General features: G+C 41.0%; 1 protein-coding gene across 1 annotated transcript; it reads right to left on the bottom strand.

Annotated features, from left to right (window-relative positions):
- Positions 1-56,646: 56,646 nt before the first annotated feature.
- On the bottom strand, positions 56,647-120,525 carry LOC122793695 (gamma-crystallin M2-like). Its single transcript, XM_044061914.1, has 3 exons — positions 120,235-120,525; positions 74,805-75,062; positions 56,647-56,922 (listed from the first exon to the last, which is right to left on the bottom strand). Exons 1-3 carry the CDS (start codon positions 120,523-120,525, stop codon positions 56,647-56,649), a joined length of 825 nt encoding a protein of 274 aa, XP_043917849.1.
- Positions 120,526-144,179: the final 23,654 nt, after the last annotated feature.

Below are 144,179 nucleotides of genomic sequence, written 5' to 3'. Positions count from 1 at the left end.
CTTTTAAGTATGCTATTGTGTAGCTACAGGAAGTTCCATGCTATGTGGCACACTTTCTAGAACTTTCTAGAAATAGTCTGAATAAATATCTCATGAAGGCTGGTAACTTTCTTACAGCAATGTCTTGCTCATGGAGCATTCTGACAAACCACCACATTGCAACTTTATAACCACTTTCTCCATCCTTTTGTTTAAGCATTGTTACTTTCCCCAGCTGAGTGTATTAAAAATAATTATCACCAGTATAAAATTACAGCAGCTTCAATTAAATTGTCTGCATTTTTCTGAATAACAGTCTACCCCACTAAGACTTGTATACAGCAACACCATGCTTTGCTTTCCAAATAAACATTAACAATAAACAAAATACCTGCAAATAGCAAATTGCTGGTAAAAATTAAGATAGTTTTAAAAATGTAAATAGCAAATTGTTGATAAATATAAATTATGTTGTTGTCATTTCTTAAGTACTAGGAAACTACTGATATTTGTATGCTGTCATACTTATCTTTTTAATTGCATTTTGAAAACATTCCAGACTAGGCCCATAGGTTTATAGCATTACTGAACAAACTCAATGTGTATTGGCCATTGAAGTGCTTGATTCCCTAGATTCCACATTAGAAATTATAGATATGCACATACTCATCAAATTCCTCCTTGAAAGTATGAATCTGTAGGCTGAGATTGCATTAGAGAGAAAGTTTAATCCGTAGATATCCCTATCAGCTCTTTTTCATCCTTGTACTTGCTGTAGCAAACTGTAGTCATACTGTAATCCTTAGCGTAAAATGGTCAGCAAGTTAAGGACGATGCTCACATGTTGATAGTTACCTGCATATTTCATGATCCAGATACTGTCAATAGGTAGATACTGTCAGTAGGTTAAGGACAATACTCACATGTTGGTAGTTATCTGCATATTTCATGATCCAGATACTGTCAGCAGATTAAGGACAATGCTCACATGTTGGTAGTTATCTGCTTATTTCATGATTCAGATACTGTCAGCAGGTTAAGGACAATGCTCACATGTTGGTAGTTATCTGCTTATTTCATGATTCAGATACTGTCAGCAGGTTACGGACAATGCTCACATGTTGGTAGTTATCTGCTTATTTCATGATTCAGATACTGTCAGCAGGTTAAGGACAATGCTCACATGTTGGTAGTTATCTGCTTATTTCATGATTCAGATACTGTCAGCAGGTTAAGGACAATGCTCACATGTTGGTAGTTATCTGCTTATTTCATGATTCAGATACTGTCAGCAGGTTAAGGACAATGCTCACATGTTGGTAGTTATCTGCTTATTTCATGATTCAGATACTGTCAGCAGGTTAAGGACAATGCTCACATGTTGGTAGTTATCTGCTTATTTCATGATGCAGATACTGTCAGCAGGTTAAGGACAATGCTCACATGTTGGTAGTTATCTGCTTATTTCATGATTCAGATACTGTCAGCAGGTTAAGGACAATGCTCACATGTTGGTAGTTATCTGCTTATTTCATGATTCAGATACTGTCAGCAGGTTAAGGACAATGCTCACATGTTGGTAGTTATCTGCTTATTTCATGATTCAGATACTGTCAGCAGGTTAAGGACAATGCTCACATGTTGGTAGTTATCTGCTTATTTCATGATTCAGATACTGTCAGCAGGTTAAGGACAATGCTCACATGTTGGTAGTTATCTGCTTATTTCATGATTCAGATACTGTCAGCAGGTTAAGGACAATGCTCACATGTTGGTAGTTATCTGCTTATTTCATGATTCAGATACTGTCAGTAGGTTAAGGCCAATTCTGACATGTTGGTAGTTATCTGAATATTTCATGATCCGGGTACTGTCAGTAGGTTAAGGACAATGCTCACATGTTAGTAGTTATCTGCCTATTTCATGATCGAAATACTGGAATCACTGGAAAAAGATGTCAAAAGGGAGTGGCTCCAGGGCAGAGCCTTGAGGGCTCTACTAGTGACAGTGAAACATGTTGATAGGAGTCGTCCTATTCTAACTTTTGTGTACGACCATATTGTCAGTCATGAACCCAAGTTGTTAAGGCTTCATTTACCCTCAGATCGATGAGTTTATGTAACATTGGGTCTTGGGGTATAGTGTCAAATGCTTTAACAAAATCAAGGTAAGCTGTGTGGACAGATAAGCCTTCATCTTGGGTGGCAGTCACACACAAAAAACTGAGGTTATGTACATGAGAGGATGTTTGTCTTGTATAGTAAAGGACATTTGTGTATACATCTGAAACAAATTCACTCTAAAAGTAACTGTTAGTTCCATGTTACTGCACTCTGCTCTGTGTCCATTAATGTCAGTTTTATACACTTTAAATATTCTCTGTAATACTCCGTTTGCATTGTGATTTAAAAGTTTCCAGTGCAACAAACTTTATCAAGCATGACTCCTTTATGTACAAAACATTGTGATTTACTCACATTGTGCTCTACTACATTATCTATGGAGCTTACATGTGCAACCTCTGTTATTTCCTGATACAAGCAAGTCTCTGCTGGTCTGTCTAGTTATCCACACCAAGGAATTACTTTCCTCCCTTACAGACATACTCCTCTGTTAAACTAGTTTAACTACTACATTCCCCTGTGAAGTTGTGCCGCAGCTTTCACATTGTCAAAATCATCACCAGCTCTTTGCGTAATGACCTATTCCACAGCCAGACAGTAAGAATTACATAACGTATAATATATGGCATGTATAGTACTAGCTTATCAAAAGGAGGCTGTCCATGCATCCGTCAGAATCTCAAATAGAAAATGTTAATAATTAAAGTTGGCACATATCAATGATCTGTGTTTGTAACAAATTATACTACCTACATACCTAAAGCTGCCATTGTAAAGACAGATAAATTAGCTGTTACTAAAATCTGACTTTACCACAAAGTATGTATTCAAGACACCTTGTACTATATTTCTGACATGTCTAGAATGTATGTGTTGCAATATAAAACTTATGTAAATGTCTAGAATGTATGTATTGCAAATATAAAACTCTGTAAGTTGTTCTTTATGTGGAGCTTTTCTCCTCAGGTCTCCACTGAAAATGGGCCTCCAGCCCAGTGGACTAACCTGGTTAACAAAAGACAAATAAATAAATAAATAAATAAATAAATCTGTGTTCCTTTTAACAAGGCACAGCAGCTTGTTTGGATGGTTCAGTGGTAGCATTGTTGCCTCACAGCAAGAGATTCTCCAGTTCAATTCTTGTCTGGAGTGCCTTTTGTGCGGAGTCTGCATGCCCTCCCTGCGATCATGTGGATTTTATCTGGGTGCTGTGGTTTCCTCCCACATTTCAAAGACATGTGTCTGGACTGTTTCTCCCCAGGCCTCCGCTGAAATTTGGCTATGTTCCAAGTTGGACTTTCCCAGTAAACAAATCTTAATTAAGTAAATCCAGCATGACAGAATGCATAAGGATATTGGGGGGGGGGGGGGGGCATTGCTATCTTTTATTCTAAGGCCTTAAACTGTTCTCTGCTTTCTAGAACCCCTTTCACAATCCAAAGATAGACTCTGCTTATACTTCTTAAGGTAAATTCTGTAGAAACTCTTGTGGTTGGCTGCATCTGTATTCTACCTGACACACTATCTAGGTAATATTATGTCTGACCACAGAGTTATGGGAGATTTCAGCATGAAGCCTCAGACAGTCCTTAAACCTACTCATTTGTGTAACTTTTGTGGCCTTAACTTATTTGCACCTAAGACAGCTTCTATAGAGAAAGAGCACTCAGATGGGCACTGCTGTCTGCTTAAGACAACTAATTCATTGGATGTGCAATTGAGTGACATGGTGATCACCTATTCATGTTTGCTTTCTTTTTACAAAGCAAGGACAATAGAGATCATAACTATAGTAATTCTGGATAATCTTGGTTAATGTAACAATACACAAAAATCCACCTATTGAAAAGCATCACACATCAAAAGGCAAAAAAGCACCTAATAGTTAATCAGTTTTTGTTTTTAACTTTTAACAGTGTTTTTGAAGGGTGGCAAGCCTACTGTACTTCCCATGTGATGTAGAGTTCTGTCTTCACACCTCTGCTTCATCTGTATAAATAATCATGGAAGGGATCATCAACAGAGTAAAACTGATTGGTCGTCAGCCTTTATAGTTATGTGACCTCACCCTTCCCCTCGCACAAAAATGCATCTACTAAAGAAACAACCCATATTGTCAAAGAAACATTATGATGAAAGTTCTACAGGATAGATATTCAGTGAGTAGAACACAAAGAAAATGGCTACAGTAGAAGAACTCCAGCTGTTCGTAGAAATATAAGAATGCTTATACTTCATCTCTGTTCTGCACTGAAGCAGATGACATGGACATACTACTTGACCTTGTTGCAGCTGTGGAGCATTTTAGTAAAATGTTCCTCTCGATTTTATAGTCAAGCAATTGCGTTTTGATGAATCATACAGAAAGCATTTGGGAAAGATTTATCAATATGCTTAGCACTGCTTCCAGATGTTGACTTTAATAGGGATGTATTAAATAATGGATGAATGATGCAGAATCTGTTTCATTACTTATCAAATACCTTTTACATTACTAGATATCCAGATCTTCAGAAAACAGTTTTGAATTTGCACTATTGTACTTCTGGTTTTAGATGTTTAGTATGTGAAGAATACAGGATTAGGTGAGGGTGTTAATGTTGTTCTTTTTTCGGCTTTTCCTGGTTAAGGGTCGCCACACCGGAACTCCGGTCAGCTAATGATTGGCAGTAGATGTTTACGGTGCCGAGGTGCCAGCTCGATGCCCAACCTTCAACGAAAGCACGCCCATTTACGCATGTCTTTCGAACGCCACTCGACCATGGGGAGGACATGCAGACTCCGCACAGAAGGCGCTCAGTCAAATGGGAGAACCTCTTGCTGTGAGGTGGCAACGCTACCGCTGCACCACCGTGGCTTCGCTGCATGAAATTCAGAGGGGACAAAATTACGCATCAAGGCTCACTCTTCTGGCCTATTATGCAGCATTGGCATGTACTCTTTGTCTAACCGGTGTGGTGTCTTTTTCTATGAAGTTTGCCAACAATATAGTTCTATTATGTGTAGATGAATCGCATGCAGCAGCCCAGAGAAGGCTTCAGGCTGATTTTTCCATTCCGTTGGCTATTTTTTTGTTGTTTTTTGACTTCTCTATTCCACTCTGCTGGCTTCAGAATTTACATATCTAATTTTCACATAAAGTCATTTCTATCTCTTTCTGTAACAACCACTGTCAGAGTACTCATTCATCCACCATCTCTGTCAACATAAAGAAATGAGGACAGGATCATGTGTACTAAACGTATTTGAGTATAATCCTCATTGATGCCATATTCCTTGAAAAGTTAATCACTGTCAAAAATGTAATCAGCTATTAGGTAATATGCTATATATGGTAAAGACAGTCCTTACCCTTCCACTAGGACTAAATTGAGAAGTTATGTACCTACCATAACGTTCCATGTTAGTTGTCTTCTTCACGCCTTCTTTCTTGCTGGATGGGTTTGGAGCCGATCCTCGGCTCCGACTCGGCCTATACTAAAGCTCGAGAGCTAATTTTACCGGCTCGAGGCAACCCTATATCCCATGATGCTAGGTGCTAACTACCCAGATCTCGTTTGGTAGCTGAGAACATAGCAATTTTATCCTCCCAACCAAAGGGAGAGAAGGAAAGGGGGAAAAACTCCCATGTGCCACTACCTGAAGCTAAAGTTACCCAAGGATAACCAGTTTATGCTTCAAATTATGAAGGGGGAAGACCCTGATAAAAAGGGGAAATTCCTTTCGGTCTATCCAGGCTAGGGGGATGGCGGGTGGAATGCAAGAAAGAAGGCGAGAAGAAGACAACTAACATGGAACGTTATGGTAGGTACATAACTTCTCAATGTTAAGTTGTCAATCTCGCCTTCATTCTTGCTGGATGGGACTGCGTCCCTAGCACCTTCATCCTGGGTGGCTCATTGGAACAGGCTGTTGAGAATGGTGGAACCAAAATTTGCCCTGTTTCTGGAGGCCATGTCTAATTTGTAGTGTGTAATAAAGGTATGAGGAGAGGCCCATGTGGCTGCTGCACAAATAGTATCTATTGGCAATCTAGCTTGAAAGGCTGTTGATGTAGCTAAAGCTCTGGTTGAATGGGCTCTTGGCTTAGAAGGTAATTCTTTACCTCTGAGTTGATAGATACAGGTAATCACAGAGGACAGCCATCTAGACAAGGTTACTTTGGATACCGGAAGACCCTTTTTACCTTCCGCATAGGATAGAAAAAGCTGTTCAGATTTCCTAGTTTGTTTAGTTCTGTCCAGATAGTAACGGAGCTGATGATGAATGTCCAGATAATGCAGTTTTTGCTCTGCCCTGTTAGAATAATTAGGGAAGAAAACTGGAAGATCGATAGATTGATTTAAATTTGCCTGAGAAGCCACCTTGGGCAAAAAAGATGGGTTAGTTCTGACAGAAACCCTGTCTTTGTGGAAAACTAAATAAGGAGGACGAATGCAAAGGGCATTGAGTTCTGATACTCTCCTAGCAGAAGTTATGGCAACTAGGAAGAGAGTTTTCCAAGAGAGCAACTTTAAGGAACAGGAAGCAGCAGGTTCAAAGGGAGGAAGAATCAAGGATGTTAAAATCAAGTTTAAATCCCACTGTGGTGGGGGTTCTTTGATTGGAGGTTTGAGTAAAAAGATACCCTTAAGGAAGGCTTTACACAGCTTGTGGGACATGATGCTCGAATCCAATAGGCCTATGTGAAAATTTGAAATGGCCGCTAACTGAACCTTTACAGTGGAGGATGAAGTGCCTGAATGAAAAATTTCCTCTAGGAAATCTAGGACTGACTGTATAGGAGCAGTGAAGGGATCTATATTCATAGCGCTTGCCCAGAAGGAAAAACGCTTCCATTTACTAGCATAAATCCTTCTAGTAGAGGACTTAAGGGAAGCTACAATAATATCACGGGCAGAATTGGAAATCAGGGGAAGCCTGGCTAAGGATGGAAGTGGAGCAACCAAGCTGTGAGGTTGAGAGATTGGAGGGATTGGTGCAGCCGCCCTGACTGGTGGACCAAAAGATCTGGCACTGGGTCCAGATGCCAAGGCTGTTCCAAAAGGTAATGATGCAGGAACGGGAACCATATCTGTCGAGGCCAATAAGGGGCAATGAGGATCATCCTGGCTCTCAAGGTGGTAGCTTTCTGAATCAACTGAGTGATTAATGGAAAGGGGGGAAAAGCGTATAGAAGTCCCCGAGGCCAATCGTGGACTGGAGCGTCTCTGGGGGGATGGCCTGGAAGGGGAAAGAGGGTGAAGAAGTCAAGGCACTTGCTGTTCTGAGGTGTTGCAAAAAGATCGCAGCAAGGAAGACCCCACTTCTGAAAAATCTCCTCCGTTACTGATTGCTTGAGAGACCACTCGTGTGGCATGAGAATAGCTCTGCTCAACCTGTCCGCTATGATATTGGACTTCCCGGGGATATGCATTGCTATCAGAAACCGCTGAGAAGAGATCACCCATTGCCAAAGTCTGAGTGCCTCTCGACACAGGGGATAGGACTTGGTTCCACCCTGCTTGTTGATATACCACACTACGGACATATTGTCCATCTGAATTGCAATAGTCCCTAATGGAAGAGAGTCTTGGAGGGCTTGCAACGCTAAAAGCACTGCTCTCATCTCCAGGACATTTATGTGCCGGTGGCATTCGAAAGGTTGCCATGTGCCCTGGACTGTCCTGCCCTGAAAATGCACCCCCCCCACCCGATCAGGGAGGCATCTGTTGTGACAGTGGCGACCGGAGGGGAAGGAACAAATGGTCTGCTCTGAAGGACTTGAGGGGAGACCATCCACCAAGACAGATGTTTCTTGCAAGAAAGTGTTATTATGATTTTGTGTGTCAAAGGAAGTTGTTGGAAGGACCACTGGGAGAAGAGCATCCACTGATGGAGTCGCATGTGAAAGCGAGCAAGGGGAAGTAGCGTGATGGCTGCCGCCATGAGACCTAACACTTTTAGAACAAACCTGACCTGGATTCTTTTGCTCAGAAGGAGGATATGAACATGATTTCGAATATCTAAAACTCTTTGCTCGGTTAATTTTGCTGAGAGCTGTATGGTGTCCAAGGTGGCGCCTATGAAGGTAATAGACTGACAAGGCGACAAGGCAGACTTTTCGAAATTTATGGAGATACCTAGCCCTTTGCAAGTTTGAATGGTGTAATCTCTGGCAAGAAGAAGCTGATGCCTGGTGGTGGCAGTAAGGAGCCAGTCATCTAAATACAGAAACACCTGGAATCCTTGACATCTCAGTTGAGCCGTAACCACTGCCATGCATTTGGTGAACACTCAGGGGGCTGTAGTGAGACCAAAGGGCAGGGCTCTGAACTGGTAGTGACTGGCCCCCAGCCAGAAGCGGAGAAACCTTCTGGAGCACCTGTGCATCTTGATGTGATAGTACGCATCCTGAAGGTCCACTGAGCACATCCAATTGTCCTGACCCAGAAAGGGTAGAATGGACTGTAGTGTGACCATCCGGAACTTCGTTCTTTTTACAGACTTGTTTAGTCTGCTGAGATCCAATATTGGCCTCCAGTCCCCTGTCTTTTTTGGTACCAAAAAGAACTTGGAGTAGATTCTGGATCCTAATTGGTCTGCTGGGACTGGCTGGATGGCTCCTTTTGTTAGCAGTTTTGAAACTTCTAGTACTGCTTGTTCCCTTAGACTGGGTGGAACGTCTGGGAGGGGCCCTTTTGGCCGAATTGGGGTGTGCATAAAGGGAATTTTGTAACCCTCGGATATAATCGACTGTACCCATTTGTCTTGTGTGACAGAAAGCCAGGCTTCTGGATACAGCGATAACCTTCCCCTGACTGCCTCCGAAGGTGGACAGTCGGGCAGCTTCTCAGGGATGCTGGAAGGGTTTGTCAGAGAGAGACTCTCTGTTACCCTGATTCTGCGGACCTCCTCTGCCTCTAGGGCGGCATCTGTTGTTGTCCCCCCCCCGCCTCTCGGGGGGAACTGACCTCTTGCGTCAGGCGTGACTCCCTGAGATTTGCGGAACCACATTTTTCCACCCTTTTGACCCTTAGGATAGGGTCTGGACAGGGTTGAAAAATGGACTCCTACGGCAGAGAGAATCTTGCCATCTTGTTCGCATCTGGTCAAAGTATCCTTCACTTGAGGTCCAAACAACGCAGAACCATCAAAGGGGGAGTTAGTGAAGGATGCCTTGAAGGGGTCTGCAAAGTTGCAAAGCCACATCCAGGCATGACGCCTTAAGGCCACGCCTGTGCCTGCGGCTCTACTCACTCCATCGGCTGCATAGGAAATAAGCCGTATGGAGGAGTTGACAATGGAATTTAGGGTTCCTAGTTGGGAGTTGATTTTGTCCTGAGACCCCGCAGCTGTTGGATCCTGTAGGGTATCACCCAGTTCTTTGAGAATGTCTCTTTGAAGGCGGGTGAAATGGCACAAGTAATTCAGTGACCGCATGGCGAAGGTCGCTGAAGAGAACATCTGCTTGCCGTACCTATCCATAGTCCTAGATTCCTTATTAGGAGGATGGATAGGCACTGAAGGATCGGCCAGTTCCTTCTTAGTGGCTGCAGCCACCACCATGGCATCAACTGGGACACCCTTAGTTAAAAACTGTTTATCTGACGGGGCTGTGATAAATTTGGAAGGCCTCCGTGGGGTGGGTTCCGTCGTATCAGGGGCCGTCCACACCTTCCGCGCCACCACTTCCATGAGGGGGTCAAAAGGCAGAGACACCCAGGAGGTGGAAGGGTGAGAACCAAATGCCTCTAGGGTAAACCGACTCGTCCTCGGAAGGATTGAGGGTAGACCAGTTCCCCCTCTGCTTGAGGATTTCAAGGATGTCAGAAAAGGAGGCATCCTCAGAGGGGGACCCTTCCGACTCATCCAAGTCAGTATCCGATGTAATGGACTCAGGGGAGTCGACATGCTTCCTCTTACATGTCCTCTTTCGAGGGGGTTCACCTGACAGATCAGGGGAAGCCTCGGAAGAGGAGGATATTCCCAATGGGGAAACCTGAGGCGTTGGATCTCTACGGTTGGGAATGAAAGAGTGGGTAGAGACCGCAGCAGGCACTACAGTGGGAGGAGCTGATGGAGCTGACCGTGGAGCAGGCACAGGGGCCAGTATGCTCCTCATGACCTCGAAGGCACCCCTATCAGGCAGGACAGAAGGTTCCCATTCCGAAGAAATAGGAACCCCAGCCGGCACCGAGAGGGATGGCTCCGAAGCTGATTTCGGGGCCAAACTCACCAGCGCAGAAGCTCCGAGAGGGAGAACGGGGTCGGACAAGGGTCCGATGCCACTTGCCCCCTCGGAGCCGACAAGGGAATCCAAGCGGCTGGATCCCTCCATGGATGGGACCATGGAAGAGATCGGAGCAGATGACGGAGCCGAAGGGGGAGGTATCGGCTCCGATGTCACGATGGTCACAGCTCCGAGGAGCTCTGGCTCCAAACTCAGGGGCAGAGTCGGAGGAGGAATCAAAGATGGTATGGGTAAAGCCACTGTCTGTTGAGACGGGCTGTGAAGCATTTGGGCCAGTGCCTGAGACTTTAGGAGTCTGCTAACCACCCTCTCAAGGTCATGGTCAGAAAGCCTGGAAGACCGAGAGGAATGGCTCCGATGGCTCTGCTCCAAGAGCAAAGGCGATCTCGGAGCAGAGTGAATGGACTCCAGGGATGGAGACCTAGATCTCTTGCGGGTGGAAGATGGCACCGAGACTAGTGGTGCCGATGGAGTCAAAGATACGTCGGCTCCAACCGGAGCCGACTTTGGAGACAGAGTCTTTGAGGCATCGGCTCCGGCCAGAGCCGATGCAGAAGACTGCGACATAGCCGTATCGGCTCCAGCCGGAGCTGATCATGATGCAGTAAGTGAGCCACCAGCCGAAGTCTTGGAGCACGGAGCCGACGGTTTGGATGGCTTTGAAGGTTTACCCAGCAAGGACTTAGCCGGGGAACCTTCGGGCTTTAATAAGCCCCTCAAAATTAACTTATTCCTGCACTCCTGCAGGACTCTTGGACTGAACTCATGACAAACAGAACAAGTGTCCTGCAGGTGCAGGGGTCCCAGGCAATAAACGCAAGGTGTGACCATCTGTCAGCGACATCTTCTGACAGCACGAGTCACACTTCTTGAAGCCTGAGACTTTAATGTCTTTAGACATTAAGCTGTCACAGAAAGAAGAATTTCTTCCTTAGAAGTTAAAACACACACACTAGGTTAAAATAAAGGTTAATAACTAACACACACCTAACTGTCCCAAAAAAAAAGGGAACGGGAAAAAAACGGGAAGGGCCTAAGGCCTAACCTTAACAGGGGAGGGATATAACTTTAGGGATTAGGACTTGACAAAAAAGGGACCCAACGGAGTGGTATAAGGTACTAGACTATATATTTATAAAATAAAGGGGAAAAATCCTAAGAAAGGAGAAGAAAAATTTTAAATTTTTCACTGACCTGTGGAGCCGGTAAAAAAAGCACCTCGCTAGAGAAAGCGGCAAACAAGATCTGGGTAGTTAGCGCCTAGCATCATGGGATATAGGGTTGCCTTGAGCCGGTAAAATTAGCTCTAGAGCTTTAGTATAGGCTGAGTTGAACCCATCCAGCAAGAATGAAGGCGAGATTGACAACTTAACATGTATCGCTTCTACTATGAGTGGAGAAAAGTGAATGCACAGAGGATTGGAATCCCCAAACTGCATTTGGTGAAAAAAAAACTGCCGAAAAACACTTTGTGTTTTATCCCCCACAGCCCCAACTTCAGGCAACTGAAACTCATGCATTCAATCTTTGCCCACCAGTAGGTTACCCAAATGTACCATGTCATTATTTTTCTGTAAGTGATCCTTTGGTCTGATAGCTCAGAGAACAACGAAAGCTGATAAAATATATAATAAATCTGTTAATTACATCAAGGGCTTATTTTTGTTATCTCTTAGTGTCCCTTATTTGTCCTCCTTTTAGTCATAAACGTGATTGTTACTCATTAAATTATGCTTGCATGGCACATACAAAACATGAGAGGGCTGGTAGTCACAGAATAAAATGATCCAGAAGTTACATTCTTTTTGGAAACAAGATGGTCTGGTAGTCTAAAAGGCTTTAAGAAGTCAGTCAGTTCCCAGGTCATCTGTAACTTTAGATTTACATGTAAGAAATGCACTACCTAATTTCTATAAACTCTTCCATCAAATCACATATATTTGCAATTTTTGCTTCTGCTCAGATTTTTATCTTGTAACCTGTGGGATTGCTTCTTGCGTATCTTTTACTCTAGACTTTATCCTTGCTACTGATGGAACTGTGTTCACAAATACTTATGCAATACATTTGTACTCAGAAAACTACACGTTGAACACTTTACTCTGTATATTATTATTTTATTGTTTCTTGTATAAGAATATATTATACTGAAATCTTGTGGAAGACACACAATATCTATGGACTTTTTTCCCTGGGCCTTCAATGAAAAGCCTCAGCTCAGATGGATAACCAAGAAAACAAATACAAGGTAAGAGAAAGAAAAAATGTATTGTCCCTGATCATGAGGAGGGATTCTTTATATAACCCTGTGTGGAATGTTGTTTCCAGACTGCAGTGTGATCCATGTGATTTCATCTCTTCCTTGTTTAGTCATTTGCTGTTGCTTTTATTCTTTCCCTTAAATGTAAGGCAGTGCCCATATTCTTTACATTTTGTCCTTCCTGTCCCTTCTGTATATTGTGTATCCTGATATGGCTACTTCCAGTCATGACTTTCCATACAATCTGATTGCTTGACTGCCATGATACCCAGGCATTTTATTTCTATTACATTCACAAGGCCAGGTAGCTTCTTGCTGTGAAACTAAGCTCTGGTGCTCATTACACTTCACATTTTTCATTTACTAGCATTTTGCCTCACTGATGTTAATATTTACTATGCCTTCCTTCCCATGCACTACTGATCACCTTATATTATCCACACGCCACTAACTCTCTAAGAATATGAGGGTGGAAACTTTTTGGGTCCTGGTTTACCTTCCAAACAGATGTATGGCATCATACCCCCACCCAAAAGTTGTCACACTTCCAAACTGAACCTCAGTCTGTAATGATGTCAAGCCCTGTGCTCAGCAACCATTGTAAAACTAAATGTTAGATCTCACTGTGTTATACATCCTAGCCTTACCTGTTTATAGCACCTCCTTGACTGTTAAGGTATATACTGTTTGACAAGCCACCATCCTCCCCAAAATGTTCAGACTCCTTTGTTTGTATGTCATTCCTCTCCAGGATGCTTGTCATATGGACAATGATATGCAGCCCCTTTTCTCTTCAGCTGCTTCCACAATCCTTTGGTTGCTTTCTTTGCCACTCTCAGCCATGACACCAGTAAGACAATCAAACTCCTTATTTTTTTCTGATATATTTCATCCTTTACAAATTAATCCCTATAAGAAGTTATTTCCTTCTCAGTGGTTCACTATTTCCCTTCATGAGTGTTTCTTCTGAGGAGGTTCCCATCCTTCTTTATTCCCAGTGTTGATGTCATCATAGAGGATTCCATCAGTATATGAACAGAATAAGAACTGTTTCTGAAAAATAGTTGGAGGATGCTGTTGAGATCTACCGGCCACAGCCTCTCACAGCCAAGAGATGCACCTGAGATTCACCACCTGCAGCCTCTCAGAGCCCATAGTGATGCAACTGTTTCTCCTCCTTGGCATCTGTGAGGGCAGTGGTTGTGTCTTTTCAAGTCTTAAAGTAGGAGAGAAGGACCCTTGAATTCTGGTCAGCTCTGCCTGGAGACATTGATTCTTTTTTTTCTATTTGTATCTGTTTGTGTTACCCCCACCCCCAAATTTCTTGATACTTCTGTTTTTTTTCTGATTGATGATTTGAAGATTCACTTAATTTTCTTAAAGACTCTGTTATCATGTTTATCTTCCTTTAACCCACTTAATCTTAATTAGAAGCATGTTTTCAACATAACCTCTTCTAACCATACCAAAATTAAACTTGTAACCCATACAACACTTCTAGGAATCATAACTGATGAAAATTTGAAATCTGACTTTCATCTAAAGCAAGCAGTTAAAAAACTATCAAACATTTGGTGCTGTCTATAGGACAAAGCCTTATCTTACAGATGACACTAGGAAAGCAATTGCTACAACTTATCTCCTCCCCACCCTTCTACATGGTGCTCCTGTTTTTATCAATTTGCAAGCCATCCAATCCCACCTATTTGAGTAATGCTACAATAAAATTGCAACATTTGCTGCTAATATCCTATACAGAACATACTACTGTTTAGCTCCAAAACAACTTCAGTGGACTGATCTGCAACATACCCTAACCGTCTCTCAATTAGTCACTACACAGAACCTAATCTACATATCAGATAAATGCCCAAGCATATGCAACATAATTTATCCATACTCTACAATTAGAACCCTTAACTCCTCAAATACCTATTACTAGTCACAAAATCTAATAACACTGCAGGTGACTCCCTCTACTCCTATGTATCCAAAATCTGGAACTCCAGCCCACTCACCTTAAAGTAAATGTTAAATCAAATACCATCATGAAAGTGTAGAACAGAGAAAAGTATAAAGCAATTAAGACAAGAGGCAGGATTCACGAAGCCTCCGTGTAAGAGTTACAAGGCTTACACGGAGGCTGCAGTTAAACGGTGTGACGTCAGCAAGCCATGCATATGCATGAGGGCATGCTGACTCACACCTAAGGCTAACACAGTCCGTGTAAGACAGTAGGGGGTGTGTCCGTAGGGCAAGCCCTGCAAACGGACATGCCCCCAGAAGAGTAACAGTCCCAAAAGTAAACCCTGATGACAGAGCCCGTGTAAATGTCAATAAACACAACACAACACATGCCCCCACAGACTAGTAACATAAAATGTAAAAATGAACATGTTATATATTTTTTTATAAGTTTTAAAGATTGAGGCTTGGAAGCGGTCTTTTATTTATTTTCCAGGTTATTTATTTATTTATTTATTTTCCAGGTGGTTTACTGCTTCTCCACCTTGTTTTTTCTTATAAGTTTTAAAGATGTTTGCCCGTGAGTGCGTTCGTTTGCGCGGGCGTGCTCGTCGCTTAGCCACAGTTAGCAGTCAGTAGAAAAGCATATAAGAACTAAATATGCAAATTAAACCAAGAAGCAATAGTGTAGCGGTAGAGACGTGGGCTGAAGAGGAGGCAGTCATGGTTCGAGCCCCCACAACATCAATTTTTATTTTTAGTGAAATAAGCACGAAACAATTCCCTGACATATATATACATGTATAAAATTAGTTTTATGTAAAATGTAATGAAATGGGCCATGTATTATGAAGAAATGTGTGAAAAAAAAAAACAAATGTCAGAAGTGCCCATAGCTGAGCTACACTCTAACAAGCTGAGTATATCTGCCCGTAGGCGAGCAGTGGTTTAACAGGTGTAAAATGAGCGCCTGGGGTTGAGCAGAGTCCTAACACGCTGAAACTGTGTGCCCGTAGCTGAGCTGAGCGCAATATGCGTGCTGACAGCCAAACGGCACGTAAGCCAGCGTGACCCATTTGCGTGGAGCTGCGCACCGCGCCAACAAGCTAACCGACGGGCAACGTTGAGCAAGCTGTTTCAAAACTGCCTTTACACAGACACACCTCCTAGCCTGTGTAGACAGTCATAAAATATAAAAAGCAATGGCCAGGCTCGAACTCAGGATACCATGCACCATAGTCAAAGTACTGAACCACTAAGCCATGACAGTTGCTCTTAGAAATGCAGTAATAGCATATATGTAGGAATGAATGGAAAGAGAAGCATGACAAAGCAGGTTTTGTGAAGCAGATACATCTCCAAAATGGCCAATCACAGATAAGTGCGGGAAAATCGGCATATATACGCCGCATAGGCAGGGATACACAGCATAACTGATTGTGGAACCAATTTGCAGTCAGGATGGCAGGTGTAGGAGAGGGTAGTTGCTTTCGAGCACAGAGGTGGGGCGTTGAGGAGTCCAAATATATGGTTTGGCTCCTTGTCCATGATCATGAGGCCCAACTCATGCAGGGCCAGGTCCTGTGGGGAGCATATAGGGCTGAGGCGTGGGACCGGTTGGCACATGATCTCACCAGTGCCACAGGAATACCAAGGACTGGTGAACAGGTCCGTCACCACCATGCGGACCTGAAAAGACGGAAGCAGGACCAACTGAACCATTGGATCCAGGAGGCCCGGCAGATGCCCAACGCCCCACTACTGAGTAAGTTACATGTAATTATTTATGTAGAAAGTTAACCTAGCTGATATTATGGAGATGTGTATTCCAATATTACTTCATTTATATTGCAGCTGCAGGTGTCCGTTCCGCGAATCGTCGAGCTTATGCCGATAGGCTTGTGCGGTTGCACCACCAGGCAGGTTAGTAATTCTCTCCCTGTAACTGTTAAAAAATAAAAGTATGACAGCTTGCAAAAGAGTGCAGTGTGGTCACCTATTAATATAAAGTGCAAGTAACAGTGTAAGAGAGATTCTGCTAGTACTGTTTGATTACATAAGTGTGATGCAGCCTGTAATCCAAAAATAAAAATGAAACAAGTCTGAAATAAAGATGTTCCACCTGTAATATAATAGTACATAACCTGCAGCAGGCTGAAAAGTACAGCTACACAAGCCGAGTAAAACACATGTGTGAAATATATCCCCGTTTAAATTCTGAAACATGACACAAGTGAGACTGTTGGAAAGGATTGTTATAACTAAATGTAAAACATGTCAATAAAGCCTAGAATGAAGTACCATTCTGAATTGTAAAAATAAAACAAGTGAGAGAGTGTGAGAAAGAGGTATGAATCCACCAATAAAGTAGTAATAACTCCTGAATAAAGTATACTGCAGTCAGTACAGAATGAAATGAATGTGACAGGCACAACCAAACAGCAAAATGTGTGGAAAAAAGTACTCAAACTGGAATGTGTGTCCCAAAATCTGGATATGTTGCTCTCAGTTTGCAATATGCAGATAGTATGGTTGTATGAAATACCAAACATCCACAGTTGTCTAGAGCCATATAAAGCAAATGTAGCACGATGATGTAGCTGAACAGAGCCAGATATGAATGTGTATGAATAAAAATGAAATGTATATTGATGTAGCAGTAACATTCCTATCACCAACATGCATAAGTGTACACATAGGAAACTGTAGTCAGACCTGTAGTGTGTATATATCTGCAGCTAGTAGAAATGTACAGCATATGTATAGGTATCTGAAGTTGTTAATGAAATATTTCTTCACCCTACCCTATAACCACAAATAATCCACTCCACGTGAAATGGGTGTGTGTATTCACAATTAACTCCCCTGGACAATTGTCCTGTTGGTTCATGCATATTTGCATGTACGTTGATGCATGTGCCCTGTTCATACATCCAAACCTGATGGCCTGTTGCCATCACCCAACCCTGCATGTTTTTGGATCATGTATTGTTGTTCAAATTATGCATGTGTTATGCTTGCTGTTCAACGACTTGAATTTATGGGTGTTTGGTTAATGGGAATACTAATGCATGCTGTTACAACTAATTGTGAATGGTATTGCATGTAACTAACCCAAACTGTCATTAAATAATGCAAAACATAGGACGACAGGGAAGGCGGGTTCCAGCAGACCGACCTCTCCCACCTCAGCTGGCGAGTGCACCTGGCAGTAGTGCCCAGGCCGGACCCTCCTCTGGTGGCCCTGTGCCACCTGCGGGTGGAAGTGCTGCAGGGGATGGGGCTCGTCCCCCCTCTGCAAGCGTGGCCGGAGGAGAACATCCATTCACCCTCCTTAGTGTCAGGACTGTGGTGCGTAGGGAGATCCGGCACGCTGTGCTTGGGCCCCTACGCCAGCTTGAGGCATGGGTGGTACAACTCACGGGTATGCCTGCTGCCCGTCCTACACAGCCCCCAGCACAGCCCCGTCCTGGGCAGTGAAGGCACAGTGGCAACTGCCCATGGGTGGGGATCTCAGTTCCACTGTTGCCATCTGTGGGCTCATGGGCTCGAGATATCCAAACATCCGTCCCCGTCAATTGTGTAACCCCCCGACATGTGTCATACACCACCCCTGTATGCGTCTTTTGTCTTGTCTGTTAACCTCCCCTACCTACCTCCCCAGCTATACCGACTTCCTGTATCTGACATACCACTCTCACCTGAAAAAAAAAGGCACTCTGTACCCACAAAAAAATTACGCCCCATACATAGCTGCCCATTTTGCACACGTCTGCTGGATATGTAAACTGGCAATTACAATTGGCTATACAACAAATATTATTGTTGTCCTCACACCTCTTTCAGGGGTGGAAGGTTTCAAATTTCACACCAAATTACTAACATATGCACAGTTGTTGCTGACGAAGAAATGGGCAGCTATGGGCCTTTCCTACATCCCTCCTGCAAAACCTGAGCTTGTTTTCCTACTGTCCTACCCTCTTTGTGCCCCCATTTTCACCACTTTCCTATCTCCCCATTTTCTTTTCTTTAAAAGAAAATAGCTCAGGTGTGCATGAGAGTAAGCACTTTTAAGCAGTAGTAAGCGGGTGTGCGCTTCTGTGAGCTTAGCTAAGCGTGTCTGCGTGAAGCTAAGCGGCCGTGCGCATACGTGAGCTCCGCGCAAACCAGCGCTAACCCGCTTACAACTGCTTAAAAGTGCCTTAGTCACTTTGAATGACAAGGCCTGTAGTTTTCTCAGCAGCAAAATAAAATACCTCCGTCAGTCTCGAACCCAGGACCTTGGAAACACTAGTCTGCATGACTTACCACTAAGCCATGACTGCTATACAAGAACATTGTGCTGAAAGAAATATATCATAAAATAGTAGGAATTGCTGCCCAAACAGATTTAGCATGCATTACAAGCTGTGAATGTAAATGGAAAACAGAAAAGCCATAGCAACACATTACAGGAAAGACACCTAGCAGGCATACAAGGTGTGAATGTAAAGGCCAAATATTGAAGCCATAGCAACAGATTGCAAGAGCCACTGCTATATACCAGTTACACCACAATCCCCACAGGAAAGCACACACACCCATATACACAGTATTACTAGTCATAGGTGTCAGTTTACATACACACGGAGAAAAGGACACTGGAGGAAGGAATACTCAGCTTACAGAACAACATGCATTGCAGTGTCTACAACACAGCCTGAAATATGAGAGACATACCAACCCTTACACTCACAGAACAGTGTCCACAGCAAACCAGCATGGTCCCCACCCTGATAATCTGAAAGGGCTATGCCTGCCTAACAGACCTTTTTATACCACTGTCCTGTAATCACAGTGAGAACTGCAATCACTACACAACAGGCTGCATGCAATTAGTAAATGCTGGCTAACAATTGGTGCAGAGGCCATCACATGGACATGTGCAGATACCTACAAAAGCATCCTGTACTCCCAGTCCACACATGCAATACTTTCGTTGCAGCCTCTGGAGGTAGAGACAGAGAGAGAGAGAGAGAGAAAGAGAAAGAGAAAGAGAAATAAAAAAAAAAAAAAAAACCCAGTAACAACAAAACAAAGAGGCTGACAGCAGGCCAAGTAACTGCAAGCCTACGCAAACAACTGCAACAAACACAGGTAATGTAAAGTAAATAGTCTACATACTGTGAACCCTCCAGATGTGTTATTGGTCTGTATCTATGTATATGAAGATGTGCATAGGGCCGGGGACATACTGCAACTGTCACTGAAGGCTCATTATACATATGTATGTGAAGGTAGCTATGTGCACATAGCAATGTAGGTTGTAGTGCAATGTACAAGTAGGTTGTACAGTAATGGATGTTCATCAGTACGTTACTGTGTGTATACATATGTGGAACTAATAATGAGTATATATATATATATATATATATATATATATATATATATATATATATACATATATATATATATATATATATATATATATATATATATATCTAACATGTGTATAATCGTATGTATATCGAGATATGTATGTATATATATATATATATATATATATATATATATATATATGCATATGTGTATACATAGATAGAGAGGGATGTAGAAATACATAGACATATATAGTTTCACAGTGTCATAGTTTAGTACTAGGCTATCTGCAGACAGTGTATAGAATAGATTTAGAAAATTGATCCTCTGTATAGTAGTGACACAGTGAAGACCCCGGTACATAATAGTATTAGTTTACTGTGCCTCTGTCTAGTAGTGACACAGAGACGACCCCTGGTGTAAACCTATGATCTCCCATCCACTCGTCAAGAATTCACATGAAGAGTGTCAGTGAGGGTCTCTGCCTAACATGAACTGGGATCCTGTTCCAGAGTATGGGAAGCCTCTGAGTTATGGATCTGTCCCTACAGCATGTCCTATTCATATGTGTGCTGAGGTTTAAATCTGTAGCTGTTGTGGTTCTGATGGATTTGGATTGTACGAGGTGGAACATGTCCATCAATACCTGATTGGACATGGCCTTGTACGTCAGGCACAGATCACCCCTAAGTAGGCGGTATGCTATGGAACAGAGCATGAGTTTCTTTAGTCTGGCAGCATATGACATTTGTTGGAGACCCCTGATCCTTCTGGTGACGTACTTATGGGGTCCCCCTAGCTGTTGCAAGTGCCAGGTGAGGTACACACCAAATGGGGCATAGTACACAGTCATGGGCCTGATAAGGGAGGAGTATAGGGGTACAATGACTTCTTTTGATCTGGATGTGAATCCCTTCATGATAAGGTGGGCAAGGTAGGAAGTCTATCCAACCACCTTGGCAACGTGGGTGTCAAATGAGAGGTCAGTATCGATTACTGTCCCCAGGTCTCTGATTACTTTGTCTGCACTCAGTGGGTTACTGTCTATGTGATAATATGTGGGTATCTTGTCCGTCTGAAAGGGTATGACTATACATTATTTCGCATGCAGTTTAAGGCCATGACTCCGGCACCAGTTGTCGGTTTCTGTGAGGCCTTTCTGTAGGATGTATGTGTCAGCTGGTGTATCGACTATGGCGCCTAGTATGCAGTCATCTTTGAACATTGTCAGCCACTACCATCCCATGTTTGCTTCCACATCTGAGAAATAAATGCCGAACATGAGCGGTTCCAGGACAGAGCCCTGTGGAACACCACTTGTGACTGGCTCTGAGTCTGACATGGCACCAGTGAGTTTGACTTTAGGGTTTCTATCAGTTAGCTGGTTTGCAACCCATCTTGTGACATATGGATTTACATTTAAGCTGTTGAGCATGTCTATAATGCCAGAGTGGGGTATTGTGTCGAAAGCCTTAGGCAAGTCCAGGTAGGCTGTATGGACTGCTGTGCCCTCGTCAATGGCTCTAGTGACTGATTTGAAAAGGTCAACAAGGTTCATAAGGCAGGATCTTCCCTCTACAAAGCCGAACTGGGTGGGATCAAATGTCTGTAAGTCCCCAATGTCTCTGTGTATGAGTTCCATAATGATTCTTTCCATAGCGTTGCAGACCAGGCTGGTTAAGCTTATGGGGTGGTAGTTACCAGGGTCTGTAGAGGTGCCTCCTTTGTGGAGTGGGACTACTGTTGCTGTATGCCAGTGTCCAGGTACATATGCTGTAGTAAGGCTACAGTTGAATAGCATTTTATGTGCGGGTTTAGCTTCTCTTGGAGTTCACGTAGCATGCAACCTGCGATACCGTCGGGTCCCATTGATGCTGTGTTTACAGCTTTGTTGAGGGCGGTTCTCAGCTGGACATCTGAGATGACAGGGAGGTTACAGTCAGCTCTGATAAGTAATTCCTCATGTGGGGGTGAGGGAGGGGAGAAATCTGCACTGAACCTGTCTGCCAGAATGTTGGCAATATCTGTGTGTGTTCAGTGTAGCTTTTGTCACTGTGAACTAACTCTGAACATATTTGAGGGTTTCCACCCAGGTGTCTAACATAGCAGAAGAAGGCCTTGTGGTTATCTGTAGTGTCCATAGCGATGTCCCTCTCATTGTTGGCCTTGCATGTTTGTATGAGAAAACATATCATTCTACTAGTGCTGATCAGAGATGCCTTATCTTTATGGAATTCTGCTCTGTCGTGCAGTAGCTACCTTCTGTTGTTATACAATTTGTTCATGTCTGGGGTCCACCAGACAGGACGCCTGCCCTTGGTGGAGAGGGTCTTGGTTTTATCTGGGATTGCATGATCCATGCATTCTTGGAGATGTCCGTAGAAAGCATTTGTGAAGGAGTCTGCATTGTGGGATGTGGTTTCCACTGGCCCAGTGGGCTTAAAGGATACCAACTCAGTTGTAAGAAGTGTAAAGTCGGCATTTGAGGTTTCCCACTGTAGTCATTTGTGTTGTGGGGGAGGTGGGATATGTATATCCAGGGTGATTAGTTTGTGGTCAGATGTGACTAGTGAGGGGTATACTTCCGGTGTGTAGCACATTGTCCCCATTGTTGTGATGATCAGGTCTAGTATATTATCCCCCCTTGTGGGAGAGGTGACTAGCTGTTCCATTGCATTTGACTTACTGAATTCCGGGAACCTTTGGGCTAGGGTGTTTGGGCTAGAATAATGCACCCAGTGTATGTTAGGGTAGTTGAAGTCTCCCAATATGATGGTGTGTGGTGGGATAATCATATCCTCCAATGTCTTCAGGAAGGCTGACTGTGGTTCCTGAGATTGGGAGGGTGGTCTGTAACATGCTACCAGTTGTATAGCAGGTTTGCCTACGGTTATTTGCACCTGGATGGTTTCTGATGCTTCATGTGTTGCCACTAACCTGGAGGTGTGGGTGTCCTTCATGAATATGGACACTCCCCCTCCCTTTTTGTTTTGGCCCGAGTTTTGGGGCCAAAAAGCATGATACGAGGTATAGCCTGGTACCGCTGGTGTGCTCTCAGGAGCCTTGAACCAGGTTTCACTTACTGCACAGACATTGAGATTGATAGAATATGTACATACAGATATATGTAATACATACATACATATATAGATATATGTAGATACATATACATATACAGATAGATCTGACTGACAACAGATATGTCTGTATATGACTATCTCTCTCTCTGTCCCACCCCCTCTCACTCTCACTCTCCCTCTGTCTCTCTCTCTCTCTCCCCACATCTATATGTATATATCTATATATCTATATATATATATATATATATATATATATATATATATATGTATATATATACAAAACATATATATATATATATATATATATATATATATATACAGATATATACATATATACATATATATATATATATATATATATATATATATATATATATATATATATATATATATATATATATATATATATATATATATACTGAGTGAGGCACATGTGTGCAGATGTATTGCAATAGGTGCCTGGTGACAAAGGCATGGAGTGAACACCAGTGTGGATACTGGAGTACCATACCCCATTCCAAAACACTGACACCAGTAACCACCACATATGTGCATGCCTGCCCACCACTGCATGTGTCAGGGGGGAACAGGGGCAACAAGTGTACAATAGGCTCCCCATTGATATATACAGTGGCACACTAGTCCTGTAATACCTGTACATGGAATGTGTCAGCGGACATGGTGTGTCAACTATGGACATGTAGGTCACTGTACCCCTCTGCACCCCACAATGTCCTACACGGTATGTATCTCCCATGACAGCTACAGATATGGAGAAGGACACAGGCATACGCAAGTAACTGTGTCAATGCACTCAAACACATTACCTATGCAGAGTGACTGACAAGACCACAGAGCGCACACAGACTACCTACATAGAGGTTACCACTGCTGGATATACATAGTTTGGTCACACACATGACTGTTGTCTAACAACCATGGTAACACCTCCAACATCCACAACAGAAATTACCTATGTCTGTCATCCTTGTCACTGCAGTATAGAGCACATGGTGGAGGTACAGGTCCCTACCCACAGATATGACATACCCTGTAGTAAACCACACAGAATTAAGAAGCAAGGCTCCCCATGAGTAGATGTCAGACATACCCCTGCTGAATGTTATGCAGATAGGTAATATGCCACATGAGTCACCCTGTGTAACTGTTTGTAAGGAGCAGGTACGATCATGACACATGTGTCACAAGGGGCAGGGTAGCATAACAGTATGCTGCAGTAGGCCCAGGGCCAAAAGCATACTACCTACCTAAGACACAATGCACACCCATGAACACATTGCAAACCAAATATGTCAAGTGGCATGAGTGTGCCAGTGACTGGGTGCATGTTATGTACTGGTGTGATTGCTCACCATGACTGTCTGTCTGTCATGGTAGTGTGTGTCCATGGTGTGAGGCCAGAGACAGATGTGTGAGGTATTGCGATCAACACATACTACATTGCCATATGTTGTGCTGTGTTACCCTGTATGTCACTGTGGTGTAGGTAGGGTTATGGCAAGTAAGAGTAGTGTGCATTACCAGTGAAATATGTAACGTGCATTGCATGCAGTGCATGGGTTGATAATGTTCCCCATACAGTACCTTGATACAAACCCCAGTGTGAGGTTGTGCATTGGACCTGAACCAGTGTGCTGACTGCTGCAGTATACTAGTCTGTCGTATGGAGCGTGCCAGGTACTGTTGCACAGTTGTCGGATGAGCACTGATATCTGGTCATTTACATGTGTATCCCCCAATAAACAGACAGATGCTATATATGGCGGTTAAGTTATATCACTACAGTCGAGTATTATGTGTATTATGTGTGCCATAGTTTGCTGACAGATATTGCTGACATATTTTCCTTCTCCTTTTCAGGGCTATGGTTCACCAGTGAAACCCTGTGTACTCCGCTGCAGAGGAGGAAGAGATACACCAGAGCCTGGTGCGGGATTTCGCAATACTCTTTTCCTGCACCAGCCAGAACCAGCAGGAGAGGGCTGCACTGTGGCAAGAACTGGTCCGTCGGGTAAATGACATAGGCACACATAACCGGACATATGAGCAGTTACGCCATCACTGCAGTGATTTAATTAGAAATTTCCATCAGCGTGCATTGGATATCAACAGGCAGCAGCTTGCCACAGGTGGTGGGGTGGCTAGACATCCCCACCTCACCAGACTGGAGGGACTACTCCTAAGTGTTGTGGCTCCAGCACAACAGCAACAGCAGCAGCATACATGTGTAATGATGGAGGCTGGAGCCACCCAGCAGCAGGACACGGAGCGTGCAGGTAACATGCCATGTGTATAGTTGACCATTCTGTACACTGTTAGGTTATGCATGTGTGAGGTATGTCCTCGTTTTGTAGCTGTAATCCTGTTAATTATTGTGCAAGAGTGATATTCTCAATATCAGCAGTAGACCTGTGGAAGCTAACTGATGCACTACTGAACTGTATCATACTCACAGTATCAATGGCACAGTTGTGCCCACTGACAATAAATGTTTCATTTCTGCAGGTCCCTCTGGTGTAACAGCAAGGCAGCCTATCCATGCTGGTGAGTGAGTAATACCATTACCTTCAATACTCTTGATACTAACAGTAATAATAGGCTGAAGCAGTAGTGCTATGTGTTTCATTGCAGGTGTGTTTGTGTCTGTGTGTTGATATCTCATATACTGAGGTGTGTGCATGTGTGCATGTGTGCATGTGCCCATGTGTGCATGTGTGTGCATGTGTGCATGTGCGCATGTGCACATGTGTGCATGTGCCCATGTGCCCATGTGCGCATGTGTGCATGTGCGCATGTGTGCATGTGTGCATGTGCGCATGTGTGCATGTGCCCATGTGTGCATGTGCGCATGTGCGCATGTGTGCATGTGTGCATGTGTGTATCAGTGGTGACATTGTGTATACATTGTAAACTGTGTTTCCTGTCTTACTCCCACAGGTTCTGGTGCTGCTCTGGTGTTGTGCAGCAGGGAACCTGAATCAGCTGCTGTAGATAGTGATAATGATGATACCTGTGTAATGGCACAGGTAGGTGTGCCAGGGTCTGTCATTGGTCAGCCAATTGACAGTACACAGCTGTCGACCCCATCAATGCGCACAGTCATCCTGCCAATACATCCTTTGTCAACAATGTCCCTAGGTGATGGACAGGATACAGTGGGCATTGACCAGGGTAATGTGGTATCGGTGGCACATGCATCCCCACATAGCAGCCATGGCCAGGGTCCTGACATGGTACCACACAGGCAGACGTCCAGGGGTTCTTGTGGGAGCATCCATGGGTGTACCACCCCTGTCAGATATACCCACAGAGGTCATTCAACCTCAGCTATGTTTCGGGCTGTAATGCAGTCACAGTCACGTATGGAACGGTACACTAGACAGGGTCTGAGGGAGCTGAGAGCATGTCGCACAGCTATGAGTGACAGTATGCGTGATGTTGCGGCTGCCATCTGTAACTTCACCAAGGTCATTGACAGACATTGGGGGGACACATTAGATCTGTTCCACAACTTCATGTCCATGAGCCAGGGCAATGGTGGACGGTTGAGGCGTCGACGTGGCCGTATGCCAGTAACAGCAGCAGCTGGCAGCTGTCGCGGATGACAACAGGCCCGCGGCCACTCACATAGTGCCAGCAGCAGCCCCAGCAATGCTGGGTCTGTGCTGTCATCAGACTGCCCCAGGAGACCACGTGCACGTAGCTCTGGACAGTCCCAACAGGGACCTGCCTCCAGTCACCAACCACCTGCTTCTGATGACAGTACCCAGTCTGGCTTAGTACCTGATACGGTCCGTAGCACCCCTGCCAGGCACAGGTACCGTGTCCGTGGCCACAGACAGTGATCTGTATGACCTGGCAGGTACAGTCTGTGGCTGTCCACAAACACCTGTATATGGCAGCCATGAGGTGGGACTGTGTGCATCCATACACACATGCAAATTGATAACACCTAGGGCTACCGCATACACGCACACACTGCATCAACATTGCCCCATCTTGTACTGCTGTCCCTCACCAACACACACACACAGACATGTCAATTGGTTGTATCAGTGACAGACTCAGGCATACCAAGTACACACCCTGTGCATATGATGAAACTGTGCCACCTCCTGCAATCTGTAACATCGGTGCAGGAACAGGTTAACATGGTGCTGATGCACAGGGTGACTACATAGAAGTGTTGTAATAGTATAATGTTGACAACAGTACAGTGTAATGATATCATTGTGGGTATATACCAGCATGCCTGATGCAGTTACAGTATGATTGTCATTGTATTGTTTTGTACACCCATAGTAATTACCATAGTGTACTGTCTGCACATCTTTGCATACTGGTGGTGAGGCTGTCAAGAGATGGCCACCTACATAGGTAGCACAGGGGATACGAAAATGTACATATTGATACTCAATGATGGTCATGTCAACTGCGAGTTGCATGCTGTCCACACTCGACTCTGCAATGAGGATGTTTGAGGATGTTGATATCTGTGCAGTAATACACAACAGGTTCAAGACTCACAAGAGCACACTAGCACTATAAGGTCACACCTCATACCATGCATGACAGCACCAAAACACAGAACTAACTATGACAGGAGGGAGAGTCTCCATACATGTCAAGGATACTGTGATGCCAGGACAGGTAGCATACATCATACTAAGTCTGGAACTGCTGAGTGCGGGCTCAGTGTCTGTTATTTGAAATGTGTATTATTACAGGTATGAGCACTTGGGTATCAGGCCAGTTATTCAACATTACGAAGGTACATGGTCTATACACTTGTGGGGTGTGGGGCTGGACCCAGCCCGTCTGACCTGTGAATGTCTGGGTACAGGCTTACAGTGCCTGCATATATGCACTGTTACCTACTGGAAGTCGTATACCTTGTTTGTTGTAGCATAGTCTACATACAGGCCTGCTGACTGTAGCTTTGTTTGTATGCATGTTTGCTTGTTATGTTCCTGAAACACTGATTCCACCTGCAGTGCAGATTTACAGTGCCTCTGTGGATCCCTAGTGACATCTGTATTGCTTACTGTACTGATGTCCATGTCTCACTTGACAGAACGTCACTGTTTGTCCTGTTTGCATGTAGGTTGCCTGTAACACATTGCATATGACTTACCTCGCATTTGCTCAAGACAGCATTCATATATGCCAGCACTAACAAATCAGGAGCTCTACACCCTCACATACTCACCTTGAGTACCTTGTTCCCCATTGGCCCTATGTGTCGTTACTTAGTATGGGATTCACAATGTTATGGTAGCATGTGCAAAGGTCACCTGTCAGTCTACTCTCTGGCCCAGTTGGTGAATCTGTGAGTCATGTGGCAATGTTACAGCTGCCTCATGTACACAGACAATCCTCTCCCCTTCCCATACACTTACAACACATGTGAGAGATGCAACCACATAGCCAAACTGGGGGCTAAGCTCTCTTAACTCAGTACTAGCATACCCTATCAGGTGGAGTGGGATACTACAGTGAATACAGTACCAGTCTCACATAGACCTGCCACGACCGCAATCCAAACACAGAAACACACAGGTACATTCTTGGGCTCTCAGAATAGCATCCTGCCTGAGCAGCTGACACCTGCAAAGCAGACACACAAGCAAACGTTAAGCCAGAGCAAAGCACGTGCAACACATAGCTCACAAAGCCTGTGTGCCAAACAGTCACAGGCCATACGGCTTGACAACACACCTGCTACAGTTGTATGAGGTACCTCTATCATCAGGTACACTGAGGTCATGCTCACCAGGCTGAACAAGGTGAAGGTCATGCTGAGATGCCTGTCGGGCACTATGATCCACCACATAACACAAGCATACAGGTCACTCCAAGGCATGTAGAAATATGACTCAGTCATTGTCTGTGCCAGTGTGTATGACCTGTGACGCACCTCCCTGGACTACATGTTAGGGGACATAGAGGGGCTCTCTGAGCTTGTGGCACAGGCTGGTATGATCCTGACCTTGAGTAGCATCTTACCCTCACCAAGAATACTGCCACAATATGTAGACAGGATGTTCAGTTTCTACAATTACCGTATGTTTCACTGACATTCAAAGGGGATCCAATGCCTGTCAGCATGGGATTACATGCTGGACATGCCACATTGCTTTGCTTGGGACAGCTTGCACCTGTCACCCATGGGACGTTGTATATTGGCAGAGGCTGTTGCTACACACATAGTGCCTTTGTATGCAAGGCTGACATTACATAGCCACCTACACAGGTATCACACGGGATAGGACACTAATAGTAATGCTACTCAACAGCAGCAGTGTAAACCTCAAGGTGCATGCAGTGGAAATTGTCCTTAGCATGGAGTACAGCAATATCCGTGCAATAACAGACTCCTGGTACAAGGCTCCCAGGTGCACACCATCACTGCCAGGTCATACCTCATACCATGCTTGTCGTCCCCTACACATGCACCAAACCAGAACAGGGGGGATGTATCCAAAGGCACCTCAGATACACACAGCCCCAGGTTGGTGGCACAGCACACAGCATCAGAGCCTATCCATGTGCAACTAACAGTGGGTTAGGTTGCCTTCAGGTTCATAGCCTTACACACACCACTCTCCCATACCCAGGAAACCCACTTGGCCTTCCTGACAACACTGGGAATATGACGGTCCCTACAAACACCATTATATGGGTGGACTGCGACTACCCAAACATAGAGTGTGAGCATTACTCTAGCTCCAAGACCCTATCTGAAGGGTTCTTAGCATTCATTCCCTGCATTGCTATGGAACAACTTGTTACCACTCCCACAAGAGGTGACAACATACTGCACCTGTTCATCACCAACATGTGGACTATATGCTCCAGACCAGTCGTGTATCCCTCGCTGGTGGGATGACACCATCTACAACCCACACTGTATATTCACATACCACATGCAGCCCCTGCACATAACACCACAGTCATACAGTTGTCTAATGCATATTCCATGTATTCACATGAGGCAGGCTTCGGACATGGGAACTATTGAAGTTCACAGGTACATATGTGTAGGTGGCACACACATACATCATGTGTGCATTGACATTACTGATATAATGTATGTTGTGCAATATTGGGAACAACACCCCACACACATGGACAAACTGTGTGACAAAAACACACATGGCGTTTGTAGGATACAAACCCCTACCTAACTATGTTATGTCACTTGTGAGAGACGCAGTAGCAGAGTGTGCTATTTGCATTACTGGGAGGCTTGTTTCCTCCTACTGTACTTATAGGGTGCTGACATCATCAGTGTTTAGACAGTGGAATATGCAGCATGTGTTGTGTTGTACTAGTTGCCAAAAGGGACATTTCTCTTACACGTGGAATTGCACACACACTACTCCTCCACACACATACGGAGCACTTGCAGGATTCAAACCCCTACCTAACTATGTTATGACACTTGTGAGAGATGCAGTAGCAGAGTGCGCTATTCAAATTACTGGGTATCATTTGTGCTCCTGACATATGTATAGTGTGCTGACATCATTATGTATGAAGAGGTATGTACATCTGTTACTATCCATCAGTACAGGGGAGAGCATATCTATGCATTAACTTTGCACAGGCACAGTGGCCTACTGTACTGGGGAGGCAGACGCCAAATACACTGTGGATAGCCTTCTGTATTCCCTAGGGACAACAGCCTAGTATTGCACTCTACGGCCATATGTTCACCTGTCAGATGCAAGTATCTGTTGCTCATATACTGTTTGTGGGTCTTTATTGCCATAGCTTTCCCTATTTCTATGAACAACTTGTGTACTGTGGCAGATGTTTGCATATGAGTGGGATCCAGTACTTTACTTATGTCTCTGTTGTAATTTCACTGTGTGCACTGGGCAGATTTCTGTATTGTGGGAGGTTCCTGTGTTAACACATACAAATGCCAGATATGTGTGTGCAACTGCTGAACTGTGACATGGCCTAAGTGTGTGAGCATGCCCAGTTCACAGTTTCTATGGCTTCTTGACTTGACACGTCTCATTTATCTAAGTGTGCAAGCATGCCCAGTGTGAACTTTCCTTATGTTGGGATCTGTGGTCCACCACATTTGTGTTTGTGTGTGGACGTCATCTATATTTCACATGTACAGTTTAGTGTTGGACATCAGGTTGTGTTCTTACTGCCCAACTGCTTTGTGTCTGAACCTAACAGGCATTATGCTGTGCCTGCAGGGTCACCATGGGATAGTTTGCATACAGTTGTCAACATCCTTTCCTACTGACCAAACAGTTGTATTGTCGTATAGTGTACTGGTGCAGTACTTTCACTGTGGTGGACAGTATCATCGGTTTCAGTCCTATCACTGCTTGTAATATTTGTAGTGAGCACACCAGACTGGTTGAGGGCCAGTTGTGCAGATATGACCATGTTGCATTTTGTTCAGATATGGACAGCATAGTACATGATTGTCCGACATTGTTAATGTATTCCACAACTTGTGTGGACAGTGACAAACAATGGCCATGTGCCCTATTCCATTTGTAATGCTAGTCAGAGAGTGTTTGTCCTTCAACACACATTTACTGGTGTTTGCCATGATATATGTCAAGGTTAGTGTGCTGTGCCTCTGTCTACCCATGACATACAGGTGATATCCAGGGTACACCTACCATCTCCCATCCAGTCATCATGATTCCTCTAGATGACAGTCAATGAGGGACTCCCTGGATAACCTGTACTGGGAGTTTAGTCGTGAGTGGAGTGAGCTTCTGGGTTATGGACCAATCGGTACAGCATGTCCTGTTTATGTCTGTGCTGGGGTTCAGGCCTGTCAGCTGCATAGGTCACCAGCATTCAGATTTTACATGGTGCGAAACGTCCATTGATACCAGCTTGGTCATGGCTTTATACATCAGGCACAGTTCACCTCCAGCCAGGCAGTATGGCACTGTGTGGAGCTGCAGTTTGTTTAATCAGGTGACACAAGGCATCTGTTACAGCTCTGCGATCCTCCTGGTGGGGTATTTGTGGGGTCTTTCCAGTTGATGCAGGTGTCTGCTAACATACATCCCTGAAGGCCCATTGTACACAATTGTGAGGCTGCTGATGGATGACTGGAGAGGCACATTGACCTACCCTGACCTAGCTGTGCTTACCTTCATGATTAGGTGGGTATATGGTATGTTTCTGTAACCACTACAGACACATGGTTGTCACATGCAGGATATCTATCAGCTTGTGTCCCCAGGTCTCTTATTGCTCCTGATGTACTTACTGGGTTAACACCTATGTGGTAATTTCTGGCCATGTACTGTGTTTGCACAGGGGATGACTATACACTATTCTGCATTTAGCTTGTTGACATGGCTGTGGCACCACTTGTCTGTTTCTATGTGTGCCTTTTGTAGGTTGCTTGTGTCAGCTGGAGGGTCCGATATGGTGGGCAGTTTGTAGTCCTCTGCGAACCTGTTCGGACAGAGTCCTTCCATGTTGGCCTGTACCTATGTGACATATATAGTATACAAGAGAGGTCCCAGGACCATGCCTTGTGGGATGCCAGTTGTGCCTGGTTTGCAGTCTGACATGGCTGCAGCATGTCTGACCAGGTCAGTTCTGACCTTGAGCTGGTTTGCAACCCATCTACTTGGATAGAGGTTTATAGTTAGGCTGGTGAGCTTATCTGTACTGACCAACTAGGGTATTGTATGGAAGGGTTTAGCAAGGTCCAGATAGGCTGTGTGATCCACATTCCCCACATCAATGGCCTTGGTGTGCATTTCACATGAGTCAGACATGTGTAAGGGGCAGGATCTGCCCTATGACAGCCACAATGGGTAGGGTCCAATGTCTGTAGGTACCCAATCACGTTATTCCTGGGATCGATGATCATCCTCTCCATTACTTTGCGAACCTAGATAGTCAGGGTTGAGGGGTGATAGTTTGCAGTATCCATTCAGGCACCACCTTTGTGGTGAGGGACCACTGTTGCTGTACACTGCTCTTTGGGTACATATCCTGTGGTAAGACTGATAGTGCGCAGTAGTGCTATTTGGTGTTCCATTCTTCTTACAGTACTTGTTGGACACAACCCAGGACACCATCTGGTACCATTGATGCTGTGTGGTGTGCTTTGTAGATGCTGGCTGTTACCTCAGCATCTGCAATGTCAGGGGGCCAGCACTCTGCTGGGATAGATATTTGGCAGTTAGGTGCTGGTGGGGAGTTTGCAAAGAATCTGTTAGGTAGGATGTTGGCAATGTGTGTGGGTTTGGTGTATTGTTTGTGATATTAGAGTACTGCAGAGCATATCTGTGGATTATCACCATGGTTCCTACCATCAGGTAGGACAGCTGTGTGATAATCCTTTGTGTCCTGCACAATTTGTATCGTCATAGGTTCATAGGTTCATACTAGGCTATCTGCCCTGGCCTTGTTTGAGCATGGGCAGACTGTGTGTGAGTTTCGACACCCCTTGCAATGTGCATATTATGCCCATGTAGGGTTTACTTTACTAGATGTGACACAGGGATGGCCCCCAGTGTACACCTACTATCTCCAATGCACTTCACTAGATTTCTCTTGTTGAGTATGAGTGTGGAGCTCAGCCTATCATGGACTGGGATTCTGTTCCAGAGTGTAAGGAGCCTCTGGGTTATGGATCTGTCCCTCCAGCACATCCTATTTATCTATGTGTGGAGGTTCAGATATCTCACTGTGGTGTCTCTGCTGGATTTGGGGTTTCTGCAGTGGAGCATGTCCATTCATTCTGGATTGGACGTGGCCTTGTACATCAGGCATACATCACCTCTGACTGGGCAGTATGCTTGTGAATTGGGCTGTGGTTTCTTCAGTCAGGCTGCAGATGTCAAATGTTTGGACCCTTTATCCTGTTGGTGAGGTACATTTGGGGTCTTTCTAACTGCTGCAGGTGTAAGGTAAGGTACATCCGAACTGGGGCATTGTTGTCACGTATGGGCCTGATAAGGGAAGAGTATGGGGGCACAGTGACCTCTCTTGATCTACATGTGCATCCTTTCATATTAAGGTGGGCAATATAACAGGTCTTCCTGGCCACCTTGGCAATGTGAGTGTCACATAACAGGTTACCGTCCACTTGTGTCCCTAGGTCCCTGATTACTTCTTCCATACATAATGGATTGCCACCTATGTCATACTTTGTGTGTGCCTTGTTTGGTATTTGTTGAGACATTCATAATCTGCAGTGTCTTCAGGAAGGCTGGCTGGGGTTCCTGGGTTTGTGAGTGTGGTCTGTAGCAGGCTGCAAACAGGGACGCAGTTTGAGCCACTGTTACTTGCCCATGGATAGTCCATGCTGCTTCTTGCTGTGGTACCAACCTGGGGGTGTGGTTATCCTTGACAATTACTGATAGCCACACTCCTATTGTAGTGTGTTCCATGTTTTGGAGCTGTAGAGCATGGTATGAGGCATAACCTGGTAGTATTAGGGTGCTCTTCTGGGCAGTGACCCAGGTTTCTGCTACAGAACAGATATTACCATTCTCCATGCTGTGGTGGGTTTGGTCTGCATGAACCTTGCAGGTTAGACTTCTGGCATTGGGTAGCATTACGTCCAGGATGTTATCCCTTGTGCTACCTATGGTGGTGGGTTTGTGTTTCCAGCCTTACCTATTGAAGGCACAGTGGGGGTGACAACAGCCTTTGCCAGTATCCACACAGCCAGGTGTGCTGGGTGCGTGCCATCCCTAGCAGGTGGGGCATCATGTCTTGCTCAGCATGTCAGCCCACGCTGTCAGCCATTTATTCCCCCCCTTGCTAACAGCAATACTTCAGCCAATTATTGTACTTGATCTTGTTGTCTTCATAGTATGGCATCATGCTTGGTGAGGGAGAGATGTTAGGCAGGGTCTTCATGTTTGCATATACTAGATGATGTTACATTGCTTAACACATGGCAATCATGCCTCAGGTGGTGCTGCAGGGCTGCCTCTGTCGGATGCACATACTACACTCCCTGTACATGTTTGAGAGCAGGTTGTGTCATGTTAGGCGTCCCTGTTACTATATGAGTGAGTCGGAGAGGGGTATCATTCCCAGGGTTCCTACTGAGCCAGTGTATGTTCTATGCGTTGCCTCTTTGCCAAGGCCAGGGCATACTGGGCACGCCTCCTTCTGCCTACTGGGGCAGGCTCAGGTTGTTCCTCCTCCGAGTCATGCTCTGCCTGTGATGGCCTTGGCAATGGTGGGAGGCTGTTTGTCCCGGCCCTATGCTGGTCCTGCTGCAGCTATTTTCACAGAATCATATCATGTAGCATAGCACATACCATGACAATTTGGGTACATGTAGTTGGTGAGTACTGCAAGGCTCCACCAGATGTGTCCAGGCACTGGAACCATGACTTGAGCAGCCCAAACACACGCTCTATTACATTACGTGTTTGTGCATGTGCCTCATTATGGCGTTCTTGTTCAGGTGTGTGTGCGTTTCTGATGGGTGTTATCAGCCATGGCTCCAGTGCATATCCTGTATCCCCCACTAGGTGACCATGTGGGATGTCCCCATTGGCAAATGTCTGGTACAGCTGCATCAAATGCCAGATATGGGAATCATGGTAGCTCCCAGGGCAGCCAGCACACACATTCATTATTATGCCCTGGGCATCACACACGACCTGGCAGTTGATGGAGGGGAAGCCCTTGTGGTTATTATAGGCCCTACCCCGCTCACCGGCTGGTGCTTTGATGCGTATGTGCGTGCAGTCTATTGCACCCACTACCTCAGGGTATTCTGCTATTTGATGGAAGAGACGCATATTGCTGGCCAATACCTTACGGGAATTGGGGAAATATACATGCTCACCAACATGTGCTGACATGGCATCCAGGAACTGGTGCAGTACCCTGGAGGCTGACGCCTGTGATACCCCCATCATATCACCAGTTCGTCTCTGGAAGGTACCTGTTGCTAGTATTCTTAGGCCAGCACATACCTTGGTTTCCACTGGGATGGGTTACCCTCTGTTGGTTCTGTGTGTGAGGTGTGGCCTGCACAGCCCAACAATTTGCTGCAGGAGGTCTCAGTCCACTCTATAGCGCTCCACTATCTCCAGCTCATGTAACCCCTGGTAGGTGACCCTGGGCCTGTACACTCTTCTCCGTCTCCTCACTGTGCGTTGTCTGGCAACATTTGCATTGTCACCACCCTCAGCAAGTCTCCTATGTCTCCTTATAACAGCTATGGCAGCCCCTAGCATGTTTGGTCTGAGTGCAGCTTTTTCAGTTTTCACTTCTACTAGCTTACTCCTGTATTGCAGTGTCTCTTGAGAGAAACATACTGCAATGCTGTTTGCAATGTTTTAAGTACTGGGCTGGGTTAGTATTCTGTCTGTGTAATTGCCTGCTTCTAATTGTTTTCACCTGCTAGCTCTACCAGTATTCCCTGCTAGCTTCCTACTATTTCTTCTGCTTCCTTTTTCCTCTCTGTTTCCTCAGGGGGGAGCAGCGTGCATACCAGCGAAAACACGCTCACAGTGGCTACCATGCACGCACACATGGTTACACGGACTGGAATCTGCTTATTCGGGTTAAAACGTGCGCACACCAGCACAAACAGGTTTACAGATCTTTAGACAGGCTCCTACATGCTTACTCTGCCTTACACGTGCGCACTCTGTCTTACTCGCGCCTCCCAGCGTGCACACGCGTGCATGCACGCACAGCAAGAAACTTTGGTGTTGGCCACAGTGTACACCTTCCATTTCTTGACTTTCCCATGCTTATCTGTTGACACTCCTCTTTTTATGCTGTGTGATTGACATCTTTCACATACCACTTTGCTCCAATGAGCTTGATTTCTTCCTGACATTCCCCCCTGTGATGTCACCTATCTCCTACTCTGTTACTCCCCCTTATCTAACTCTTACACTACACGGAATGTGCTCATTTGCTATGTGACAGTATGATTCAGTATCCTACCACTCATTTACATAGGATTGCCTAATAATGCTTAGTTACATGTCTTACACTCAGCTTCCCCCCTTAGCAACCACTAGACGGTGGCCATGTTGTTTTCGGTCTGCTAGTCCCTGCATTGCAAATCCATGCATTACATAAAAACCACATTTGTGGGTTTCAAACTTTTATTTTTATGTCTTATTTAGCGCAGCCCATTTGCGCGGGGCTGCGCTGCGTTTAAACATCGCCGATCACCGAAAAAAAATTTATTTTATTTCATGTTTGCATTGGGTTACCATGCCAATGGCCACATATTTGGCCATTGGCATGCTGCCTGCTACATATGCACACTTTATTTGGAGCTGTCATGGCTCCATTGTGTTATTTGCAGTAACGTACTCACTTGTCAACTGAGTACATTTCTGCACCTAACACGACTCTTACAAGGGCTGGTTTCAGCTTCGTGGATTGCTAATCTCCCTCATTTGCATGCCTTTCAGCTGCAAGTGAGGTAATTAGCATATCCACGCCCTGCCTGTGTAAGAGACATTTTAGCTGGTCTCTTACAAGGGATTTCGGGCTGTTCCTGGATCGCGATGGCTGCATGGAGTCTTACACGACTCTTAGACTCCGTGCAAGCCATCGTGAATCCTGCCCAAGAAGTATTACTGTTAGTAGAGTACAGAAGAAGAAACAGATCAACAAAAATACTTAGAAAGATAGGCAGATAAAAGCAATGAGCAACATTAGCACAGACCAGGATCTATCATGCACTATTTCAAATAATAAACTAAAGCTATCAGCACAGTCATAAAAACTTAGAGGATATGCTGATAAATATAAAGGAAAAGTACAAAATAAGCAATTCATTAAAGTTTTAAAGAGAATTGGGAAACAAAGCAAAATGCATAGAAACACCACCAAAAAAGAAGAAATAGACACATTTTGGAGAAATATCTATGAAGACCATTTGGAACATATCAAAGATGCTAAATGGATGGAAGTAAAAGAAACAGTAAGAAGTTCAAATGTACAGGATATGAAATGGGATGAAGTAACGGCCAGATAAATTGAAACACAATTAAGAAAATCTCCTAACTGGAAATCCCCAGGCCCAGATGCAGTACCTGTCTTCAGTCCTGTGTGAGAACAACTTATATGCACACCCCGATCAGGCTTTGTGCCCACTGAATGGTGCACAGCAACAGTTATCCCACTCCACAAAAGGGGAGCCACCACTGATCCCAGGAACTATTGACCTATTAGCCTGACGAGCTTGGTCTGCAAGGCCATGGAACATATCATCATGGAACTCATAAACAAAGACATTGGTAACCTCCAAACTCTGGATCCCACCCAGTTCGGGTTTGTGAAAGGCAGATCATGCCTCCTGAACCTGATCGACTTTTTTGAGGCAGTCACCAAAGCCATAGATGAAGGTAAGGTGTTTCACACAGTCTATCTTGACCTCGCCAAGGCTTTCGACACCATCCCCCATTCTGGAATTATAGCTAACCTCACTAAACTAGGTATAAATCCCTACATCACAAGATGGGTTGCCAACTGGCTCACTGACAGAACCCACACTGTAAATGTTGCAGACTCCAAATCTGACCTCAAAGCAGTGACAAGTGGAGTACCACAGGGTTCCATCCTGGGACCTCTCCTGTTTGGTATCTACTTCTCTGAAGTACAGGCTAACACAGAAGGCCTCTGGCTAATGAAGTTCGCACATGACTGCAAACTAGGAGCCATAGTCAAATCCCCAAATGATGTGGACATCCTACAGAAGGGCCTTGCTGAGAGAGATGCCTGGTGTCAGAGCCATGGCCTCAAGCTAAATTCCAAAAAGTGCAGTGTCATCCCCTTTGGTAAAAACTCTGTACCCATGAACTACCACATAGGCAGCAATCTACTTAACACCGAATGCATGATAAGAGACCTTGGGACCCAGGTGGACAGTAGTCTCTCCTTTGATAGTCACATCGCCACAGTAGTCAGGAAGTCCTTCTACGTCGTACACCTTATCATAAAAGGGTTCTCATCCAGGAAAAAAGAGGTCATTGTTTCCCTCTACTCATCATTCATTAGACCCATTATAGAGTACAACACACCTTTTGGAATGTACCTCACAAGACATCTGCAGCAGCTGGAAAGGCCACAGAAGTACCTAACAAAGTGGATTACTGGCCTCAAACAAATACCCTACACTGACCGCCTCAAAAAACTCCAGCTTTACTCCATAGCATATCGCCTACTCTGAGGTGATCTCTGCCTAACATATAAAGTTATGTCAAACCCAGAGCTATTCGACATGCTACACCTAAAGAAATCCCAATCCCTCCGAGCTACATGCTCTAGAGACCTAAACATTGTCACCACAATAAACAGGACATGCTGGATGGATAGATTCCTGTCCCAGAGACCCATACTCTGGAACAGGCTACCCATCTACGTCAAGCAAAGTTCTTCATAAGCACTCTTCAAGAAAAATCTTGATGAGTGGATGGGAAGTAGGAAATACACCCCGGGGATTACTTCTGTGTCCCTGCAGGACAGTGGCACAGGAAAATAACTTTCTTGGGTGGTGTAAGCCAGGGGACCTTGTTGGCTTGGCTTACATAGGCCCTTGGGCCGATAGCCTAGTACCTACCTATGAACCTATGAACACACACCAACCTGGTTAGCAACAGGAAAAATCATACTCCCTCTTAAGAGCGAAACTGCAAGTGATAAATTGAAAGGGGAATATTTTAGGATAACCCTTTGTCTCCACTGTTCTTTTGTCTTGGCCTTCCCATTAAGATGTCTACTTAATAGATTAGGTCATGGTTACAATTTGGCTCCCAGACAGCAGTAGAGACTTCTCATCTTCATTTTGTGGATGATTTAAAGCTGTATAGTTCATCAGATGAGGAGATGAAAGCACAACTGAAAGTGGTTATAACTTTCACAGATGATATAAAAATGTCATTTGGTTTTGATAAATGTGCAAAATCAACATGTAAAGCAGGAAAGTTGTAGCACCAATAAAATATGAGTCTGAGACAGGAATGTGATATACAGGAATCTGAGTGTGTATAAATATATTACACTTGGGAGTCTATAAATATTTGGGAATTGATGAAGGATCGCCAATAAAACATGAACAAATGTGACCAAAACTCAGTAAAGAATATTTTAGAAGACCAAAACTAATACTGCAAACAGCTCTGAGATCTAGGAGCAAAGTCCAAGCTATAGAGTAATTTGATCTTTGTGTTTTAACATACAGTTTTGGGGTGATTGACTGGCCCTAAAAGGTATTGGATCAGTTGGGGAGGAAAACAAGAAAAATGCTTAGAAATCAGTGTTAATAATGTACACTGTATTGTATGTATAAAAACGAAGTGGCGCTGAGTAAAGAGCCTTCCACCGACAGTCCAAAAATCCAAAATCCAAAAACAGAGGAAGCTCAACACAGCCAAATGAAGTGTAAAACTTTAATGCTGCAGCATTAAAGTTTTGCACTTCATTTGGCTGTGTTGAGCTTCCTCTGTCTTTGGATTTTACACTGTATTGTAGTTGATCTACTTCTCTGCTGTTAATTGCTCACACATTATCTCATACTTTCCCTAGTGTTGCTGTTTAAGTAAGGTCTATCACCATCTCTGTAACTGTACAATGCAAACACCATTAACAGTACTGCTATAGCGCTACTTAGCTGTTCTTGATGTTCAAGGTACTGTATTTCTTTTCTGTTTTGGTTTTAATAGCTGGGACTACCTATTCATTGGTATAGCATGCATTTTTTTTTGTCTTTTAACTGTTAAATGACAGTTGTATTTGTTGCTTTTATTAGATTTGTACTTTTTTTTTTTACTGGAACTTTTTAAAAACGTAATATATATATTTTTTGTGGAGCTTTTCTTCACAGGCCTCTGCTATAAAGGGGCCTTGTACCCATTCAGACTACACAGGTAAACATATGCTAATAAATAATAAATAAATAATTTATGGTTTATTCCCATAATTTCTAAGTTTATATTTCACAAGTCCTCCATTCTACAGGCTTTGTATTAATTCTCCTGAGGTGGCTGGGTGGTATGCTACTGAAAAGGTTATCCTTGTTGCCTGACAATACTTGGTACTCCGGTTCAGTCCCTTGCTGCAGTATCTTTTTTCCAAAGTCTACATGCCCATCTTATCTTTGAATGGAATTTAACTGACATCCCATCCAGAATTAGTTCTCTACCTTATACCCTTTGTATGTTGGGATAGGTTCTGTATACGGTACAACCCAAGGTATGATGAAATATGTATAGACAAATAAAGGGATGGCAAAACACCACCTTCTGTTTAAATGTGATAGCCAGATATGTGTAAGAAAACATTACTTACCATTTGCACATTCTCCCCTCCAAGCCATGTTTTATTTTCAGTTCCCTAGTCAGACAAGTAGGTTGGATAGTGCTTATACTCACACATTTCCTTATAAAATACCACTTCCCTTGCTGCTTTGCATGCATTTTGGGATGTTAGTTGTTTATTTGTGGAATATGCATGAAAGCAGTTGTACTCCCACTGTTTCTGGCTGTATTCTTGTAGAGGAAACACACTGTGGAATATGCATACACTAAATAACTGAACCAGCTATACTTGTGCATTTGGATTCAGTAAACTGCCTACACGGAGTTTACATGTGTGTGGGGTGATGTGCAGTGAGCAGCAGAGCTAATTACATATTCATGCCGCGCACCACGTTTATACATAAATAAGTGCAGTTTTGTGGCTGGCAACAGTGCTGCTGGCCAGAAAACCACGTAAAGCTACATGAATAACAATCCTATTTGCATTAGGGCACAGTTGGTTACCATGTTTGCGCAGAATGCCACAATGATTACCAGGGCTTAACCTATATAGTTGTCATAGCTCTGAATCTTAGTGCAAGAAATCTGGACAAAGCCCAACATAATGGAGGGACAATGACCCAGAAATAGGCACATATTTGACATATTTGCTCTTTAGAAATGTGCTAGAATAACAAGGTTTATGTTAAGATACATTTTCTGGAGGATCTAAAGTCTGAAACTCAAATGTATGTAATTATTTAGTGATGTCAGTTCTAGATGATTCCAGTGATATGTTAGAAAACCACAACTTTTATAAGGAACAGACCAAAACACATAAGTCAATATTCTGGACATACTATGTAAATCTGGACAGTTGAGAGGTATGATAGTTATGTACACGGTCCAAACACAGTACAGGACAGTGTATGCAGTGCAGAGTATTTTGAAATCCCATTCCTGGCATTCTGTACCAATGTTGTATAAATGATCTGTAAAGGTACATGGACTGCCATGTAAAATAAACACTCAGGGCAAGTGTGTGTATTGAATAGGGACACACAGATGAATTCTAGGAATGAACAACCTAATGTGCAGTAGATGAGGACATGTCAATGGAAGACAGTTATAGCAGCAATACCAATCACATATCAATATGATACAGTAGGGACTGCACAATGAAAATGTGTATTATATGACTGTCACACAAAGTGATATATCAATGCAGAAGGTGCCTGTGTGAGATAAACATCCTTAGATGAACAATGCAGGGGACATCTATCAGGGATATTATATACAATTGAGGTAGGGTGCATATTGTGAAGCTGTACAAACTGATTTGCCTGAATATGAGTGTAATCTCAGCAGAGGTCTCCAGCAAGTAGAACACAGGTAAAGGCTCATGGACAACATTAAAAGAAACATGCGCAATCATGGACAATATCAGAATAAAACCACCAGTAATCCCATGTTTCTGGCATAACATATGTGATTTAGCATTATCAGGGAGGGTTCTGCACAAACACACTTGTAAAACTCTTATGACATACCTGGATTCTATGAGGGTAATCATGCACACTGTCCTGGCACTGTATCCCCGGCTGGATGTGTTAGGAGGGACACTGCTATACCTGTATGTGACATGATCAATACAGGCTAGTTGACTGGCATGCATGATATATATATGTATATATATATATATATATATATATATATATATATATATATATATGTATGTGTGTATGTGTGTGTGTGTGTGTATGGATGGCACAATCCACACTGTCAGAAATGTTACCCTACCATTAATGTTGTCAAACAGCTATGTATGTACTATGTGCATCACCGGAACAGGTATCACACATATGGCCCTGGGGTAACAACTTGATGGGGTTCCCGCACCATCAGACAGTAATATTTATGCCACAAAAGGAATACCTAGGTATGGCCAATAAGATGTGTGACAGCTCACTGTGGCAAATGTGGTACACTTCAATTACACATCACTGGAAGACTTGTTGGAAGGTACATGAAGAAGGGTACATTGTACTCGGTTAGTGGTGTGATGGAGGCTGTGAACTATGCAGGTATTATGGCCTGTGCTGTGGATGCCCTTCACATACTCAGTAGTTGTGTTACATACAAGGGACTAGTCAGCACTGCGGCCACATGATGGTGGATGTCCCACATTCCATCTACCTCATGACACAGGTCACATAACTATTGTTCTGATTATAGGGTATGAAGTTTACATTATACTTGGGTTGTGTGTTTGTTGGATGGAACATATCACCATCTTATTGTGTAATTGCAGGTGTTGCATGGCTGTGGCAGCAATCATTTGTGTGTGCTGATACTGTCTGTGTTATACTAATATCAGAGCTGGAGTCAATGATTTTCCACAATCTATAGTCCTTCAGACAGCTGTTTGGACACAGGATGTGTATGTCATTTGTGATGTATGTGACTTAAATAATGGACAGGAAAGGGCCTAGCAGACAGCCCTAATATATGGATCTATAGTTCACTTCACACATTTCAACATATTTAGATACAACGTATGTGATACAGTGGTATCCCCAGTTGGTGACACAGGTGTTTATAACCACATCTGACAGTGTTTAGTGACTACTTCAGTGTGGGTTTGTGTCAAATGCCTTGGGCTTGTCAAGTTCAAAAGGATGATGGTGTTGTTGTCTTGTATGCCTTAGATGACCTCTTTGAGGAGATCTAACAGTTGTAACAGGCATGCTGTAGCATTAACAACTCACACATCTTGTTGCACTCAGCCTGATTATTACTAGTGTTGGTCTACCTCACAGATGAGGAGAGTCAGCATGTGTATTTACATGCATGCATTGGGTGCTGTCCCCCCAACTCACATGGATGTATGTTGATGTACACCTTCTACAGGAACCTAGTCTGTGTGGAGGGTGTTATGAAGTGTGTATTCAACTGTCAGGAAGATGTATGTGCTGAGTCATGAGATATGTGATCTGTGATGTTGTCACAACCCATTGATTCTGTGTGATTGGTCTGGATGAAGATAAGACAGTGCATACTGCCTATCTGATTTGGCCTAATGTTTGGACACAAGCCCTCTTGCAGGTATGAGAAACTCTTCCAGCTGGGGATTAAGACTTACATCACTAGATGGGTAAACAATTGGCTTACTAATATAACACATACTGTGAAAGCTGGTGAATCAATCTGTACCAGTAGAGCTGTCACCATTGGCATACCACAGGGATCTGTGCTTGGCCCTTTACTGTTTGGAATCTATTTCTTGACAGTTCAGGCTAAAGTTTATGGCCTTTAGCTTACTGTGTTTCTGATTCTTGCATACTGTCCACCTATGATGATATACTACAGGATGGGCTAACAGATAAATGACAGGTGACAAAGCCATGCTGTCTACAAATAAATGCAAAAATGTGTCTTTGTCCTTCTAAAAAGTGGAATTCCATGCTATTTATAGCATTGACAACAGCCCCGCTATACTGAAACCCAGTGATGCAAGCATTGGGAACACATGTAATTAGCAATCTGAACTTCAACCACCAAGTGTCCTCACTGGTATTGAAAGCCTATGTTGTGCACATCATAAGTCACTCCATCATATTCAGATATTAGGCTTGTATGACAACACTGTACTTGAGCCTCATCACAACACTAAAAGAGTATAATGCTCACTTTGTATGTACCTCAGCAGACTCATGCTGGAGAGATCACAGGGGTTTCTCACCAAGAAAACACAGGGCCTACAAACCATGGCATGATGTACTTGGATAGACAGAAAACCGCGTTACTGTAATCTGTACTGTATAGGATGAGGTGACTTCTGCCTGGCCTCCAGGCCAGTCTCTGACCCTGCCCTGGTGGAAATTGTGCACATCCACAATTCAGATATACCTGATGACATTAACAGTGTCTGGATGAGAATATGGTAATAACAGTGTCCCACATGCTGGTGTAAAAGGCTAGCTAAAATGTCAAGTAAGAACATACACACATGCACGCATGCACACACACACACACACAAAGACACACACACACAATTGATTGTAGTGAGAATTGAACTCCTATCTATCTAAGCATACAGACCTCTGTATTTAAGACAATCTCCACAGATGAAGTCTGACTTGGAGTTTGTCAGACAACACTTTACAGCTGGGGACATCAGCAGTGTCTGGTGAGGAGAAGAATATGGTAATAACAGTGTCCCATATGCTGGTGTAAAAGCCTCACTGTAATGTGAAGCAAAAGCACAAACATCTTCCCAGTTGACTGCAGGGAGAATAGAATCTCAACCTAAGTTCACAGACTACGAAACTCAGTATTTTACGCTAGCGTCATGGCACAAGTCTAACTTTTACAAGGCTGCAGGACAACTTATAGTGCATGATATCAGCAGGGCATGTTGAAGAGAAGGTGGGAGTCCTGCATGAAATGGATGTGTAGGCATGTACAAGTATCAAAATACTGACAATTCATGGGATTGGAGCAGTAACTGTAGGATACACACTTATGCACTTCTGGCTAGACACACACACACACACACACACACACACACACACACACACACACACACACACACACACACACACATGACTGCAGTGAGAACAGAACCCCTACCTATCAAAGTATACAGACTACAGAACTCAATACTTTACACTAGCGCCATGGCACAAGTCTAACTTTTACAAGGCTGCAGGACAACTTATAGTGCATGATATCAGCAGGGCATGTTGAAGAGAAGATGGGAGTCCTTCATGAAATGGATGTGTAGGCATGTGCAAGTATCAAAACACTGACAATTCATGGGATTGGAGCAGTATCTGTAGGATACACACTTATGCTCTTCTGGCTAGACACACACACACACACACACACACACACACACACACACACACACACACACACACACACACACACACATATGACTGCAGTGAGAACAGAACCCCTACCTATCAAAGTATACAGATTGCAGAACTCAATACTTTATGCTAGCACCAAAGCACAAATCTAATTTTTACAAGGCTGCAGGACAACTTATAGTGGATGACATCGGCAGGGCATCTTGGAGAGAAGGTGTTGGGAGGCCTGCATAGGTTCATAGCATTGCTGTGCAATGCCAAACTCTGAAAAAACATAGAGATCAAAAAGTAAAGGGATCAATTGCTTTTTCTGGTACTTATGTGTATTGTCGGTGATTTTATATTTTTGACCAGATTATAGCTATGAAAATGGGTAGTTAGGAAAATGGCCAAATGGAAAACAAACAGGGGCAATAACAAAGGGAAAGCAATACAGGAATGTGCAGGATGGAGGTCAGAAACAACCATAGTTATCCATTTCTATAACAGTAAAAACTGATATATGCAGAATATTAGCTGGATTTAAACTGTCACCTCCAGAAAGAGGGGTGACAATAATGTAATCATGTTGTATAGCCAATTGGAATGAATCAAGTGTGTCAAAAAGACATGTGTGTGAAATGGAGAGCTATGTATAAGAGGATTTTTTTTTGTGGGACAGGTCCCATTTTTTTTTCTTTTAAATTCAGTAAGAGAGGAATGCTGGGTAAGGGAAGTAGGTATATCTGGCTCAGGTAGGTTAGGTAGGTAAGGAAACAAATGCAGACAACCAAAACAAGAAAGGGGGATGGTGAGGGATACAAAATGTTTGGGGTGAGGGAGAGTATAACACAGGCTCATGGCCTTCAAGCTTGGAGACAGTGAGACTGGAGTCCTCATCCACTGGACTGCCATCATTGTCCCCTTACTCTGCTGGTGGCTGGAGTGCTTGATGTCTTCTCCTCCTACATACCATGAGGAAGAGCAGCTTCTCCATCTGGCGTAAGCATACACCAATGGTGCGGTGGACAATCCTACACACAAACCCTGGTATCTCCCTGCGGGTGATGAAATGATCAACTCTGCCACTGCTCCCAGAGCATACCACTGCACCAGCATCTTAGTCAGTACTACTGGAGGGTGCAGATAGTGCAAGGGCAGCAGAGGAAGTGCTGACATATTGGGTCCCAGGTGTACTGGGCATCAGTGCTGGAGCTGGTGGAGCCAGGGCAGACTGATCCTCTGGGGCTGGCCTACCTCACTGTGCTGTGTAGCATTTAATGATATGGTAAACATTGATGACATGGGGACATGTTGATGACACATAATAGAAAATAAAAAAGAAAGAGATAAGGGCTGGGGTGAGAGAAGATAAACTTGGTACCATCATATGTGACATTCAATACATTAACACCATTATATAACTATTTTGTCTGAAGTATTACATTTAGGTATACATCCTAGCAGATACACATTATACTACAGATTGCTGAAAGTAATCCTTGAAATGTGCATATTTTGCACATATGCATGTTCCAGTTATACAGATTATAGTTAACAGCAAGGCATGTGTGCCACTGGTATAGAGTTTTTAATTTAATGTAAATATTATTAAAAATGCAGTACTGTATATTTGTGATTTGTGGTATTTGAACCTGCAACCTCTGACTATAGTCTAATATTTGACTACTCCAACTGGTTCTTGCTACGGAGTAATTCATGCATACTTGCTTTTACAGTTGGGATATGTATGTTCAATTTGATACAACTGTATAAGAAACTCAAAAAGCTATCTTTAACTTTTAAAGCTAAACAACACATTTCTATTGCTTCCCTCAGTCTCTCCATTTGAGCAACATGAGCCTGCCTATTGAACTCACATTTGGCAACAGCTGGGGAAAGAACAAAAAATAACAGAAGAGCATTATGCATACCAGTCTTGCCTATATTTAGCATTCTAAGTATTACAAGCACTCCCTTATTGTCATACTTACACAGCTGTGGGATTCCACAGTCTCAAATTCATTCAACCAACAGTTGAGGGTATCCCTTTTTCACCTCTGTATTTCATTAAAATGATGCCTACACTGCTCTCCAGTCTGTGGGATGCCAGTGGTACTGGATACAGCCTGAGCCAAATTATACCATGCCTCAGACTTGTACTGAGAGCCAGAATAGTCCCCCTACAGAAGCCTTTGGCTGTGGTGATTTACCAGGAGTCCAATAAATATCCTGAACTCATGGACACACCACTTCTGTGCCCTAAACAGGGCACCTTTCCTTCTAATGCCAGACATGTCTACCAGGTGAACTAGAGCAATGGAAACTGATGCTTTCCCACCAGTTCCAGTTATCACATTTAATGGTAGTGCACAAACCCAAGCAATGATTCCAACCATGTTCCTGTGATGTTAAGCAGAGAGCAGCAGTGCCAAGTTGGGAGGAATTAAATAATTGAAACTGGAAGGTTAATCTGACACTTGGCCTTAGTTTGAGGGGTGTCTGCTGATGTAGCCTGGAAATATATATATTGTAAATTAGAAGGTAACTGTTAGGTGAGTTAAGTTTGCAGATATGCACTGGGGGCATAAATGTAATGACATGACACATTTGTTTTTTCCTTTATACACTGATAAAATTGATTTTTACAATGGTGGATTCAAACCTAAGCATAAGGGACAAAACCTTTTCTTCCAGAGCGTTGATTTTCCATCTTTGCCACAGAAGAAGCTCTGCTCAGAAATAGACAGGAATCATTCATAAATATGGGTGACTGTTTGAGGTATTACACATGTATGTGTGTGACCTGAAAAGGTTATTGTATGTAGATCTAGTTGTGTATATGTCTTATGTAATTGTGAAAGCCATGCAAGTGCAGATAGCAGAATTATACTTACAGAAATATAGCAGACAGTATACTCTCAGTCATACATCTGAAAATACAATAATGGTGTCTTATGTATACAATTCATATCATCTCTACTATCTAAAGGGTTATAAGTGAGACTGAATATAATGGGAAGTGGAACAACTGTAAAAGTGTGTGGACTATCCTGTATCAGACTCCAGGACCATGCATATGGCAGTCCTACACTTACACCTGTTTCCACAAGAATGTTTAAATAATGCTTGTCTATTTTTCAGTTATGCTATAAACTGTACTGCCACAAAAGTAAAAATAGGTTACAAGCCCTGTATTAGAACCCAGGACCATCTATACTACACTTACACCCACTGCCGCAGGACTAGTTACATGACATTTTCTAATTTCCTAATCATTCTTAAGTTCTCTGTGTTAACCACCACACAATGCTGCCTAGCATGTTTGCCTGGTGCCAAACAGAATTAACTGAATGTATCTGGTTTCAGTTATTGGCTGAGTCCTGTCTGCAGGTGTTTGATGGCTGCAGTTGTTGAGGAACCTTGCTAAATGCCATGCAACACCAGTAACCAAAGCTGCATTATGGAAAACAAAAATTGCAACAATATACTGTTTTTGACCTTTGCCCTTTTAGACACCCTGTTTACAGGTGTTCTGTCTGCTTCCTGGGTGGGCCACTAGTCTAAGTTTGTGCACTGCTGCGCTTCATGCAAACAAGATAAGCACAGCCAAACCGACATTCATTTTTCTCCATTTCCATTGTTTGCACTAAGCTGTGCACTGCAGAAACACTGCCCCCTCCCCCAAAAAGGGAAAAGTAGTTGAAATGAGGAAAAGTAATCTATGACATAAACACAGTGCAAAATATTAGTACATATGAAATATTTCTACATAGGTCTGGATTTGAACTCACACTTCAGTGAGCCTTCAGAACACAGTAAGGGTGCCTTATCCCTATTTGCCAAAGAAACACCTTTGCAGTAAGGAACTGAAATCATTCTGCATACAACCAATTGCAACATTATCTACAGTACTATGGAACCATATGACAGTTATTTGTACATGTATTAATACTGGAAGTAGTGCACTGAGTTATCACACAGTCAGTTATGAGTATTGCTTGCAAATATGCAGTTCTGCCTAACTGTCTGTGTTTGTGGATCATTCTTCTGTTATCTTACCAGTAATCTGAGACATGCAGTCTGTAAGCCATTCTATATCATTGTCCTTAAAATGTATGAGGATATTAAATGGCAATAATCTAATATGCATTTGCCAACAAATGGGATGTCGGTTGTTAATGTAAAGAACCTGTGAATTGTGTGCTGCTTACGTACATTTGCAACCTTGACAAAATTACATCTAACATTTTGTAAGTCTAAACTGACACACTCACTGGATGTAGGGCAGTCTGCATTGCTGTTGTGTTTTCCTTCTCCCTGCCAGTAATCATTCACAGTTGCAATCCATTAAAAACAAACACTGCTCTGCACTGTTTATTTACATTTGCTACATGGAGCCAAGTATCTGGGATTCAGCAATTCTAATGAGTTCACAACTGATTTGCATCTTCACTGTGCTGACAGCATTGAATCTACACCATAAAAAGGCAACCATTCAGCTAGGTAAACTGAAGGTGAGGAGACTTATTTATGTGGAGGACACAGAAAAGAGGCTATTACTTTGGGATATATCTGCACAGAAGATTATTGAACTTGAGAAAGTATGCTTGCATTTTTCAGCTATATACTACATATGCTGAAATGTCAATAAGAAAAAAATTGTTTAATAGGCACATATATATATATATATATATATATATATATATATATATATATATATTGATTAACAAAGACTACACTTTTATCTGTATGCATTAGTTAGAAGTGTATTGATGGTATGGGCATGTTTGTCAGGGCATTTCACACGTATACATGACTGGCAATAGCCTACAATGGAATGTTTTGTGTTAAATCAGTAGACATGTTTCAGGGACAGTTCATTTGACAGCACTTTTAGCATTTCAGTGTTGGTTTGTTAGCAAATGTGTCATTTGCCTGTCCTTTTGGGGGTGGGAGAGCAAAGCTGCATTTCTGTTATGACACTAACAAGGATACATTGCTACTGTTACTCGTCTTTTTTGCATCCAGCCTGTTGTTCATATTTCAAATCTATAGACTGTTTTATGTTTATCCAGTGGTTAATACTGAAATACTACCTTTTCTGTTTTATCTGGGAACAGTAATTTTGTAGTTATGTGATAGTTATGTATATTATCCTTATGTTGTCTTTTAGAACACCTTGGACTATGGCATCCAGGAGTCTCAATCCCCAAAAACACCCTTTGGTGACCTTGAGAATCAGGTCATTGTGGAAACTTTTTGGTGACATGATGCCTTCCTGCTTCAGAGAGAATGTGCAGATATGTCAGGCAGAATGAAAATTTGGCAGCAGATAGCTGCAGATGTAAAGGCAGTAGATGGACTCCACAGAACATATGATCAGGTGTTCCATACAGCCACTGACATGATATCATTTGCATGGAGGAGAGGAGCTGCAGTGGCCCATGTTCAATTGGATACTGGTGGGAGGGGCTACTGCAGACCCACCACTAACAGCAAATGAAGAGTTTCTGTCCACTGTCAGTGATCCAGACAGCTCCCAGAAAAGTGCAGAACAGCATGTCCTTGACATTGGTGCTACTGTTTCAAGGTCAGCAAGCATGCCCCAGAAGGAGCTTCCAGGTAGGCTTATGTATCTCAGTTGCTAAATACTGTTGTATAGTAAAAATTTAAATTAATACATTAGTTCTGTTTGACAAGAATTTTTTGGGGGGGAGATTGAAGATTGTTACAATTAACAACACATTCTGATTGATTACACATCGGCTTAGATTGCACTTGTCATCTAAGTTCTTGAAGAAAGCATAGCTAATGGACATGTAAAGAAAAAAAGTATTACCCCCTGTGTTACTGTTCATTGTGATGATATTGTCCTTACCTTTTGCTTAACTTTTTCCAGGACCATCCGGCATAGGGAGCATACTATCATCTGCATATGATGGTAAGCCAAGCATTTTTACGTCAGTACTGATGAGCAGTTCAAAGAAATATTTTACTGTGTCATATGTTGATGTCAGGACTGTTGTGTGTATTGCTGTACTGTTTGTAATAGTGACACCAATGTTAGTTTGTTAGCATATATTGGACTATAGTAGTGCAGGTATTATTTTTTTTCCCTGTGTTTGTTGCTTATTATCACAGGTTATCCTGACAGTGGAAGTGTGTGTGACTTCTACCACCTGATGTCAGAGTATCAGTAGACTTTGATGATGGTGGCCAAAGAGAGGCACAGTCTGGGGGTCAGAGGTTGAATCTGACACTGAGGTTGACATAAAGCCATCTCCTGAAATTCTGTTGGACACAGCCAGTAGACCTACACCTAATCATTCCAGTAAGCCCTCAGATATTGGACAGGTGGAGGGTGAGACAATTGATCGGAGAAGTGTGATTACTGCGGCTTCAGTGCCTGTTGACTCTGGTTGTTGCCAAATTGTGGGCAAGGTGCCATGCTGGAGGGTTGTTAGGCTGCTTGGAGGAGGCCTGCAGTCCATCTTCCACCTGACCCAGGTGTCTCTTCCTGTGCCACTCAACATTTGTTTAGGGCCATCATGGAGGCACATTCACATAGCTGCTCCAGAGAAATGCTTAGGGTTGTAGATGTAGCACAGGCTGAGATGCATGACTGCCTCCACCGTGTTGCTGATTCAATGGCTCAGATGACTGGCACATTGGAATGGGCGGTGTCTGTGATGAAATGTCTACTGGGAGGAGGTTGGCATTCTTGTGGGTGTAAGTCAACCACATCATCTGCTGTTAGCCAATGTGGACATGCCTGATCATGCTCCCATAGTGGCAGTACTTCCACTGCTTCATCAGTGGTTGAGCTGTCCACACCCATATGTGGCAGGTCATGGGGTTGTGGTCCTGGCCGTCCTCATCAGGGGAGCTCATCCAGCAGACATCGGTCACAGTCAGGTAGCAGCAGTGCATCTAATCATGGGCGTGGAGGTGCCAGTCCAACTCCTGGGACAGCCAGTTCTTTTGGTTGGGTACGACAGCGATGAGTTGCCATCTCCACCTTGCATGGCTCACACCTGTTTGACATACCATGATGTAGAGCTAGCACAGAGCTTAGCTGTGTTCATGCAGATACTCACACACTAGGTTCACCTGGAGTACCCATACAGACACACACACACACACACACACACACACACACACACACACACACACACACACACACACACACACACACACACACACACACACACACACACACCAGTTTCATGGTCCAGACATGAAGCTTAAAACTCATTTTGTCTCTCTGGCCATTTGTCACTTTATCCAAATTTCTGACTTGTTTCTCCTTCTTACCTACACACACTCACTGACCTTTTGTGTCAGCTTAGGCTTCCTGCCCCCTCCACAACACCCTGTGCAAGTGATGATAACTGTGTCATATCCCTGTTTTCTGTCTTTTGGATTCAGAGATACATAAGCTTTGTGTCTGATGCTCAGAGTGCATAGCTGACTTAGTGCTTAATATATCTGCATTTGTGATGTTGAACTGGTAATTTGACTTATATTGGTCTTAGAAAGTTAGACAGTTGATAGCATTAAAACGTTTTTATTGTTAATGATCTTGTGAGGGTTGTGAAGTCTGAAACTGAAATGTGTATCATTACTTTCTAACTTCTTTATCTAATGATTTTCCAATACAAAAATATGGTACTAAACTGAGGGCATACAGTGACCATCACTACTTCTGAGAGGTATGACTGTGTGAATCTTTGATGCCTGAGGCCTACTACTTAATAAAGGAAACAATTAAGTCAGATAAGTTTCTGCTGTCACATGTTAAGGTCATTTCTGTACAAATCCCCCACCCTTTACTTGCTTCCACTACCAAGTAACAGCATGCAAGAATATGGCAGTCATTTTTATTATTACACAATACACTCCAGGTTCAACACTTACCTTTCTAAATCCAGCAGTTGCAACGGTTTTAGTTCAGAGCTGACTCTGTCTGATGCAAGCAGTACACGGCCATTCCATTGGTAGGTAAAGATTGTGAGTGTTGCCTGGCATCACTGTTACTATATGTATGTGCATAGCAGAAAGGTTTTAGGCCCTTAGGTGGTGAATGAATGTGCTATGCATTGTCTCTTAGCTAATGTGAGGGCATATTGAGCATGCCTATGTCTGCCTACGCCCACAGCAGCTCCTGCTTCCCTCTCTGACTCCTCACCTGTTTGTGGCTGTGATAACCTTGCCGGTGGTGGTGGGATGCATACCCCTTTTCCTTGTTGATCCTGCTGAAGCTGTTTTCTCAGAATGATGTTGTGTAGCATGGCACATACTGTGAATAGTTCAGTACATGTACATGGATTATATTGCAGGGATCCCCCAGATTAATCTAGGCACCAGAACCACAATTTCAGCAGCCCAAACACATGATCTATGATATTTTTGGTTTGAGCATGGCATCCTTCAGTAGGGGTGTGTGCATTACTGATGGGTGTCATCAGCCATGGTTCCAGTGCATAATCTGCATCCTCCATCATTTGACCCTGTGGGATATCCCCCCTAGTGAACATCTCATACAGTTGGAAGGTGTGCCCGATATGTGAGTTGTGGTAACTGCTTGAGTTACCAGCACAAATGTTCAAGATGATTCCCTTGGCATTACACATGACTTGGCAGTTAATAGAGTGGAAGCCCTTTCTATTAATGTAGAGCTTTCCCTGATCCCCAGGTGGTGCCTTAAGTTCTGTATGTGTACAATCTATGGCACACAGTACTTCAGGGTAGTGTGCTACAGGGTAAAACTCCTGCATATTTCTGTCCCTATCTTCAGGAGTACAGGGAAAATATATGTGGTCACTAGCATGTTGGAGTATAGGATTCAGGAATTGATGGAGGATCCTCGATGCTGATGCCTGTGACACCCCCAGCATGCCCCCTGTTGGTCTCTGAAAGGCGCCTGTAGCTAAAATTTTAAGTGTTACACATACTTTTGTCCCCACTGGGATGGGTTTCCCCCAGTTTGCCCTGGCTCTGAGTTCAGGATGACAGAGTTGCTGAGTTACTTGAGTGTGTCTCTATCCACCTTGTAGTAGTCTACAATTTCCACATCATATAGATTGAGATAACACATGGGGTCTGAAAACTCTTCTCCTTCTTGGCCTTGGTCTATTTGCAGAAGCAGCATAGACTTCAGCCTGTTGCACATACACATTAATCAAAGCAACAGCAGCCTCCAACATTCTTTCTGTGTAGACTCCTTTCTGTGGCTGTATTCCAATAGGTTTTGGAATTCACAGGGAAAACCAGCATTGAATCTACATAGTTGCTTTATAGCTTGTTGAATACTTCCTCCATCTTGGATTGGTTGAGTAGCATACCATTCAGCTGCTTATACTGTCATTTGCATGCCACTGTGTTTACTTTGTTGTTTGCGTGGTTCTGCCCAGGGACAAAGTGAGGACCAAAAAAAAAAAAAGGTCTTCAACGTTAAGTGAGGACCAAAAAAAGAAAAAAAAAACTCTGGTGTAACCAGAGCCACTTATTGAACCACAAGCAGTGCGCTACCATCGAGACAAGCACATGGTATAAATAGACTGTGTAGACTTTATTGAACCTGGCCGGTGCAGTTTCTGTTCAAAAACAGCTCAAAATTATTGTAAAGCTACTTGTTTGATAATTTTATCTTTTAAAAGGAGTTATCACTGTATATCTAAGGATGATCTCTACTTATATTTTTTAAATATATTTAATTTAAAATGGTTTCTAATTCATGATATATCTTATCAGTAATACTGTCTGCTTCATTGGTAAGTCATGAAGACCCAGTTAAATAGTTCATCATAACATAATGAAACTCTAAAGTACTACATCTAATTCTGAGACCAAAAAGTTGGATGGAGATTTAACCTCATGGGATGTAATAATTTACTTTGCTACAGAATATGAGATATAGTGCACATTTAAAGAATTCTGGAACTCTTGAAGTTCTGTTTTAATTTTTCCTAAAAAGTGTTGGTTTGTGCCATTTGGTCATTAGATAGCACGGCAGTTGGATTAATGGTTTATGAACTGCAGACCCTTAAAAAAACTGCAGCTGTTGAATGATAAGTTACTGAAGCCATGTGATCCATTGTGGTTTCTCTGGAATAGGTCTGACAGATGTCTTTCTCAGTCAGTGAGATGGATGGAGTCTATTTCAAATGTCAAAATAAGGTGGTGCTGTGGTAGCGTTGTCGCCTCACAATTAGACGTTGCCCGTTTGATTCTCAGTTAGAGCGTCTTCTGTGTGGCAACATGCGTGAATGGGCGTTCCTTCATTGAAGGTTGTGCATTAGGCCCAGCAAGCCAGCATGTAAAAATCTACTGCCAATCATTAGCGGACTGGAGTTCCGCTGTGGCGACCCCTAACCAGGAAAAGCCAAAAGATACAAACAAATGCAACATATTCTCATAAATCTCTTAACAGTAGACTTGACTGAGTATAAGAACAACAAATACTGCACTTTTAATAAACCTTTATTAATTTGATATGCTAAAGAAAATACATTTTTGGCATTTTAATAACAATCCATGATGAGTCTGAAGGAGCCAATTCGAGAGGTTAGGGCACCCCATTCATTGTACCTTCTGTACTCGCCAGGCCTGAGGAAGTACTGTCTTCCTCTGTAGTTGGGATGTTCATAGAAGAGCCAGTAACCTTCTAACACATTGCAGGAGTGGATGTCCTGGTAGTGGAATCGATCATGGACAGATGGGCAGTCATCTGTGAACTCCATCATCTGACCTCCGAATTCAGGCCTCTCATAGACCCTCACTCTATATGATCCCCTGTACTGTAAAAGAAAGAAAGAAATGAATTAGTACTGCTGGCCTAATAATTGAAAAAAAATTATCATGCATGGATATTAAAATACTGGCTTAGCTCCTACATCTCAACCTCTCAGTGCAAGAAATCTGGATAAAGCCTAAAATAATGGGGACAAGGGCCCAAAACAGGGACAGATTTTAAATATTGCTCTTATAAAATTAGAAAGTTGTTAGAATAACAGGGTTTGTATTAGCATGCATTTTCTGAAGGATATGAAGTTCGAAACTCACATGTATGTCATTAATTAGTGACTTCAGTACTCAGTGATTTGCCAGAATACCACAAATATGAGAAACAGACCAAACATATCAGGCAAAAATCTGCGCATTCCGTGAAAATCTGGACAATTGAGAAGTGTGGTTTAGCTACACACATGCATATTTGTTAACATCCTTCCACAGGCACCCATCCTTTATTAGTAATTATGTAAACCAAATCAGGATCTTGGTGAGACAAATCCTTTCCAGGAAATTATGAACTCTGGGCAGACTTCACCCTGCACAAGATACCAGCCCATCAAAGAGCACCTCTCACCTAAACCTAGTGACAATTATCCATTCCCCGTAAGCAGCATGTCTTCATTGGAAAAGAAATGAACACAAGCAGGGCATAAATATTTCAAACAAGTAGTGATCAGAGATCAGGTTAAAACTCGAACTGTTAGCAGGAACAATATCCACTGCACCACTATTACCCTTACCATGTCTTATTATTCTGTGCCATTTTAATAATGAAACATAAATTTTCTCAAAACAATATATCCCTTGGGATACTGCAGTAACGCAGTTGTCAATAAGAATCCAAGTAAAGCATTATTATTCAGCTTTGAAAATTCTGTTTGTAGTGCCAGAGATCCGGAGCTTAAAATTGATGTGAGTTGCAGGGGTGTTGCAGGGGTGTATATCACTACATCGAACACAGACTTCATCGAAGCTGATATCATTGAACTGAAATCATTGAACGCTGAAACATCGAAGTTGGGGGTGTAAAAATTGTGGAGCGCAGTTGAACGACAACTTGCTCCATGCAGAGGGGCAAGACCTTCTGCACCCCATGCACCCCCTGCCACTTAGGTATACCACTCCCAAGATCGCACTTTGTTGCACTACAGTGCGGAAACAGAAGATTTCCATTTCCTAGACTGTAGTGCGATCTCAGAGTTGGTATATTTAAGTAGTGGGGGGTGTGGGGGGTGCAGGGGGGCTTGCCCCCTGCCTACACCCTTACAGTGTGATGTCCCCATTTGGAATTGCCATTGAGAGGGATTCAATGTTTTCAGCGTTCAATGAAGTCTGTTCAGTGATGTCCGCTTTGATGAAGTCTACAGTCGATGTTGTGATATAAACCCGAGTTGCAGAATGCCTAGGTGGGGAGGACAACAGGAGAAAATACAGACTCTAAAGGACTGCTTGCTATCCTTAGTAAGACAAAAGAGCACAAGGTTTATCATTTGCTGGACATTGGTGGATACCAGAGACTTCACATAAAGGGTACCTTATTCTGGTGGAATGGAACTGCTGGTCCCATTATGCCATTAATTTAATGTCTTTGAGTCTCAGTCCTAAGTCCTAAAAGGTAAAAACATGCAACTGTTTGCTTCTGAGGAAGCCTGTCTAGTTCAAAATATTGCACATCCATCCTTTTGCTAAAACACTTTTACTGGTGAGGGTCACACTTGTGGCAATCACAGCACAGAAGACCAGACTTTTCCATCTCCAGTGACAGTGTCCAGCTTTTCCTGTGGGATCCCGATACATTCCTATGTGTTTTTACACCTATAATCCCTCCAACATGTCTTTGGTCTTTCCTGGGGACTTCACTTGTTGGGCTGTGTCAAGTAAACCAGCAGCTAGAGGGCAACCTATCAAGGTGCCCAAACCACCTCAATTGACTCATTTCAACATAGAGGAACAGTTGTTGTATCACAATGTTCTGCTGGATTGCCCATATTCATAGGACCATAGGTTCAAAGGAGGTTACTAGGCTAATGGCCCTAGGGTCCCTACAAGCCTAGCCAAGTACACCCCCTGTTCCCAAGAATATCAAGGTAGTAAGCAGAACTAAGTCAACAACTACTGCTCCTGTCCAAGAGGAACACAGATGAAACTTCCTGGGTGAATTTGTGGTTTTCCATCCGGTCATCCAAATTACACTAGGGTCAGTGAGGGCCTCTGTTTCACCTGACTTGGAAGTTTATTCAAAGAGGAGAGGTAACCTCTGTGAGACATATCTGTCTGTCCAGCAAGTCCTGTTGATGTCACATACTAGACTGAGTTCCCTAGAATGAGTGCATCTCATAACATTTGATTTACAAATGTGCAGCATTTCCATTAGAGCAGGATCTGAGATTGCTTTATATGCAAGGCAGAGGTCACCTCTGTGTAGTCTGTATGACACAGAATATAGTGACAGTCATTTCAGTCTGTCAATATATAACATATGCTGAAGAACCTGAATTTTCTTTGTAAGAAACCTTTGAGGTCTTTCCAGTTGCTGCAGGTACCTGGTAAGGTACATACTATAGGTCACATTGTACTTTTTTATTGACCTGATGAGTAAGGAGTACAGGGGTGATATAACCTCTTTTGATCTGGATGAAATGCCCTTACTTATGAGGTGGGTAATACAGAAATCCTTTCTTACCACTGTGGAGGAATGGTGGGCAAAGGAAAGGCTGCTGTCAACCTGTGTGCCCAAAACTCTCACCACCGATTGCATGCTTAGAGTGTTATTATTAATGTCATAATGCAATCTAATCTAATTTTTGCCAAAGAGAATGATAATGCATTTTTTGCATACAGTTTTATCCCATGACTTTGGCACCAGTTGTTTGTCTGTGCAAGTCCCTCTTGTAGGATGTTGACATTGTTTGGGGACCCTATGACTGCACTCACTTTGCAATCATCAGCAAACTTAGTCAGCTATGGGCCTTTTGTTTTAGCCTGTATATCTGAGAAGCAGATTCCAAACAATAGGGACCTCAGCACCGATCCTTATGGAACACCACTGGTATAGGGCCTGCTGGTGGAGGTAGAGTCATCTATTTTGACTGTGTGAGTTCTATCGGTGAACCAGTTTGCAACCCACTTGACACAATACGGGGTGATCTCCAGCTGAGTGAGTTTATCAAAGATGTCTGAGTGGAGAATAGTGTCAAAGGCTTTGGCCAGGTCCAGGTAGGCCATATGCACAAATTTCCTTTTGCCCAGGGCTTTGGTGACTGCTTCAAAGAAGTCCACGAGGTTCAAGAGGCAGGATCTCCCTTTAATGAAGCCAGACTGGGTCTGGATGAGCATTTCAGGTCTCCTATATCTTTGTTGATAAGTTCCATGATTATTCTTTCCATAACCTTGCAGATTAGGCTGGTCAGTCTTATGAGTCTGCAGTTCCCAGGGTCTGTGGAGGCAACCCCTTTATGTAGCAGGATGACGTTTGCTGTTTTGCATTCAGCAGGCACAGACCCAGTGCTTAGACTGTGGTTAAAAAGAGCACCCAGCAGTGCAGCTAGTTCATGTTTTAAGCTATTTAGAACACAGCCTGGGATATTATCAGGTCCCATACAGGCAATGTTTTTGGCTTTGGAGAGAGAATTTATGAACTGCTCCTTGGAGATACTAGTTGGAGGGCAGGTGATAGGGATGCTTTGGGGGATATGTGGTGGGGACAGGGGGGAGATGTTTTCACTGAAACTCTTAGCTAACAGGTTAGATGTTTCTCTGGGTTCGGTATATGTGGTGCCATTTTTGATAAAAGGAGATACTGCCAGCACAGCTAGCTGGGATTTAGTAAATAATTATATGTCATTGGTGAATATTGAAATGATTTATACAAGATGTGTGTGTGTTACAAATGTATTAGAAATCTATGTCATGTGTATATCAAACTGCTCTGTACAGATTTTTGTGTTGAAAAGGTATTTGTAAAAGTGCTGTGTTTAAAATGTATCCACAGTGTGCCCTGCTGGAAGAGAATAGAAATGTACATGCACTATTGTAACTGTTTAAATATATATATATATTAACAGTGGAAACTGTGAATACAGGAGGGTAACCTCAGTCTAGTAAAGTTTAGAAAAATATCTGAAATGAAATTACTTTATAGGATACAACAAAGAGGCTACCTCTCAAGTTTTCAATGCAGCTAGAGACACAGAGTATGCCCTATGAAGCTTTCAATATTGTTCCTGGAGATAACTAATTTCTACTTTTGAAGCATGAAGGAATACAATTGTTTTATGACTGCCAGCATCTGCCAAAGATCTGAGGTAAAGCCCTTGTCTGTATATTTTTACAGGTAGATGATAAATGCTGCCAGCTTCTAGCAATTGGGGTTTTGGCCTGGGAACTAAACGTCAGATGACAAGAAGCAGAGGTGTAGCCAGGATTTTCAAATTTGTACTCATATCTCCCAGACTGCTGCCCCCTCAACAAGCCACACCCACATTAACACTGCTGACCAAGCCATGCTCCTTCACATTGCTGATCTCTGAACAGATCACTGGCAAGTCTATGCCAGGGTAGCACTTACTTACATGAAGAAGCAGCATGAACAGTTCATTCCAAAGGTAGTTCTTTAAGTCAAAAAACAAAATACCTTTCTATTTACACTAGGGTAGCTCAATCAGTTTGCCCCCCCAGATTACTCTTCTTCCCCTTGCAGCTCCTAACCCTTGTAGTGGCTCATTAGAGCTCCAGTAGTGCTGCTGACTAAAGGACTGGCAGGCTCTAGGCAGCACATGCTCCACAGTGTTGTGGTCTGTAGGTACAACATATAGTGCTCTCCCTAGGTAACACCCAAGCTACGAGCCACAACTACCTCCCTTCCACCTGCATGGGTCACATGGCAATGGCTATTCACCCCTATGGCCTACACTCATACTAAGCCTTTTTGGAATAGTAAACCTTACATTCTTCCCCTCAATACTTCTCAGGAGATACCCTCGAGCATAACTCTTCTGGCTATAATTAGCAAACAAGTCTTCAATGCACTCTCCAAGGCAAAGAATACTACCTCAATGGGCCCTGATAATATCCTGGGATACCTCTTGGAAAGCATGAAATATGAGCTATCATGCGCTCCAAAGTCACTGTTCAGCATTAGCCTCCTAACGGGTTTCATGCTTAGTGAATGGAGGACTGCAACAGTCAGTCCTCAGCACAAGGTTTGGTCTTCAACTGACCTGGATAACTACAAACCATAAGTCTGACTAGTCTTGTATGGAAGGCCATGGAAAGAATTATCATGGATATTTTAAATAAAGACACAAATAACCTGTTTTCTTATTTACTTCGACAATGATTACAGATATTGAAATAAAATAACACAAACACTGACAGTCATTTGCTAAACAAGCAATACGGTCTCACGATGAAAACAGACTTAGCATGAGCAGTAAACCTCTTTGCCCTTGAAACTCACATTCATTGAAACAACATGAAAACCCACATTAAAAGAAAATACATTTAGCCAGTGGAGGATTAAGTTTACCTTTGAGCCGTTTTCAAAATATAGGGCCATGCACATGTGTTCTTTGATTCACCTTCCTGATTTATTAAATTACATTCCTTGTATAATACAGCACCATTTGGTAGAATGGTGTTTGAAATTTGTAGTTATGAACATTCTTCTACTAAGTAATGAAACAAAATATATGAACCAATAATGAAAAACTACCCACTTCAGAAAATGTCAACCATAAAAGGCCACTAAAACGTTTGTCATTACAATCCACCAATATTACTCAATAAGCACAATCTATACAGAAGTAAAAAAATCATGCGGATAATTCTGCATTAAAGAGATCTGTAACTAATAAAGAGGTTGCTAATGGCAAACAACTTCACATTTCGGTATTTCATCTACAAATTCAGTGCCTGTTGCCCTTGAAGCATAAATTGCCTATGCATCATTAAAAAAAAATGGTAAGATGGTAATATTGCAATAGGGAATGACTGACACCTACCTATATATTTATATTTCACACCTAATTGTTGCACTCATATGCATGAAACACTACAGTGGTTTCAGACTTTAACACAATATCAGCATTCAAACTTTGTTATTTCGTATATACATCTAACTTAATACAATACTCTGCTTTTGTGTCATATTGGACTGAATGACAATTGTTATTAAAAAAACTATGTACAATGCATGTAAATGAAAAACTTTTGCTATGGGTAGTTTTCTTTTACAAGTGCATCTCCCAACAGATTACTACACAGCCCCCCCCCCCCCGTTCTGTACTCTCCCACTGCTCAACAACACAAACATCCCCACTCTGTACTCTCCCACTGCTCAAAACATCCCACACTCTTTCTCCAACACTACATATTTCTACAAACTAATACACAAACTGCAAAAAAAAAAAAAAAGGCATGACTACTTAATGACACTTTCCTAATTCCTCCAAAACTGTCTTCTACCAAGATGTGTTTTTATGGAATATGACAAAATTATTGTTAACAATCTTCTGTTACTCAACATAAATTTTCTGTAGTCATGGTTTTAAGAACCAGTTCTCACAGCAATCCAATCTTTTTTTCCCAAAACAGGTAATTATGCACAATAAGGATTACTACAACTCGTCATAGTAACAAACAATGACATACCTCTAATTTTTCACTGAAATCTTCTGTGTATGAAACAAACCTACTGTCAGTGTCACACTTGTAAAACCAGGTACACCATCTCACTTCAGATGGCTCTTCCTCCCAATAAACAGCATGTCTCATTCGGTCATACAAATAAACATCATAACATCCTCCATCTGTGCTCACTACCACATTTTCTGGATCAGGTTGGACAGAATTGAATGAATAAAGTATTTACACTAACAGCATGATGATATAGACACATAAAACACACACATACGCACACATGCACACACAATTTACTTACCTTCTCTCTCAACGGAACAACTGTTTTAAATTGCACGCGAGATAAAAAGTTATTTCAAAAAACAAATTACGCGCAAGAGTGCTAAATAGTTTTAATGCGCGTTAGCATGCGTGCAACACGTGAATGGCTTTCCTTAAAGGAGAAGACACCACTTAAGCGGTTTCACCTGGATCCTAGTGCCTGCCTTCTGCCACCCCTCCATACAAACACTGTACTGAAGTGTGTACAGTGCGTATGCCTCCCGACGTCCCTGACAAGAAGTGAGGTCATTCTTCAAGCTGTCCCATCAGTAATATTTTAGATATTATTTTGAGAAGTCTCTTAGTGAGACAAAGCATTCTGCATTTGGTCTTGGACCTGACAAGAACCATTCACCATAACATCTGCCTTGCTCTAATGAAGTAAGTTTCTAGGGAACAGTATAATTCTCTTGGATACAGTCAGGAATATAGTGAAGTTTAGTTCCTTTGGTTTTGAACTCATGTCACTATGACTATATATTTAGTATTATCTTGTTCTTTTACTATTTATTATTAAATATATTTAACTCTTTCTTTGTGACTGATCTGTGTAGAATACTTACATTTTGAGAGTACTTGCATATTTATTTGGTGACACTGCGTTGGCCACTCCTAATAGCCTTGCTCTTGGTCAAACTACCATTTGTATTAGCATTAATATTACACAGTAAGATTGGACTCCCTTTGTTAAGGACCTTAAAGTAGCTGATAAGAAGTGACTGGTGGCAGTGGAAACTACTTTATAGTCTGGGCAGAAGGGGGCATAGCTAGTAAACCTGTGCCAGCCTTTCCCAGGTGTGTGTGTGTGTGTGTGTGTGTGTGTGTGTGTGTGTGTGTGTGTGAGAGTGTAAATCAAACCTCAGTGTGTGTGTCAGGTACTTGGACAGGGACACAATCACTGGTTGGACAGAGAGAGTGCTGGAGGTCTAGGCTTGGTCACTCAGCTGAGACTCAACTCTATAGCTGTACCAGTGGGGAGTTTTACTGGGGATCTGGAGGAAGAGGGAGAAACCAGCCCCGGACTGACTGTGGTCTCTGTGTGCTCTTAAGGGAAATTGCACTTGATGCAGAGAGCTACATCTGGAAATACTGTGTGAGTACTTGTCATCCTCTCAGTGAATGTCCCCCACTGTTGCCAGTGGTGAGGACTGAGGCTCCTTGATTACTGGTCTAGTGATGGGTTGTCACACCATTAATAAACAGTTCTGCGCAGATCTGGGTTTTTCCTTTAAGGTTTCTGATAAAGCTAAAGAAGGCCTTATGGTTATCCTTAATGAAGGAGGCTAACTTGGATTCATAGTTAGCTTTAGAATGTCTTACAAAGTGTCTTATTTGCTTGTTTAAGCTGAGGAGGGAATGCTTCCAATTCAGAGACCATTCTTTCCTGCTATTGGACAGCAATTTCTTTCTCTTATTCTATAACCTGTTAATGGTGGATGTCCACCAGATAGGCTTGCTCTTTCTTGAGGATCTTGTTTTTGTCCTATCAGGCATGGCTGAGTCAATACATTTGTACAGATGCTTATACAAGGCATTGGTGTAAATCTCAGTATATGTGTCCATGCCATCAGTGAGGGCAGGGGCTATGAAGCTATTAATGCCGTCATATATATTAGGTTGTAATTGGGTTTGGAGATGTTTTTTAGTCTAGTTGCTGCTAATGGGGTCAGATGTTATTGTTACTTCTAATGAGACTGATTTGTGATCAGACATCACTAGGGAGGGCCGCACACATGGGGTGGTGCAATGATCACCCATGTTATTGAGCACCAGTCAACCATCTGGTCCAGGGCATTGGAATTAATGAAGTCCAAGAACCTTTGGGCAAGTGTGTTAGTACATATATAATTTACCCAATCTATGGATGGGTAGTTAAAGTCACCTAAAATCAGGGTGTTTGGTTGTATCTTGAGCGATTCAAGTAGATTCAAGTTTGCAGTGTGAGTATCCTGGAGGGGGTCCTATATCTGGCAATAACTTGGAGAGGGGGTTTCACCTACAGTCACTTGGACCTGGATTAGTTCAAGGGAATTGGTTTGTTTAACCTATCTAGAGGTGTATATATCTTTCATGAATATTGATGCTCCACCTCCTTTAGTTCTTACACTTTCAGTTTGTGGTCTGAATGTGTGGAAGCATTATAACCCAGTATAGCCGGGGTGCTTTCCACTGCCTTAAACCAAGTCTCTGTGACTGTACAGATGTCAGCATCTTCTAAGGTGAGGGCTGCTTCCAGTGAGTGCAGTTTTAGGTTTAGGTTTAGACTCCTAGCGTTTAGCACCATGACCTTGAGGTTGCTTTTTTGAAGATATTTTTACATTGTGAATTTTGTTGTTGTGACATTGCATAAAAAAGGCACTATGGGGGAGGCAAGAGCCTTAGGCAATAACAAAAATCTAAGAGGTGACAGATTAAGACCATCTCTGGCAAAGCAGCGTGGTCTATCTACTATGTTATTCCATGCTGACAGGTACTGGATACCCTTAGAATGAGACCAGAAACTAAGCAAGTTGTTGAAGTCAATCATTTTTTGTTTATATTGTGGTATCATCTTAGGTGAAGGTAGTATGTTGCTTAAGGCTAGGGACATACCTGCCTCAGAACAATATTCAGAGAGCTCAGTCATGTCTGTCTCCATATAGTCCAGTGAGATATGTCACAAGTCATTCACACCAACATGAACTATGACAGAGTCATAACTGTACTTGTGGAGAGACTTGAGTGTGTGTGTGATCTGGTGGATCCTGGCACCCGACAGACAGATGACTGTAACCTTCTTCTTGTTCAGCCTGGTGAGTGGGACATCTGTGTGTCTTACTATGGAGTTGCCTATGACCAAACATTTTGGTTTAGATGTGCTTTGCCTTAGGAGCTTGCTTGGTGAGACACTTGTGCCTGTGGTTTTATGTGTATTGATTGCTGTAGGTACTATATCAGGTGTAACATGTCGTGGAATGTGAGACCAGCTATCCTGACACTTGTAGTCATGATCAGTCCTTGTAGTCACTACCAAGACCGCATGATTATAAATAAGGGTGGTGACCTAGAATGACCAATATATCAAGAGCTTCATCCTATGACTCATTTCACTACCACAACTCAGTGTAAGTTCACTGCCTGCAAAACTGTTGCTGCACCTGGTGAGTTTTCCAGTCTACCCAGCTTCATTTATAAACAAGAGCCCAAGGCACTTAAACTCCAGCTAGGGTAGCTACTTCTCCCTTACTTGCATAGAGCAATCCACTCCAAAATATTATATCTTGATAAACCCTTTATTTTAGCAGTGATGCCATTTCTATTTTAGTTTACAGCTTTTGTTTCACAAATCCAAGATGAGCATGATGATACAGCAGTTAACATTGTTACCTCACATGAATTGGGTATTACCCAGTTCATTTCTTGGCTGGAGTGCCTTCACTGCGGCCTGGTTCAGTTTTTGGCTGGAGTGCCTTCACTGATACCCAGTTCAGTTCTTAGCTGGAATGCCTTCACTGTGGCCTGGTTCAGTTCATGGCTGGAGTGCCTTCACTGCAGCCTGGTTCCGTTCTTGGCTGGAGTGCCTTCACTGTGGCCGGATTCAGTTCTTGGCTGGAGTGCCTTCATTGTGGCCTGGTTCGGGTCTATATTAGAACACCGAACATTCAAAATGTTGAGTGTTCTAATATCGAACCCTAGAAATCGAAAATTAAAAACATCAAACATTCAGAACAGCAAATTTTTTGTTAGGGAAAAAATTTGCTGTTCCAAAACACATACACACAACACAAGCACACCAAACAAAGAGCAATCCACGCACATACACCTAAAGTCTTACACCTAACCCTAGACTAAACTATACATACACCACTAACTATCCACTTACCATAACCCAAACCCTAACCCTAAGGTCCGTCACTATCGCACAGTCACCTCACTCACGCCCTAATGCTAACTCACCTACCCCACCCTAACCCTCACGTCCACACAATCGTACACTTACCTGAACCCGACCCGTAACTTTCCACCACAGCGCTGAAAATACCAAAGCAACAGAAACTGACAACTGAATGCTTTCCCTAGGAAAAAATTAAGTTTTCTGTTTCTTCGATATTTTCAGCATTCGCTGAAAATGGGTCATTATTAGAACACTCGAAATTTTGAATGTTTGGTGTTCTAATATAGACCCCCTGGTTCAGTTCCTGGCTGGAATGCCTTCACTGTGAAGTGTTTATCTTCTTCTCCTTTATGCATACTTAAGTACATGAAAAGGGAAGCATGAACATTAAGTGTGCCTACTTAAAGAAGTATATAGCTATGCATATTATCGTCCTTGTGATCACTTGCCAAGTATTATTGCATTGTTCCTATAGAATCATAGGAAATACAATGCAGCTGATTCACACGACCATTTATACCTTGCCAGTACCTACCCTCATGGCATTCTCTCTCTCTCTCTCTTATCATTAAGGAAAAGTGGGTGAATTTTGGTGTAATTTAATGGGCACCTGTCTAATCATCTAGTTTCAATTTCAGGAACGCTAGATTGTCACTTTGTATAACTTGCAGAGAAAGTTTGCTCTAGAGGTAGGGTAGGTATTGGGTAATATATTTGTCTCTTTCCGATATGTTTCATCGATGTAATGATGGTGATTTAAGTTTCTAGAGTTCTGTTGTTAGTGGAGCTGTTTCATTTACAAAGATATAGGACATCAAGGAGTATGGAGCCCCTGATGACATGAAATTCAAGGTAACAATAAACCAAGAAGACCCTAAAAGAAACCAAGTAAAGAGATAGTACTTATAGCCTCTCCTGGTAGCTGAGGGACTTTAGGCCAAACATATTCTCAGTTAGGAACCTCTGTCACCTTTCCACTTATATAATATGTCAAGAAAGGTACATTTTAGGGGTGGTGGTGTACACAATAACTGTTCTAATTAGTGCTGCACACGAGGAATGAGAACTTTATATGACCTGGACGATATGCCTTTAGATATTAGTTTAGCTAAGTAAAAGGATTTTCAACTACTATTGCTACATGGTGCTCAGAGGAGAGGGAATTATCAAAACAGCTTCCAAGATCCAAGATCTCTGACTACATTACTACTCTGGAGTAGGTATTGGCCATAAAGTACATTGAGACAGGGAGATGTTTACAAAATGTGGTAATACTACTTTATAATGTTGAATACTCTGGTATTGGCAAATAAGTTATCTGAACAGAATAACCACTGTCTATAGCCAGACTGGCCTTCTGGAAGAAATTAACTAAACTAAATAAGCAGGCTATCCCTTTGACAAAGCCAAAGTGGTGTGGGACTAGCCTGATACAGTTTTGGCATCATTATTTGAGGTCAGATGCAATTCTTATTCCACGGTTTTGCAGATCACATTGATCAGGCTAATGTGACAGTAGGTTCCTGGGTCCATGGTAGGGTTGCCTTTGTGTTAGGGCCACTGAGATTTGCAATAATTTGGAAAGAAATCCTGTAGGTAACCTTAGGTTAAAGAATTTGAGGAGGGATTCCGCAAGATCACATTTGGCACTATTTTTTAGACATCATGATAAATTAGCAGACTCCAAGGAAATAGTACTTTTGGTCTTAGAAAGCACCTTCAGTGTGTGCTCCTTTGTGATATTAGGAAGTATAAAGAATTTGTGGAATTAAGATAAATGTTTTAAGGTTAAGGTTTGCACCTAATTTTTATGCTGCTGTATCTGCTATGACTACTGGGTCTGAGTGGTCGGTGACATTTTGGATAAGTTCAGAACACTGCCTTGTGTAGTTTCTTAGTTTCCTAATGTAACTAAAGTAGGATGGAAATTAACCTCTGATGACAATGGTAATTATAGGTTCATGATTTGTCTTACTAGCCATGAAAGTAGCTTTCAATTCCTAACTGATATTCTTGATGCAGTCTTTAATATGAGGGATTTTAGAACTGCTTAATGATAGAATTTTTTTTCTCTTTTTTATACAGTTTATTTAAGCAGGTGGACTACCAGGGTGACTTGTCCTTATACTTCCCTTAATTTTTAGCTCTAGCAGGAGCAACAAGGTTTAATCACTTACCCATTTTGGAACAGAAATACTGTTTAACAAATAACTGTGTCTACTTTGGGTCTGGTGACATTACAAGTCAATTTCGATTACTTCTCATAGGGCTTGAGGAGGTTTGTCTTAGAGATTCTAAAAGAGGAGGTTACACATTTATGGTCAGATTTAACCAAGGATGGAGTGACTAGAGAGGCAGTACATGTGGTGGCTATATTTGTTAGGATCAGGTTAAGAATATTACATCCTCTAGTTGGTTTGTTAACTATATATTCTGGGGAATTAAGCGTAAGACTATCTATGAACAACTGACATAGAAGGCATAGGTGCTCCAAATAAAACTGAGGGGAGTTGAAACCTCTCACTATAAATGCACTTTTTTGTAATAGGTAGTTGCTCAAGTGCATTTGGGAATATGTGATCGTTATCAGACATGAAGGAAATTCCGTAGCATGCAGTAAGGTGATAGCATGTATTGTTTAGGATATGCTAGATTTTGATGAGTTCAGTTTTTTTGGTCACTGGGCTTTGTCTAGAGGTGATGTCATCCATGACAAATATGGAAATGTTAGTGCAGGTTCCATTGGGTCTGAATACATGGTATGTGCAAACCCCATCTATGGAGAGAACGCTACTTTTACACTGAAACAATAAGTACACAAATGTGTGTGTTCATGTTGCAGGAGAACCTCTTGATAAGGCAATTTGTTGTTAAGACTTCTGGTGTTAAGAAGAGCTACCTTGATATGGTCTGATATACAGATGGAAATTGCTTCCTTGATAGTTGCTGCACTGGAATGTCCATAGCCAGAATCTGCCATCTTGGATCATTGTAGTGATTATCTTGTGAGAAAGGGTAGCTGTGCTGCTCTTCTGAGAGTTCAAATTACTGCTGGCCTAGCAGCAAGATTACATGTTTGGAGGTGGACTAGGTAAATCTTTCCAGCACTGGTTCTTGTTTAGTGTATACTTTTTCTAAGATCTGTTTGGTCTCCCTAAGACCCTAGAGTGGGTAAATGAAGTTTAGAAAGGATAGATTTACTCTGAAATGAGATTAGATGCCAGATGTGGCACTGCATCAAGCACAACCTTGTAACAGTCAGTTCTCAGCAATTTCACTCTGTAGTCATTCTTTGACTACGTGGCCACTTTCTGAAAAACACATTTTCAAAATGGTTATTCATCAAATATGATCTTATAAAAATATTTTTTTCAAAAAGTAGTTTTCTGGACCCATATTGCCTTATTTTTGCTAAAAACATCATGGCTGAAACTGCCTTTGAAAAAAAGAAAACTAGTTGGTGTATTTTGGAAAATAAAGGTTCTTAAACTATTGGGTTCCAAAAGGTGAGACATGGGAGTTGTAATTCCATTCTCTATAACATAACCCACGTCATTTAGCCACATCATGAAAATGAGCACTGCCATTTTTCATAAAAGTGTCATAAAGCATCTTTTGTGCCATTATTTTATGAAACCGCTTTCCTAGACAGACACAAACATTGTCATTATTTCCACAAGATTCATAGCTTCACAATTACTTACTGGGCTATTGATCCATGAAGATCTTTAGAAGTCTAGCCATGCACTCTGACAAAATGTTTACTTCTTATATTTTAAGTAAGAATAACCCAGAGATGATCAGCACATTTACATGTTACACCTCTCCATGAAGGACAACAGTGCTAAACCTGGGGTGAGTTTGCTGGCACAGGGTTATGAAGTGACTATGGTGAAGCTCTGGTGAAAAAGTAGTAGAAAGAACATGTTTTAAATGCTTACTCAGTCACACAACACTGATTCTTGGCTATGGCGATTTTCAGCCAACCTCAGTGGTGTAGACATGGCTGTCCATCCATGCTGCTGGTGACCTGGGTTTGGGCAAGACACAGTCACTCTTAAAGAAAGGCATGAATGCTCAATGATCTGCCCCCTTTTCTAAGCGGAAAGGATATATGTAGTGACCCCTATGGAGGCCGAACAATTTGATTGGTAATGTTAAGGGCCCGATTGCTCTTCCATTAGCACAGAACAACCTAAAGATATTAAGACCAGATCATCTTGCACTGGCCGTGCCTCTAGGAGGGAACTTTGGGTAGGCTAAATGAATAATAACTCCTAGTTCCTTTATGTGATGGGGATTCCCTGGGTCATGTCAGATCATAATGAGGGGACATACAGATGGGCTATCAAACTTGGGGGGGGGTCACCTTTTATTCAGCAAACTTGGCATTGGAGGAGGGAGACAATGATGAAATTCAAAGTCTGTTTTCAATATTTACTTCACAAATTATCAGTTTTACCAGTCTTTTACAATACATAAAAAAATTAATTGTTGTGACATTTCATACCTGAAACAAATAGTGTATCTTTTTGCAGTAAATCAATAGACTTTGTATTTGCTACACAGACTCCCTTTCTACTCTAGGTAAATATTTTCAACATTTTTGCTTTTCAAATGATGGCCACATAAAAATATGGATAAAATGAAATAGATGCAGTTGAAAGCCACAACAATTAGAAGGTTGTCTTTATCCATACCAAATATAATTGGCCACTCCAACTAGTTCTTCATAGTTATTCTTGTATGTAGCATTTCTTCATTTACCTACACTAGGAGATGTTCTACTTTGCCACATGACTGCCCACTGTTCTACCAAAATATAAAGAATGTGGCAGAAAATCACTGCATTCACTTCTATATATTTTTTACTTCATATTTTTCTCTGTTAGCTGACATCACTTGCTTACGCACTGTTGATCCAGTTTTCCACTAATGTGTCAGTATTTGTTACTGACATTTTTTTTTCTAATCTGGGTAGAAAATCTTATAATGAATCATTTGACAACTAACACAGTTTCAAATGATTCTGACTTGAGGGTGAAAAGGCTTTGTAAAGTTCATGGACTTTACAGACCAGATAATAATGCTGAATAAGGATATCACAGCTGGTGTGTATATGTGTGTGTGTATATATATATATATATATATATATATATATATATATATATATATATATATATGGGTTACCTTCATTTGATTGACAGACCATTTGACTGAAACCCATTTGATCTAAACTTCATTTGACTGACAAACAGTAATTCAGTACACTTCAAGACAAATAGGGATTGGTCCCCCTCCCCAATGTCGTGCGACCCTGGAGTTGGTATATATAGTTGGGGATGTGTGGGGGGAGCAGCCTCACAAATTAGGGGGGGGTGTGGGGGTCAATGCCCCATACCTAGTTTCCGTCAAAAGAAGAAAATAACACAAAAAGTACAGATTTTGAACTAAAATAGGTGGGGGGCTTTGCCCCCCCCCCACACCCCCACTAACTATATATACAAACTCCAGGGTCGCATGACACTGGGGAGGGGGACCAATCCCTGTTATTTGTCTTGAAGTGTACTGAATTACTGGTTGTCAGTCAAATGAAGTTTAGATCAAATGGGTTTCAGTCAAATGGTCTGTCAATCAAACGAAGGTGACCCATACATATATATATATATATATATATATGCCCTCATCATGCTTTCCCGTTATGCCTTAAATGGCATAAGGACTTCCTGATCTTTGCTCTGCAGTAAAATCATGTTAACAGTCAAAAGAATAGTACGCATGTATAATCTAGAGGCAGTGAGACAGGCAGTCCTTGTTGATGGTTGAGTCTACAAAGCTATTCACTATTACATCTTCCAACAATATGAAAATACAAATCGTCACACAAACCAAACAATTGGGAGTTTACACAGATGAAGACCTAAAATTTCATTTTGAAATTCAATATATGGTGAAGCAAACACACCAAAAACTAAGCACTCTCTATAGGGCAAAACGGTCTAACACTACAAGATGTCATATCACCAGTACCTTCTACTATGTACTCTCCTCTGTGCAACCCCTGTACTGACAAACATCCATCTAACTCAGCTAAACAAACTGGAGCAGTGCTACAAGACAGCAACATTTTCAGCCAACCTCCCCATAGAGTACATCACTGTTATACCCTTAGGGACCTCCAGTGGCTTGAACTACCTCACCAACTTGTATATTCCCAACTCCCTATTCTCCACAATCTAATGACCAAATCAAACAACTGTCCATCTCTAGCCAATCTTGTTCAACCATACAACCCACCCAAAAGCTTGCAGTCCTGTGACAAAGGCCCTCTACATATATCAAAACATAATAAGCCTGCAGGCTCTTTCCTCTTCTCCCATCAAGTGTAGGAAACATGGAACTCCATCCCTCTAATAATATAACCAAGTTGCTAGCTAATGTCACTCAAACTACAGCTAAAGTCTCATTTACTCCTCTTCTGGCTCAGCAAATGTGCTGCACCAGATTAGCACAACATTCCTCTTCAATCTCATCTCTGCTCAACCCCCTCCATATCCTCCTCCTACCTGTACTGCCACCCTTTTTGTTATACTGTTCACCATTAACTACCCTACTACGCTTGTCGTCTATTTCTCAAGTCTATCAATCTCAGCACTATACCTCTTGTATGACATATTGGTTTCTGTTGAAAATGGCAACAATGTGGCTGTCTGAATACTTTATCAAACTGGAAATGCAGTTCTCCCTATTTGAAAAATGTTGTACAGACTACTGTATATTATTGCTTTTCAAATATTAGTGTCTCTTTGCCTATTACTGTTGTTTGCACATTGGACCCTTTCTCATTGGCCCTCCTCTGAAAATGGGTCCAGTGTCCAATTGGACTTTCCCATTAAACAAAAACAATAAAAAATAGAGAAAACAAATCTACAGAACATGCACAGTCAGTTGAAGCAGCATTAATCCAGAATTTTGGAAAAATGCTATGCATTCATTTTTTTTGAAATCTCAACATTTTTAAAACATCATTGACAAAAAACACTTTACAATCACGGGTAGAGTACTTACTGTAGGAATCATGCGGCAAGACCTGACTTTCTCATTAAAACCCATCCAACTTTGATAATCACGGTACTCTCCCTTGGTCAGGAAGTACTGATACCCTGTGTAATTGGGATGCTCATAGATTATCCAGCACCCACTGTCGATCCGGATGGAATTACAGCGACTGACGTAAGACTGCAGATTGCCACAGTCACTGTAGCACTCATAGTGATGACCCTGGAAGTCCCGGTCCTCATAGAAGATGATCTGTGAGAAAGAGAACTAGTCAGTTTAGTGTGCTGCATAATTATTTGGAAACATTTATTAGGCATATTGTAATTTTGCAAAAAAAAACTTTCACCTCATACTGAGCATGATTATACTATTATCAAAAAAAAAAGCAGTTGCTACACTGTTAGTACTAGAGCTATCTAACATCTCAATAACCTCATCTTTAAACTGCACTCCTGGCTCTGCAGATGTGCTGTGTCAGATTAGCACAGCACTACTCTTCAGCTTCTTCCCTGCTCAACCCCTGAATGAGAACTACTGTCTCCCTCTTAAAAATCTACTTAGGACTTGCAATGCAAATCATTATTTTCAAAATCACATTCTCCCCATTTATACCAGCCCAACTTCTTGTTAGTTTCTTCTGAAAAGGCCTTCTATAAGCTGAGTTTGGAGGTTTGGAACAACATAATGTTAAACAGCCTCTCTGACTATAGGAAAAAAATAAAAACTCACTTAACAAAATAAAATAAATCCAATTGCTTCAGATGTAAAGACTATATAAACACATCCACATCAACACATTTCTAGACCTTTATTCATCCAATTGCTTTGGTCAATTACATTTCTTAAGTGTACAAATATGCAGAAGCATAGCTATGGTGGGGCAAAGGGGGCAGCCTCCCCATGTGCAAGGTGTTAGGAGGTGTGATCAGCAGTTGCTGAAATGGAACTTTATTGCAGTAAAGGCATTCAGAAATGAATGCTGATACTGTAATTGTGATCAGAATTGAAGTGCTTTGGGGCTGTATAGTAACTGTACATTTGTAGCCAATGGTTTGCTACTGTATCAAGCAGAAGTCTTTGTTTTTTTTGGCCCAGGACAGAGGTCCTTTTTTTGCCAGATCATGGAACAGCATTGGAACTAGATAGTGTTGCTATGGCTCTGTAAATATATATATATATATATATATATATATATATATATATATATATATATATATATATACATATTTAATACACTCTTCTGGGAACATACTGACTGCTGTACATTATGATCACATCATGATTCATATCCTGCTTTCCAGAGTAACTTTTCTTTTTTCTGCATTCTGTTTTCTCTTTTTTTGCTTTCTCATCTTACATTCCTCATCTGCGGTAGCATTGTCGCCTCACAGCAAGACATTGTCCCGTTCGATTCTCAGCTAGAGTGTCTTCTTTGTGGAGGCATACGTGAATGGGCATGCCTTCGTTGAAGGTTGTGCATCAGGGCTGGTAACTCGGCACATAAAAATCCACTACCAAACATTAGCGGACCGGAGTTCCGCTGTGGCGACCCCTAACTGGGATAAGCCGAAAGACACAACATTAGCTTGTACATTGCAAATTCTTTGTGTTTTTTGACTTATTGCTTGTAATTACAATTATATTTACCTATGGACTGGATTGTGACAGAAAATGGTGTAGGACTGGTTTACTTACTTGCTTAACAAATGTGAAATAAATAAATGATGTCACATGGCATTGCTCTCACTTGAGCATGTGACCACTCAGATACAGATACATATAGACAGTATTCTACATCTTTCCCTAGTATGTATCTCACCTGTGTTTCAGAGCAAAGGCTATATCAAAACAACCATCACCTTTTATCTTGAAGAATACATTTTGACAGATAAAGTTATATAGTAATAAGTGAAATCTCTGTGAGCCTTCCCAGGAGCTATAGTTGTACTGTATTTTTCTCCCTTCCTCGATGCTTCATTTGTTAAAATTTACTGGTGGAATTTCAGGATGTAGTACCAATCAGACTTGTTAAAACAGGTGCCTGAGTAACTCCTATAGTACTCACATTTGTTATCCCTTTAGCTAAATTGCTAAATTTATAAAAAGAAATGGCTAAATGACTATCATGGCCATATTAACCTGACTGTCACCTATAACTAAACCCGATTTTTCATTATTGTTGTTGTTATTATTATTAGTATTTACTATTTATGAATTAACTAAGTATGTTACATGAAATGAATTGCTTTTTATTATTGTCTTTTCAGTGTTAGGCAGAGCAGCTAGTAAACTTGTGCATCATCTTTTCATCAATTGCTTAGGTGGTTCCGACTTCTGTATTAAACAGCATATATCTGGTGTAGCCAGAGGATATACTGCAATGTAATAGGTGTCTACATAACAGTGAGGACAGATATTTGTGGAACAACAGTTCTGCATGAATGGATGTAAAGATCTTTCCTAAGAATAATATTTGAAAAATGTAACAGAAATATTTTTAGCTTCATTGTTGTGTTTTGTTGCCCTTTAGCTAGCAGTTTATACATCGGTTTACACTGTTACTGAGCTCTGTTTATGAAAGGTGACACCTGTTAGTGAGCTCTGTCTATGAAAGGTGACGCCTCTTCACACAACGATTGGCTGCAGTTGTCAACACTCCATTTAATCTCTACATGGAATCAGTCCTTTTTATATCAAATATGCCAAGAGTGTTTTGACAGACTGAATACCCACTAAATACTTTGAGAGTCACAAACGTTATACACAGTAGGGGTCTGTCTCTTATGAAGAAATAGAAATGTGCTAATGTCAAAGTTCACAGTAATTATGTCTCCCTTATCCACCTCCTTGCATGTGTCTGCTTCTAATGTCCACCAGAGGTTAGAGACAAACACTATTTCAGCTCTTTCCACCACAGGGCAAGAGATTGATTCCATTTCATTGTTACCCTATCTCTTCCCATTCTCCTAACCTGGTCAACCCTCTCATACCTGAATGCATTCAGAAACCTTGTGTCCTCAGGACTGCAAATGAAATCCATCCTCAGCATAAATGCACCATCACTTTTAGAAATTTTAGTGTCATAATATTTTTTCTCTTGGATATACCATTGACGGTCTGTTTTCAGCAGGCTGTTTACCAAACAATTCTCTGATTAGCAGTTCAGGAATCTCTATAAAGAGTTCCACATTTAAAAGTGGCATTGATCTAGAATTGCATTTTATATACAGAACACATTGTTTTTTTTTGTTTTGTTTGTTTATAAATTCAGGCATGCATACAGTATGGATGAGTGGGTCAATCAGAATTTGAAGATCTACAATGTAATGTAGAACTAAGGAATCAAATAATTCTTCAGAGCAAACATTGCATGGGGAGAGAGAGAGAGAGAGAAAAGAAAAGAAATTCAAGAATTTTATATATATATATATATATATATATATATATATATATATATATATATATATATATACATACACAATAAAGTTTATAAACTCTAAACTGACATTTATTGGTTCCAGTATTCTACCTGGTATTGAGTGCAACCCTGAGAATTATTTTAGCTACCTGGAGAGTAGCAAATCAAGCAACTGTGGCAGCAAATCTTAAAAAGGCATTAACATGCTCATACAAACTAACTGTCCTATCAGTCCTTATCTGATCTAATTCATAAAGGATGATAAAATGCAGCCTGATTACATTCATTACATGTTAACTACTTAATAGGCCCTGTGTGAAAGCTGAGGTCCATTACATGTGAGTTACCTGGAGACATATTCCCAGTGTAAAAAAAATCCTTATTACATGATAGCTACATGGCGCTATAACTCCATGCAAAAACACAAATCCATGTTGCGTGTGGAATATAAGGGGCATAGCCCCAGTCCAGCCTAGATATGTCTACATTATATCTGGATGGGGATTCATGCTCACAAGTAGTTCCCAAACATATTAAGTCCATGGTATCGCAAACCAGCTCCCTTAATGTTTTAATAGAATAGTATGCTGATTTTTTAAGTATCATGCATTATATGCAAAGATGCACAAAATATATAGCTTAAAAAGTATCCAGTGACCCATCTAGTCATTATATCTTTTGCCTCTGGTCTGCCTTTTATGAATAAGTTCTTTGCAACATGACTGCATTATATTTTCCTACATCTGTCCACTATATCTCCAGCAGACCAAGTCAGGGCTCAACCACTCTTTCTGTGCAGTCAAGTTTTCTGACACTCGTTTCTCAACATCATGCCACATGATCTGTGCTTTTATCCTGGTGCTTCTCTTCCTTAGTGACAGAATCCTTACTCTATCTTCTTCTCACTCTGTGGTCCTTAAGCACTCTTTCCCTCATATCATGAACTGATTCTACAACACTATCTTTGTCCATATGCATGGTGTTTAGAAGTAAATACAATGCCAGTGACCCTCTTTGAGAGTTCCTGCTGGAATTGTCTCTGAATATTTCCTCATGAGATGCATACATTTCAAACTGCTGTATCACATGGTTCACTCTCCCAGAGGGCATAATATATTATAACAAAAGGTCCAGCATTTGCATAGTAAGTAATCAGGCCCTCAGGCACTGAGTTTCCATGCCTTTGATGCATATTGTTATAGTTGTAGGTGATGAACCCCCCGCTCCAGCATTGTAGAGAACCTGAGTTTGCTGATGATGACAAAATTCCTTCTACTCCATCCTGGGTGCCCAGCTTAATGCAGACATGTTCACCATCTAGAGTAATTCATCCCTTGCTTTCAGTTTTCCTGTGTTACTTATTATGTCAGTATTAAACAACAATATTCTCCTTATTTCTCTCTAATTACATATCATCATGTGGCATCGTTTACTTATTAACCAACTTCTGAGCCTTTTCTTGTATGCTTTAACTTAATTTAATGATCCTTGTCTTGTGGTGCATCATTGAAATTCTTGCTGGCATCTACCTAGGAGTAAAACTCCCTGGAAAATTCAGTTAAATAAATAATTTGGCTTTCACTAGCTTTCCTTTTCTCCCATATAATTCCATATTTTTAATCTGGTGAACACAAAATAGTCCATTGTTTGCTATTTAAGTAATATATCTGTTTCTTTATACACTACAGAATAAGTTTATTCAGATATTTGCTTAAAAGCTGGGCTCAGCGGTCTTATCAGTTCTACATCTGTTGTTGTCTCAGCATTAAATCCAATTGTACCCTGCTTGCTAGTACCAAGAAGAATGTCTGTTGTAATATCTGAAATGTAATGTATGTCAGCATAAGTTCTGGGATAGCATGCCATTCCTGAGTCTGTTTACTGCTTCCTCAAACCAAGTCGCCCACAGTCTCACAGGAAGCATATTGATATTTGCAACTAACATGACCTTCACATTACTTCCATCTTTTGATGTTCCTCGCCCTTTTCTGGTATCACAAAGGAATACATTATATAACCAGAGTATAGAAAACATCTGCTGCTGCTGTCTCCATGGCAACAGCCACATTCCAGGGCCTTTGATTTAGTCTCAGTATTCATGCATTTTCAAGTTTGATTCATTTCTTTTCCATACAACAACCCCCCCACCCCCCACACACACTCCAGATACCTTGTCCCAACTTGCCATCCCTGCTTCTATTCCACTACTGGAATACATATGAGTGCCACTACAGTGGAACCACTATTGCAACTAACATGAGTGTATCCTCCTCACTGATGAGTCTCATGTCTGGGCGACATTTTTCAGGGTGTGAATAATGTCACCCATTGTTCTCCATCTCTTAGTCCCTTACTTCCTGATGCTTCCTGAGGGACCCTTATCCCCTCTTCTTTTTGTTATACTTTCATTTTCCCCCGACTTCTTGCATTCCAAATGCACAGCCTCCTTTGCCCATTGCCTTACTGCTCTCACATAATGACTGCACATCTTGTGTTCATTCACCAAGGGTCTGTTTCTTCTACTCACTCCTTACTTCATTTCTGCCTCATAAGGAGGGCGATAACTGTATTTTCCTGTCTTCCTTGGCATTACAGCCTCATTGTACTAATTAACTTGCATGCAGTAAGTACCTTTTTGAAATGTTGTGTTTTACATGGGGCACATAGAATGTCATATAAAGCAAGTGATGTTAATTATAAAGGGTCATATCATTTCATGCTGCTCCCCTCCACTTATACTGTCTTAAATGAAGCTTAAGCTCAGAGATACAATAGTAAATATACCTGGATTTGTATGCTGCTTTTATTACATCCATTTTGTTTTACTACAAACTATATCCAGGACATTCCATCCCAAGGCATAACATCACGTCTGCCTTCTAAAGAAACTTTTGTTTTTTCCTGCATTTTGCTTTTTGTTGGTAGTTATCTAGTTTTCGAAGCTAGGCTACGTAAGGGAAAAAGCAGTACTTAAAAAAATCCATCTGTTAGCCATATGATATGTTATGTTACAATAATGCTTGCTTAAAACAGTTCTTATTTTAACTATGGATTTTTATAGTTTAGTAAAGTACAAATTGTTATTGCCTGAAAGTTGTGTTACCTTTCCCATTTTGGTATGTGGACAAATACTGCTTTGTGGTACCTCTGTGTGTGAGGAAGCAGTGGCGGTCAGTTGCTTTTATACCTCTCACTCAGAAAGAATTCCATATACAAAACCCTTCCCATGTATTGCAGTGTTTAGTGCTTGTCAGCACTGTTTTCCACAGGGATTTGTTTGTTGCTTAAGCTGAAAAGGTGCATGATATGTTTGATTGCTAGCTGGTTACCCTGCAAAGGTCTAAAACAAAGCTTACAAATATGCAGCCATTGTATTACTTCTATAAAACTGACAATGGATTGCAGGAAAGCACAGCGATGCCTTATACGATACCCTATCTAGATTTTTCTAGTATTTTGAGTTTGCAGTCACTTTCAGTACTTTTTATTTCAGCTCACCAATCACAAATGCAAATCTGCCAAGCATTACAGAGAAATTACAGAGCAATGTCATGTGTTCCAACTTATCATGAGCTGAAGCCATCAGGAATATTGGTGTGTCAAAATTTTCTTTTGATGTGTGGAATGAAATCTTACATGAAATGTGTGGGAAGCCACTATTGATTTGTCTGCAAAGGCTGCAATACACCATTAGAGAGATCTATAAACTGTATCTGTAGCTCATCATCAATCATCATCATCATCACCATCCCCTTTTTCCCATTTTTCCACATGGGGTTGGGGTGTCGTGTTAACTGTCACCATCTCTCTTAATTCAATGCCACACTCCTGCCTTCTTTGACACTCATGCCTGACTGACCCAGATCTTCTCTCACACACTCTAGGGATGCCCTTATTCCCTCTTACCTTCTTCCTGTCTGCCCCAGACCTTCTTTACCAGATTATCTTCTGCTTTTTTGCACATATACCTAAACCACCAGAATCTGTTCTCTTTGATCTTTTCTGCAGCTGGAGCTCCTTTGGCTTTTTCTTTTATGCCCTGATTTCTTCATCTGTCTCACAGTGTGCATCCCACCACCCTTCTCAGGCATTTCATTCCTATCACCTGTAGCTTTCTCATCTGCTCTGCCTTTGCTGCTCGCATTTCTGTACCATACATTAGTACTGATCTTACCACTATTTTGTATGTCTTACTTTTCAGCTTCTTTGGCATGATTTGGTCATGTATTTGTAGCTGTATATTTTTATTGGTCTTGTGTGTGTGTGTGTGTGTGTGTGTGTGTGTGTGTGTGTGTGTGTGTGTGTGTGTGTGTGTGTATGTACATGTATTTATACGTAATCTAAATGGATGTATATCCATATATCAAAAATTCACTATATTGAAAAGGAACTTATTATACACAACTGGTAAATCAGCAACCTGTTGAAAATAAAACAAAAAAACGGAGAACATTGTTTTTTGTAGTGGGGCATAATCACATTTTACCAGTGATATAGGCCTCACATTTCCTAGGTTTCCATTTTCTGTGTGAATTTTATTGCTCCTTCATGTAATGTCAGAGGTACCTTCTCCTTCCCAGAATACTACTCTGTGAACACTTTGCTTAATATTTTTAGCTGCCATTGTTTCTCGATATTCTTAGCTGCAACTGCTTCAAGTTTTTATAATAATCAATAAGCAATAGCATCAGATCCTGTAACATTATGGGGGGAAATCATGAAGGTACTGTGATTTGTATACCTCCATGTACTTGTGGTAACCTTTTGGTATTCAGTAACAGCCCTAACATAGTACTGTAGGGTGCACTAGCAAGAAAATGTGTAGCACTGCATAGGGCTGGCTCTGATACCATGTTGAATGCTAATGAGGCAGTCTGGGGGGAGAGTCAGATGCTAATTAGCCATGTGCTTTCTTCCTGGGAACAGCCTCTGGGAAGGCATCTACATACCAAGTGATTCAAGAAGTTGCTTGGCCTTGTGGTTCATCATTGCTGGCTCCACCATGCTGCATTAGTGAACACAGCCAAAAGGTCATGTTCAGCTTATAACACAACCATGATACAGGCATTGAAGGAAACCACTGGACACCAGACTACTCTACCTTTAAATGCCATAATGGCTGCAATATCATCATGGGAATCAGGGGTGGGAATTATTAGATACCAGGGATAACTCAACAGTTATGACCCAAAATCATCATGGGTATCATAGTGTAAGGGGCATCACTAGGCACCAGGATTGCACTGAGTGCCATAACGGCACTGACTTCAAGATGGGAAATGGGGTTGGGAAGCACTAGGCTCTAGGGATTTCTATGCTTAAGTGTGATAATGACATGTACAGCAGTATGGTGACAGGGTGGGGGAAACATTAGATACCAGGGAGTCCACAAATGTGCCATAACAGCATGTAAACGATTACATGATCGAAAGGTAGGACAGAGACACTAGGCACCAGAGCATACTTAGACATGGGCTGAAATGGCACTTGTGTTATTACAGGAAATGGTAGTGGTGGGAACTGGAGGGCAGACAGGTATGGAGACTGGAGTGTGTGTCTTTGTGTTTTGTGTATGCGTGTGTGTGTGTGTGTGTGTGTGTGTGTGTGTGTGTGTGTGTGTGTGTGTGTGTGTGTGAGTGACTGGGTGGATTGTCAATGCCTACTTGAGCAGTGATTTACTACTGCAATGTACAGATCAGAAATTTATCTGCACATTGCTGTGGTAGTAACTGCAATTCAGAGACATGCAAATTAGTTGGTAATGATGTCTTTCCTCATCATGGCTAATATGTTTCTGAACTGCAAAATATCACATCATGGGAGTAGAGCCTTTTTCGGCCCTTTAATGAATTCTGGGGTATGTATACTTACCTCTTTCAAGATAGGTTGTAAATCAGAACAGTAATGTCTTTATCAATAGAAATTTTGTTTTCTAAAGTTTGTAGTATTACCAAAAAAATAGAAAAAAATATTGACTGTTGCTGCACAATCTGAACCTTTTAGTAAAATAGAACTACAACAAATGTACTATTATACTTCCAGACTTTCCACATACATTCTCTTCTCAGTTTTGTGTTCAGCGGTCATGCAGCAAATAAAGTCAAAACTAATGTCCATTACGTAAATATTCAGGGGCCCTTTGTTTAATACAATAACATGTCCTTCTATTCATTGCCTTTCCGGGAATAGGCAAAATATTGTGATATACTTTTTGGTATTCATAATTACTTACTCTTCACCGTACTGCAGATGAATATTATAAATCCTTTTACTGAACAATGTTCTTCTCTGATGTCTGTAAGCCTAAGAAAACATATCCTAAACATGTCCTGACCTTTATTACACTTTGTAGCTATCCCTAATAATAATGATATAACCGTGTAATTAAATACTGTGTTTAAACTTCATAAAAAGACATAAGATTGTGCAGGTCATTGCCTGATCACACAAAATTCTTTCATGAAATCTTTAGCATTAAGAAGTGTTGTATAAAGACCGCATTTGTTTAAAGCAAAAAAAAATATCTGTATCAGGCTGTACACTTCAAGTTGTCATTATCACACCTCACAGTACAATCATTCAACAGTTCTGTGATTGTGTCAAAGTGAGGGTGTGGGAGTGTGTGTATGTATATGCGTAACATCTCATGTCTAATACCTATACATATGTTTATACTTACATGTACTGAAATACCCAGAAAATGCCTTTTAAAATTTATACAGAAAATATCAAACAACTTCAAAGTATTATGCAAAAATGCATAAAGAATACAATTGTCATTTTTTTCTGGGCTTGTGTATTGCAGAATTTGAAATAATACATTGATGCTATCTAAGCAATGTGTTAGTGTTGTGAAAATATTGGCTTTTAACAACAGTATAATTGCATATTATTACCTGTTTTTCCCCCTTATTTTCTTTTGCATTAAAGAAAATTAACACATACGGAGAAAAAAGTAAACTGAAATGTCCCAGATGTCAAGTTGTGTTGTCTTAAACAAATTGAAAATCAAAAAGTCTAATGTAGAAGAAAAATGAAAATAGATGAGTCACAGATGAGATGGTTACTTTTCAATTAGCTGATTGTTACATCATCTGATAACCTTTACCTCTGTCCTAAATGACAACTCAAATCCTTCTACTATTCTGGAAAGTTTCTTGTCTCTGACCACGTACATTGTAGACAGAGCTATATAGTCACCTGACTAATACTGTTTGCCATGCCTGTTAATGTGCTTCATAATGAGAAATGGCTGCATTTCTTTGTCTTCAGGTGCCTAACAATACCCTATTCAACAGAATGTGGTCATAGTATCATAGAGCAAGGCGATGGTATCGCACACCTAACATTACCCTATTCAACAGAATGTGGTCATAATATCATAGAGCAAGGCGATGGTATCGCATGCCTAACAATGCCCTATTCAACAGAATGTGGTCATAGTATCATAGAGGAAGGTGATGGTATCGCATGCCTAACAATGCCCTATTCAACAGAATGTGGTCATAGTATCATAGAGCAAGGCGATGGTATCGCATGCCTAACAATGCCCTATTCAACAGAATGTGGTTATAGTATCATAGAGCAAGGCGATGGTATCGCACACCTAACATTACCCTATTCAATAGAATGTGGTCATAATATCATAGAGCAAGGCGATGGTATCGCATGCCTAACAATGCCCTATTCAACAGAATGTGGTCATTGTATCATAGAGGAAGGTGATGGTATCTCATGCCTAACAATGCCCTATTCAACAGAATGTGGTCATAGTATCATAGAGCAAGGCGATGGTATCGCATGCCTAACAATGCCCTATTCAACAGAATGTGGTTATAGTATCATAGAGGAAAGTGATGGTATTGCATGTTTAACAATACCCCAGGGGCGGCTCGTGGCATCAGACTGCCGGACTGCAGCCCCCTTAGCAAAAAAAAGAAAAAAGTACTTTTTAGTTTATTTATTTTTTTTACTGTCTCAGACAGTTCAGTTGACTTAGTTACTCATCTTTCAAGTTCCTGCCTCGGCGAGTACGTGCATGCGCACTTTGACCACTTCAGGTTGCGGCGGTTTTAAATAAAGACTTTTTTTTTCTCTTTGTTTCTGCTGCAGTCCGGAGAGCAAATTAAGGCATCAGTGTGATGCCCAGCAGTCTATGCAGTTTGGAACCGCATAGAATTGGAAGGGGTTCAGACTGCCACGTCCGCAGACATGTACATGATGTGCTTGGGCTAAATGGCTGCTGATTGGTTGTCGCTCTCTTCCTGGGCTTTATGTGCTGGGAAAAGAGCAAGAAGCAAACAGTTGCAGCCAGTTTCGGTTGTGAACTGACTCGTGAGTCAAGTGAATTCTTGATCTTGATTTCTATTTTTTGGCGGCCTATATTTCATTAGCTAATAGCTGTGCTGGGTGTTAGCAGCTGAAGAATAAGTAGTAGAAGAGTACAGAGAGTTTTTTTCTTGGTGTTGGTATGTATAGTCATTAAATGATGACAGGTATACGGGTTTCAGACATTGTATCCTTCATATAATGCTTACTAATCCAAAGCATTTTTATTCTAGTAACTTTCTAAGCATATAAGAGAAGCATTTAAGATCTGTTCTTAATTTTGGGGCTAAGAAGTTGACAGAGCAGAGGGAGTTGCAGTGAATTCCACTATATGGTTGTCACAGGCGGTATGCTGCTCTTAATTATGACAGACTTTTGAGATACAGAGTTCATGTTCTTCAGAAAAATGGCTTCTAATGTAAAACTTGTTCTGATAACTAACTACATAACAGAGGAAGAATATTTCAAATTTGTCACAGATGATGGATCTTTGCCCCCTTAATTGTTGTCTTTTTTTCCCTGGTTGCTGTGCTAAGTGGTTGAGAGCTGTGGCTGCAGTTCTTTTTTGGTGAGTCGTGTGTTAAGGGCAAAATACAGTGATTAACCTGCCCCATCTACGTGATCTACCATTGCTATGAATTCTTGTTTTTAATCACTTTTGGTAAATACAAGCAATCACCAGAAGTGGTTATCTGTTTGGGAAAACAGTCAGTGGATGAAAGCAAAGGACTGCTAGAATGATGCAGTGATTATTGTTGTAGCTTGGTTGGGGGTACATTTGAGGTGACTTTTTTTTTTTTGTCATTTTTTTCTGGAAGGAATCTAGAAGAGCTGCGGGCAGTGGTAACGGTACACATTTCCCACAGCATCATACACTTATATCTTTTTTTTTATTTTTTACGGAAGTCATCATGGGGTGTGTTGTGCCCTATGTTGCAAATGAAGAAGACTACTGTGGCTCTTATTTATGCCCAGTAGTGGCATGTCAGGTGGATTACTTTGGCTATTTCACTACTTTTGGGAACCACATGAGATGATTGTCACTTCTCATTGGTGACTGATATGGTTTGTTGTGGTGACAGTATTTGTCAAAGGGCAATACAGCTATTATGTTTCTGCCAGTCAGATATAATGGATCACAGCAGAAAGTTGAGATAATTTCTGGCCCATTATTTTATCTAAGGTGCACAGTATTACAACTGGTTGTAAAGGTGTGTGTAAAATGCCCCAGTTACTATATACTGGTGGCTAGAGAGAACAAATGGTGGTGGGTAGAGATACTCAGGCTTGAACCCTGTACCTTGTATGCAGGTGTTAAGGACCTGAATTCCCTACCCACCACCATTTGTATAAAAATTGTGGATTTTTGCCTCATATTTGATCTGATCTGTTCCTCATAATATCTTTGGTTTCTAAATATTGCAATGCTTGATATTTGATGGTGCAGTGGTAGCATTGTAGCTTTACAGCTGCAGGTTCTTGGGTTTGATTCTTGGCTGGGGTGCCTTCTGTGTGGGGTCTGCATCTTCTCCCTGTGTTTGTGTGGGTTTGCTTGTGTCCTCCCATGTTATAAAGACATGTCTGCATTATTTCTTCCTGGCCCTCTGCTGAAAATTGTTTTTTTGTTCCAAGTCAGATTGTCCTGATTAACAAATGTTAAATAAAATTGACAGACATTTGAATTTCAGACTTCAGGTTTCTGAATGTTTAATTCCTTGTATATTTGATGGTGCAGTGGTAGCATTGTTGCTTCACAGCTATAAGTTTTCTAGTTTGATTCTTAGCTGGGGTGCCTTCTGTGCGGAGTCTGCATCTCATCCCTGTGTTTGTGTGGATTTGCTCTGGTATCCTGCCATTTTACAAAGACATGTGTCTGCAGTATTTCTCCCTGGGCCTCTGCTGAAAATTGTTTTTGTTCCGTCAGAAGTAAAATTGACAGGCATTTGAATTTCAGACCTCATATTCTTCAGAAAATACATAGTAACACAACCTTTTATTCTAGCAATTTTCTAAGTTTATAAGATGAATATTTGAAATTTGTCCTTATTTTTGGGACTGTATTACCCCATTATTGGCTTTGTCCAGGTTTTTTGTGCTAAGGTTGACAACTATGGCAAGAACTGAATTCACTGAACATGTCTGAGGGCTGTATTCCCTCATTACTGGGTTTGTCCAGGTGTTTTGTGCTAAGAGGTTGACAGGTATGATGAGAACTGAATTCATTAAATGATAGCCATTTAAGTTTCAGTCTTCCTCTCTTTCCAAAGCAGCTGATTTGGCGTAGTGGTATGTTGCTCTGACTGTTCTGCACAGGGACCTTGGCAGTAAAATGTATGGTGGTAACACAGCATTTTTCTTTCACAAAGCAGGTGATTTTGGCATAGTGGTATGTTGCTCTGACTCTTTTGCACAGGGGCCTTGGCAGTAAAATGTACGGTGGTAACACAGCATTTTATTCTAGCAACTTTCCAATATTATACAAGCAATGTTTACTGTGTCCCTGGTTTCTGGCCTTTTGACCCCCCCCCCCCATAAATTTGGCTTTTTCCAGATTTCTTGTGCTGCGAAGTTGAGATGCAGTTGAGTATTGAGTAGATTTTACAAGGAGATGAGAGCTGCAGGGGAAGAGAAGTTTAGTGCTGCTTATGCTAAGTCAGCTTGCATTGTTAATAGCACAACAGGTTGTGTACTTGCTTTTGATGCAGAAGGTTGTTGGTTCTACTCCCACAAGGGGTGAATGCTGCCGTACTGAAAAAGTTAAGATGCTAACTATGAGCCTGTTATCAGTTTGCCATCCATTTCATATTGCAATATTACTAGCTTATCGTTTTTAATGTAATATAGGCAATTTATTCCTCGGGCATCAGACACTTTATTTTTCGATGAAACTATGAAATATAAAGGTGTTTGCTAGCAGCAACCACTTCATTAGTTACAGATTTATTTAATGTGGAATTATTTAGATGACTTTTTTACTTCTTCAGAGATTGTGCATATTTACTGATAATGGTGGACTGTGGAATTGTGCATATTTACTGATAATGGTGGACTGTAGAAGTTTGAGTAGACTTTTATGATGGAAACTTTCTGAATTGGGCAGTTTTGTCATTATTGGTGCATGCATTTTGTTTCATTGTTTACTGGAAAAATGTTCAAAACAATAGGAAGGTATATCAAAGAGCACATGTATGTTACATATGCAAGGGGTCTATGATTTGAAAACAGCCCAGAATTAATCTTTATCTGCCACTGGTAAAATGTATTTTCTTTGAATGTGGGTTTCAATGCTGTTTCAATGAATGTGAGTTTAAAGGGCAGAGAAGTTTTAATGCCAAGTTTGTTTAGCAGATGTCTTAGTGTTTGTGCTGTAAAATGCAAAATAAAACTTTCAAATGAAGTCCAAATCATCATAGAAGTAAATCAGTATGCACATTAGTGTTTATGGTAAATGGAGTGAAATAGCCAAGCAATGGATCATTGGAATGGCTGCAGGGGGAGGCTCAATTCAACCATGATTTTGTGAGGGGGAAGGGTGGCAAACTTAGACAGCCCCAGCTGAACTACACCTCCCAACTGTCCAGATTTTCAAAGAATTAATAGATTTTTGCTTCTTATTTTTGGTTTGTTCCTCATAAAATTTATGGTTTTCTGGCAAATCATTTAAGAATTAAGTCACTAAATAATGACACACTGAGTTTCAGACTTCATAACCTTCAGAAAAATGCATGCTAAAATAAGACCTGTTGTTCTATCAACTGTCTCAATTTATACAAGAGCAATTTTTAGTACTGTTTATATGTTCCCCCAATATATTTGGCCTTGTCCAGATTTATTGTATTAACAGGTTGAGAGGTACATGCAAATAAATTGCTTTATAGAATTAGGCATAGCCAAACCTCTCAATTGTCCCTGATTTTGGCTCAAAATGTTGCTCTTCCCCTAATAATCCCTCTGCAAAATAGCAATTTTGGAAGAAAACATGGAGGGTTTACAATTAAGAAATAACTGTAATAATCAGAGTTATAGATTACTTTTATTTCAGAAATGCATGTAGATTATTTTATTTTGTCAGCTGCTCAAGTTAGCAGTACTAATATTAGTGTGTCCCTTCTTTGACAGGCTCCCAGCTGTATTGTGTGGCTATTTTATATTTTTACATCACATTTTTGGTCCATTTTTCATAAAATTGTGTTTTTTTGGCAAATTAGTGACAAATCATTAAAGACTGAAGTTAGAAAATAATGACAGACATTTGAGTTTCAGATTTCATACCATTCAGAAAATTCATACTAATGCAATACCTATTCTATTATCTTTCTAAGTTTATAAGAACAATATTTTAAAAATTGTCCTTATTTTTGGGCCTTTGTCCCACTTCTTTGTATGGCTTTGTCCAGATTTCTTGCTCTGAGGTTGAGAGGTATGACAAATGTGTCAGGGTTATCACAGTCAGCCAGAGACATTTCAAATTGTGACATACTTGTTGCACCCCACTACCCCATGTAGTGACTCTGGATGTGTCGAAGCAAGGCAAGGAGTAGTTATGCAGTGTAAATGTGCAGAGTATCCCCTCCATCCAAGGTAGACACAAGTACTAGAGTGGCTTTTCATCTGTCCTTGATTTTTGCAGAATAGTCTGGTTTCTGTCATATTTTTTGTATTATTGATTTATGCTTATTACTCAAAGTGCCTGTTGCTCTGTGTTTAAGTAGCAATACTTTAATGACCATCAGGTAAGCTTGGCTGAGATTGTAAGATGCAAGTAAGCTTTAATAAGCATACTGTTAAAGAATTGCCAACATTGAAAGCCTTTCTGTTGTTGCCATGTAGAGAATACTTAACTAGATAATGTATAAGCCTTGGGTATTGAAATGCATATGATAGTATTTGTAATAAAGGACAGGATTACATTATTTTAAGAAGCTAATTACACTTGGAGACTTCCAGTTATCTCTGCAGGCTTTACCCGTAAACTAAACAGAATGCCAATCGTGTGGTCCATAACCTGTACAGTAATCCTTTTTAAGCAATGTATCTTGAGCTTATTTCTTGTTTGCTTTTCATTTTTTACTTTGATCATGTTTTCCCCATGAAACAAGTAGATAGCTGTCAGGCAGCAGGTCTTTTTTTGGATAAGGAACATTTTTACAAGTGGGGGCATCAGAGATTTCTACTTTCAGCATGTTACTTGGTACTTTAATAAAGCTGAATATAAATTATAATTAGAACTGCTGTGCAAGAAGTGGTTTGAGTTGAGTGCTGATTGTTTTTCTTATACTTGATTTTGACTGGCATTCCATTAATGTATGTAAAAAAGTAATTTATTTTTTCATGCCTCACAACCTTTTTGTTTCCATCTAGATATTAAAAAGCTGTCATGCAGCTAATGCATTGAAATATTTTGATTCTTCTACACTTCATTTTGTCTTGATTGGACTCTCATAATGACGGTTTGGCACCCACGGCAGTGTATTTAGTTAGTTTTTGTGGTTTTGAGCATGGCTCCTCCCCTTTCAAGTTGGCCACACCCCTTCCCATTGACCCCACCCATTCAGCTGTCTCCTGCAGCCCCCCTTTGATTTGAAGTCACCAGCCGCCACTGCAATACCCTATTCATATGTCTCTAACAATGTCTCTGTTCTAACAACATCCCTACTCATGTGCCTCTAACAATGCCTTTGTTCAATGACTATGCTTTCCCATTTTAATTTGTAGTCTTGTTGAAGAAATCCATCCTGACACTTCTCCCTATGAATTCTCTCTAATATAATTTACTCATAGTATCACTAAAAGATAGTAATCACAATTTCATTCATTTCAACACTCCACTACCAATAGTATTAGTCCTGCTTTCTACATATTACTTGTAAAATCTCTAATTAATACTAATACCTTGGCCTATCATGTAAGTTGTTTTTTAAGCTGATGATAAAAGAGTGAGGCTGCTTGGAGCACTTTTACAGAGAGCCACACCAAGACCATGCAGGGAGAGTAGGCCAGTGCTTTCTAGCAACACATAACACAAATAGTAAGTGCTCATACTAGACTGGGCAGCTGTATGTAATAATGACCCTCCTCAAGTAGATGATCTCTGACTACTTCTGGCAAAAGGGGGAGAAGTGGAGGATTACTGTAGGGCAGGGTTGTACAAGATAGTGTGTGGGTTAGTGCCAGAAAAAGAAGCACTCTAGAGCGAAGGGGTCAAACATCTAAGAGAGCAGAAGATATCAGGAGTTCACAGGTTCACAGGTAAGTAGGCTAGCTGACCTTGTGGCCATTTTAAGCCTTGCCAGTTTCCATTTTTGTGCTTGAAATTACCTCCATTTGGTTATAGACAACCTTACCCATCCCAAGTCCAATAATTATATGAAACTCCTAATGAGAATAACTGGGATCACTTGGTTATAGACAACCTTACCCACCCCAAGTCCAATAATTATATGAAACTCCTAATGAGAATAACTGGGATCACTTGGTTATAGACAGCCTTACCCATCCCAAGTCCAATAATTATATGAAACTCCTAATGAGAATAACTGGGATCATACCACACACAATTTAAGGGGCTCCATGCATAGGTTAAAGCATTTAGGAGCTGCATCTCTCCATTAGTAGTACAGGGGGCAGTCTTGGGGTAAATTTTCCATTTTTCATCCATAGATCTAAGTTGAGCTTGAACAAGAACAGGGGTGAACTTTGTTTTACGTGGATGAGGACTCCATTCCACAGCAGAGGTATCCTCTGAGAAATATACCTGTCTCTCCAAACCATTCTGTTGATGTTGCAAAAGAGGTTTAGATCCCTAGACTGAGTATTTCTGAAGATGTCTGACCTGCAGATGTACAGTAAATTTGTCAGTAATAGCTCCAAGGATAACTTGCATGCCAGACACAGATCACTTCTTAGCAGTCTGTAGGATACTGAGTATAGTGATGGGGCTTTGAGTTGGTCTGTGTAGGACATGCTGTTAAGGCCTTGTATTCTTTTAATAAGGTATTTCTGTGGGTGTTCCTGTTGCATGTGTCTGTACATATACATTCCAAATGGGGCATTATATTTAATGACTGGCCTAATGAGGGCTGAGTTAAGGGGGAGCAATGATATCCCTAGACCTAGACACCATCCCTTTGTTTATTAGCTGTGCAATATCAAAGGACTTTCTTACAACAATAGTCACATGTTGGTCAAAAGTTAGGTCACTGTTCACATAAATTACCTAATTCTAAACAACTGGGGCAACTTTTAAGGGTGTATTGCCAATGTGGATGCTCCTTGGGGTAGATGACTTCCCAAAGGATACAATAATGCATTTTTTTGCATTTAGTTTCAGTCCATGATTTTGGCACAAGTTATTTATTTAAGGTAAACCTTCCTGCAGGATGACTAAGTCATTTAGGGATTCAATGACTGCTCCTTGCTTGCAGTCATTTGCAAACTTAGTCATCTGGAGCTCTTTGGGCTTGCCTTTTACTTTGGAAAAAAAGATGCCAAGCAGGAAAGGTCCCAGCACAGAACCCTGGGGGATTCCACTGGTGACGTGTCCCTTTGTGGAGGCAACTTTCCCTTTTTTGATTATGTGTATCCTTTCCATGAACCAGCTGGCAGTCCAGTGGGTGACCTAGGGGTTTACTCCCACTTTATTTAGCTTTTCTACTATGCCTGAGTAGGGAATTGTGACAAAAGCTTTGGCCAGGTTGAGGTATGTGGTGTGTACCATTTTTCCTTCATGCATTGCTTTGGTGAATTTTTCAAAAAAATCCACCAGGATGAGTAGGCATGACCTGCCTTGATGAATCCAAACTGAGATGGGTCCAGTGTTTGGAGATTCCCTATGTTCTGACTGATTAATACCATGATAAGTCTTTCCATGGCTTTGCATATGACGCTGGTCAGACTTATGGCTCTGTAAATGCATGGGTCTATGGAAGGTCTTCCTTTATGCAGGGGAAGGACTGTAATTGTTCTCCTGGGTCTATGGAAGGTCCTCCTTTATGCAGGGGAATGACTGTAGCTGTTCTCCATTCACTTGGTACAAACCTGTATGGAGGGTGAGATTGAATAGTGTTGTTAGGGTGTGGCTAAATCGTGCTTCATGTTATTTAAGATGCATCCAGGGATATTGTCAGGACCCAAAGATGCAGTTTTTTTAGTTTTTGATAGCACTTTTCAGACTTGGTCTTGTGTGATAGCTGGAGGTGAGTCAGTTTCAAGTATATCTTGAAAAACAGATGGAAGGAAGAGGGGGGTAAAGTTTGAACTAAATTTATCAGCCAGTATGCTCACTGAATCCTCTTTAGCCTCGAATTTGGCTTTGGTTGATTTTATTAAGCTCCTGAGTTGTTTGTTTATTTCAATGATAATGGCTCTAACATTCTAGGAATTGTTCTTTTTACTTATGGTCAAAATTATTTTTCTTTTATTATAAAGCTTGTTGATATTATGGTTCCATCATGTGGGTTTGTTTATGGGGTTTGTTCTGCACTTGTTTCTATGGAGCACAGCTGCATCAATGCAGCTGTTTACATGCTAGTATAGTATGGTGGTGTACGTTTCTGCATATTCAGTGGAGTTAACCAGGTTTGGTGGGGGATTTAAAGCTTGCCAATGTATTACTTAGGAGAAAGTGGTTGTCTTAAAGAAATTTCTAAATATACTTTGTGTAGAAGTGATCTCTGGTTTCAGTTATATTTCAGAGGAGACTCTTTATGGTCAGACATAACAAGTGATAAAGATGCCCAAGTGATGGTGTAAGATACTCTCATATTAGTAAGGACAAGATCCAAGATGTTATTCCCCCTAGTGGGTACTCTAATTGTTGCAGGGCATTTGTACTGATGAAGTCCAGGCTTCTCTGTGCTTCTGCACTAGTGGTGCTGTAGATTTTCCAGTCTTTTGTTGGATAGTTTAGATCACCTAGGAAAATGGTATTTGGTTTAATACTGGGTGATTCTAATTCCTGTAGATGGGCATTGTGGGTTTCTTTTGTCATAGAGGGAGTCTAATAGTTAGCTAATATATGGTATAGGACCTTTCTGGTGGTTATTTGGGCATGACAAAGCATTAGTGCATCATGTTGCTTTACCAGCCTTGATGTGAGTCACTGCTGGATGTAGATTGAGACACTGCCACCTTTTTTCCCCTCTTGCACAACAGCTGGTCTAAATGTATGGAAAATATTATAGCCAGCTCAGCTGGAGCGATTTCTCCTATTTTAAACCATGTCTCAGTCACTACATAGACATCGATGTCTTACAGGATGAGAAGGGCTTGTAGTGAGTGGAGTTTCTTTTTCAAGCTCCCAGCATTGATCAATAACACCTTCATATTTTCCTTTGCTTGTTTCTTTATTTTGGTAGGTCTATCAGGTTGGCATTGCCTAAAAATGGCACTATGTGGTGGACAATGTCTTTGCCAAAAATCAAAACCCTAGAGGGGACAGATTCAGACCATCCCTGGTGAAACAGAGTGAGCTGTTGATCATATCCTCTCAGACTGACAAATATTGAAGCCCTTTGAATGACACCGTAACAATCAATTATTGAAGTCATTTTTTTTTGTTCATATCACGGCATCATCCCTGGAGAAGGTAGAATATTGCTCAATTCTAGGCTCATGCCTGCCTTGGACACATAGTCATAGTTTAGCAAGAATTAGAGGAATAAAGATCTGAAAACAGAAGAGAGGCTAAGGAAGGTAGGAAGATCAATAGAAACAAGTCACTGAGAAAATCTGAAGGTTGAAAGAATGAGTTAGTTAATGAATTAAAATAAAAAAATGAGACAGGAGGAAGAAAACAGTGCAGGCTAAAGGAGAGGGGAAAGAGACTGGAGATAGGCTAGTAAGGTACTCAAAGTGTGAGACAACAGTTTATAACATGGAATCTTAGATAGCAGAGTATGTATGTGTGGAATGCATAAGAATGGCATAGCTACTGAGTAAGATATGGGAGCTAGAAGTGCTAGTCAATCTGGTGTAAAAAAATATATATATACACATACATAGAGAGAGAGAGAGAGACTAAAGACAGTGGCAAAGGAGGACAACAACCAGGACAGCCTAGTAAAAGGAAGGGAAGGGACAGGAAGGGGATAGGAGGACCTGAATAGAAGCATTTACAGTCACATGTACAAGTACTGAAGAATTCAAAAGGATAGTGGATGGAGAAAGGGGACAAGGGATAACCTAGAGGTAAGGAAAGAAAGATGAGAATGGAGAATGCTGAGTGGGCAACCATGAAAGAGATGGCAAGAAGAATGAAATCATGATGGAGAAACTGTGGCAGAGAGTGGCACTGATTGATGAAGGGGAGGCAGCAAGGGGTGTCCAAGCAGGAGGTAAGATCAGAATGAGAGTAGGTCATTTGAGAAGGAGTGAGGCAGAGAATATCAAGTAGTACAAAAAGTCTGGAGGAAGAGGTTTATAAGAAGTGCAGCAGAAGTACGGAGGTAGTTGGCAGTAAGGAGGGCTCCATGTGGTGCAACTAGATGAGGAGGGATTATAGGTAGGAGGAATAATGACGTGAGAGACAAACTGTAGTGCAACAAGATGATTGATGTGGACATGCAGAAGAGGATTTTGAGGAAAGCTGATGCAGTCACCAAGGGTAATTAACAGTGTTATCAAGGGAAATGAGAAACTAGATTACAGTGAATCCAGTTGAAAAGCTTATATTTAAGAAGCCATGTGAGAAGTAACCAATCTGGTTAGCAAGGGCAGGAGTGGAAGTATGCTGTTGTACATCTAGGTGTTAATGACCTGTTAGAGAAAAGATAAGGTTGTAATATTCGGATGGCAGTGGAGCAGACATGCTAGCACAGATGGTTGGCGATGTCATTCTCTTAAATGCTACTTACACAGGCAACAAGCACCCCAAGAAATGAGAGCCATGGAGTATAATGGCTGGATTTGGCAGTAGGTGAGGAGAAGGACTTGGGTCTAGAAGAAGGATGTGGATGTAGGAGGCCTGGGAAAGACTCCAGCTATATGTCAAGTATAGGTGCCATCTTAGTCCTGAAGGGACAGTAGCATAAGCAAGACTAGACAGGTACTTATTTGCAGTCCTATGTTTAAACTAAAATGAAAGTGGAGTGGATAACACAGAAGTAGAAAACAGATACAGACATTCTGGTATTAAGAGAAAACAGTTGGAGAACACAGGAGAACAAACAAGTGTGGCTTGGAGCATGGCTGGATAATATTATTATGCACTGTAAGAAGTTTGGTTAGGAAGATGGTCAGGAGGGAAGCTTGGCATTGCTGGTATCACAGAACACGGAACACTTGCATGAAAGGATGGTATATAGAGAAGAAAGGTTATCCGGTATTTTGGAATAAGAGGGAGGTGGGGGATGAGCAGTGAGTTTGAGTTTGCAAGGGAGGGCATCAGTTGTGAGATCACAGATGAAGAGGAATACCACCTTATGATGGGGGTGTTAGGGTTCAGAATGGAGAGAAAGCTCTCTAGTAGTGAAGGCAAAAAATTGAGAGGAAACTGATTGCAAATCAGAAGTCTGTCAGCTTCAGATGTGTCAAAGAATGAGGACGAGAAACTGCAAGATGAAAAAAAGGACTTTAATAGAAATAGGTTTAGCACCTTTTCAGATGTCATGAGACATTTTTTATAGATCCACAAGATATTGCAGGACATGCCATGCCCACAGGCAATGCAAAGGTCTGGGCTTCATTTTTTTACCATACTAGAAGTTCACACTTGTAGAATCTGAGTTGTTTCTCTTGTTTCATAAAATATTAACATCATTCAGATCAATAGTTGTTTTATGCAATTATTGGAGGAAAACTTAAGAAACATTTTTGTTTTAAAATCTCAGGACATTTGCCATTTTTTCAATTTTTTTCTGGACACAACTGCTAAAATGGGGACTTCCCTGTATAAAGAGTAGACTAAGAGACCTTAAATGCCAGTCAGAGGAAGCTGGAGTAAGTCTGTGAGGTCTCGGTTCATGGATGGTTCAGTAAACTGATGTGTAAGACTGTACCAGGAAGGACACTATTTTGAATGTGGTCTTAACTAAGACAGAAAGACTCAAGAAAATCCGGGTGTCATTGCTTTTAATCAACAATGATCATGTGACCGTAACTTTAGATGAGCAGAAGGGTGAGACTCTAGAAAAAGATAATGGAGTGAGACTTCTGCAGAATGGATTATGCTGAGCTGGAGGAGAAGATCAAACATTTTTTTTAGCGACTTGAAGTGCATCATGTATGCACAAGCTATGTGAACTGGTTAGGGATATAGTTCTCAAGGCATGGAATGGTTTTAAGGAAGACATAAAAAGGAGAAAAAAGACAAGACTGTAAGTATGGCTACAAAGGAGAGTGACACCAGAAAGACAGGGCACATAAGGAGAAAGTTGGGACTTGAGGGGGCATAGTTCAAGGAGGTAATCATATTGAAAACAAAGGAGGAAAGTAGCAAAGGCGCAAGTCAAAAGAATGGCACAAGTGATCAAGTGGGGGAAGAAAGACTTTTTAGGTACTTTACAGAAAGAAAGAAAGAAGGGATGGACAGACCTGATCGTGCTGAGTTGGGAGGTAGATAACTTACAAAATGGTAAAAGCAGTGGTATTGAATAAATATTTCACCTTAGTCTTTACAAAAGTCAGGAATAGAGGTTGTCATGCTTGAAGAGATATTGGGGAAAGGAGGGAGAGCAGTAGACCAATACAGATGTATAAACAAAAACCTAGGAAGTAGAATGGGAAATGGCTACGCATAGGGGTAATTATGCACAAGGATAAGGTGGACTACTTCCCATTAATTTGGCCAGCAAACTTGTAGATCCCGTAAAAGTGATCTACAGATCATTGGTCATTGCTGAAGTGCCTGAAGACTGGACAGTGGAAAGAGCAAAGCTCTTTTATAAGGGGGTAACAAGAAAAAAAACTAGGAGCTACGTGTCTTCTATCCTCAGCAGTATCAGGGATAACCAGGAGAGGAATTCTGAAGGAGAAGCTTTTTGATTTTGTGCAGCAGCAATCTCAAGGAAACAATCAACTTGGAGCCATGCTCATGAGTTTTCAATTGAGCCTGTTTAGGTTTTATGACTGAGCTAGTGGAAAACTTGACATGGAAATTATCTAAGTTGTGATTGGTATAGACTTCAAGAAAATCTTTATCTTGTTCCTGCCTGGGCAGCTGCTAAAAAACTGCAGATGATGGGAATAGGTCTCAGTTAGGAACTGGAATGCAGTATAAGTAAAGGTAGGGCCTAGAACAATAGCAGTGCTCTGCATTGAAGATTTCACAAGAATCTGTGGGAATATAGAACAGAATGACCCTCTTAGGTGATGACACAAAGAAAACTTCACCATTGAGAAATGGTGAAGAGTCTAAAGAAAGGACCTAGAACGGCTGACCAAGAGGGCAAATTGATGATAGTTGTTCCCTACAGACAAATGCAAAGAACTACCTTTGGGCCACAACAGCCCTTCTGTGAAGTATGAGCTGGGGGAAGTGGAACTGACAGTAACTTGAGCCGGAAAATAATCTTATGTTCATGGAATGACCTACAGGAAGTGCAGTGAATGGGTTGTGGCAGCAGTGAACATAATGTTAATGTGCATCTTCAAGGAATGAGCTCCAGAACTAAAGAAGTCATAATTATGCACCGCAAGGCTTTGATCAGACTCCATACCAAGTGTGGTGTGTAGTTTTTGTGGCTATTCAAGGAGATGGACATCATATTGCTTTGAAGATGTTTGAAGGAAAGTCAACAGAAAGCTGTGTGGAAATCTAGCAAATTAGCATAACCACAGGTTAAAGGAAATGGAACATTTCTTAACAGAATCCAGAAGAGACAGGGAGCTATGATATAATTGCTCTTTACTTCAGTGCATCAGAAAAGAAACAGAATTCTTACTCTCCACTAAACATTTGAGACTTTTGGTCAGCAAGCATCCTGCCTTTGAAAATGTCACTTTCAATAACTACCTGACATATTATTCAGTAAATCAGTTAGACTTGGCAGTGTCCTGATATTTGGGAACTAGCTATCATAGTTTTATCCATGAGAGCTGATCAAAGTGAAATCTGAAATAATGGTTCATAGATTCATAGGTGTGTACTAGGCTAATGGCCCTGGAGCCTTTACAATCCTAGCCCAGAGGATTACCCTGGCATTGTGCCACCCGACCTTAGTTTCCAGTGCCTCTGTCGAGTAGAGCCATTGGAGTGATCCCCAGGGTGAATTTTCTATTCCCATCCACTCATCAAGATTTCTCTTGAAGAGGGCCAGTGAGGTGCTCTGTTTCACATGTATGGGAAGTCTATTCCATAGCATGGGCAGTCTCTGGGTTATGAACCCGTCCTTCCAGCACATTGTGTTGATTGTGGTAATGAGGTTGAGGTGGAGCGTGTGGTGCAAAGGGATGGGATTTCTTTAGATATAGCATTTCTAACAGAGCTGGGTCAGACATGGCTTTGTAAGTCAAGCAGAGGTCACCTCTAAATAGGTGATATGAGACAGAGACTAGTTGGAGTTTTTTTGAGTCTGTCCATATAGGACAAATGTTTAAGGCCTAGGATCCTCTTTGTGAGGTACTTTTGTGGCCTCTCCAGTTGTGGCAGGTGTCTAGTGAGGTACATGCCAAATGGGGCATTGTACTCGATGATTGGCCTAATGAGGGAAGAGTAAAGGGAGACAATGATCTCTTTCTTCCTGGATGCAAAACCCTTAGTAATGAGATGTGCCACACAGAAGGACTTTCTGACCACAGTGGCAGTGTGGTGGTCAAAAGAGAGGTTGCTGTCAACCTGTGTTCCCAGATCTCTTACAATGCCTTCTGTGTTCAGTGGACTACCATCGATGTGGTAGTTCATGAGAACTGGGTTTTTCCCAAAGGGGATGACGACACATTTTTTGGCATTGAGCTTAAGACCATGGTTCTGACACCAGTCGTTGGCCTCAGTGAGACCTTTCTGTAGGATGTCAACATCACTTGGGGAGTTAATAATGGCTCCCAACTTGCAATCATCTGTGAACGTATTTTTTTATGATTCTGGAAAGAATAATTGTATGTTTCTGAGAGCTCAACAAGTATATATTTTTGGATCTGTCATTGCCTCAACTCGAGTTCATTTAATGAGCACTGAAGGGTCTGGTTGGGAACGAATGGGAGTGACTGCTGCTGCTGGGTTGCCCTTCCTAAGTGAGAGTGTTGGTGGAGTCCCATGACAAGAGCTCCACCTAGTAGAAGGCTTGGTATTGCAACAATCACATGAGGGACTCAGAGGGATGTGAGCCCTCCCCACCCCAATGTAGTGTGCATATGGTATGGCTGAATTAACAAGTGAGGGAAGCTGCACACTGGCACTGGGTCCATTGTAAAATTGTACAGAACATTCTGGTCAATGGCAGAGATGTCCGAAGCACACAAAGAATAACTCACAAAGGATTCCTAGAGCTCCTGACTCTCAGTTCCTTCTCCCAATGTCCTCCAATGGAGGGGTCAGAAGGACAAATGGGGCAGTAGATGATACCTCTCAACTGTACAGATTTTCCCAGAATGTCCAGATTTTTGCCTCATATTTTAGTCTGTTTCTCAGTAAAATTGTGGTTTTCTGGCAAATCACTGAGGATTAAAGTCAGAAAATAATGACATACGTTTGAGAGTCAGACTTCATACCCCACAAAAAATTCATGCTAATGCAAAACCTGTTATTTTATCAACTTTCTAACTTTATAAGAACAACCTTTAAACCTTGTCTCTATTTTTTGGCCCTTGTCCCCCCATTATTTATGGATTTGCCCGTATTTCCTGTTCTACAAGGTTGAGGTATGACAGGGAACAAATGGTCATGTGAGGGAAAGGGGGCGGGAGCTAAATGAAAATGAAGAAGAAAATTATAATTTCATCTTTAATTACTAACAAAATAGGGGAGATAGTCCTAAAGAATCGATAACAAACGGTTCCTTTTTCTAAATCTGGTCACATTTTGCTGCTGTGGATAAGGGATTAACAGTTCACATGACATATCTGAACCAGTGCAAAGGCCTTCAATGCCATGCAGTATTCCAGTATTTTTGAGAGGCCAATAAAAATAAATGTAAACAAGAGAATATCTAGAGGAGTATATAACACATTGTGTTAAAAAGCAACAGACTGCAATATCAGGAAAAGTATGAAATGAATCAGATGTCTCAAGTTATCTTAGTGATTATCGTGGGACAAATTCTTACTCAGTTTTATTGTTAGTATGATTACCTCATTTTGTGACATATGACATAACAAGAGATGCTGCTGAATGTACAAGTAGTTAGCTCACTTTCAGATTTGATCCTTTTTCAGCTTTACCTGACAGATTTAAAATTGTGGAGCATTAGTAATAACCAAGTCTTTATTATTTATAAATGCTGTGATAGCATTTATATCACCCATAGACAATAATTAACAACCAAGTTTTGCAGACAGTATGGATAAGAACAAAGATTTAGCAAAACACTGACCTCTTCAGTCAAAAAAACAATGGATGGGGGAAAAAACTGACTAAATGTAATCTATTCCAAGCATATAGTGATAAAAAATGTTTCTCTGATAGGCACAAAATAACCAAAAAAACACACAAAACAGATCTGGTAAATTGAATGAAATATGCTTTGGACATTTGTTCTGCTCCCCCTTGATCATAATGAATTTCTAGAAGAGAGTAATTTTTTGGCATGAGGGGTTGCACATTAAATCCTTTATCTCAAGAAGCCCTTTACCAATCCTAGTTCCATTTTAAAAATATTGACAGCAGTCTTATACAAGGTGACCATTTTGTTACAGGACCTAAACTGGGACACTTGAGTGCCGTCCTGGGAAGCCAGGTCTGCAATCCTATTCTCCTAGCCCCCATGGGAGTGGAGATAGGGCAGCCATGTCATCTCACACCAGGGCAGGTGGGTTGGTCTCCCGTCTTTCACCAGGCACTGTGGGGATGCCACTCTGTGAATCGCACCACCCAGGAGGCAAGAGGCCACATGCCAGGAGGCTTAAAGCGATGCACATTTGTCGGCACCTGACACCATGGAGGTGAGAGACTGAGGTGTGCTGCAAAAAGTGCAGAGATGGGAGGCCCAGGGCCATCTCCCCTGCGAGCTTGAAAGCCTTAGGTGCAAGGCAAAGTGGAGAACCAGTGTCATGGAAGTCTGGACAAGGGATTGTCTGAGGCTTCATGGTCCAGCAGAGTTCCATGAGGCAGGGAAGATCCCCTGAGAGGCTCCAAGAGCATGCATGACACTGCATGATTTGGCAGCAGTTAGGAGATATGTAAACCTGGAAAAGAGCTCTCTCTCCTGGGTAGAAGTGGAACCCCAGAGGGGGTCAGTCCTGATGGAAGTCTGGAAGTGAGAAAGAGGTGGAAAGTGACTGGTACAGGACAGTTCAAAATTGGGTGAGGGAATATGGACCGTGCCCCCTCTAGGACGGACATCTGTAAGGGGGAGAGAGGCAGATAGTGGCAGGGTTGGGTGAGCTCCTGCCTGGGTTGGGGGTGGATCAGGCAGCTCTCCCCACAACAGAAGTCCTTAAGGGAGTGCCATAGCAGACAGCAGTGGGGCCTGGAGAGCTCCTGCCTGGGTGAATGGGGTCAGGCACAGTCACCTCATGATGGAAGTTATTATGGGAGTAACTGGTGGACAGTGGTGGGGTGTGGAGAGCTCCTGCCTGGCTGAGTGGGGTTAGGCAGAGCTCTCCATGATGGAAGTCCTTGAGGAAGTGCCAGGGTGGATGGCAGAGGGACCTGGAGAGCTCCTGCTGGGGAGAAGGAATCCAACTTCTCCCCATAACCGACAGCATCCTTGAAAAATCTCAAAGTCCCCAGAGCTGCTCTGGATGGGAAAGCAGGGGGACTCTGAAGCCTTCATTAGAGCGGATCTGTCCCTCAGTGGCCGAGGGGAGTTCCAGAGGAGCAGGCAGGATTGGAGGGAAGCTCCCCTGAGATGGTCAAAGGGACTGAGTGATCCAGCATGATTTGGCAGGCTGCAGGAGACATGCAGGTGGCAGAGTCCCCTGACGGGGGGGGCCACGGCTGGGGAAGGTCTCTTGGCCAGGTCAAAGTGGAGGACTGTAGGGTTTGGCCCTGACAAAAGTCAGTATGGGAGTGCCAGGCAGATGGGTGTAGGGCCTGGAGAGCTCCTGCCTGGGTGAGTGGGGTCAAGCAGAACCCCCTATGATGGAAGTCCTTGAGGGAGGGAGTAACTGACTGATGGCAGCAGAGCCTGGAAGGCTTCTACCAGGGTGAAGGCATCTGACCTTACCCCATACCCAATGGCATCCCTTAAAAATCGCAAAGTCACCAGAGCTGCTTAGGATGAGAAAGCAGGGGGAATGGGCACCCTGGGAAGCCAAGTCACCATTCAGACTGAGCTGTCTAAACTGGGACATTTCTGTGTCCCAAAAACAATGTTTGGGATTCCGGGACAGAGACTTCCAACCTGGGACTGTCCTGGAAAAACTGGGACCATTGGTCACCTTAGTCTTACAGCATAATGGAGTTTTCTACTATCATCTGCCAGAGCACCTAATCCAATGAGTGAGTACAAATGCATTTCACTAAAATAGAATTTGAGTATCATTGAAAGATAGATTAAAATATGTTTTTGATTTTTACAAGCTACATAGAAATGACCTATCTCAGGCTTTCAGTGCTGTCTGTGATCCATGCCTCTGTAACTCTGTATTTTCAACTACTACTTACATTTAACTAGCACAATGTCAAGTAATCTTCTCCTGAAACTAATTTATTGATGCCAGTAAATAGGGACAGGTTATGAGGCAGTGCATTCCAAGAGTATAGAGTAATCGTGCACTCTACACAACATGAAGTGGAATTGCAATTTGCTTGAAAATCAAATAGGTTTTATATAGGTACACATTTTAAATGAACTGCTACCTCAGAAATTGCTTCCTGCATACCTCTAAAGAAAGGACCTGAAGGGCTATTTGTTTAGGTTTTAGTAAGTAGTTTGGTTTTCCTCTCCTACATTACCCTTGAATATTAATTTGAATGCCTTAGCTCACAGTTTTACATTCCTCATACAGCATGTTTTCCCCCTTCATCAGGCTGCTGGAGAGCTGTCAGAACCTTACCAGAAGGGTACATAGTACACCATAGCCAGCACCTTTCAGAAATCTGGTTGATGGCTTTTAGCCATCGTTTTAAGAGTTGTATATGGCATACTTACATGAAAATCCCAAGAGAGAGATACGTGTATTTGTGTACTAGTACTGACATTGCTTTTGTGGTATTAACAAGTGTAATATTCCTGAAGTGCCATCTTTTGGATGAGATTGAAAAACAGGCTCCTGGCTGCCTGAGATGGTGCTTGCTTCGTGGATATTATCAAAGACAGTTATGGGCCTTCTCTGAAACTATTCTATAAACAAGAATAACATTGCATCACATAACTCTAGTAACATTTTTTGTTTTCATTCTAACTATATATTACATTTCACTTTCCACAAAATCATACATTTATGAGCATATTACTTTATGAGTCTGTTTGATATTATAAAGAATTTCTAAATCAAAGAGTAAAAATGCCACACAGACAAACCACTTAGTAAAAACTACAAGAAAATCTTAGCCAAGCTAGAGTTTTCATTGCGTGATACTTTAAACCTCTTGTAATAGAGGCCCACAGGGATATATGCAAATGACCCCTTAAGGACATCAAGTGTTTCAGTTATATTGCTTCTGAATGTCCATGACTTTTTCATTTTTAAGTCTTTATGGACACATTCAGGCTCATTTCCCAAAGCGAAAGTCCTCACTTGGGGGGGGGGGGGGGGGTCTGGGATATATGAATCTCAGCAAAGCTTTAGCAGTAGCACTGATCAAAGAAAAATGACTCTGTAATTGGCTCTTACTAAGACCTGGCTCTGCTATGGCATTATTAAAGTTTTGGGGGCTAGACCAGAAAAACACAGGGATGCATAGTTTATGGGAAATAAATTATACATTAAAATTTGGTGCAGTATGTCAGTTTCAGCAGTGAGTTCAACCTTCATTTCTTGTCCAAATTTTAAGAAACATGTTTTAGTTGTTGGTAAACGTGAGGCCATGTTTATAACTGTGGCATTAGCGCTCTTCTAATTTTGTTTACTAGATTAGTTGTATGTCAAAGAAAGAGAAAGGATGAAAAAATATATCACATACTACTTAGCAACATCTTTTCATAGCTGTTATTCACCTCCCGGATTTTCTTAGAAATACAGCTTCACAAATAATTGAGTAAACAAGTTAACAGTGAAGTTCATAAAGAATGCTTTAAAATAAAGAAGTTGCATGTAATTGGAGCTGTGATTGAAGAATGCACCACATTTTGGACATATTTCTTTTAGCAAGACTAAATGGATGGTGGGGAAGCTAATTCTAAATAAATGCAAACATAAATCATTGTTTGAGAACATACTGAAGTAATCAATGTGACAATCAAAATTAACAATGCAGCTGGTGATTCCCTCTTTGCAAACTCTACAGGCAGAGCCTGGAACTCACTTCCAGCTGATATTACTTTGCTCTCCTCCCTAGGCCAATTTAAAACTAGACTCAAACAACATATAGCACTAAAATGGCTTTGCCACTGCAACAAGCCAGGCTAACTCTCATCAAGAATGTGAAAAATCTATTAATCAGATTACTGTTGAATTTACCCCTCCCCTGATTGTCACCAGGGAGTAACTCTAACCTGTTGAACCTGTCTATTCATGTTTGCTTATGTATTCTTTGTCAATACCATATTTGTAATAGGTTTTCATTATTTTTATTGTATCTGCTTACCTTGGAGCTTTTCTCCCCTGGCCTCTGCTGTAAATGGACATGAATCCAGTTGGACTATCCCAGTCAACAATTGTAAAATACATATATAATATGCATTTCTTTCCCTGTATCTCTTCATTCATCACTCATTGACTCAGTGATGTGAGAGTTGGTTGTTTGTCTTGTGAGTGGGGTTTTGGATCCTGTACCTTTAAATGCTGGAAAGAATTTAGAACTAAGAGGCAGCATAGAGTATGTGCAATAAGGCCAATTATTTATTACTAAATGTTTTAAACCTTTCAACTGTGGCTGTTTTGTGTAGAGATAATTTATGCTCTAGAGTACTTACATGTATTTAGTGATGCTGTCCAAGCCACTCCAATAGCCTTAAAAGTTCTCGTCACACTTACTAATTGGGTAACAGTATTATTGTACAGCAAATTGGTCACCCTTTAGGAAGAACCTTATAGTAGCTGATAAGTAGGGGTTCTGGTGGCAGTGGATTACTACCTTATAGCCTGGGCAGAAGGGGCATACCTAGTGAACCTGTGCCAGCCTTCCCCAGGAGTGTCTGTGTGTTTGTATATAAATCATATCTCAAAGTGTGTGTGTGTGTGTGTGTGTGTGTGTGTGTGTGTGTGTGTGTGTGTGTGTCAGCTACTTGGGCAGAGGGAGTGCTGGGAGGACTAGGCTTGGAACCCTGGCTAAGGACTCCACTCTATAGCTGTTCCAGTCGGGAGTCTTACTGGGGATCTGAATAGAAAGGGAGAAACCAGCCCCAGACTGTGTGTGATCTCTGTGTGCTCTTAAGGGAAATAATACTTTACTGTGTGTGTACTTGTTATCCTCCCAATGTGCACGCTCATCACTGGTGTTAGTGGTGAGGATTGAGGCTCCTTGATTACTGGGCCAGTGCATGGGCATCACATATTAATTGCTTGGCAGTGGTGGGATATCCACATCAAATATTAATTGTTTGATTGTGGTGAGTTAGCCATACCACATACTAATTGTCTTGTGGTGGTGTGGATAGTAAATTCCTGTAGCTTGTGTACAGTGATCACTGAAGGTGTTTTGGTACTCTGAAACAGCCATGCAGTGAATATTCAGAGTTCAGATCACAAACTGTTTTATTTCATTTGTTAATTTAGTTAGTCAGGGAGAGCAGGCAAGCATGTCAGCAGAGGAGTATGGCAAGCTAACAAGGAGCCAGTTGGCTGAGATGTGCCATGCTAAGGGACTGATGTATGGAAACCTGACTAAGGCAGACATGATTGCAGCTTTAGTTACAGTTGCATCAGAAAACAGCAATCAAGAGGATGATCAGACTGGCTGTGGTGATGTACAGCACTTAAAGAATGGACAGCTCAACCTTTCTGCAAAGGACATAAAAATCCATCTGGAGCTAAAGAAACTTCAGTTGGAGGCCAAGCATTTGGAAATGGAAGCTGTGGAGAAGGAGAGACAGAGGCAGCATGAAAAGGAGATGCTGACTCTTCGCCAGAATCATGGAGGTAATGGAGAATGGAGTAACTAGACCCCAGAAGCACAAAAGGTCAGTACATTTCTTCCACAGTTTACAGAGGGGAATACTTTTGATAGTTTCATTCATATGTTTGAGAGGGTATGCAAAGAGTATGATGCTGACCAAAAGCTATGGGTACAGTTTCTGACCCCCTTACTCCATGGTAAAGCTGTAAATGTACTTTCCAAACTGTCAGACAATAATTTCTTAAATTATACTGCTGTTAAGAATTATTTGTTAGAATTTTTTAAGCTAACACCTGAAACTTATAGGAAACAGTTTTGTGAGCATAGATGCAAGGCAGATGAAAGTATGTGTGAATATGTTGCTGAATTTAGCACTTATTTTCATTGGTGGGTGAGTGGATGTCAGGTAACCACTCTTAAAGAGCTGGAAGATCTTTTAGTGAGGGAACAAGCCCTTAGCACTTTGCCTGAGGACATAAGGATCTGGTTAGCTGATAGACAATGGGCTACTTCAGATGAGTTGGGGAAGAAGAGAGACCTATACTTAGCAAGCAGAGCATCACTGCACAGGAAAGGGACACCCAGTGCTGCTCATGGGTCTAAAGGAACCCATGGTGGGCAGCCTAGACCACCCCAACAGAATCTGCCAGCAGCAGGGGAAGCCACTAGTCCAGGTACATGCTCAGGACCTAGGGTTAAATGTTTTAAATGCAACCAGTGGGGCCATGTGGCATACAGATATCCACGGAGGCAAGGTGGGGAACAAAAGATGAGGGAGCCAGCAAGTGGGAAGGGCCAAATGCCAATAGTAGGGTTTCTTGAGACGACAACAAGGGTACCAAACTACCCCAAGAGGTTATATCCTATTGTAGTGAATGGCAAAGAGACCATTGCTAAGACAGACAGAGCCTCTGACATAACCATTGTGAAGCCTGCAATGGTTACAGAGGAGCATTACTTGCCTGGGCAGTCTACACCAGTCAGAGCTTTATGAGGGACCCCATTCCAAAAACCTTTGGCTAGGGTTCACCTTGACTGGGAGGGTGGAAAAGGAAGCCAGCAAGTAGGTGTGTTTGAGGGTATTACTGCAGATGTCCTATTAGGGAATGATTTTAATAATGTAGTACCATGTGTTCATGCAGTTACACGCAGTCAGGCTTGGAGACAAGCATATGGGCCTGGTAGCCTGGAGGAGACCCAGTCAGACCGTACACTTGCAGCCAGGACTGGTGAGGTGGTTACTTCAGGGAGGGAGCTACCCTGTAGCAGTGAAAATGAAGATGAGCCACAGCTGCTTGTGGATGCTGATATTCTCTTGTACAGAGTGACTGCAAGGACAGAGGTGAGTAGTATTACCCAGGCTGACAGTGAGGCACCGCTGTCAGAGGATACCAGACTTCCTGTGGAAGGGAAGCTGGGCAGGGTTACAAAGAGAGAGTTGAGACAGGCTCAGCTCTCAGACCCTACATTGCAAGGCCTGAGACAGGTAGCTAGTGAGGCACCTGATTCTCAAGGGAAGGGGGATTCTGTATACTGGGACAAAGGGTTACTGTATAGAGAGTGGACCCCTGAGGGAGGGCTAGAAGGTGAGAGGATACAGTAGTAGGTAGTGCCTAGAGCCTATCCTCTGGCGCATCTAGCCATAGCCCATGATATTCCCTTTGCAGGTCATATGGGCATAAAACATACAAATAGATGTATTATGCAGAACTTCTATTGGCCTGGAATTTCTAGAGATGTAACAGGGTACTGCAGGATTGTGGGCAGTGCCAAAAGGTAGGCAAGGCAGTAGACAAGGTGAGAGCTCCTTTGATGCCTTTGCCTGTGATTGAGAAGCCATTTCAGAGGGTAGCTATGGATATTGCAAGGCCTCTGAGTACCCCAAGTTCCTCAGGAAAAAAGTATATCCTAGTGGTAGTAGAGTCTGCTACAAGATACCCTGAGGCAGTGGCTTTATCCTCCATTGAGGCAGAAAAGGTGGCAAATGCTTTGTTAGAGGTTTTCAGCAGGGTAGGTTTCCCAAAAGAAATACTGGCTGATAGAGGTGCCAGTTTCATGTCAGATCTGCTGGCTTGTCAGTGGAAATACTGTGGGATGAAGCACCTAAAGACCACCCCTACCATTCCCAGACTAATGGTCTTGTTGAGAGGTTAAACTCTACAATCAAGTCCATGCGGTGGGCATTTGCAGACCAGTTTAAGAGGGAGTGGGACAGATATTTGCCCCATCTGTTGTTTGCTTACAGAGAGGTTCCCCAGGAATCCACGGGGTTTTCACCCTTTGAGTTGCTGTATGGGCATAGGGTGAGAGGACCTCTGGATTTAATTTGTGATGAGTGGGAAGGTGAGTGTGAATCACACAAGGAGTCTGTTGTGGCATATGTCCTAAATCTGAGGACAAGGCTCAGGGAACTCCTGGGCTTGGCCCAAGAGAACCTGGAAGAAGTTCAACAACAGAAAAAAAGTCTGGTATGACAGGAATGCTTGAGCTAGAGATTATGCTGTAGGGCAGCAGTTAATGGTTCTCATTCCTGTCAGACACAACAAGCTGAAAGCAGCTTGGGAGGGACCCTACAAGGTGGTAAAAAAGGTAAGTGATATTAACTACATGGTAGAACTGCTAGGCAACCGGCAGGGGAACAAATTGTACCATGTTAACATGATGAAACTTACCATGATAGGGAGGCCCTTGTGCTGGGTATTTGCACTGGATTGCAGGAGGAGTCTGAGGGGAGATATGGTGACTGATCTCCTCAGTGAGGCTCAGACTGACACGTCAGTGGAAGGGGCAGCACCAAGTGGATACAGGACCCCAAAGGCTTATTAGGCAGGCCCCTTATAGGGCACCTGACAGAGTTAAACAGACACTGAGGGAGGCGCTACAGGAGATGTTAGAACTAGGGGTAATTCAAGAATCCAACAGTCCCTGGGCCTCCCCAGTGGTGCTGGTGCCAAAGAAGGATGGCAGCACCAGGTTCTGTGTGGACTACAGGAAATTAAGTAGTCACACAGAGTCAGATGTTTACCCTATGCCTAGGACAGATGAAGACCTAGAGCAGCTGGGTGGGGCTAAGTATCTGACCACCATTGCTCTTACCAAGGATTGCTGGCAGGTGGCCTTGACTCCCAGTGCTAGAGAGAGGTCAGCCTTTATGACTCCTTTTGGCTTGCATGAGTTCACAAAGATGCCCTTTGGGATGAAAAATGCCCCAGCAACTTTCCAGAGGCTGGTAGATCATATCCCAGCAGGAGCAGGAGGGTTTACCCTTGCTTACCTAGATGATATTACCATCTACAGCCATTCCTGGCAAGAGCACCTTCAACATGTCAGGGATGTGCTGGGCAAACTACAAAGGGCAGGGTTGACCATTAAGCCCAGTAAATGTCAGGTGGGTATGGCAGAGGTCTCCTACCTGGGACATATAGTGGGGAGTGGTTATGATCAGGCCAGAACTTGACAAAGTGGAAGCCATTCAGGTATGGGCTGAGTTTGTTACCAAAAAGCAGGCAAGGGCATTCTTAGGGGCAGCAAGGTTCTACAGAAAGTTTGTCCCCAGTTATAGTACCATAGCTGCTCCCATCACAGACCTGACAAGGAAAAATAGACCAGATAAGGTAGTGTGGACCACAGCATGTGAGGAGGCATTCCAGATGCTTAAAGAAGCTTTGGGAGGACCCCCTGTGTTAGCCAGTCCAGATTACAGCAAAGAATTTGTTGTGCAGTTGCATTCTTTGAACCATGGGGTGGAGGCTGTACTTAGACAGATTTCTTCAGAGGGAGAAGAACACCCAGTGGTTTATCTCAGTCGTAGGCTCCAACTCAGAGAGGAATACTATACAGCTGTAGAAAAAGAATGTCTAGCCATAGTGTGGGCACTGCAGAAACTTCAGCCTTATCTGTATTGAAGAAAATTCACTGTAATTACAGATCACAACCCCCTAACATGGTTATACTGAGCCAGCCAGCAAAATGCCAAGTTGCTAAGATGGAGCCTAGGGTTGCAAGCATATGATATGTCAGCACCCCAGTGGGATTAGCAATGCCAATGCAGATGGCCTCTCAAGACAGGGAATGGGGTAAGGTATACTCAGATAGACCCAACCCCCTCAAGCAACGTTTCTCAAGGGTCACTTAAAAAAACTAGTTAGAGTTCTCCGGGGGGGGGGGTGAAAAAATTAAAGTCTGCCAGCCCAGCTAGATAGAATTTTGTAGATAATTCAGTGTCATTGCAAATATTAATATAATCCACAGGATTATATTATTATAATCCACAGGCTGTTTTACAAATGTAAGAAAACTTAATGTAAGAAAAACTGTGTTATATGTTCTGAACTTAAAAAATGTAACCACAGTGCACCATGCTGGAAGAAAGCTGATAAAGTAAAGCATTTTATGACTGTTTGATCTCAAAGTTCAGAGACAGGATGTCTGGATGAAGGAATTATTTCTATTGTTTTGAGACCAGAGTTAATTGCAAGGTTTTACATGTATAATGTCTTTTATTCGTGTGGTTCCTGACCAGGTGCAAGTTTACTAAGAAATGTAAATTTTGAGTTTCTGGTAGCCTGGGAACCAGAGAAGTGTCAAGAATGATGTAATCTAAAATGAGTCCGCAGTGATGCATTATCAATTTAAAGACATTCTCAGAGACAAAGAGATAGAATTTTGCATTTGTCTTCAGAACATCCACTCACCAGCACTTGCTTGCTCTGTATGTAGGATCTTAGACTTTAATATTTCTCATAGAACTAGATAGCCAATAGTAAGATTAAACTAGTTGTTTTCTATATTTATATCAGACAGTCCTACAGTATTGTTTTAAAGTTCCTGTGTCTGAACTCTTGACTAGCACTGTGTTGAATTGAAGAGATTTGTCTTGTGTTTTTATTATTTATTATTAAATATTTTTAAACCTTTCAACTGTGGCTGTTTTGTGTAAAAGTAATTTAAGCTCTAGAGTACTTACATGTGTTTAGTGATACTGTCCAAGCCACTCCAATAGCCTTAAAAGTTCTGGTCACACTTATTAATTGGATAACAGTATTATTGCACAGCAAAATTGGTCATCCTTTGGGAAGAGCCTTAAGTAGCTGATAAGTAGGGGTTCTGGTGGCAGTGGATTACTACTTATAGCCTGGGCAGAAGGGGCATACCTAGTGAACTTGTGTCAGCCTTCCCCAGGAGTGTCTGTGTGTTTGTATATAAATCATATCTCAAAGTGTGTCTGCTATTTGGGCAGGGGCATGAAGCACTGGTTGGACAGATTGAGTGCTGGGAGGACTTGGTTTGAAACCCTGGCTAAGGACTCCACTCTACAGCTGTGCCAGTGGGGAGTGTTATTGGGGATCTGGAGAGAAAGGGAGAAACCAGCCTCAGACTGATTGTGATCTCTGTGTAATCTTAAAGGAAATTGTACTTTACTGTGTGTGTACTTGTTATCCTTCCCAACGTGCATGCCCCTCACTGGTGCTAGTATAAGAAGGAGATTTGACAACAATGCCTGGTTTGGAATCCTCTGTAAACTTAGTTAACCAAAAGTCCTGATTCCTAGTGTAGATATTAGAGATGTAGATGCCAAAAAGAGGGGTCCCACTACCGAGCCTTTGGGCACACCACTATTTAACTTCATCCTTACTGAGGAAGCACCTGCCACCTTAACAAAAGGGTTCTGCCTTTCAGTCATTTAGCTGTTCACTTTACCTTCTTTGGATCTACTGTCTACAGCTTTTGAGGTCTTTCCAAAGAAGTAAATGAAATTGAGTATGCAGGATCTCTTTGACAAAACCAAACTGAAGCAGGTCTAGCTTGATAAGGTTTTTGGTAACATGGCTTTGTGAATCAAACTAGTCAAGCTGATTGCAATATAGTTTCTTGGGATATTGGTAGGGCTGTTCTTGTGTAGGTACATCACCACTCCAGTTTGCCATGCATTGGTACAAATCTAGTAGCTAAGCTCCATTTAAAAAGGGGCTACACAGGGACATGGTTGATACTATTTATTAGGCATCCAGGTAAATTATCAAGCCCCATGGAAGTCATTTTGTTTTTAGTTTTTAGAGAGCATCATCAGCATATGTTCTTTAGGATAGTAGGAGAAGTTAGTGATTTAGGAAATGGTGGAATTAAGATAGTTATTTCAGAGGTTAGGCTTGCACTAAATTTGTCTGCTGGTATGTTTGCTGAGTCTAATGAGTCTTAGTGGGAGACACCATTTGCCATAAGTTCAGAGCACTATTGGGTATCATTTCTTAGTTTCCTATCATAGCTAAATAAAGACTTAATTATCCTTGGCTTTATAAGCCAATTTAAGTTCATGATTTTTAATTCCTTAGTGATATTCTTGATGCAAACTTTAATATGTGGAATTTTAGATCTGCTGTGTGATTTAATAAATTTTGTTTTGCTCTTGACTTGTTCAATATTTAAGTTTTCCTCACTCCTCCCTAGCAGATCAGTGGCCATGGATATGCACTTTCTGACTCTCTCTTTGGCCAATCTGGTTGAGATGGGTATTCTGAGACACTGTAGCAATTGCCTCATGTTGCACTGAAAACCCACTTATTTTTAACATAACAGTTGGTCCATTATCCTACCAGGGGTACAAACATCCTTGACCTTGTACTCATGAACATGGGTGGCCAAGGTTCCTCACATAATGTAATATCTGATCATAAGGCAAGTATTACTTGAAATAAAAATTAAATCTGGGGATCCAGCAAAACCAAAAACCTTTAGGAACTATTCCTAGGCTAACCACTCTCTTCTAAGCAACACCTTGGCTAAATTCCAAGCACCCCCAAACACAGTAAATACCATAGGATACAGTTAGCTATTTACAAAATCTGTGTACAGCCATATTGACAGCTGTATAGAGCGTGCTGTGCCTACTTGTATTAAGAACAAGATAAACCTCAGAAGACAAGCCACCCTGGTGGAATCACACTACCAATCAATTATGCAACAAAAGAAAAAAAAACTTGTTTAAGCATAAAAAGAACAAAGCTATACATACTAAAAGCCCCCTGATCAATCTAAACAGGCAGCTAAGAGGGTTAATTAATACTTCAAAGGCTAAATTTGAAGAAAAATTAGTTTCTCAGGCAAATGGCAAAAACAAAAATTTCTACAGCTATGTCAGTAACCTCATTAAAATACACAACAATGGGCTGAGCTTATTGCAAATGGCATCACTCACACTGAACTGGAGGCTATTGCCAACCTTTTGGCTGACAGGTTCAACTCAAATTTCTCCCCCACTCCCCTCCCCGATAGTCCAAATGAAATATCATATAACACAATTCCCCTAACCTTTACTAGAGAACAAATCTTAATGCACTTTCCAAGGCCAAAAACACTGTATCAGTGAGCCCTGATAACTTCCCGGGATGTTTAATAAATATCTTGGAACATGCCCTCTCTGCTCCACTTGAATCACTTTTCAACTGGAGCCTTCAGTCAGGTTTTGTGCCCAAGAAATGGAAGATTGCTACAGTCATTCTCCTACACAAAGGAGGTCCAACCACCGATCCAGGTAAATGCAGGCCCATAAGTCTTACCAGCCTCATGTGTAAGGCCATGAAAATAAGCATCATGGACATGATAAATGAGGACATAGGTAACCTGCAAATGCTGGACCCATCATGGTTCGGCTTTATGCCTATTAAATCTGGTGGACTTTTTTGAGAGGGTCACCAAAGCACTGGATGAAGGTAAGACCTGACCAAGGCCTTTGATACACTAGCCCACTCAAGGATTATTCATTTTAACACCCACTGGATAGCCAACTGGCTCGCTGATAGGACCCAGGAGGTCAAAAAAGGTGAAGTCACCTCCACCAAGAGGCCTTTCATTTGCGGAGTCCCCCAAGGGTCGGTACTGGGCCTACTCTTTTTTGGCATCTATTTCTCTGAAATGGAACAAATGCTGAAGGTTTATGGCTGACTAAGTTTGCAGATGATTGCAAGCTGGGAGTTATCATCAACTCCCCTGCAGACACTAGCATTCTTCAAGAAGGTCTATCTCTGACTAATAAATGGTGCCAAAGCCATGGTCTTAAACTCAATGCTAAGAAATGCTTAATTGTACCATTTGGGAAATCTGCCATCACAACTAATTACCATGTTGATAATATACTCCTAAAGAGTTGACCCAGTGGTCAGGGATCTGGGTACATACATAGACAGTAGCCTTACCTTTGACCATCATGTGGCCACAGTGGTGAAAAAATCCTTTTATGTTATGCAAGTTATAAGTAAGGGCATGGCATGTATATGTCCAAAGAAGTCATTATCCCATTGTACTTCACCCTTATCAGACCAATCAGAGAGTACAGTCCTCCCTTTGGTATGTACTTGATCAGGCATATGCAGCATTTAGAGCGACCTCAAAGTTTCCTTATAAAAAGAATACAAGGCATTAACAAACTTACCTTATGCAGAGTGCCTTAAAGCCCTTTCCCTCTACTCAGTCTCCTATAGACTACTGAGGGGTGATCTATGCCTGGCTTACAAAGCATCTGCAACCCCCACACTTATGAATGTCCTACAGATTCTTAAGTCAAAGAGTACCAGAAATACAAGGTCTAGAGATCTGAATTTTGACTGTTACATAAACAGAACATGCCAGAGAGACAGATTTGTGTCCCAGAGCTGTCACTGCTATGAAACAGGCTTCAAATACATGTGAAGCTGAGTTCATCTATTACTCAGTTTAAGCACAACCTAGATAAGTGGATGTGGAATTGAAAATTTACATTGGGCCTGTCACCCATGTCTTTTATGGACAGAGGTAGCTTATAAATGCCTGGCCCTCATTGCCCTAGTTGGATGCAAGACATTATTTTTCTTTCAGGTTTAGGCTTAGAGCGGCCCTTGGGTCATTCATCTAGTAACAGTATATGAATCTATGAATCTTGTTATAGAGTTTATTAAGCTGGTGGGCCACTAGGGTGACTTGCTTTTAAACTTCCCTTTTATATTTGGTTCTAGTCCAGATGACCAGGTCTAAGTATTTATCTATGTTTAAATAGAACCCCTTTATATAAATAGAGGCAGTGTCAGTGTTGGATCTGGTGATGCTACAAGTGACCTCCAGTATGTACTAGGGGATACCTGGCTACTGAAAATACCCCCCTCCCCAAGAAAGAAACTTAGTATTAACTGGTTGATCACCTGTCCTCACCCTCGGTTATTCCTTCAGAGCCCAAGTTGTACGATAATCTCAGGCCTGCAGCAGCAGAGACAAATGCCCAAGCACTATACTGGAGTACAGTGTCAAGGCTCCTTTTAAAATTTAGCAGTAAAGTTTTCCCAGGATCTTTATATAACAGAAAAGAGTTGCATGAACAGTTCAGTAGTTGCAAAACAAAGAAAAACACTGATCATTTCCCTACTGCAATAACAGGCTCTTTGGTGCATTGCCACTTTGTAGCGTGCATGAGTAAGTTTGGAGAATTTCTCAGTCCACAAGTGTTGATACTACATCATACACACAAAGAAGGGGCTTATCTTTGCAATCAAGGTTAGATCCATACTGAAATACTGAGCTGAGAAAGGTATGTGGCATGTTTCTCGAAATAAATATTGTAACGACAATGGCAACTGAGATGGCACCTGACAAACGTGTCATCTGTAACAATATCTTAAAGGGTTTTGACTACAACTGGAGGAGAATTGCAGGATTTGGATAAGGAAGCTAGCAGTATTTAGACATATAGAAACCACTGAAATTAGCCAACAATAACTCAAAAATTATCATGGACTTCATACCCATTAACTAGAACTACATTGCAAGATAACCTCATTATAGGTACTCAGTATAATATAAAGGGTAATTTTATGAGATTTATACAAGTCTTACTAACATAGTCATATGGTTATAATAAGCCACATAAAGTATGACATAGTGACACAAACAGTATCTCCCAAACTAAACTTAAGCACAATATTTTGTTATCCTTATCCAACTTAGTAATATGTATATATATGGGTCTACTTTGAAAGCTCGAAGTTTCAAAACTTCGAACTTCATATGGTCGAGAACATAACATCAAAGTTTTGAAACTTTGAATGGTTTAAATTGAGATCGCTGTACAGCACAGAAGCAGACATTTGCCATTCTCTTCACTGTAGTCTGAACTTGTAATTGGTATATTTAATTAGCAGGGGGTGTGGGGGTGCAAGGGGACTTGCCCCTCCATAAACGTAAAAAATGTTTTTATTTTTTTTTTTATTGAAGTTCAGAACTTTCAAAACTTCGATGTTATGATCTTGAAGAAAACTTTCAAAGTTTTGAAAGTTTGAGCTTCCTAAGCTGAGCCATATATATATATATATATATATATATATATATATATATATATATATATATATATATATAAAATCATTTACTATACAGTAATATGTGTTATTTAAAGTATAATGTTACATTTCTGATACATAAAAAATACTCAGAGATATCACATATATAATGAATAAATATAAAATATAGACCTGAAATATGCATATTGTCAAAGTCAAAGTAAACTTTATTGTCATTTAGATCTGCACATAGGCACATAGTGCAGCTAAATGAAATTACGTTGCTTTGTTCCCAGTGTAAGAAACACACATAAATACAGTTACTATTTAGTAATACTAGGACAGATACTTACAGATATTACATGTATAAAATGTGCCATTATGGTATTGCACAAGTAGATACTGCACAAACTTGAATTTTCAAATTGACAGGTCAGGTACCTGTGAAGCAAAAATATTGTATAGAGTATTGCACATTCAAGCTTCAGGACAGATGAAGATTTGGATATTGCACTAAAGTATGCTACTAGTAGTAGTGATCTTGGAATAAATGGACATGAGAGAATGTCATTTACTGGATTAGTCAAGAGAATATTCAGTTAATTGGTTGAAAGAGCAGAATGGCTTCTGGCATGCCTGTTGTTAGAGTTCAGCAATGTGGTGGAAAAAGGGGAAAAAGCTTCTATTGAGCCTGGAAGTCTTACAGTGCATGTTGCAGTAACATTTACCCAAGGAAAGGTGGGAGAACATACCACAAGCAGGGTGAGTATAGTAATTTATTATCTTTCTAGCTCTTCCAATACATCAAGATTCATGTAAGTCATCCAAGGATGCCAGTGGAGAGCCAATGATTCTTTCCACTGCTTTTACTACTCTCTAGAGAGCCTTGCAATCTGAGACATTACAGTTCCCGTACCATAGAATGATGTTGTTTGCCAGTATGCTTTCAATGGTTCCCCTATAGAAGGCTTGGAGGATGGACTGTGACAGATTTGCTTTCCTTAGTTTCTGTAGGAAGTGCAAACATTGCTGCACTTTTTTGACAGTGTGGCTGGTGTGTACTGACCAAAACAGGTCCTCTGATATGTGTGGACCCAGGAACTTAGTGCTCTTGACTCTTTCTACTGCTACTCCCTTGATTTCCAGAGGTTGATGTGCTCCCTCAGATATCCTAAAGTCCACAATCAGTTCCTTGGCCTTGCTGACATTCAGTGCCAGATTGTTGCTGTCATACCAGCCAAGCAGATGTTCCACTTCACTCCTAGATGCTGTTTCCATGCCATTCCTGACAAGACCTATGACTGTGGAGTCATCTGCGAACTTGATAATTCTGTTGCATTCATATCTGGTGACACAGTCATGTGTAAGCAAGGTGAATAGTAGAGGACTCAGGACACAGCCCTGCGGTGCACCCATTTTCAGAGTTATGCTTTTAGAGCTATTATTTCCCACACATACCTTTTGGGATCTGTCTGAGAAAGTCTAGTATCCAGTTGCACAAGGGGGTGTTGATGCCCAGATGGATTAGTTTCATCACTGGGTTCTGGTGATATGACAGTATTAAAGGTGGAAATGAAGTCAATGAATAACATCCTGACATAATGGTCCTTATTTTCCAAGTGAGTCAAGGTTCTTGACGTGCAAAAAAGATGGCATCTGCTATGCAGCGGTTTGACCTGTAGGCAGACTGCAATATATCCAGTGTTGCCGGTATGCTTGCTGAGATGTGGTCCTTCATCACCTGCACGAAGCACTTCATTACAGTCAATATTAGAGCAACTGGGAAATAATCATTTAGACTTGTTGGTTGTGGTTTCTTGGGTAAAGAATGATAGTCATGTTCTGAAAGCATCTTGGTACAATGGATAATCGCAGTGATGTATTAAAAATGTCTGTGAGTACAAATGCCATCTGTGCAGCACAGGCCCTGAGAATCCAGCCCACAATGTTATCTGGACCAGCTGCTTTCTTGGGTTAACTCATCTCAACGTTTTCAGTACAACAGCTGTGTTGAGGCATAGCACTTCCTCATCCTGACCAACAGATAGTTTGTTTGCCACAGTTTTGTTGTCTGCGTCGAACCTGCTGAAGAAGTTGTTTAGCTCATTTAAGAATTCTGTACTGTCATCACACTAGGTGGATGCAGGTTTTTAGTCAGTTATGGCTAGTATGCCTTTCCACAGACGTCTAGAGTCCCTTTGGTCAGTGATCCTGAATTTTTCTTCCATAGGTTCTCTTTGTCTTTTTTATGCCTTTGTTTAGGTTTCCTCTGGCCACCCTTAGGGAATACTTGTCTTTAGATCTGAATGCTGCATTACATACCTTTATAAGTTTGTACACTTCACTGAACAGCCATGGTTTTTGGTTTGCACATAATGTCTTTGTTAGTTGTTACATCATCCACAAAATTTGAGATGTAAGCCATAAAAGATTCTGTATATTCTTCCAGGTCTATTTGGTGATTCGTTGTGGCTGCCTCCCTGAACATCGACCAGTCTGTACTCTCGAAGCAGTCTTGCAGTTGCAGTGCTGTGACCACACCCTCAGGCCATAACCTTATTTGCTTCCTTGATGGTTTTCCTGATTTTGGCAGCGGTTTGTGTGCAGGAAACAACATGATAGCAAGATGATCTGATTTGTCCAGGTGTGGATAAGGTGCTGCTTTATAGGCCAGTTTTATGTTGGTGAAAACCTTATCTAGTATATTCTTCCCTATGGTCGGAAAGTTCATATGCTGATGGCAGTGGGATAGTACCAATTTCAGGTTGGCTTGGTTAAAGTCACCTGCAATTACATGGGCAAACACTGTGCCCCTGTTCTGGAGTTCACTTACGGACTGGTATAGAGTGGCAAGAGCTGCATTGGTGTTTGCATTGGGTGGAATGTAAACAGCTGTTATGCACACTCCATTAAACTCACTAGGCAAGTAATAGGGCCTGTATTTATTTTGGAGAAAAAAGTTCAGTGTTGTCTGAGCAGTGTGAGACAACCACCTCACAGTTAATTCACCAGTTGTTGTTCACATATATACATACACCCCCTCCACAAGATTTGCCACAGAGTGAATGATTTCTGTCAGCACAAAATAATGTCATTCCCTCTACATTTACTGTGCTGTCATTTATGTTGGAGTTAAGCCAAGTTTCAGTGAGCACAAATAAACAACTGTTTCTTACCTTAGTATGTGTAGAGAGTTCCAGCCTTAAGTAATCCATCTTACTCTCTAGAAAACGTACATTAGCCAGCAGTAAGGAAGGAAGTGCAGGCCTGTGTGGATTCGCTTTCAGTCTGGCTGTAATTCCTGCTCTGGTGCCTCTTTTTCATGATCTTTTGCATCTTTTCCTTTTTATGTGTCTGCCAAGGGAGATGAATGTACGCTTAGCCAGATCTGTGCATTTTTGGCCATGTTTCAGGAAGATGCCTAGCTGTAGTAGTTCCTGGAGAGCCTCACATTTAGTAGCTTGTCATACATACAGCATGGCAAAATTAATGATCGAATTTCAAGAGGATTCTCAGCATTGTAGAATAACATACTTTCATTTCCAACTTCTGAAACTGATTTTTCTGATGTATGCAATGAAAAACAGGACAGATAGTGCTCTTTTCTGTAGGGATCTGAAGCCGCCGTTGCCACACAGGGGGTCACCATTTTTTTCCCCTTTTTTGCAATATATGTATAGAGCTGATCACTGTAATATCTGTATGCGGTCAACTATCTTCCTATCAGATTACTTCACTCTATGTACAAGTCCAATGTATATATTTAATATATTTTATCCCAGTGATAATTTCTGTACAAATTAACTAATACATTGATTGTGGATGAAAAGAGACCAAAGACTAGACTAGCTATCCATGTAAACAAACATAAACTAAAATAAACTCAGCTTGTTTTTTTCAGCAAACGAACAATATTGTCCTGCTATCATCCCATTTCCCTGTGCTCTAGATAAATTTCTGAGGGCCTACTTCAGTAGACTGAAATCCCACTTACCTGACTTTTAAAATACTGAGACGACAAAGCCAAAAATCCATAATACCGATGTCCCAGAACACCAACATTTCACTCCAGGTAAGGAACCGTTTGGCCACCGTGATAAACTTTGCCCCTTACCCCCTGATAGTGCAATCTCAGAGTTGGTATACTTAGTTAGGGAGGTGTAGGGGCGAAGACGCTTGGCCACCATGGTGAACTTTGCCCCTTACTCCTGTGGTAGTGCGATCTTGGAGTTGGTATACTTAGTTGAGGAGGTGAGAGGTGAAGCCTCCCACATGGGTGGATTTGCTTTGCTTTGGCTTTAATTTGTTTTTCAGGTTGGCCAGGCGGTTACTTACCTGGAGCTGAAAGCTATTGTTTCGGGCAGTTGGTCTTCTAAGTTGTCTGCTTTGTCGTCTTGGTTATATGAAAGTAGGGTAAATGGTGTTTTGGGTTTGTGAAGTAGACCTGTTTCTAATCATACTTAACTAACAGGTTTTCTTTTTCCATCCAGTGTATGAATTACATTACATCTAACCTACAGATTGTTGAAATCTGTCAGTTTGCAATGTTACCACCTCTGTGAAGGCTGCTCTAATCAACCTTAGGTATTATTAAAAAACAAAAAAATCCTTATATATCTTCCTGAGGGTGCCATCTTGTATTTTCCATTTTCTTGTTTTCTTCTCATGTATCAGTATTTTTAAAAAGTGTTTCCACTTGGTCTGTATAGATTTTCATGACTTACGTAAATATTTACTTCCCCACACCACAAACACACCTGCCCAATTTCTACATGACTGTACATGTTAATCTCTGTTGGCATTTAAGTAGCTTCTCATAAAAATAATGCAACATTTTTTGTTCTCTTTTGTATAATTTCTGTGTTGTCTGTATTCTGAAGAAGATGGGGTCTCCAGAACTACACATACAATTCAAGGGGCAGTAATGTCTTGTCTGGTACCGGTGACACTACTTCTTGTATACAGTGCCCTCAGCACTGCTTTGTCACATGGATTGCTTACTTTTGGATCACCTCATATGAGTATTTCAAGCTCTGTTTGTGCTCGTTACTATTGCATTGTTTTCACTGGCTATTGCTTGTCAGGTGCATTAGTTTGCAAATAGGAGCTTCTATGTTTGGGACCATCTCCCAGTTTTGCCAGTATCCTTTCATCCTTTAAGTACCTTCTTACAAATGATGCATACCTTTGTGTCTGTAAGGAAAAGACTATCATACCTCTTCTCCATCGCTTATAGTCTCACATATATACACATTGAAAAGGTCAGCATAATACTTATTTTCATGGCATTGTTAAGATAGCCATATTTTCTTTAGAATGATATTCTTCGGATGCTCCAGAAATTTTAACCTCTTCATCCTGGAAGCCTCATTTATATATGTACTCTTACAAGGACTTGCCAAATTATGTGGGGCAGATTAAGTGAACCTTGGGCCCTGGGGTCCCTACTTGTTTTTAGGATCATGGATAAATACATCTGTGTAACCCTAGAGATGGGGACATCAGGAATCGGACTATAACACAGGAAGCTAGATGGATCATCACACTTAGGTCAGACCATTACCCAGGTCTTAATGACAAGATACCCCTCAAGCCCTTTCTAAAGTCTAGAGGGCTTAGATAGGAGTTCTGCATGGGGTTAGCTTGAGTGGGTTTTACTGTATATACATTTACTTATATACATGCTTAGGCACGTGTATATTTATGAGATTTTTGGACATATTATGCTTGTATGTAGAGAGAGAGATTTATGTACGTGTATATCTATTATGCATTTTTACTTGCATATTTTATAGTGTATTTTATGCATTTATGTTACTATATCCTTCTGGATTATATGTATATATGTATATATTTTATGTGTTTTTATATGTATGTTTGCTTTTTACTGTGAATGATGTTTGTCTCTTTAAGTAGTCTTGGCTGGTTTTGTTTTGCGCCTTTTTTGACATAAAAGCAAGCAGTCTTTTAGTGATTATATATGGTCTGATGAAGCCCTGTCGGGTGAAAGCGCTTACCACTGTTTTTATATGATTTTCAAATAAAACAGTTTATTGTGGACTGAATCATTTTATTTTGGATTGGATGACTTTGGACATTAACTGCCTTGTTTCGCTCCGGTACCTGTGCTTTTCAGCTGTGCTAACTCAATTAGAATTCTCACTAAATCTCATTGATAGTACTGCCCTGTCTGACTTGCTCTGTTACTCCTACAACTGTTGGCAGAAGATGTTGAACTAAATACATGAATTCCAGACTTGCAGTTGTTGCATCCTACCTATTAAAATCCCACAGTTATTTCTTTTACTTTCTTTTTTTAGTATCTTTGCTTCTGTAAATTATTATTGAATACCATTTCTGATATCTGATATTGCAGCATGATGTGGAAACCTGTGTGAGGGTGGAGGACACAGTTGCCAGTTAAACATACACAAGTTAGTACTGCTATAAAACTTTAAAAGTTAGCAGATTCCTTGGTGAACAAACAAGAAAAGTTTTGTTACTTGTTGTAGAGAATTAGTAATATAGTGTGCAGACCTGCTAAAGGGTTAAATATCAATGTTACCAGCAAATGTAAGACACAGTTTTTTTAAAGCAGATTAGCTTGGAAAACTGACTGAAATGCTCTGTCATTTGAGCAAGGGAAGACAACAACAACCATAGCTTTATTTTCATTTTAGCAAGTTCATATAAATGTTAGTCGACAGCTAGTTGAACTGACAGAAAAGTGACATCAGACTTAAGAGGTGAGCATGCCTCAGCCTTCCATCAATGCTTTGTTTATTCAGCCAGATTCATTTATAGACATGTTGAGTTAAATCCTGCTGGACATGTTTTTCACAAGATTTTTACTGCCCTCTTAACTATATGCCTCAGGCAGGCTTCTGTTCCAACTTGCACTTCTTTCAGGAGTGGAGATGATTTACAAATGTGTAAGAAAGCAGTTGGATTAAAAAATGCATATGTATTGTTGGAGATGGATTAAAATGTAAACACATGACTAGGGATACAGACTAGATAAGAGGGGGATGCAATTTATTGGAAAAAACTGGCAAAGGAACCAAGGTGTTGGGAGCAAATAACTGGAAAGGGAAAGGTAATAGAATGGGAAGACACCAATAATTTATTTTGACTACAGGTTAGAAATTGCCTTCCCTATCAAGGATTGATATCTGAGTATAGGCAAAAAGAATGAAATAGGAGGAGGTCTTAAATGAAAATTCAACACTGGTAGAGTTTTTAGTAGAATCTATAACATAAGCTGCTGTTAAAAAAGGAATAATTAGTAGATCATATAAAATATTTCATGATAACTACAAGAATCAATCTGAGGAAGTTAGAAATGATTGGGAAGAGTGATTGGACAAGCAATTCAGAAATAAACAATGGGGGATATATGTATGCCTCCCAAATATACAATAAAGTCTAGAAGACTTAGGATCTTTGCTTGGAAGTGTTTACATAGGTATTTTTATACCCCAAGTATACACAAGAGAATATTTCCTCAGGTAGACTGCAAATGTTGGAGGTGTGATGGGGAAGAAAGAGGTAATTGGGAACGTATTTTCTGAGAGTGTAATGAGTTGGCAGACTTTAAAGATTCCCTCAGACTACTTAATCAGAGATACTGGGCGAGCAAACTGATGTAACTAGGGAAATGATTTTCCTGAGCTATGATACAGAACTGGAATTGCTTAGACATAGTAAGGCCTTGCTGAGTCTAATTATGGTGGCCAAAAAACAATTACTAGAAAATGGAAACTGCAAAATGAAACGCAGAGGTATGTGCTGGTGCCCTATTAAAATAAAAGTCTGATTAATGTGCTGAACTTTGCAGACTATTAACCTCTTCAGCACTATATTATCAACTTTGCACAGTACTAATAAAATAACTTGTCTGCAACAGACAACACATACAGTACTGTACCGTTTAGAACTTTTAATGTCCCAGATTAAGCTTTTCAGACAGCACGGATGATGCTCTCCAGTATACAGATCTAACAAGAAATCAGATCGAACATTATTAACACTTTTAATGTCCTTTATATATTCTTCTGTATCATCCGGATCTTGTCCATGAAACAGTTTATTGTTAATACCTTTGGAATTCTTCTGAAGTCATGCAGTCGGTTGTAAAGCTACTTTGTGTTCTGTTTCAAGGTGGATTATAAAACAATCTAGGAAGTTGTCCTTATCTCCAACCGAGTAAGGAGTTGTTCATTTCTTGCATCTGGGTCTCAGGAACTAAGGAGTTATCCTTAACAGCATTTTCCCTTGAAGTTGTATCAGACACTGAACATTCATGTTACATACAGCTGGATGCATTTTTACTTGCTTTTTAGCTAAGAGCAGTTTAAGCCTTTAATGTATATGTGCATACCTCTAACTGACTATATTTTCCTACATATATTCTAGCAAACAGAAGTGTACATGCATCTAACTAGCAAACAGAAGTGTACATGCACTGTTATATTTATTACACATATATTCTAATAAACATAATTATATATGCACTGTTGTAAAGGTTCATAGGTTGGTACTAGGCTATCAGCCCTAGGGCCTATGCAAGCCTAGCCATAACAATTCCCTGGCTATTTCTTCCCACAATATTTACTTCCTGGTCCCCTGTCTATCAGGGCAACTGATGTGATCCCCAGGGTAAATTTCCTATCTCCCATCCAGTTGTTAAGGTTCCTTTTGAAGAGGGCCAAGGAGGTGCCCTGCTTGACATGTATGGGCAGTCTATTCCAGAGTATGGGGAGTCTCTGGGTCAGGAACCTATCCTTCCAGCATGTTTTGTTCATTGTGATGACAAGGTTTAGGTCCCTGGAGCATGTGGCTGTGATGGATTGGTATTTCTTTAAGTGTAGCATGTCCAACAGCTCAGGGTCTGACATGGCCTTGTATGTTAAGCAGCGATCACCTCTGAGTAGACGATATCCAACAGAGTATTGCTGGAGTTTTTTTAGTCAGTCAGCATAGGGCATCTGCTTTAGGCCTGTGATTCTTTTAGTGAGGTGTTTCTGTGGCCTTTCCAGTTGTTGCAGATGTCTTGTGAGGTACATACCAAATGGGGCATTGTACTCTATGATGGGTCTAATGAGGGATGAGTAAAGTGGGACAATGACCTCCTTTTTTTGAATGAAAAGCCCTTAGTGATGAGGTGTGCCACATAGAAGGATTTCCTGACTGTTGTGGCAATGTGGTTATCAAAGTAAGACCACTGTTCACCTGTGTTCCTAAGTCTCGTATCACACATTCGGTGTTTAGTGTACTGCCACATATGTGGTAATTTATGGGTACATGGTTTTACCCAAAGTGGATAACTATAAACTTCTTGGCATTGAGCTTGAGCCCATGGCTCTGGCACCAAGCATCTGTTTCTGTAAGGCCCTTTTGTAGAATATCTACATCATTTGGGTATTCAATAATGGCTTCCAGTTTGCAGTCATCTGTGAACTTTGTTAGTCAGAGTCCCTCAGTGTTGGCCTGTACTTCTGAGAAGTAGATGCCAAACAAGAGCGATCCCAGGGCTGAACCCTGATGTGCTCCACTTGTCACTTGTCTGGAGCTAGATTTAGAGTCAACTTCTTTTACAGTGTGGGTTCTGTCAGTAAGCCAGTTCGCAACCCATCGACATAGGGATTTATGCCCAGCTTAGTAAGTTTATCTATGATTCCAGAGTGGGGGATGGTGTCGAAGGCCTAGGTGAGGTCCAGATAGGCTGCATGGACTGCCTTACCCTCGTCCACGGATCTGGAGACTGATTTGAAGAAGTCAATCAGGTTCAGGAGACGCAATTGGCCCTTCACGAACCCAAACTGGGTGGGGTCCAGTGTTTGAAGGTTGCCAATATCTTTGTTTATAAGTTCCATGATAATATGTCCCATGGTCTTGCAGATCAGGCTCATCAGACTGATGGGATGGTAGTTCTAAGGATCCAAGGTGGATCCCTCCTTGTAGAGCGGGATAACTGTAGCTGTACGCAACTCAGTGGGCATGAAGCCTGAGGTGAAGCTATGATTAAATATGATACAGGTGAGGTGTCAGTTCATTTTGTAATTCATGTAGTATGCAGCCCAGGATGTCATCTGGTCCCATGGATGCTGTATTCTTATCTTTGGAGAGTGCAGGTTTTACTGGTGTGGCAATGATTACTGGAATTTGGCAATCTTTCTGTATTGTGATGGGCCCTTTAGGGGGTGAGAGGGGGTTGAAGTTGGCACTGAATTGATCTGGGGATCAGTATATTTAATGCCATTCTGTTGTAGTTCTGAGCAGATCTGAGCATTGCCATTTAGATTCTTGACATTGCTACAGAATGCCTTGTGGTTGTATTTGGAATCTTTGTCAATTTTATTTTTGTTACTAAAATAAACCGCACAACCCAAAACGATATAAACTTGTAAAAAAAAAAAATACGGACTGCACCGATTGCTGTTTATTAACAAAGCTCGCAACAAGCTCCAAACTACTAAGTGCTTTCACCATATGTAAATCAATGGCTTCTTCAGAGTAAAAGGAGCATTACATCACAAACACTTATGAATAATTTCACATTCAAATACACCTATCATATACCTTAATTAATTAAATATGCTAATTAAACCAATACATTCCCAATATAAAAAGATATATAAAAAAAAATATATTACCTAAAGCTAATATATGAATAAAATCAATCAATCAAACTGATACACCTTGTAACGTCAACCCATTACATTCATCTTATAACTAAACATTGTTTGTATAATATTGTCAAAATATATACAACACCTGCATAGAATAAATGCCTCAAACAATTCATATGAATAATATTTATATAATATCAAATAGCCATAGCTCTCTGTTTAAGCATTGGCATAACTTGAGATATGGTCATTGAGCCCCGGGAAAGACGTGGCATTAAAAATAACTTGCCATTTGTATTCTAGGGACTCAATTTTGACATTATCGTTACCCCCTCTTTCATTCTCTAATACCCGATCAATCACAAAGAAGATGAACTTTTTAAAATTGATACATTTAATAGAGTGTACATACAGGGCATTGTGAGTGTCTTTGTTTTTAATAGCCCTTAAATGTTCTGCAATCCTTTCTCTCAACCTACGAGTAGTTTTTCCTACATAAAAGCCTGAGCATGTTGTGCATGTTGCCAGATAGACCACCATTTTGGAATTGCAACAACATCTACCTGGGCAGGGAATTGTCCTATTGTACCCCTAAACTGTAACATAGGGTCCGTCATTAATGAATTTTCAGAACCTACATGCCCCTCATTTATACTTTTGTAACTAGCTTTGGAGGATTTTATGAGGGATCTCAGCTTCTTACTGAGGCTGGTAAGGACGTTTTTTCCATCCTGGGATATTCCTCTTTTCTACAACAGTTTCTTCCTTCTGTTGTATAATTTGTTTATGACAGGGGACCACCAGATTGGCTTCCTTTTTTTTGCAGGAGAGCTTCTTGGTTCTATTTGGGGTGGCACGATTTATGCACGAGTGCATGTGCTCATACTGTGCTTTTGTGTAGGATTTGGCAGTCAAGCTTTCAGTTCTTGTCTGCATGGGTGTCATGAAGTTTGTCACTTCTGACTTGAGTAGTATGACGTTGGCCTTGGAGAAGTTTTTTTACGGATGTTTCCTTACTGGGAGGTGGGGGTGGGGATGTGGATGTCAAAGGTGATTAGCTTATGGCAAGACCTAACCAATGAGGGGGTGACCACTGGTGTAGAGCATCGATTTCCCATGTTGGTAATGACCAGGTCCAGGATATTGGAGCCTCTGGTGGGACTATGGATTGTTTTTTCTAGGGCGTTGGAATTTATGAATTCCAAGAACCGTTGGGCAAAGGTGTTAATACATGAGTAGTTTTCCCAGTTAATGGCAGGGTAGTTGGAATCACCCAGTATTTGGTTGGGTGTTTGGTTGTATCTTAATATTTTCCAGTATGTTTAGAAAGGTGTAGTGAGAATCTTGGGGCATGGTGGGGGATCTGTAGCAAGCTACAATTTGGATTGCAGTCTTACCTAGTGTTCGTTTCACCTGAAGAATTTCAGATGCCTTGTGTTGGGAAACTAGCCCGGAGGTGTGAATATCCTTGGTGAATACGGACACTCCTCCACCTTTAGTGTTTCGGTCCTGGTTTGGTGGCCAAAAAGTGTGTTATGAGTTGTAGCCTGGTATTGTAGGGGTGCTCTCTGGAGCCTTGAACCAGGTCTCTGTTACTGCACAGATATTAATGTTCTGCATGTTTAGGAGTGCCTTGATAGAGTGCATTTTGAGGTTTAGACTTCTAGCATTGAGTAGCATTACCTTCAGATTTTCCATACTTGTACCTTTTACGGTGGTGGTTTTGTCCTTTGAGCCTTACCTAAAAAAGGCACTATAGGGGTGACAAAAGCATTAGCCAGTAACCTGAATCCCAGGATCGACAGGTGAAGACCATCTCTAGCAAAGCATCGTGGTTTGTCGATCATGTCATCCCAGGCATACAGATACTGGATCCCCTTTGAATGACACCAGAAGCTTAGCCAATTGTTGAAGTCAATCATTTTGTCCTTATACTGTGGTATCATTCTGGGTGAAGACAGGCTGCTAATCAGGGCCAAGGTCATACCTGCCTGGGCCACATGATTTGAGAGCTCTTCCATGTCTCTTTTCATGTAGTCCAGGGAGGTATGTCTCAAGTCATTCACTCCAACATGGACAATGAAAGAGTCATATTTATACTTGTTGTGTAGTGACTTGAGTGCATGCATTATGTGGTGGATCCTGGCACCCGACAGGCAGCTGACTGTAATTTTCTCCTTGTTCAGCCTGGTGAGTGGGACATCAGTGTGCCTGACTATAGAGTCACCTATGACTAAAGTGTTGGGTATGTTGTCTTGCCTTAGGGGCTGTTGTTGGGTGGCACACTCATGTTGTGAGCTATGTGATACTTTGGTTGTGATTGATGTTTGTTTGCATTTCATCTTCAGAGGTCCTAGTTGCTTGGGCAGGTTAATGTTAAGGGCCTCCGCATATGTGGGTTTAGTGTTGCTATGTGTGCGTGTTGGTAGTGATGGATTTGAAGGGCTATGTGTTGCTTGAGGTGTGGATTGTCTAGCACAATCTTGGCTGGAGAGAGCTTTGCTTCCAGTTTGGCTATGTAAGTGCATCTCTCCCAGGTTGTAGTGTTGGATGGTAGGAGGAGAGGGTTGTCTGTGTACATGAGGCAATTGCTGCATTGCCCCAGAATGCCCATATTCACCAGGTGGACAGGATAAATCACCAGAAGCTGACCCTTGGACATGCCTGGTTAGGTGCTTTTTTTTTGTAAAGTACAAGAGCTGTTTTCCCTTACCTTGGCAAAGTAATTTGCAATTATAGGCTGTTTAGTGCCTAAGATTAATTTCTCTTTATTAACAAGGAGAGTTGAGTGCTTGTATCAGTTTAAGGCTTCCTAGTGCTTTCCAGCAAGTTTTAGAGAAAGTGCTAGTCACAGGGACTCCAACCAGAAAGAGTCAGGAATCAATTCACTCTGCTCCTACTCTCACCAGGATCAGAATATAAGCACAGATTCCAAGCTGTCACCTATAAAGCAGTTATTATGCTTTCTGTTGATCAGCAGTCTCCAGGAAATAATGTAACTGCACTCCTTCTTTCTCCAGGAGAAAACAGAAGCACTAATTCCAAGATGACTACTGAGAGGCAGATTGTGGGCTCTCCGATAACTGGTGGTCTTGCAATAGATGCTTAATAGTAAGATGAAAAAAATAGTTTACCCTAAACACTGCAGTGTGCACTAGAGGAATTAGATGTGAAAGTAGGTAACTTAAGTTTTACCTGTCTAAAAAGTTAAGTTTTAGTGGAGAGTTACTATTTTCAAAACAGCAAGATAGATTGTAAGGGAGTGATCACTTTTGTATTCTGGTACTATGGAATACAGTACGATGGCCAATAAATTTAAATAGTTGAAGAGGAGTGATTTCACAAAATGATAATTTTGTGCTTACTCACACAAGCCAGTAAAAGCAGAGAGGAAATGAGATATATGATCAAATTAACATAAGCGGCAGGCAACTAGAAAGACAATGGTCTTTCTGCCTGACTCACAAGAGACAGAGCTGTGGTCTTTTTTCAAGTTTTAATATGTAGTTAAAAGCAGAATACAAGTAAAACAGAAGGTAAAGAAAACAAATCACAGTATTCAAAATAGAAAAAGGCAATAAAGTAATACAAAATACAACAAATAAAAAGTGATAAAGCAAACTAACCTTACCCTTACAGCAAAGTGTATAACAGTTCTCCCTTTTTGTTTTAAAACACACAAAACAGTTTACATTGGTATATATTCTTTGCTCAAATCATATTTATCATTATAGCTTACAGAGAACACATTGGGAAACAAAACCTTTAGTTTTTTTTGCTACAGCAAGTTAAAACACAGTTTCATATGGTTAATACAATGATAACAACCATTATTACTAGAATTAGATGAATTATCCAATCAACTTTTTTTCCTTTTGAAGACCATCATGCGAAAATGTTCCACCAATTATGAGCTGTATCAGTTTATTTTTTACAATTACAGAATTTAATTCATGACTTAGGATTGTTTTATTAACCTTCTGCAACTCTTCAATCAACTGTTTACTTTTATTTATGACTTTATACTGTGATTCCAGTGAAAATCCTATATTAATTATTGATAATGCTTGTGGATTCCATTACAAAGCCATTACAGCCTTGTTTTCCTGGGATAAACACATACAGTATGTGTCATTATGCCATACTAAATGGGTAAGGTTATTAAGACAACCTACAAAAGGAGGTTGTTTAGTAAATGTTAAACTTTGATTTGTTACAATACATAGAAACTATGGACCTATTTCTGAAAACATTTCAAAACTAGAAGGTAAAATTTACATTTACATAGATTTACGGAATGCTATAAAAAGCATGGTTTATACACTTGTGAGTGCTGACCACACACCAGTCCATTAGCTGTATTAGTGCAATGTTCAGTTTTATGAGTTCTATTTTGTAAATCAATACAATTTCCCTCTTGCTGGGGTAACCAGTACTGATATGGATAGAATGGTGGTCCAAAAACTAGTGGTAAAACTACAACTTGACACATCACTTTTGAACTTGTTACAATATAATGTATAGCTTTTCCTGTACAATATGTATTTGTGCAGATTGTTTGCTCCCCATGCATTTCATTCCAGTTAGTACTTGGGATCCATTTTTCAACGATGGTTCTCCACACATATTCATTACTAGACATTAGTTTACTCTGTACTGAATTGTTTTGCATTTGTACATATAAGGAACGTAAAGTACATTTAGTCCAATCTATAAATTTAGTAACATTAACATCAAACCCTAATATGCTAATTAAAGAATCATTAAAATGTTGCAGAAATTCCTTTGGAAAATTAACATGCTGTATTTGAGATGTCCATATAGTAGGTAACCATTGTGCCTGTAGATGTATAATTTGTGAAATATCCTGACCTGTCAGTTTTAATCTGTTTGCCAGTATTTCTATGTCAATTGAATTTAATGCCCCTAGGCCTGTACCCACACCCCCTAAAAGAGTGTTGTACCAAGCCCTCCATCTTCTACAGCCAGTAGTGTCAGGAGGAAATGAGATATTAAAAAGTACTACTGTTTTTTGGTAGTTTTACCCCCAGTACCATACATGTTGATGGCTTCTTGATTACTTGATCAAACTTGGCTGTGGGATTATTATTAAAAGTTCTGATAACAAAAAGGCAAGGGTGTCTTCCAGTGATTACTGAGTCATTAATAGAGACTAGTATTTTTCCCTCTTGTACTTTTATTTTAGTCCTTTCAGCAGTACTGTTTACACAATCTGTAAAAAAATGTAGAGTTCCCTTTCCCCCTGAAGTATGCAACATTTCATTGCAGTATTGTTTTGTAAAGATTTATTTGCTTCACACTAAGAAAATTGCACATATGCTTGCCCTTTGGCTGTTTTCCAAACTGTGATACTCTGGTCTAAGGAAAGATTTCCAACATGACATTTTTGTCCCCCTGGACAAAGGAAATTATCTTGAGTTCTGTTTGTAGTATCATTTTCCAATACAACTTTATATTAGTAATATTAGTCTTGTATGCTTTTTCTGCTGGGGTGTCTGCTACTCCTGCTGGTATTATACAATTACAAAAAAAAACTGTAAAAAAATAAAGAGATATTGGCTTAACTAACACATGTTTAAACCGCTAACATTTATATTATTTACATTTGCTGTTGTCTGCCTTTTGCTCTTCTGTATTCCAAACAGGTGTACTCTAGGCAGGTTCAATTTCATTTTCTGAAAAGAACATGCATGCATGTCACTTTTGTGACTCTGTCTCTACTGCTTTTGATTATTCTCATTTGATCTTTATGCACTAACACTATTTTGTTTTTCTTTTTACCTTTTATTTTGTACACCAATGGACCTGTTTGTTCCACTACTTCAAAAGGTCCCTGCCAATTGTTATCTCATGGTCCTTCCATCTGAAACATTTTTACTAATACCTTTGTTCCACAGGGAAGGATTTCTTCTGGTGGTAATATTAGGACCTTTTTCCATAGATGGAAAGCTTGCTTTCTTGCATTGTAGTTACATATTTCTGTAAGTCGTTTTAACCATTGCTGATGCTTACTGATTTCTAACATAGGTCTACCGTCTGGTGTGTCAGGATCAAAAGTTAACTAATGGCATTTTTCTCCCTGTTATGATTTCATAAGGAGATATTCTTGTCTCATTGTTAGGTGTTGCCCATATGCCCATAAATATGCCTGGCAAATGTTGCACCCATGCATTTCCTTTTTCAAGACATGCTTTTTCAAGACGCTCCTTGGGTGTGCGATTCATTCCCTCTACAATTCCATTTAACTGTGGGTGATGAGATACATGAAATCTTTGCTGAATTCCTAACAGATTACACATTTGCTTTATTAGGTCACTGACAAACTGTGGCCAATTGTCTGATTCAGTAATTATTGGCCATCCCCAATGACAGAAAATATTTTTCCATAAAGCTTCTGCTGTTGCCTTTGCTTTCATAGTTTTAGTAGGAAGTGCCTTTATCCATTTTGAAAAGACATCTCTACTACTAGTAGACATCTGTAACCTTCCTTTGTTGTTGGCAAGGGACCTGCATAATCTATTTGAACTGCATACCATGGCTCATCTGCTGGCTGTACTCGGTGTGACTGAGGTTTTTTACTTTTATCATTTACCTGCAAACAGATTAAACATTCTTCTACAATTAGCACACAGATATTTTTTAAACTTGGGTTCCAGTATTTTTCTTTTACAACTGCCCATAGTTTATCAGCTCCTAGATGTCCCAGTATCTAGTGATTTAACTTGACCAATTGTCGGGCCAGCTGAAATGGCACATATGACAACTGCAATTCTTTAGAAGTAGTGTATGCATAATATTCCTTTGGTGGTATTCCTGCTAGAATGCACTGATCAGTTTCTTCTTTTGAATATTTATAAGGCATTCCTCAATTGACTCTTCATCTAACTTTTTTAAGGCACTGACTTCTGTATCAGTATATACATACTCTGAAAGTTCTTTTCCACTCTGTGCTGCTTGTTTTGCCAATGTGTCAGCTAATACATTTAACCTGAAAGTTTCACTTGTCGGTTTCTGATGTGATTTTACCTTTAAGATATTGTATTGCTCCTGCTGGTTTGACATTGTTATTACTTTATATATGTCTTTTAACACTTCAGTATGCTGCATTGGTTTGCCTGCACTGTCTACAAATCCTCACCTTAACCAAGTGTCCATGTGCAGTCTTAAAGAATTGAGAAAATGTTAACAGAATTGTAACATTTAAGCGCATACAATACTGCCTCTAATTCAGCTCTCTGAGTTGACGTGTCCTGGTAACTTGATTAGTTCAGAAGACCCCAACTTGGGATTTTCTGGATACAAAGCAAATCTGGTCCATTATTTATCTTTGTCCCAAAACCTTGCTCTGTCTACAAAGACAGATGGTTTAAAATGGTCAAAGTCAGATGCCAAAAATTGTACATCAGGTGTCATTATTTTTTCTAAGCAGTTATGCTCTCTTCATTCATATCCCATGTGATTTGACAAATATTTGTCCCCTGTCTGTATGGTGACAGTTTTCATTCCGAAAAGTGCCACCGATTTTGCAAAGACTGCTTGGCTAATATCATCTGTGATTTTATTCATTTCAAAATTGTCTAACAGAGCTTTTACTTCTTGGTGTGGTGTTTCTACTATAATGCTGGAAAATACGGTTAAGTACTCAGTTTGCTTAATAGCCAAGTAAATGGCCAGTAATTGTTATATACATGGGTGGTAGCCCAGTTCTACAGGGGTCATTTTATGACTACATAAAGTGACTGGACATAATGTTTTTTCCAGCCTGTTATCACTGCCATGTGGCCATTCCTGTAACAGTACAAGAGAGAATGTTTTCTTTCTGGCTGCTGCTTGCAACACAAATGCTAACTTTGGTGTGGGTGCTATTAATTCTGTAGCTTGTGCTAACTTTACCTTTATTTGTGAAAATGCTTCATCCTCATGTGGTCCCCACTCTAAAAGGGTGGCATTCTTTTTTTCCTGCAACATTTTGTATAGAGAAGCAGCCACAGCTGCATAATCTTCTATAAATTCCCTGTTGTAATTCATGATTCCCATGAATTTATGCCAATCTGTTATTGTTAGTCATACATCTCAAGTGTACCTCATTATGAGGAACGTACCTCATTTGGGGTCTTAAAAAGTTCATGTTCTTCAAAGTTCCTCAATGTTCCACATTGAAAGACCCTGTCACACATTCAGTGTCAGGGATTTTTTTAAGTGAAATCCATGGTAAATAGAAATTAATCATATTAATTCATTAAAAGATCTTCTTTATAAGTAAAACCAGCATATTTTAACCATCCTATGACCTTCCTAGTTGAAGTTGTTAGCAAGCCATTAGTATGTGTTCCACATTTTGCCCATTGTTCCACATTATGAGGGCTAGTGTTACTCATTTTGGAGATGGAAGGTTGAGAGCTATATTGTTAGTGGCTTTTCCATTTGTTAGATGCCTTGCACATGCACTGGGTAAGGAGACCTTCCTGATGGTTTTATGATAGTACCTAGAAACATAGCTTCTTGTGTCATAAACTGAATTTTTTCACTTTTGACCTTAAACCCTGCCTGCTGCAGAGTATGAAAGACTTTTTTTAAGAAGCCGTACATGCTCTTCCACTGTTTCAGACAGAATTAGTATGTTATTAATGTAATGTAACACTGAATCATCTTTTTTCAACTGCAGAATGGACCCTACTGTCTGGTGAAAAATAACTGGACTGTTTTGAAAGCCCTGAGGTAATCCTGTCATGACATACTGCTGATTTTTTAATGTGAAAGCAAATCATGGCCAGTGTCTTTTTCTGAGTGGCACTGAAAAAAAGCCATTTGCTAGATCTGTTACTGTAAACCACTTACTTTGTGGTTTAATACATGCAGCCAACTCTGGAACTCCTGGAATTAAATGTGCTCTAGGAGTTCTATACTGATTTACTTTTCTTAGATCAATGACAAGACGGCAACTACCATCTTTCTGTTTAACTGGCCAGATAGTTGAATTTGTAGGACTGTTAAATTTTTGTATTATTCCTTCCTTTTCCCAATCTGCAGTACATTTTTCCATATGTTCTTCTGCCTCTCTAGGAATGGGATACTGTTTTTGAAAAGGAGGTATGTAATCCTGATCACTACCTACCCCCAATGGCATTTCCAGCTTCCCACAGTCACTGGGTCCCTTGAACCACAGATTTGGAAATTGTTGTAAATGTTGACACACTTCGTCACTGCCTGTATTTACATGCCCTGTAGGCGTATCAAGGTCCTAAAATATCCATATCAATAATGGTAGTTGAACAATATGGATGCATTAAAAATGCACCTTTCTATGTCTGCCCTTCTTGGTGAAATTTTATGTTTACATCTTGTCTACTTACTGCATTAACATCCTGTGCCATTAAATGCAGAAAAGCAAACCTTTTTTGTATGATTTGCAGGTAATTGTCTGTTTGTAATGGGCACTGCTGCTCCTGTGTCTAATAAGACATTTTGACACTGCTGCTCCTGTGTCTAATAAGACATTTTGCCATAGTGACCCCTCCACCCAGATATCAATCAGTGGTCATCCGTCTCGGCCCTTTTTAAAAGAAAGATACCGGGGGGGCACACCCCTATTGCAAGAGAATCCATTCATCCTTACTTTTGTTTTCAGCTGCAATGTGGCACACTGCATGCTTTTGTTTGTTATCTTCCTCTGTATCTGAGTGATCTACATATTTAGATGTTTCATTTCTTTGCGTAACTGCCACCTAGCTATTTCCTCTGCCTGCTCTTCCAAGTATTTTGGATTTATAGGTGAAGCTGCCTGAAAATCTACAGGGCATACTTCCCCCTTTTCTGTGTATTGATGACCCTTATAGCTGTATTTACCAATATTGTATGGTCTCTGTGCATTGACTTGTTTTTCTGACTTGTCTTGTGAATGTTTTGGCTCTATTTTTGAAAACACACCCTGTTCTTCCTTTCTTTTATGCCAAGACTTGTAATGATCACAATCTTGCTTAACATGCCCTATTTTTTTACAGAAAAAAAAAACATGTTGGTAGTTTTTGTTCCTTACCTGTATTTGATCCCTCTGGTAGGGATACAGAAGCAGGAGTTGGCAGTGCTGATGCAGCTCTTTCAGCTAGTGGCTGGTCACACCACCATTGCCTTCCATGGCTTTTTACTTCACTGGTTACCTTAATTGGCTCACCCCATTCTCCTAGTGCAAAGATATGGTGTGAGTATAATGCCCCATCATTGTCCATAGTCTGTCCCCTCATTAATTTTTGTACCAAATCAGTGAGGGTATCTGAATTTTCTTCATAAATGCATTTACTATCCCCTGGGACCCCTTTTACTTTCTCTAAGAAGTAATGTATTAACTGTTTTTGTATTTCTGTTTTTTGCATGTCCCTGTCTGACCTTTGATATATTACCTGAAAAGCAAGCCTAAAGTGTTCACTTTGTTCCATTAATTTATCTGAGATGGTGATTTTGAAATTATCTAACAACTTAGTTGTGAGAGGCTGCTGTTGTGTATATGCCGTTAGAATGGCTGTCATATGTCTTACTTTACTGTTTAACTGATAAGCATCTTGCTTTAACTGAATGAAAGTTTTAAAACATTTGGGAATAAAAATCCAGAAACATCTGAGTCCATACATCAGATCCTACTGTGAATGCTACCCATTCTTCAAATGCAACATGTCATAAAATATGCCTTTTTTATCATTCCACTGTGGCAAACTTTGCAACAATTTGGACTGTGTATACAGATCAGCTGTAGTTCCCTGTTCTATGATTTGAACTGGCTTGAATTTTTCCGGTTCCTCCTTAAGCTGAGCTATTAAAGTTGTGTTTTGTAAATTAGTTTCTGTCAGTTCAGCTAATTCATCCTCATCTTGTAAACACTGTTTAAGGTCTGAAATTTCTTTTTCTAATTCTTTAATGGCTTTATGATCCTTTTCAACAGACTTCTTTTGATTGCAGAGTCCCTATGCACTTTTGACACAATTTTTATATGGCATCTTTGAACTCCCTGAACTCACCCTGTCTGTCTCTCAGGAATTTATTAAACTCTTCTGTCAATTTATCAAGAGCCTCGTTTCTGTCCTTCTCTGTCTTTTCTTGCCTAGTAGCTTCATTCCACTCTCATACATACATACTCTTTAAAATGTCTATTAAGATCTACAGGAGATTCTGCCAGTAAAGTGATTTGGCAGTTGTTCTAGCTCTGAAATTAGCATAGCGATGACATATAACTGTGTAGCATTTGGATACAATGTAGAAAGTATTACCTTTTTCTGCTGCTTTATTATCAGAAAATGTTTCTTGGCAATTTAATTTGCTAACAATGGTCTGCACTGTATTTTTATGGCATTGAACACAGAAATCATTTTCATATGATTCACACAATAAACATTTACTGTCATACCAATTTTTTTTTGCTGAAGCTACCAGTCAAATGTTACTACCCACTTATTCAGTGCATGTACATTCACTTGCCCTAATAAGGTTTTACATTTACTAATATGTTGCCCATACCAATTTTGGAATCTCTCCACAATTTTATCTGTTTTTTTTTTTCTGATACATTGAGTAAAGTTCTGTTTACACTTTCTACGAGCCTGTTTAACAGCATCCATACTGTCATGTAACATGAAAAGATTTTCCTACCAGTTACACGAGGGCTCAGATGGCCAGTCTGATCACCGTAGATGGTTGAAAAATGTCTGTAGTTACTTGAAAAGCTGGTGAAATGAAGCTGACAGTTGCAGATTTGAAACCTGAGACTTCACCAACCTGAAGAATTTATGACACTGCTTCCTTCCTGTTTGACAGTCTCACTCCAGATCCAGAAATTTAGGAAACTGTACTGCTGTAAACTATGGAAACTGAAGTGCTCCAATTAAGGACTCAATTACATACATACATAAATGTTGGTTACTGCACTTTTACTGAAGTGACCTTATACAAGGCACCACTCCCCCTGTGTTCGAATACAGGAAAGGCTCGCCACTGAAAAATTAAATGCAGATGACTGTGTTGCTGCTGCTTGCTGGTGCCTTGTTAAAATAAAAGTCTGATTAATGCACTGAACTTTGCAGACTAATAACATCTTCAGCACTATATTATCAACTTTGCACAGTACTAATAAAATAACTTGTCTATGCAACAGACAACACATACAATACTATACAGTCTGCAGATTTTAATGTCTCAGATTAAGCTTTTTAGACAGCATAGATGATGTTCTCCAGTATACAGATCTAACAAGAAATCAGATCTAAAATTATACACTTTTAATGTCCTTTATATATTGTTCCGTATCATCTGGATCTTGTCCATGAAACAGTTTGTTATTGTTAACAGTCTGTTGTTAAGCTACTTTGTGTTCTGTTTCAAGGTGAATTATGTAACAATCTAGGAAGTTGTCCTTATTTCCAACTCGGTAGGAAGTTGTTCATTTCTTGCACCTTGGTCTCAGGAACTAAGGAGTTATCCTTATCAGCATTTCCCTTGAAGTTGTATCAAACACTGAACATTTATGTTATATACAGCTGGATGTGTTTTTACTTGCTTTTTAGCTAAGAGCAGTTTAAGCCTTTAATGTATATATGCTAACAAACAGAAATGTACATGCATCTAACTGACTATATTTTCCTACATATATTCTAGCAAAAAGAAGTGTACATGCATCTAACTAGCAAATTGTACATGCACTCTTATATTTGCTACACATATATACCAATAAACAAAATTATATATGTACAGTTATAAATGTGTATATATATATATATATATATATATATATATATATATATATATATATATATATATATATATATATATACACATATTAGTGCACATGTATGTAGTTGATAATTTTTTCTAATTTTTTTCTGGTATATCCTCTCTGTCCGCTTATGATTGGCAGTGGAGTTTTATGATGTTGAGTTGCCAGCCCAGCACCCAACCTTCCACAGAAGGCACACACACACACACACACGCACTCACACCTAGGGCCAATTTAGAGTGTCCAATCCACCTACAGCATATCTTTGGGATGTGAGAGGAAACCGAAGCACCCGGAGGAAACCCACAAACCACAGGGAGAATATGCACAAATGTTGGTACTAATATATTTAAAATCAGGGAAATGATTTCCAAACATTGGGATATACTAAAGTCTGATCCATTTTTTGATCAATGTCTGGGGAACAATTGTTCTTACAGCTATAGATGAGGTAGAAATATTGGTAAATTTCTATCTTGGTATAAACAGATAGATGGGTTGGATGACAATGAATCAATGAATTTACCAAAGGGTAGTAATCCCTGTGGTAATTGCATCTATTCTAAGGTGATGTTGTGGACAAAATCGTTTACATCTATTAATACATCCAAGGTTTTTGATATTAAGTATCTGATAAATTGTCGTACTGATTGAGTAGTTTATATGACAGTATGTCAATGTGGTGCTTTCTATGTTGGACAGACTTCGAGACGTTTGAAGAGTAGAATTGCATTACACTTGAACGATATCAATTGCAAATGTCAGAGGAGTGCATTATTTATGCATTGTTTAACACATACTACCGCACAATTTCTTTTTGTGGGCATTGATATGGTGAAGGGTAATAGACTGTCCGATATTAGCAAACATGAATTTTTAGAAAAGAACGGATGTGGATAACTAAATTAGGAGCACTATACAAACCAGGTCTTAATGACCATTGGTAGGTCCGTGTGGGTTTGGTAGAAGACTGCGTCTTTAAAATTTGTTTTCTGATAGTTTTTTGGTGAGCTGGGATCCTGGAGTTTCTTTGTCTTTTGGCCATACTTATTCATCTATTCAAGTGTACTATTAGTGCACATGTATATAGTTGATAATAATTTTTTCAAATTTTTCTGGTATACCCTCTCTGTCTTCTATAATATATGTGTACAATATATTTGTTTGTGTATATATATATTTTTTTATATGCTTGATATATATATATATATATATATATATATATATATATATATATATATATATAATTATGCATATAAGTGTGTTGAATCGGCTCCATACATGTTAATGCAGTTAATCTATTTATGTTCTTTTACTTTAATTTTGAGTAGCACATTTTTGTATAAATAAACAGTGATCTGTTCTTGTGTATTCACACTGATGACGCCAGGGGGCAAAACCGGTCACCGGTCTGTGTTTGTCAGCAGTATGGTCGCTGTGAGGATTTTTTGAATAGTTGCTCTGTGCATTTGTACTTGAATTAAACTTTAACACTAATTCTAGTGTTTGCTTCGGTTCCTTGTTTTTGTATTTCTATTTTAGATGTTGAAGAAGGTATGCAAGTGCTGGAAATTTGTTTTGGGATCTTGATATCTTGTTCCGTGCACCTATTGCTTTTGGGATATATTATATATATATATATATATATATATATATATATA

The sequence above is a fragment of the Protopterus annectens genome, chromosome 2.part0 (genome assembly GCF_019279795.1).
Source record: "Protopterus annectens isolate FY-2018-M chromosome 2.part0, PAN1.0, whole genome shotgun sequence".
Taxonomy (NCBI): Eukaryota; Metazoa; Chordata; order Ceratodontiformes; family Protopteridae; genus Protopterus; species Protopterus annectens.
The sequence above is the reverse complement of the archived record's forward strand: the minus strand, read 5'-3'. Positions and strand labels throughout refer to the sequence as shown.

Bases quoted from the DNA above. Each gene is read 5' to 3' on its own strand.
- LOC122793695 (XM_044061914.1), bottom strand. From the start codon at position 120,525: ATGGGTGCACCGCAGGGCTGTGTCCTGAGTCCTCTACTATTCACCTTG. The intron at 75,063-120,234 runs GTAGAAAGAGTC...TCTTTCTCACAG, and splicing joins TGGAAATCAAGGGAGTAGCA to ATCATCTTCTATGAGGACCG. The intron at 56,923-74,804 runs GTGATTGTAAAG...TTTCTTTTACAG, and splicing joins CTACAGTAAGTACTCTACCC to TACAGGGGATCATATAGAGT.